At 35.7% G+C, this 143,534-nt stretch overlaps 6 protein-coding genes and 1 long non-coding RNA gene across 9 annotated transcripts; 4 read left to right on the top strand and 3 right to left on the bottom strand.

The window, feature by feature from the left end:
* Positions 1-263: 263 nt before the first annotated feature.
* LOC136816837 (nucleoprotein TPR-like) lies at positions 264-37,360 on the bottom strand. 2 transcript variants are annotated; one of them, XM_067073168.1, is made up of 25 exons: positions 14,574-14,677; positions 13,991-14,095; positions 13,133-13,339; positions 12,594-12,788; positions 11,829-12,230; positions 11,367-11,430; positions 10,359-10,596; positions 9,849-9,913; positions 9,343-9,619; positions 8,658-8,756; positions 7,820-7,908; positions 7,150-7,387; positions 6,760-6,915; positions 6,432-6,517; positions 6,048-6,140; positions 5,643-5,684; positions 5,033-5,218; positions 4,724-4,804; positions 4,264-4,314; positions 3,614-3,709; positions 2,557-2,659; positions 2,134-2,222; positions 1,667-1,717; positions 1,270-1,305; positions 264-501 (listed from the first exon to the last, which is right to left on the bottom strand). In XM_067073168.1, the coding sequence occupies exons 3-25, from the start codon at positions 13,304-13,306 to the stop codon at positions 470-472; spliced, it is 2,943 nt and encodes a 980-aa protein (XP_066929269.1). In that variant the 5' UTR covers positions 13,307-13,339; positions 13,991-14,095; positions 14,574-14,677; the 3' UTR covers positions 264-469. The 2 variants fall into 2 exon arrangements, with proteins under 2 accessions (XP_066929269.1, XP_066929268.1); XM_067073167.1 differs by lacking the exons at positions 264-501; positions 1,270-1,305; positions 1,667-1,717; ... (18 more) ...; positions 12,594-12,788; positions 13,133-13,339 and adding exons at positions 15,276-15,376; positions 24,004-24,192; positions 24,789-24,863; ... (18 more) ...; positions 36,320-36,498; positions 37,151-37,360 and having other exon boundaries at positions 14,006-14,095; positions 14,574-14,860.
* Positions 16,370-23,481, top strand: LOC136816848 (uncharacterized). The gene is made up of 6 exons (XM_067073177.1): positions 16,370-16,799; positions 17,406-17,726; positions 17,936-18,595; positions 18,740-18,853; positions 22,436-22,659; positions 23,046-23,481. The coding sequence occupies exons 1-6, from the start codon at positions 16,370-16,372 to the stop codon at positions 23,415-23,417; spliced, it is 2,121 nt and encodes a 706-aa protein (XP_066929278.1). The 3' UTR covers positions 23,418-23,481.
* Positions 37,361-45,106: 7,746 nt separating the features above from the next.
* LOC136816838 (methyltransferase N6AMT1-like) lies at positions 45,107-48,625 on the top strand. 2 transcript variants are annotated; one of them, XM_067073169.1, is made up of 7 exons: positions 45,107-45,289; positions 45,868-45,954; positions 46,334-46,424; positions 47,136-47,219; positions 47,400-47,453; positions 47,816-47,903; positions 48,308-48,625. In XM_067073169.1, exons 1-7 carry the CDS (start codon positions 45,156-45,158, stop codon positions 48,418-48,420), a joined length of 651 nt encoding a protein of 216 aa, XP_066929270.1. In that variant the 5' UTR covers positions 45,107-45,155; the 3' UTR covers positions 48,421-48,625. The 2 variants fall into 2 exon arrangements, with proteins under 2 accessions (XP_066929270.1, XP_066929271.1); XM_067073170.1 differs by lacking the exon at positions 45,107-45,289 and adding an exon at positions 45,443-45,586.
* A 6,986-nt stretch (positions 48,626-55,611) lies between these two features.
* On the bottom strand, positions 55,612-108,745 carry LOC136816840 (uncharacterized). Its single transcript, XR_010847987.1, has 3 exons — positions 108,672-108,745; positions 102,957-103,029; positions 55,612-55,982 (listed from the first exon to the last, which is right to left on the bottom strand). It is a non-coding gene; the product is annotated as an uncharacterized lncRNA (long non-coding RNA).
* Positions 63,210-65,093, top strand: LOC136816839 (carbohydrate sulfotransferase 11-like). Its single transcript, XM_067073171.1, has 2 exons — positions 63,210-63,357; positions 63,933-65,093. Exons 1-2 carry the CDS (start codon positions 63,244-63,246, stop codon positions 64,845-64,847), a joined length of 1,029 nt encoding a protein of 342 aa, XP_066929272.1. The 5' UTR covers positions 63,210-63,243; the 3' UTR covers positions 64,848-65,093.
* LOC136816849 (NACHT, LRR and PYD domains-containing protein 10-like) lies at positions 75,553-78,352 on the top strand. Its single transcript, XM_067073178.1, has 3 exons — positions 75,553-76,566; positions 76,767-76,991; positions 77,466-78,352. The coding sequence occupies exons 1-3, from the start codon at positions 76,164-76,166 to the stop codon at positions 78,350-78,352; spliced, it is 1,515 nt and encodes a 504-aa protein (XP_066929279.1). The 5' UTR covers positions 75,553-76,163.
* An 11,284-nt stretch (positions 108,746-120,029) lies between the features above and the next one.
* On the bottom strand, positions 120,030-129,010 carry LOC136816851 (uncharacterized). Its single transcript, XM_067073179.1, has 12 exons — positions 128,981-129,010; positions 127,544-127,709; positions 127,212-127,250; positions 126,680-126,751; positions 126,142-126,207; positions 125,722-125,814; positions 125,346-125,423; positions 124,484-125,183; positions 122,929-123,859; positions 122,427-122,618; positions 121,671-122,047; positions 120,030-121,473 (listed from the first exon to the last, which is right to left on the bottom strand). Exons 4-12 carry the CDS (start codon positions 126,736-126,738, stop codon positions 121,045-121,047), a joined length of 2,925 nt encoding a protein of 974 aa, XP_066929280.1. The 5' UTR covers positions 126,739-126,751; positions 127,212-127,250; positions 127,544-127,709; positions 128,981-129,010; the 3' UTR covers positions 120,030-121,044.
* Between the last annotated feature and the right edge of the window lie 14,524 nt (positions 129,011-143,534).

Below are 143,534 nucleotides of genomic sequence, written 5' to 3' on the forward strand. Positions count from 1 at the left end.
TTACAGTGCAGCAAAAATCAGTGAAAATCATACCCTTAGAGTGCATTTTCCTCCAAATTTTCGATCTCTTTCGTGCAAAAATTGGTCAAAATATCTAGATTTTTCAAGAATTTTCTGAAATTTCTTCCCTTACAGTGCATTTTAAACATATTGGAAAAGGTACCTTTAGGACCCGCACATACCCGTCGGTCCTTTTGCCCAACTGCCCCCCCCCCGGGATTGTGGTTAGAAGAAAAACAGAAAATAATTGCGGAACCAATTCATTTAAAACGCTTTAATATAAAAAAGATCTTTCAACCAAAGAAATGGTTACTTGAAAAAAAATCCCTAAAAATTTTACATGGTTTTTTATATTTTGAAAGAAATTAAAATTTATGATAAAAATGTTTTAGTCAGTAAAGAAAATGTATTCTAGCATGGTGAGTCCTTTTATAAAATCGTGTCACGTTATCTTTATGTATCAACCGAATTATGAAGAGCCTTCTGGTTTTGCTGAGCGACCTGTTGAAAAACAAAGAATAACAATGTAAAACTAAAATGTCAACATTAAATCTTCTACGGCCATCGACATTGGGAGTTACTCCCGTTTTAGAAACTTGATAAGCTTGATTGGTAAGTTTTATATGAGATATCTTTAAATTTTATTAAACTTGATTTGAAAATTCGGATCGAATACAATCATTAAATTTCAGAGCCTTAAAAAAATTGAAACAGGTTAACCGAAATTTTGGGTAGTTCTCCGACGGAAACTTTATACATGAAGCGCATTCCCTTCAAAACATATCAGAGGGGATGCGAAGGTATGTCTTAAAAAATGGCAACTTTGACTATTTCATTGCATTGCAGTCCCGTCTTTTCTATTTCGTAGTACATGTTTTTTTTATAAGCATAACGTTTATAAGCATATGAAGGCTCAGATTTGCAGAATTCCTAAGCATAACAAGAGCATATATGTCAGCCTAAAATATTTTTCAAGTGGTCATTTTTATCTGTTTAAAAAGGTTTGGTAGAGGTCAGGTAAAAAATAAGACATTCCACGGCTAGCTACATCCCACTGCTCCCAAAATCTGAACAAATTTTTACAAAATTTCTGAAATTTCATTAAAAACTTGGCTCGGGGTGAATCATAAGCATAATTCTTAAGCATATAATAAGCATAAACTATGCCCGGATGCTTTGAGAACTTAAGCATACACGAGCCTGACCAAGGGGCATACACTTGCTTATAAAAAAAAAACATGTAAAACGTAAAAAGAACAAGAGGTCTACCTTTAAGAACATCGCGACGAATACGTGGTCGAACGCCTAAAGAAACAAAACAAAATTGTGAAATCGTAAAAAGCCCAAAACATGCCCATAAAACGGTAATACGAGTAAACTGATAAAGGAAGAAAATGGCAAACTAACATTTGGTAAACGATTTATTTTCCCCTTCACACAAAATTTTGATAACCCTTTTTTAAATCAATCATATCTGAATGGAAACTATGATAAATTGTTATGTTTGGTCTAAAACCCCTCTTACTGCAAGTCGGAAATCATATATTTGTATCTCAACTAGGTTAATATTCGGCTACACACGGAAAAAGTCGCAATCATTACTGCTTATTTGTTTTTGGCCTAGCAACATAAAGTATTGAAGAAGTAAACATTGTTTTTCACAAACCTTGGGCGGAACGTTGTAAGCGTACAGGTTTCGATCTTTCGCCTCCTTGTTCTGATAAATGATTGAAAAAGTCGATTAGACAAGACGCTAAACATAAGATCAAGAAATGCCATTTGTCGCTTTCTCACTCTCATGATCATTTGCCAAAACGAGTTTTTGAGGCAGACATACAGTCATTATATTGCGCGACTTTCTTTTTAAATAAAGAAATGGCAAAAAAAGTCATTAATTACCATGTCCTGAAGATAAATTTACACATGCAAGGGGAAGCAATCAATCGTCCAAGGGGTTCAAACTAGTTGTAATTATAACCCCCCCACCCCATATAATTTTTCTTTCTGCGAGAGCCCAATATGAATCCATTTTCCAAACACCCAGCTAAACCAATTGAAATATTTCCATTATTTAAAATCATCAAGTTAAATCCTCGGCGAACAAATAGAATATTTCGAAAATAGCTATCTTACCTGAAGCTTGTGCATCTTCTTGTTCTGTTCGCGAGGCGGAATCTAACTGGATGCCAGAATCTACATTGTCTAAGCTACCCTCGTAAACACTGAAAAATAAAAAAATAGTATTGGTCAGTAAAAAGTTGACGCAAATGTGTTGTTAGCTAAGGTCAGTTCACATCTGCCTAAAATTTTTGGTTTTTAATTCATAATGATTGTTTGAATAAGCCAGGAAAAGCTTCAACTAAATTATTACACTTTTACGGTTTATTCGGTTATATTATCATACTCGACAACTACATACAGGACAGTTTTCAATGATTCACGGTGAAAACACTGAAGTTCTATCAATAGAGATTATAGTTTTTCCACCGTAAATTCACACGAAAAATCACGATAATTATTTTAAAAGATGTTTCCCTTTCTTCGGCACTTACTTACCCGACATTTTGGTTTTGTTGATCACCATCTTCGTCATCATCAACGTTGACGACAACTTGCTCGTCTTCTTCGCCATCCTCTTGATCCTCTTGATCTTCAACATCTGTTAAAAGGGTAAAACAAGTGTGGTAAATCAATGCCATGTAAAAGTGCTCGATTAGTTAAGAACCAGAGCCATATAATAACATTCTAAAAGTTATCTTCCATTAAAAACTAAAAAAAACATCACTCTGAGTTCTCTTAAAATGGTACGAAATCACACTCATGAACGACTGGTTGATTGAATTGATTTATCATTAAGAATCTCAGACAAGTGATTCTTTATTACAAGAGCTTTTTTATCAACATCTGTTAAAATGGTAAAACAAGTGTGGTAAATCAATACCATGTAAGAGTGCTCGATTAGTTAAGAACCAGAGCCATATAATAATATTCTAAAAGTTATCTTCCATTAAAAACTTAAAAAAATACATCACTCTGAGTTCTGTTAAAATGGTTCGAAATCACACTCATGAACGACTGGTTGATCGAATTGATTTATCATTGAGAATCTCAGGCAAGTGATTCTTTATTACAAGAGCTTTATTACAAGGGGTAGACCAAGCAAAACCTACATCGACCAACTGAAAGATGATGCAGACTGCTCAGAGGAAGACCTTCTAAATGTCATGGGACATCGGCAACAGTGGAGAGAACGTGTTATCGCAAGCCGAGCAAGCTCAACCTGGTTGTATTACGAGAGAATCACCACTTTAACAGGGTTTTGCTTTATGTTTGTAGGTAGGTGATTCTTACCAAATCAAGCGTAAGAGTACTTTGGCCCAGAGAGCGTCGACCCATAGACACAAGAAAATACGATTCGTTGGTCTCTACATTTCATTTTCCTAGCATATTCAATGGCTACGCTAAGATCTTGATATATTCATTTGATCCTGGGAAAATTGAAATCGATTCGCCGTTAGGGATTGATTTAAATTTTCTCAGGATCCATAAATGTGTCAAGATTTTAGCGTAGCCATTGAATGGCTACGAGATAAAGGTGATGAATGAGTAGTACCTTCATTTTCTTCACCTTCGTCTTCTTGGACAGCCTCGTTGGAATCTTCATCCTCGACTTCTGCATCTCCTCCCTCTGCAACTTCTTCGTCACCTTCTAAGAAAGAAAAGCGGGGTATCTTTAACTCAACCCTCTATAACTCGAACAAATTTCATGGCCCTTCAGTAACAATGCCTTATAAACCTCACTCGCATAACTCGACAAAATCTGTTCCCCATGCGTGTTAAAGTTATGTAGACTCCATATTCAGCCAATTCGGAACTTACTTACTGACAGAATCTTCACTTATGAAAGTCTCATACAAGCCCATTAGGGATTTTGGTTAGACTGCAGGATTTTAGGATAACCATCCTCGGTCTATTTTGTAGTGGAGGGGGCGGGGCAATTGTCCTGTCACAGACTAAAAATTATTATGATTATTTTATTGATTTTTTTTGTAAAATCCCTCAAAGAAGCAAAACACCCTGTTGACAGAACAAAAATACATCTTACAGCCAGGGAATCAATCATGTACAAAAATTTTCTCCTTGAATCTTTTCTTGTATATACTGCATTTGCGGTATATGAAAAATGTAAAAGCGATGTTTATACCGCAATTGCAGTAAAGAGTTACTACCGCAATAATTGAGGGATTTCTTTGACTGTCTTACCTTCTTCCACGCCTTCTTCTTCTTCCTCTTCTTCGCTTGAGCTTGAAGATTCTACAGAAGATCCAAACATAACATTACATTTCACAATGGTCAAAGTAAGGGCTTTCGTCTCAGAAGGAAAGTATATTAACACTGAAAACTAGGATATATTCTTAAAATCTTGGTGAATCATGCAAAATTTCGATGAAGCCTCTTTATACTACTATACATATACATACTTATATACTATACTTCGCCGACACAAAGATCCGTCTGGAAACGGAAAAGCTTTATAAACACTGATTATAGAGCCTTGTCATCTGTAAATGTAGAATTGTAAGAATTGAACAATCATTTTAACAATCCCTAGAACTTATATGGCGTCACAGTTAAATTGACAGCTCTCCGCCTACAGTGGTAAGAATCATATCTCCCACGTTAATCCGATTTTTCCCGTTTTCTTGATTTCGGGAAACAATACCTTCATCGGATTCTTCAGCTATATCCTCTGTGACGTCATCGGGTGCGAAAATTTCAATACCATCTTCTGGCACGCCTTCACCTGAAATAATCAAAGAACAGATTATTTCTTTCGCAAACTCCGATTTTGCAAATACAAATTTACTTAATTATGTGAAACTTCTTCAGCAATATGCTCTCTTATTCTCTATATATCTAATATTTCGTGAAAAAAGTCAAGACGATAGAAGTATGATTTGCAACGTCTGATATACGGGAGGGGGATTGTTCATGCCCTTACGAACTTCTTTAATAAAATTTTTCGTTTTACCTTCTTCATAACCTGTCGCCATATCATCATCTTCCTCTTCATCAACTTGTTCGTCCGCTTCATCGTCCATTTCGTCCGCCGCGTTTTCCTCTTCGCCAGCATCTTCATCGTCATCTTCTGTTAGGTCAATTTGCTGTGGAACATTCTGCTCTTCTTGTTGGTTTTGATAGGCAGCTTGCTGTTCCCCTGATAAGTAAACAAACCAGTGAAAAGATTTTTAACCACCTAGCTATTTTTCATGACCTTTTAGCGTTTGGCTAGCGGGATGTAGCGGGCTGTAGCGGGCGTTACCCCTATGAAAATCACGCCATTTTTAGAGGATGCTGCCCCTCTGAAAATCACGCCATCTTTAGCAGAAGCTGCCCCTCTGTAATCCACCAAATTTGTGGTTAAATGACAAGGAAAATGGCCATTTTAGCCACCAGCGGACGTTGTCCTTCCTTTGTGGAATATCGACTGACCGTGATTCAATATTGCAGGTGCTTTAGTAACGCTAAAGACCAAATTTTTGATAAAAACGGGAAAACTGTGTTGAAATCACAAGAGGCTGCTAACCACGACTGAAATACAGATGCAGAAATCAGTACAACAAATTAAAATGGACATGTACCTTCCAATGGCCGACTTGAAGTGCTAAGACTTTCTATTGGACCTATAGAAAAGAAAACATGGCGATAAAGTTTTAGACTTCCCTTCCTTTCAGCACTTGCTGGTTTATGCACCAATTGTAGCATAAGCAGTTTAATAATCTGACTTGGGTTGAAAAGTAATTAACCATTGGAAAATATGAGGTCATTCACGGATCGGACCTAGAAGCGCCGCGACTACTCACTCCGCTCTATTTCTTAAACCCCGCCCAATAAGTTTATTTTCTTAGTTGGGATGTTGACACGCATTTGAAATCAAAAAATATTTGAATATTTAAAGTTAAATAGCGATGGCACTCAATGTGAGAAGGGTGATTACAATTAAACAATAGAAGTGATATTTATTTGAAAAAAAAAAGGAGTGCTACCTGTGGGGACAACACTGACAGGAGTTTGGGGAACACTTGCTGGCTCATCTGTCGCTCCCATCAAATCCATACGAGTAGCTTGAACAAGCTCACCTATAAATAATAAAAGTGAAACATAAAAAGCCTTGTGATGTGCAACCAAATCAAAATAAAACATTTTTTGAAACGATATTTCGACCTCTTACGTGTCTTTTTCAATGTAATTAAGATACGTCACTGATAATCTTAGAACTAAAAATTTTATCTGAAAAAAATCACTTCAAATAGCTTTTTCAAGCTTAAATCTTTGCGAAAAGACGCATTTGACAATCAAAGAAAATACGCAATCACCATCCACCTTTAAATTATCTATCTTTAAATTGCGAAATGTATGGGCGACGATACCTGATTGCTCGAGGGCGGGTGTTTGTGACGATGAGGGCGTTTGATCATTAGTGAATGAGAACGTATTCACACGAACAAGTGGAGAGCTGAAAATGAAATAATGTACCAATATCTTAAACTGAATTCTTTTCAAACAAATGTTAAAGTTGAATACTCCTTTAGTTTTTTTCTTTATGTTTTCCATGTTTTATATCAATTATGGAAGCAAACGTTCGAATTGAAGAAAAATAGGGTACAACAATTTGAGCCAAACATCCGAACAAGTCAGAGGGTTCAAAAGTCAAACTAACATGTGTCAAAGTTACCCATAGATTATATTTCTCTATACCTGACAGCCTCAGCGAATCCGTCTGTTCTCTTAGCGATGTATAAGGTAGGCGTGCTTGGGACAGTACCATCGTCCGCGTACTCATCATAATAAGCATTTGCTGTGTGCGAAGGTAAGGAGAAAGATGGTAGCTGTGAACGACCACGTGGTTGAGATCTGAAAAAAAAGTTTTTTTATGAGAACAGTTTTATATGAACAAGAGACTTTTTTGGCAGAAACCTAAGAAAATAAAAAGGCTAATCTCAGCCTCAGATTTCAGAAATGGCTAGGGAAAAACTGATTTTAAGTCCCTTGCAAGTTAATAAGAGAATAAAGTAAGTATTTATTACAGTATTACAGTATTACTAAAAAATAGTTTGACAATGCAATAAAAAATATATTTTTAAAAACCTTTGTCTCATCATAAGTTCTTGAGGCGAAGGAATCAAGGCGCGTTCGCTTTGTAATCTTTGTTCGCGTGATGCAGAAGCGGAGCTCGCTTGTTGTTGTGGCGGAGGATTGATGGTGCCGCCCGAGGAGGAGGGTGGTTGTTGTGTTGTGATGACGTCATCATCACCCTCCTCCATTGTGTCTTCTTCATTGACGCCTTCTAACAATTCGTCATCTTCAGATGCTGCGTCTTGTGAATCTAGAGTTGGAAAGATAATGCCAAGTGTCAATATTTCTTTTGCATAGTCGTTGTACAAAATAGTTCAACAGTTGTACACATGGCTCAAAGAAAATTAAAAAAAGTAGTTTGTCAGTGATTCTGAGCCCGGCACACTAGCATTAGGAACATAAGTGGATGTGGGGGTTAATCCTTTGCCTGGTACAAACTCCTAACCCCTATATAGATACGCCTGCGGCGCACCGCGCACTGCCGAGCGATCTGTGCATCTAGCGAATTGTGATTCACCACGTTTGTTTTATTTGTCGCCAAGATATGTTAGTTAACGATATTAGGGAAAAAAGAGTGAACAAAAAGAAGACAAGACCTGGGATTAAAAAGATTAGATTTTTTGTTGGATGGCCACTGGCGTTTTTAAATTTAAATGAGACAACGTGAAATCAAAATACTTACCAGTGGTTTCTTGGTTAGTAGCAGCATTTTCAACACGTTGTCGTTTTGTTCCTGGTCCATCATTGTTTTCATCTTCATCAGGAACAGTCCTTTAGAAGTGGAAAAAACAATGCTATGGTCAAACTCTGTAAATGAGTTGGCAAAATACAATTTGTGCACTCTATTTTAATTAACGGGAACAGTCTTTTAGAAGTGGGAAAAACAATGCTATGGTCAAACTCTATAAATGAGTTGGCAAAATACAATTTTAATTACTACTTGGTAATGGAAACCAGCCTCAGGAGAATTACTCTAAACACAAACATGGTTTCCATATGAAAGCAATATGATGAAGAGTTTTTACACGTTTTTTTTTATAAGAACAAACTATATAAGAACATAAGGTTTCGCTGGCCAAAATGTTAAGAGCAAGTTAAGAACATTTTAAGGCTTTGTGGACTCGATGGTAAAAAATATTCACAAAATGGTCAAAATAAGAACATTATTAAGAACATTTTTAGGCTTAAAACATAAAAAGTTAAGAACAAATGAAGGCTTCAAAAACTTTGGATGTTCTTATAAAAAGAAACGTGTAACCAGCCTCAGGAGAATTACTCTAAACACGGATATGGTTTCCACATAAAAGCAATACGGAAGGCACATTTAAATTGAGAGCATTCCATTATTGAGAACTTTAAAACGCTATAAATTGATTCCTTAGAAGTTAAAAAACATTTGGTTCTTATAAAAAAACATGTGGTTCTTATAAAAAACACGTGGTTCTTATTTTAAACTGTCTCATTTAAATCGAACTTAAACTTATCGAACCTTTTATGAAAACAGACAAAACAAAACTTACATTTCATTATCGTCGACATCAACATGGGTACGTTTATTGGTTCGTGTGCTGGATGTTGGTGCATCATCAGATGCCGAAGATGTGCTTGGAACTTGAGAGCTGGAAGCATAAGGCAGAGAAGAATTTTCAAAAAATGTTGTTTGAGTAATAAGGAAAGAATTATACATGGGTTGCAGTCAAAACATGTGATTACTCGAAAGTTCACGTGGTTGTATTCCTAAGTTACAGCTGATGACCTTATTAATGTCAATAAATTCGAACCAATCAGAAATAAATGTCATAACAAGCACATAAAAATTTAGAGTAAAAGCGTGATTTGTCTTCAGACTTTAATTTTGCAGCCTGTGCATTCTCGTGTAATGTCACAGAGACCGTCGAAAGTTTATATCCCTAACTTCATGCTGAGTATATCTTTGATCTCTCTCACCCTCGCTCTAAAAAAATCGAACCCAATCGATGATACCAAGGGCAACGAGTTTATTGAATTCCTTCCGGTAATACATGTTAATGATTTGGGCGGGCGCTTATCATTAGAATCTCACTGACCCTCACTCCTCGTCAAGGAGAAGCCCTTGTAATAATCATTCTCTTATATATTCGAAGAAAATATTTCCTTTTTCGAACTCACAGAAGAAGAAAGAGTGTACAAATAAGATTCCCGTTCTTAAATGAAAATATCACTTACTCAGTACTAGATGAAGGGAAAGCTTGCACGGGTGCTACGTTCGTTGTACGTGGCCCCGCCCGTCCAGCAGGGCGGAAACTGCCAAATGGTTGTACACTGGCGGACGGTTGAGTAGTTTCTTGTTGTGGGTGTTGAGACAGGGTGGTTACTGGGCTGATCATGGCTGTTGGTGCTGAATGAGATATAGGGCGGATACTGGCGGTGGGCGTATTTTGTGAGTGTTTTGGTACTTCGGAATTTGATGTCGGTCGAACGGTGGCTCGTAGTGGTGTAGCTCCTTGAAAAATCGAATTTTTGCATTAATTTCATACTCAACAATGGCAGACTAAGTAAGTGGATAAAGATTAGACAAAGATCAGAAAATTTCATGATAATTATTTGGCCTAAAACCACAATATAGCCCCGCTATAAACTTATAGAAGTATGGTACTGTAAAATATTGCTATAATGAATTGTTATATCTCGGTGCGTTAGCCCACGAGAGACAAAAAATAAGCTTTGATTACCAGGTTGTTCTTGCGGTGCATCATGGGAAGAAGAAACTGATCGTCTTTTCACTGCTTTGCCAACCCTGTAAGATAGAGAAACGAGTAGTTTAAAAGCTCATCCTTGAAGTAAAATTTCGGCAGTATGTAACGGTGAATAGAAAGCACGTAATAAAACAAACTGAAATCCTTGAATTAAATCTTCAGTTGTTGATTAACATAAGCTTGATAGAATGACGTTCAATTTTGAAAATTTATTCTACAAATTACGGCTTCAAGACAGGATAATCCTCATTCATTAAATAGTAGCGATTTTATATATTCGAGATAAATCGGAGAAGCCGGTATAAAGCAAAGTTGACATGTCTCCAACATCGCTGTCCACTTTGCTCGACGACGGTAAAAACATCAGAAGACGATGAAAAGCCGTACATTAACAATTTTGCGTCAACTTTACCGTCGCCCTCTATATCCTCCGATACATAAACTCGCTAGTTTGGCAGAGAGTACCCACTAAAAAGAAATGGTTACCCTCTAGCATCAAGTTCGCCTTTCAATTGTTCGATCTGACTTTGAAGGGCTACTTTTTCTTTCTGGAATTCTTCATTCACTTTTTTAGTTTCAGCCAATTGGGCGTTGAGTTGATCTAATTCTTCTTTGTGATTGGTCGATTGCCCCTCGCTGTTCCTCTGCACTTCGAGCTGGCTACGCACAGTCTGTAATTGCTTCTTTAGTTCTTCTATCTCGTGTACATTGTTGTCTTTTAGTTCTATTGATAAGAAATGACACAGCGTTAATTTTTTTCTTCAATTTTACAGCGTGATCATGGAATGTGTAATTTCTCTTTAACACGAATCTCTACAGCTCGAATGTCTCAATAACTCGAACAAGTTTTATGGTCCCTTCACTCAAAAATGCCTTATAAACCTTAGCGAGCACCTCGCCAAAAACCGGGTTTTTTTATTCCGTTTCTTAGTGAGTTCCACTTTGACGATTTTCGAAAAATAGAAGCTTTTCAAGTGTTTTGACGCAAATTCGATTATTTTGCTACTGCAGGAGCTTCGAAAGTTAAAAGTGACGTCAAAAAATCGAATGTTTAGAGCCCGAAAACCTGGGCTCAAAACATTCGAAAAAATCGCAAAGTGGAATAGATCGCAAAGTAGACGTTAATTCCTTAAAAAAAAGGCGGGTGACGTCTAGTATAGGCTATATAAACCTCAGCTTACTCCACATCCATAACTCGAACCCGTGCGTGTTCGATTTATGGGGAGTCCACTGTATTTTAACCCCCAAAATCGGCGTTGCAGTGTGAAATATCAGTGTCATATAGTAGGTCGGGAACACTTGAAAAGATCTTGGTATAGACAGCAAAAGCAGAATATTATAAGCGTATTATAAACACTGCAACTCGCGTAAAATTTATGCCTAGGTACAGGGATTCGACAAATTTGATCAATAAAGAAAGTACCATGAAACTTTGTATCGTATAATCTAGGGGACAAAAGTGAGAAAAATCGACGAGACATAGAAGAAACTTACTTGTTAGTGAAGCGATTTTGTCTTTGGCAGTTTTCAAGAATCGTTTGTTCTTGTCTTGTTTTTCCTGTGAAAAGAATCACATTCTTGGTCAATAAATGTAATAATCTATCTCTTGGAGTCCATAGGTAAAAAATGCAATAATTGTCAGCCCCTATCTACCTAAGGTAAGGGTGAGGATGAAGGTCCGCAAAATTGACAAACACGAGCCACCACCACATCTAAAAATCACCAGAGGTTGCAATTTTTTTCAATATTTTTTCAAAAATGGACACAATAACGTTTCTGATCAACAAAATTTTTACTGACTTCATTATGAAAGTGTAAAAAATCTGTTTAAAGGTAGACTAACCCCCTTAAAATCGTATGGATACAAAAGGAAAGCCAATAGTGGTATATAACTTTAATCGTAGTTTTTTCGTGTAAAAATTGAATTCCTTCAATTAAAAAAAATTGGTATATTACCTTTTCATCGTTGAGTTGTGCTGTCAATTTCTCTTGCTCTTTTTTGAGCTCCAGAATCTTCTTTTCAGCCTCGATATATTGCTGTTGTGTATCCTTAAACTTGTTCTCATTCTCAACCTTTCCTTGTTTCTCCACCTCCAAGAGAGTTTCCAGTGACGTCAACTTGGCTGTGATTTCATTTATCGTGTTGATCTTTTCCATGATTTGGCCTTGAAGCTTCTTCTTCTCTTCTGGATCAAGGGCGGCGGGGGCGGCGGCGGGCGTTTGTTGAGCGCTGGCGTCAGTTTCAGGAACAGAAGCAGCTGATCCAGTAACGATATGTTGGTGAGCAATGTTGTTTTCTTTGAGTAATTGTTGGAGTTTGATGGATTCAGTTTTGTATCGTTTACCAATCTTCTTCAACTGTTTGGAGAAAAAAAATTGATCAAACTCCAATCTCCAAATCTCCAAAAAGGACAGTAAATAAAGCACATTCAGTGGTCAAAGAGAAAAGTATCAAATGCAGATCCTTCAAATTTTGCTCAATTTTACTAATTATTACCATTGAAACCCAAGATTAGCAGTCAAATAATTTCCACTTTGCCATATCTCTACTATCATTTGAGCTAAAGTTCGAAGGAAATATTTTTTTTTCTGAAGCTACCTTTGACTTTGAGATTTACATGTTTACAGTTCAAAAAATGATACTGAAAGGACATTGGCCTTTTCTGCAACAAACATGTAAAGTAAACAAAGGAGCGGAAAAGTAATGAATGTCTTAAGTACCTGTGCAATCATCTTGTTCTTATCGCTCAACTCTTTCGTCTTCTGTTCAACGGCTTTCTTTGATTCTTCCAACTCCTTTTGTTGAGCTTCTGAAGGAACTTCTTTTGTGACGGTGGTTTGGCTACCAGTGGCCGCCGGTGCACCTTTGTTTGATTGAGCAGATGCGAGCTCAGTTTGTAAAGATGAGATCTTGTTCTGAAAGTGATGGTATGCCGAGATTAATAAATTTGTGAATATTGTCAATACATAGTCAAATTCTGCAGAGTCAAATATTATTCTTATTTTTTCTCCGGAAATTAAAACGTACCTATACTACACTGTTTGGTTTGATTTTCATAGAGGTCAAAGAAAGAACCATCCTTTCCCAAAAATGAACCATAAAAGTCAAAGTCAATCTTATGAAATGTGGAATAATATTGAATTTCCCCTAATATCCGAGAGAAAAAGTCGTATATTGCATCCCGAAACACTCGAAAATATCGTGACAACGACTATAAGTGGAGGTCTAAAGGATCATGCAATCAGAGTCACTAACTAACCATTTGGTCGTTGTTATCGTTGCGTAATTTCAAAGATTGACTCCTCAAGACTTCAAGTTGCTGCTTGGTGCGTTTGATCTCATCTTGCAAAGCGGTGTTCGCGCGGTCGCTTTGCATTTTTTGTTGTTGAAGCTTTTTGGCTTCTTCGGCGTCTGCTTTGGCTGTTTGCGCCATCAATTGGTTGGTGCGGGCAGTCCATCTGTCGATCTAAGAAAGAACATTAAGCTTAGAAATACCTCAGTCTCAACGTTGGTTTTCCAATTGTTCTTCTTCCTGATCAGAGCTTCCGTACTTTTTTGTAAGAGCTTCTCACAAAAAATTACAGTATGGTGCAGAAAAAAAACATAGGAAATGCAACATGAAAAACATAGCATGAGAGCCTTTAAAAGGACAGAGGAATCAAGATTCGTCATCGTCATCATAAAATATTGAACCCTCCTCAGCGTATTTGAAAAAATCTTGTTTCTCTTACTTATAATTAGTGTGCCTAAAAGAAACGGTCTCTTGACTATAAATATTGAGCCCCATCAGTTCTACCCTGTACCAGAGTGTATCTCACCGTTTATCGCTCCATTAGTACACTCTGCGCACATTGTCTATTTGATAAAAAATTCCCGTACAGAGACCTCTGCGATGAAGTATGATTTATAAATAGCAACACTTCTCTCATCGTCTCCCCTCTCTCACCAACACTCCATCGCAGTGGTCGGTTTGAAAAATCTCAAATGAGAAAAAACAATGACAGAAGACCCTCTTATGGCAATGAATTTTGAAATAAGCCGTGGGTTTGTGTACAGAAAACATTAGTTCCGCCACCGATATCATATCAAACGAATGTTTTCTATTGTCAAAGCATACCTCAGATTTCAAAGCAGTCTTTTCAGCAAACCAAGAACTCTTTTCGTTTTCAAGAGTCTTCTTGCTTTCGACTAAAGGTTTCAATTGTTCTTCCAGTCTTCGTGACTATAACAAAAGGAGGAGATATGAGTGAACGTGGAAAAACGATTTCAGAAAGTTTAGTTTAGTTTCTTTTATTCGCGGTATGCACCACTGGAATGTCTGACATTACATCATATACCCAATAGCTGATTGGCTACAAGTGACGTAAAACCAGTCACTTTCAACCAATCAGCTGTTGGGTCCGTGGAAGACATTGCAATGGTACATATCATGAATATTCACTGACGAAATCTGAATCAGTTTCTTAACAAATCACGAGAATGGGAACGATTAGAGGAAGGTGGGACCGAAAAAGATTTCGATAGAGTAACTAGAAGTACTAGGAAACGAAAGCTCCACAAAATGTCATTGGACAAAAGTGGGTTTAAAATCCAATCGCGATTATAATTTTTAAGAAGGATTGAATGTTTATGTTTATTTTTCTTTAAAGAAAATGTACTTTAAGCTCGAGGCTTATCGATATCAATTATGAAAGACTCACCTTGTCAAGTAAAGCTTTGCTCTTTGTCCATTTCGATATTCTTTTGTTTTTCCATCTCCTTATTCAACAATTCATACTCCTTGGCTTTCTTCACTTTCTCCATCATTTCCTTATATTCTACCTCAGTCAACATTCGACCTTTCGTTCGTTCGAATTCCAACTCCAAAGCACTCTTGGTTTCATCCAGATCACGCTGCAAGTGTTCGGCTCGTTGACGGTATCTCATGCTTTCAGTTTCCAACGCTTCAGCTTTCGTCTCCGAAATTTCTTTCTCGCGACGTACGAATCTGTAAGAAAATCGACATGACGTTTAAAAGTGAGCTTAGAAAATCTAAATTATAAGAATTGTAAAGTACACCGATACCAAAATTTTCAAAAATGGTCGAAAATCATATTGCGCGCATACACGTCATTATAATAAAAAAGTTGTATCATTGTTGGTTGAAAAGATATTCAACTTTGAATTTTTCACGAAAACGTCATCGAAGAATGTAGCAATGTTAAGGTAAACGAAATATGTCATGGAGACAGGACCCACGCCATGAAATTGAAAGTGGGGGCCAATGAATATAGAGTCTAAGGAGGCGCAACAAAAAAACTTTGCAACATAAAAGTATGGCGCGGTGGCGATGGCCCTGAGAGAGTTGAAAATAAACCCTACCCTAATCACTGTAGCCCAGGGGAGTAAAATAATAACGTCACCTGAGTAATTCGTAAATTTCTTCCAGACTTTTGTCTCCTGATTGTTCTTGAGGATCATCGTTGCGATCTTTCGATTTAGCTGCAGCTAATTGAGCGCTTAGCTGAAAAGTAAAAAAAAACAAAGATACACGATGCGTGTCACGCCACGAACTCCATAAAAGATGCGAGCAGCCAGTAAAACTAAGCAATTTAATTGGTAGAATTTTTGATTTGGAGTGGAATATTCATTCAAGACTTTAGATGACATCATTGAAGATGGGCTTGTTGACAGCTAATATTACGTAATTTTGCAATCCGCTCGCATGAAACAAAGTTGGTGACATCATCTTTTTTTTCAATAATAAGTAAATTAGTAACGCTAGGTTAAACTAATGGGATTGAGTTCTTAGGAAAAAGAGCTTGAGACCAAGCCTACATGACCGTAGGTACAGAAAAAATTCAGTACACAATGCTAAAATTTTTAAATGCAGGGGCGCAATTTAATAGGTCACCCCTCATCGTCGTGTTTCTATCAACAACTCTCAGCATCATTCTTAGAAATGTTCAGTAAAAAAATGCATGGAATAGCATTTGTAAATTTTTTCTTTATTAAATTCATCGAAGTACCGATTTGGGAAAAATCACGTTTTACAAAATTCTGAGCCAAGTCATTTAAATTAAGAAGCCAAGTCAAGCCAACACGAATTAGCGATAAGGTGTGTAAATTCAAGCGTGGAGAAAAACTCGCGTATCATTGACATTTCCCAAAAATAAACTTTCTTTGATAATTAAGCTTTTTTTTACGACTAATGAGATTTCGGAAGGCTGAAAAACATGAAAAATGAGGGCTTAACAACAGCCTTTTTATATGGATTTTCCTCGAACCGAATTAAAAGGCTATTGTAGTTTACACTCTTCTTGATGAGTTATGTCAATAAAATGGAAGATTCCACCAGATTTAATATTCATTCAATGAGAGGCAAGGTCAAGAGGACGGCAAGGAATCACCAGGTCAAGACTTACCACCAAGCAAAATCAGGAACAAAAGAAACATCTCAAGACTCGGACGGCCGCTGGCAAAGCACTTAAACTGACAAAGCACGATCCGGAAAAACATGAAGCCGGCGTTATTCATCTTACTAATGGTCGTAATCCACTGGAGTTTGGCAAACTTAAGCATCATAGAACCATCTGCGGACACCATTCTGACAGCTGAAAGAGGACAGAATGTGACTTTCCAATGGTCTTTGAATTTGGCTTCCAACAAGAATTTATCTGATATGGTCCTGACAACGACACCATACATATCTACCGATTTGATAATAAAAACAGACATCTGGAGACAAAGCATCAACGATTTGACTAATGAAGGGAAAGGGTTATTTGAAAACAGGCTAACAGTCTCGAAGCCTTACTTTCCGAATGTACGAGTTGTAATAAAAAATGCAAATGTGAAAGATTCGTTGAAATTTAAGCTTTCGGGGACGGTTGCTGCTGATAATACGACAATTAATTTCTCATCGACAATTACTTTAGATATTAAAGGTAGGGCGAATTGTCATTATTTATATTCGCTCATTCTTGAATGTAACAGAATCTCTTTTTTTACTACTGGCATTTTGCATAAGATTCCACTTCCCGCACTAAGTTTCCTTAGCAAAAAGAACCGGACTCTGGGTAGTTGAAAAACGAGCTTCGAAAAGTCAGTCAGTTTCGCAGGTAAACACATGAAGTCCCTGTACCTTTAGAAAAAAAACTCTTTTTCCAATTTTATGTCGGTTATCCGGGGAAATATAGCGGAAAAATCCCTGAAAATTCAGTGGAATCTTAATGCAGGAAGTAGAATCTTATGCAATGAGAGAACTTTTTTGATAAGACAAAGGTTCACCAAAAATGTTTCATATTCGGAAAACGAGAGATCCTTTGAATCAAGCTAACTTGAGACACTCCAACCTTTTCTAAAGTATTTTTCACTGGTTACAGAAAAGGTTTTTGTCAAATACGGAAAATGCATTTTACACATCAAATAATCACATATTTTTGACTTTTGGTGAAAAAATGTAGAATTTAGAGACGGAAAAGTCTTGAAGACGGAAAAAGTTCAAGCGCTGGTTTATTTATCTTTTTGGTTATTTTTTTTTCTCTACACAGGTGATCCATACTTCTTAGATGACCCGTTTCAACCGATCTACCAAGAGAAGTATCTTTCAAAGCCATTGTACGAGGTCTATATAGCTGGAAATCATCCACCAAATCTACAATACACATTCGACGGAGAAGCAAAGAAAGCGAAAAGAGGACTTCAAAGATCTGGTCTTGTGTATCATTACCTATACCAAATAGAGCTTCCAATTCTAACAGCAAAGCATTGTGGGGAGGAGCTAAGCATTATTGTGACGAATTCCTTGAAAGGAGATCCCTTTACTGGGATAACACCGATGCTACAAGCGAAAACAACAATCGTTTTAGAAGGTGATTAAATCAATCTTCATTAGAGGAGAATTTTTCTAAGGCATGAAATATTGTTGAAATTTTGCCAAGCTTGTAGATCGCGAAGTAATATATATTGCTTTGGCGAAAGGTTATTCTGAAAGGATAGGTAAAAATTTCGAGAAGAAAAAGTAATTTTTCAGGGAAAAAAAGCTAATTTAATTAATCAAATTATCAAATTTGCTTTCTAGATTTACCTCTTAGTACAACCACACTATCATGGATATACAATGGCAAAGGGCACAATATCACATGGGAAAAGGTTAAGAGCGGCCATTGCAAGATCGAATACTACGTTGAAATGAGAAATTCAACATCATCTTTGAAGAAAGGACCAACCGATGACACCTCGATGTTCATTACAGAGATGGATGGCGAAGCTTTACAAGTTATTATCGAAACAGTATATCAGTCTCCTACAGGTATACAACGAAGTAAATCTCCTGTTTTCAATAACCTCACAATTACTAAAGCCACCGCAGACAACAATATAACAACACCTACAACACTTACGACAACAGGGACGACCAAACCAACTGCGGCGATGACAACGAAAACCGAGACAACCAAACTGACTTTAACACCCAGTCTCAACATGACAACGTCGCCTCAATCGACAGTAACAAAGGCACTGATAACAACAGAGAAACCAACAACATCATCTAAACTACCTTCCACACAACATACAACTGCTGTCAGCTCAACGATAGCTAAAGGCACATCAAATACCACGGAAGCAACACGCTCAACAACATTTAAGGTGACAACAAGCGTACTGCATGCAACAAAAACACCCGTAGCTGTAACACCATTTAACAACACAATAATTTTGAAAAATGTCAATGACAGAGGTGGGTAGCAAAACTTTTGTCTATTTTCTTCCCTTCTGTGCACTCTATCATCTGGTAAAGTCTGTTCCAAACATTACTCTTGAGGGAAATATATTTCTTCTTCATTTATAATAAATTTTTATGAAATTTTAAATTTCACTTTAGAGAAGTGGTTATGGTTTGGTGGAGGAAGTGCAGCAGGAATTATATTGGTCATTGTACTTATCTTGATCATCATATGGCAACATTCCAAGTCAAAGAGACGAGATCATTTTGAAGGTAGAAAAACATGCATTAGTGGTTATAAAATCGAAACAATACACCTTTTCACCCCAAATGCTAAAGGAAGATAATTGGCTTAAAGGAGATCTAACGGCAAAAATTTTGCTATATTTTCAATATATAACTCAATAGGAAATTATATCCCTTTAAAGATTTAAGCGTGTGACGTCATTGCTGAGCAACTTGTTTGTTAAACAAGATTTTCTCTCTTTTTCTCTAAACTTTTAGTGGATAAAATCATTTAGCACATTCATTTAGACTTCAGAGCAAAATGTCGTCGAGTGAATCTTCAAGTGAAGAAAATGATTTCTCAGACATTTTTAACCATTCTACTGATGAAGAAACGGAGTTAGACACATCAGAATGAAAACTGTCAACTTACATCTTCTCTCTCCATATCAGAGACTCTTTTTCTAGGTTTTCTTGAAGAGATAGTTCCATCCATGTTAATTTGTTCGTATACCTTATGATCAAAAATTGTCGGTATAGCCCCATCAATGAGACGTTTTGCCCTTGCAGGTCCATCGTTAGTGTTGTACAATGGACAAAGTTCAGCTTTCAAGTCTCGTTCAAAGCATTTAGAGTGGAAGTGGTCACTGCATAAGACTCGATGACGAGCAGCTTCGAAAGTGTTGATAGTCAATTTGGCATTTCCCATGTTGTGTAGCCATCGTGAACATCTATCACGTTCTTTCTTTGGGTCAGGAATTTTGAAAAAACATTTCCCTTTTATAGCCTTTGACCCTGACGATTTATTGGAACATCCGAAAGCTTGACACAATACCATATCTTTCAAGTTCGTTCTTCTAATTACATTTTTCTCAAAACATCTCTACGTCTACGTACATCAAAATTATATTTTGCTATAAAACATCTTCTTTCCATAATTTTTGTCTACAAACAGTTTCTCTATCGAAATGAAAGTTCAGCGCTGACGTCACGAAACCCTCTTACTTTCAAATAAAGAGATATTTCAAACAATGATAATTCAATCAATATGAAAGATTTTGCACTCGTTCTTTTTGCAATGTTTTTTATTTAATTGGTCAGCCTAAGCTGAGCATTCAAATAGGTAAAATTCGGTTCTTCTTCTTCCATAAGACGACAAAAAAAAAATCCGATTTTCCGATCTCACTTTGATTTCTAAACTTTCTTCCGATCGGGTTAGCTTTTTGGGTACTTTTAGCGTGCGTTGTTTTTACAGATCATAGTGTTTCAAGATGGCGGCTCAAGCGATAAAGTCAGATGTGATAAGTCAGTGTTGTATCAAAGTATTTCCAGTGTAAATCTGTTGCAAGCTTCAATTTCTGTCATTTATTTTTTTAACTCGGCAAATCAAACACATGATTTTCATCAAGGGGATTCTTTTTCTACATCTTTTGAAGGTTTAAAGCCGTTTGCTCAAGTTTTTGTTTATGTTGAATTTTCTGATACTTTCTATTGCTGCTTTTTGATAGTTTTTGCAATAAAAACATATTTTTCTTGTTTGCCTCTAGGGGGATTGATGGTGTTATAATGTTATTGGAATTTGATAAAGTTTACAAAAGTACAGCTACTGTATAAATTTGATTTCTATTTCTATTTCTATTTGGTTGAGTTGCAGGAGGCTTTAGAGGCCTATTCTCGCAACTATAGACGCTTACTAATGAGCTCCCGTCAGCACCTTGAACTGACTACCCAATTCCCCTCACATGGCATGGGTTGACCCGGGCGAAGGAACGTTCACTTGCCAAGTGAACTGCCGTGAGTGGGAATCGAACCCTGGTCGCCTACATAGAAGCCAAGGTCGACTACCACTACACTACGGCACCTACTAATAATGATAAAGACTGGATGCAATTGTTTGGTTCCCGTCATTTCCACTTTAAAAAGTGGGAGTCGTTCGGTCGGTCGGTCGAAAATATTTTTCTGTTAAGAAGCAGCTACATCTTGTTGATAGGGAATCGTGTGGACTGATCCGAATTTGAGAAATTGAGAAACCGTGGATAAACTGGTGTTTTCGCTCGGTTTACTCTCCATAAGCATGCGGCTCTCTACTTCGATTTGAAAACTTGTAAACACAGAGTGGAAATCCAGCAAAGCAGCGGAAAAGCTTTCCGACCCTCCAACTCTACCTGCTGACCGTAAATCAGGGTCGGTCAGAATCGGAACCAATGATGACATCACATCTCCTATTATTAGACTTGCAATTATGACAAATGGTCTTTGGAATTTGATCATTTATATTAATATTAATATATACAGTTCTTGTTGAAATTGATCAAACTATTTTTCACGCAGTTCCGGATGCAGATTGTGTTTTTCTAACCTTTTCTAACCTTGGCGCACGTTTTGACTGAATGATGGAATGGAATGAATGGCGATAACAGTTTTATAGATATCTTTATCCGACTTGCAGAAAGCGGGCTGCCGTCAAGTTACACAACATGCACACTCTCGTCACAACTTGCACAGCCATAACAAACAGCTCAAGCTGGTCTTCATTTAACATTGTTTTAAAGTTTAAAAAACACTGCCAGTGGCTTGGACAGAAGAGAGGACTCCCAGTTGAAATTAATTGCTACACCGCTGCCCTGTTGAATTATTTATTATGGTCGTGTGTTTATTCCGCCAAGGCGGTAAATAAATGGCCAAATTCATAGACCAATCAAAGCGAGTTTAAAGCAAAACGGGGGAAAAATGAGCTAGTTATGAATTTTAAGTTTTGCTTTCGATTATCATTTGCGACCAGCAAAGTCTTCAAGATGGTTGTGGATGTGTGTAACTGACGGTACTAAACTACAAAATTTATTTACGCAGACTGCTGACGTTTTGGCAATTTTCTTATTTATTTCTAGTATAACACTTTGGTCAGATATGGATATTGTCTACATCCAACAGAAAAAATGTATCATAACTGACTGGAATGAAATTAGCAAAAAGTTTAATTACACTATGTTTCTCTTTTATTTTGTAGTAATAAACTATAGCTTAATTGTTTGATGTCATAGAAACAGTGCTACAATGCTAAAGAGAAGTATACTTTGAGCTTCTCGTGGGGAGGGGGGGTTGGAGGAGCTCTAAGGCTTGTTTTAAATAATTTTAAATCAAGTTATCAAATGTTTCACATTTTGTACATTATTCAACATTTTTAGTCTACTCTGTTTCAGTACATCTCTTACATCTGTTAACCCACTTATTAAAGCTATCTAGCTAAGCTCTATTGGCTGACCTTCCAGCCTCGGCTGGTTTATTAGGCTTGTACTCTGTCAAAAAATAAGGATAAAGAAATTTTTGCCGTTAGATCTCCTTTAAATAGGATCTGATATGACGTCAATTCCTTTACCGTGTATTCTGTTTTCTCTTACACTTAAAGGCACATTAATTAGCACCCTGAATACATACTTTAAAGCGTAAAAAAACGGCGGAATAGGGTAACCTTTTTTCCATGATCGGGAATGTACCAGGCTTAGGAGCAAAATATTTGAAAACTGAAATTATAGTTTAAAATAATAAACGGTCGGGGAGGGAGCGTTTTCTTCACAATCGTTCTCTAACAATAAACGTACTAAGTGTTGAAATTAAATTTCATGTTTACAGTCGGTGCAACGATAAATCGTACAAACCCACTTCACCATCATTCCATAGCATTCGAAGATAGAATCTTTGGAAGGAGTACTGTATACCCACGTCAGATCTCACCTTTACATGGGCTGTATGAAGAAAGCAATGATAGGCCGGTTCATGGAGAACGAGATCAGCCCAATTACGATTACCTTGAGTTAAACGAAGGAGCACTGGCAAACACTGGTGAATCGTTGGAGGTTAGAGCACACAACATCGTTTCGACGTTTTTCTAATATTCACAACGTTGGTTAGATGAACGTTGAAACAACGTTGTATGTCAGCTGGGTTATCTGAAATTTTCGTAGTAAACACATCATTCTGGGCAATGTTTTGATTCTTTTTATTTATGTTTCAATATCTGTGATTGTACACACAGTTCTATTCTTATCAAGAGATAAGAATAAGTGCTCAACGGTGAAAAAGATACACCTAATTTTTAGCAGCTGATTGTTTCTTAAAAATGTAAGAGTTGTTATTTATGTTTTCTGATATTTTGGCGAACTGAAAAATAAGATATTGTCGCTTTACGAATCAACGAATATTGAACACAGTACTAAATCTAATTTTGTTATTCGCTATTCAGAGCAACGGCAGTAACATGCAAGAAGATGGACAATCAGTAGCCGCAGAGGGCGAGGACGATGGCAACCAGATAAAAGCATCAGAGGGGGAAGAGGATGACAGCCAATCAGCTACAACAGAGGGCGAGGACGATGGAAGCCAGATAGAAGCCTCAGAGGGGGATGGGGGTGATAGCCAATCAGCAGCAACAGAACGTGGGCACGGAAACCAATCATCAGCAGTCGCAGAGGTTGAGGGCGAGGACAAGGACAAGGACAATGACGGTGAAGGGCAATCATCAGCCAGAGATTTCGTTTCGAAAGATGAAACACAAGCCGAAACTCAGCAGCACAAGAAAAAGAATGCTGCACAAGGAAGAGTTTCACTCCCTTAGCTCTAGTTTAGACTGCACACTTTCTACCCTGCCTATTCTAATTGTGAATTAAAGCGGGCAAAAAAATGGCTGTCTAAAGTCAATGCATTGCCCTCTTTTGACGTCGAGGAATGTTTTCTTTAATCTTTTCCAACCAAAGATTTTGACTGCCAACTTTGCGCCCACTTTTTGCCCACTCAAACAATACCGAGTTTATGTATTGGAGGATATCAAGGGCGACGGTAAGTGAAATCGATACAAAACAAAGTCGATAGTTGATGTACGGCTCTATATCGCCTTTGCTAAACAGACGACAGTATTTTGGTGTTTTTACCGTCGTTGAGCAAAGTGGACGATGATTTTGGAAACATGTCAACTTTGCTTTATACCGTCCCTCTCGATTCATCTCGAAAACATAAACTCGCTAATTAGAATAGGCAGGGTAGAAAGTCGACCGTCTAAGCTAGAGCTTACAGTGTGAAAGTGCTGTGTTTTATAAAGTAACATTCGAATTTGGAAAAGCAATTTCTTACGCAAACTAAATGTTTTCTTCCATAATGGTAGAAGTTGAGTCACACTTAATAGACACCCAACAAACGTGGATTACCTTTTCAACTTGTCCGTGTAGGATTGAGTTTTGAGCGATGAGATCTTTGCGCACTTGTTCGCCTTTCTTCAGCTCTTGTTGTTGATGTGTTCTCATTTGCTCCATCAGTTTCTCACTGTTCTTCTTACCAGCCGTCATGGAGCTCAGTTGATCATCCATGCCGGTGAATTTCTCTTGAACCTTCTTCAACTAAAATGATAAATGGTTTTAAGATATTTTAGTCCACCATGCTATTTTTTTTTTTTTTTTACATATTATTTGGCTTCAATTTATACAAATTGTTCTTCCGGCTAAACTTTAAAAAGTAGAAATGAAAATACAAAAGAATAAATAGAATAAATATATAAATTTTTATTAACATATATGAGTTAAAAGGATTATGACGACCCAGAGACTCGAAAAAACGAAACTTAAGAGTAATAAAAACTACCCGAAAGCTAGCCTCATGGACTTACAATTCATTTTGATTGACCGTAAGGAGAAAATAGACTAGTTTGTAACATTGGCCTGCAAAAAGTAAGATGACTTAAAAAATTTTAGTGTAAAGAAAATATTATTTTAATGAACTCGAAAGTAGGGGCCTGAAACTGAGATGAATAGTAACTTTACAGTCTATCTTTAGATAGACACTCTGAAAGGTAGAATGAACAAAAGAATTTCTCAAAATTTGTGCTCACGCGGCACCGAAAGGGGAGAGATTTGTTCTTTCTTTTGTTTGAAAATGCTGTGTAAGTAAAGGTTAACAGATCTGTTAAACGGTGTCCTTTAATATTTATGTTAATTACCTCTTCTTTAACCATAGTAAGTTGTTCCACATCACGAGCGTGCAATACAAGTTCACGTTCATATTTGTCTTGTGCCTAAATGAAGAGGGATTAATGTATACCGTATTTTGCAAAGATTATTTTTAATATAATATATTTGTAGGAAACGCATTCTATTTTTTTAAGTGTTGTAAAACTTTATCAGCTTGGAGTTTTTATATTACCGACTTCATAGCTACTGAAAATAAAGATTTTTATAACAATGTAATATTATTCAAGTTGGGTATATGTATTATCCATCATTGGAAATCATTCTCTTACACTTACATTCGTAAACCTTCCGGTCCGCTGGACAAGGCAAACAGAAAAAGAAAACGCTCTAGATACTATTTTGACCGCTTGTACTAAAACTTCCAAATAGAAATCTTGAAAATACCGAGAAATAGACTTGGAAGGGAAAAGCTTACATCTTTGGCGATCTTAGATTGTTCTTGCGATTCTTTGGTAGCTGCCGTCTCCAGTTCTTTCGCATTGACCAAAGCTCTGGTAACTTCTTGGTAACGTCGTTCCAAAGGAGCTGATTGGGCCTTGACGTCATTGATTTTCACCTGGAATGATCTTTCGACAGTTTCAGCTGATCTTTTCAGTTGGAGTTTCTCTGCAACGGCGGATGTTAGTTGCGATTTAGTGCTGCGCAACGTGTTGGTTAGTTCGCCAATTTCTTTGGTTGCTTTGTCCTGGATTGCTTGCTTGCTCTGTTATGAATAAATGATTAAAGGAAAAAAAATATAATTATTAGAAACAAAACAGACTAAAATGGGTGAACATCTCTTCTAAGTTACTTTAAAGCATAGTTAAGCGCAAAAGCACGGGACTCAAGAATACATCTTAAGGCCTTTTCTTTCTAAAGGTTTTGTCAAAAAGTCGTTCCTCAGACTCAAATATCAACTCCTCAAGGCATTTACCCAAGCAAACAAAGTTTCAGTCGAAGATAAACGTCTCCCAAACAGACTGAAGGCCATTCTCGTTAAAGTGATTAAAGTGGTTTCAAACAAAAAGTGACACTTGAAATGAATTAACCGGGATAGACATAGACACTTTTGAAGTCCTGTAAACCAACTGGCTGAATAAGGTTAAAAAATATTTGTACCTTGGTCAATTCAGAGATAGCGTGTTCATTTGCTTCCCCAATCTCTTTGTATTGATCGATGTGTTTCTTGATCACATTCATTTGATCTTCAAGAGCTGAAAGAAAAATTCACATGTTATATTGACATGACATCGACCGGCGAAAGGGTAAAATAAATGAAAATGTTATACGTTATACATTGGTGACGTTTAGAAACGATATGCAGGCAGGCCTTAACAACAATCACACAGTAGAGTAACAAGTGATAAACGTGTGAAAGTATGCTATATTACATAATAATAGCCTATACAAGACATCTTACCTAAAGGTAAGCAACGTCACGTAAAATGCATTCGATAAATTAATGTAGTAGTAAAGAAAGTGTTTTAGAGCTCGCACTCGCAGCCCCCTGACAAGAAAGAGGAAATTGAGTAGAAAGGTATAACAATCGTAATTAGAAACCAATCATCATGAGTCTTATATAATTCTCGTTGAATGTTAAAAAAGGTGTTTTATTGTGGAACAACACAATGACAAAAAGGAAATTCTTTACTTTTCTTGGAATGTTGGAGGTTTGATAATTCCATTTCCAGCTCACGGACACGTGTTTTGTATCGTTCAACTTCATGGATGTGTTCAGAGACCGCCTTGTTTGGAGAATCGTCCACCAATATGGATTGTAATCTCTTATCAGATGCTTCGCTCAATTTCTCCAGCTCTTTGCACTATAAAGGCAAGCAAAGAAACAAATTAAAGGGATAATCAGATGGATTGAGAAATTTGGCCTGCAGAAATCTTCTGTGTTCCTGAGCTGATTTATAATCGTCGCAATTTGAAATTGGGTTCGTTACGTTTGAATTCTGATGTTTTCTCACTAAAAGTCAAAATCTTGTAACTTGAATATCCCGACTCTTCAGAAAATAGTAAGGCAAAAATATAAGGACAATAAAAAGGATCCACATGCCAAATATCAAAAACCGTTTGATTATCTCTTAAGTCGAATTAAAAGTCACCATGTTAGATTTCGTGCGAAAGTAAGATTCCAAGCAAGATATATTCCCTCTATTTTCGTCGAAGAGCAAGCGGAAACAAACAGCCACAATGCTCGGTCTAAGCAAAAATTCCAGGGTTACCAGGAGCATGTAGTGGTGTTTGCTAGTGCAAGTTTAAAACAATTATCCCGTCAATACCTTCTGTTTTTGTTAAAAAGGCAAGCAAAAGCAGACAGCCACAATGCTCGGTCTAAGCAAAAAATACCAGGGTTACGAGGAGCATGTTAGTATGGTTGTTGTTTGCTAATTCAAGTTAAAACAATTATCCCGTGAATTTTCTTTATTTTTTGAAAAGCTTTTTAAAGAAAAAATTCTTCACAGGCTAAATTTTTGACTAAACAGAACTCAAAGACCGCTCAAAGGGCAGAACAAAATTGTATCTTTATTTCATTAAAGAATGCCCCACGCCTACGATAGATGAAAAAAAAACAGCAAAAAAAAACAAAAAACATAAAACATATCGAAGTCTTAAGAGCCAAATCAGGGGGGGGCAAGCAGTTAGTACAGAACACTATGTGTAATAACTGATTCTTGGCAAAATCTGTAACCCACCCACACCCCTGTCACTTAGTACACCGTGTACTAACTGTTTTTGACCTTGCTCAATATATATACCACCCCCAAAAATAAGGATGCGTCTCTCTACGGTGCATTCCAGGTGAATTTCACACTCCAGAGAGGTTTTATGAGGTGTGTTTTTACCTGTTTTTACCACTAACTACTTTCAAACAAATGAAAATATAACAAATTAAGGAGGTCAATGATGAGAGTGAGTACGAATTTACAAGGACTAGCTGGGACTAGGAAATTTTAGAGTATCTTTTTTATCCTTTTTCATGGTTCCGACTGAGGTTCTAGCCCCCCCCCCCGCCAAATTTAGGTCCCCCTGAAAGCAAAGTCCCCCCAGCATGATAAAAGTCCTAGGTCCCAGTATTGGGGGAAAGAATTTGATGAATAATTTTTTTTTCAAAGTGAATATTTACCAGTTTATCAATGAAAACTGATGAAAACACTAGTAAATAAAAAATTAGTAGTAACACTAGGAGAAATAATAATTCCAGGAAGCTTTTGCAAAGGACTAAGTTATGTGTAATACAATTTCAAATACAAGCTGTTAAAAGGTATTCCTGACTGTCCTAGAAAGAAGATCCATAAAAAAGATAGAATCATAAAAAAGATAGAATCATAAACCTGTCATAAACTGATAACAGTAAAAATCTGAGAAATCTAGTTTAAAATTCTCAGTTATTACACCTTTTTACTTCCAAAATTCTGTATATACCACCCCTTATGGCAGTTAGTACAAAGGTGTACTAACTGTATTTGCAAATTTGCAAATATACACCACCCCTTTTGGCAGTTAGTACATAGGTGTACTAACTGCATTTCGCAAATTTGAAAAATGGACCCACCACGGTACTAAGTGTCATGGGTGTCGTGTACTAACTGCTTGCCCCCCCCCTGGCCAAATAAATATTCAAAAACGCATTCTGACCTTAGACTCAAGTGTTTCAGCTTGTTTCTTGGCAGTCATAGCTTCCTTCTGGAGAGTCTTATTTTTCTCCATTTCGACGCCAAGTTTGATCTTCAGTTCCTTCAACTCTTTCTGTAAAGTAAGAGTAAATAAAGTATACCGTGGTTTCAAATAAATAATTTCTCGATCAGAGGAATCCTTGTTTGTTTGTTTGTAATTGTTATTTATCGTTGACATAAGGGAGGGAGGGAAGGTCAAACAGTTTGAATTTTGGGCAATTATGGGTTCAAAAACCTGTAGCTTTGGTGCTCCGAATTTTGCAAAGTTTTCAAATATCTCCTTTATTTTATAAACCCTAACCCTTCCAGACAGAAATGACCAGCCTTCTCAAGAGGGAGTACACGATATTCTTACTGAAAGAAGTCCAATCATTAATGCACATTTATTTCGCCTTATATCTTGAGTTGTAGACTTGCTATATCTTTAATACCTAAGAATAATTTGTTAGAGATATGGGGGATGTGAAGAGTTGATAGGAAGGGTAGTGCCCTAAGTCTTGGGTACTTACTACGCATTAAAGTTGTTTTTGCTCGAAATATTTTGGGAAGGAAGCTTTGAATAATAGTTTATATAAAAAGGAAAGCCTACCTCAAGAGTATTGGCAGACAGCTTCAATTGGGATCCTTCATTTTCATTTTGACGGCGTAAAGCTCTCATCTCACGTGTCAAATTCTCAACTTGTTTGCTCAAAGTTTGCCTGGTTTCGAACTCTTGACGCTCAAGGTTGTTCTAATTGAGAGAAAGAAAATGCATCATGTATTATCATTAGATAAATAGTTGCTTGATTTAATGGCTTAAAACAGGTTTACATTGTAATGAACTGCCGAGAATATATCTGGGTGATGATCGCTTTATTTATAGTCAATGTAACCAAGATCACTTTCTTAATGTTACTGTTTCTGGGAGCCCCTTATCTCTTGTTCCTTCCCCACGTCCATTTGACGATAGTCCTCGGGGAGATCGATATCTGAGAGGTCTCTCACAGCAGATTAATTTTTAATAAACTATTACCGAAGCATCCGCTGCTGTTAAGATAGGGTCAATATTTAGCGTCGATAGAATAGTAATCAAGGAATTGCTTTTACTCCAGTTCACTCGGCTATCTGTCTGTCTAAGGAACATGGGAAGTGGAGGGAAATTCGAACCAAAAGACCCTGGTTTGTACCGCTGACACCTTAAAAAACAACTTGGACATCGCTCACATATAGTTCCAAACTCACCTGGATGGTCTGTAAATTGGTGAGCAAGACATTCTGGCTTCTTTGCTGTTCAAGAAGCGATTGGTTTTCTTGCATCAGACGTTTCTCTGCTTCTTTGACCAGATTCTTTTCTGTTTCCAAGGACTTGATGACGACTTCAGTACTCACAAGTTTCTCTTTAGCATCATTGTAGTCCTGAACAAGTTATTTTTTATAAAATTATTAATTACCGTACTTCTTCGAATATGCACCATTTTCAAGGTTTTAGATGAGGCGCCCTCCAGTTTTGAATATCTCTAGGCTTTAAGCAAAGAACGTAAATTTTAGCAGAATAATATTGTTTTCAGTGGGTTTTCGTACGAAATGGTATACGGACTAATGATTAGCTTTACTAACCTACTCATTAACAGTTCGATAGGATAGACCGTCTCTCTTCAAGTCGAATTATGTCTAGTAAACTAATGAAGAAGTACCGCTCTTTTCCCTTCCTAAGGCTGTATTGCTCAAGAAAAACCTTTGCAACTCCACCTTCAATCAATTCATTACCTGTTTATATTTCTCAGCCTCAACTCGGGTCTTCACGAAAGCCTCATTTATGCTCTTGCATTTATCTTCCAAAGCTTTAGCCTCCTTCTTAAATCCCTCTGAAGACGTTGAGAGAATCGAGTGTCGCTCTTCGGCAAAAGAAAGCTAAAACAAAAAAAGAAATCAGAAAATCTAGAAACTTGAAAATATTTGAGATTGAGGCAGTACAGTCAAGACACGAAATCATATTCATAGACACGCAACAATCTTATGAGAACATGCATGAGGTTCGTTTTTGACAAAAAAAAACCTTTAGAACAAATTAAGACCAATCCCGCCCTCAGATTGCAAAGATTTCCAGTAATAGTAAGTATTATATCATAATATCGTAATAAGCATAATATTAAGAAAATTTAGTAGAACTAAAAATCGAGAAAAGATGAAGAACGATAAACCTCGGCAAAAATTTACTGGCTGTTATAATAAAAGTAGTCTTTGTCAGGGGGGATTTACTAGGCTGAGTACATAAAGAATTTCAACATAAGAGCTGGTTGACTAGCGTTACGAAAATAATTCTGAATGTTACATATACCTTATTAGTAAGTCGATCGTTTTCAAGTTTGAAAGATGAGAGTTCTTCTTCTTGCTTGCTTATTGTTTCTTGCATTTTACGTTCTTTTGATACAGAATCTTCCTTTGTTTTCATGTGTTCACCAATGGTTTTGTCCAACTCAGCTTTGGTTTTGGTGAGTTCACCTTCAACGTCCTCTAGGGTTTGGTTGCCGAGATTTGAAGTAGACGAAATATCACCCTGATTAAAGAATATGTAAGGTTAGGAGAAAAGTAAAACCAATATTTCAAATATGTAGATATGGCAGGGGTTACTGCTGCAAGATAACGAACTCCGGGTACTTATTTTGAGGAAAAAGGGCATCACAAACCCTCATTTAGAAGCCGGTTATCAAGAAAAATATTGATAAATCCCTATTCATCAAAAACAAAAATACAGTACCAGGTATTAGTTGAAAATAAGAGATAACCAACCGTACTACCAGGTAAAAGCTTTTTGAGATTCAAAATTAGACAACATCACCTGGCTATGGTTCACTCCGGAGCTGTACACCCTGGATGACAAAATGAAAGTTAAAAAGCTTCTTACCACCATAACACCACCTTTTTGTGCTAATACTTTGTACATGTCACGTTGTCGAGCTAATTGTTGCATCTGAAATAATGAGGACATTTTCATTTTCATTTTCCAGAAAAGCTGTGAAAATTATTATGTTACGTTACATGCACATTAGTCTTTGACTTCATGAATAAAGTATTGTCCTAGAGAGACAAAACCGTGTCCTATGTAAGAGCACTGATAAATGTGGTTTTATTAGCTATATGCATAGTGTCCTTCAGGGTCTCTTCCCCCCCCCCCCATGACTAGAATGAAAATTTTCCAAATTTGATGAATTTAACGCTTATTGTTTTCCCTAAGGTAGTTCTTTAAGGTAGTTCCCTAAGATCTTAATCACAACATCATTTTATAAAACCAGATGTTTTTCCATTTTGAATTGATTTTGGTGAGTCCCCCCATGCCTAGAATGAAAATTTTCCATTCCCCCACCTTGGCTTCAAAAAAATTCTTTCCCCCCTATACGTCCTTTTGACCTCAAAACCCATTCCCCCTTTAATCCAGGAGGGACACTATGATATGCTCCAATCATGGTTGAAAATGGCTGCAATGATAAAATGGGAGATTATTGTGTTTTTGAGCACAATTGTTTTATGAGTACCATTTCATCCTGTGACTTTTGAGTTTCTCGCAAACTCTGGAGATCTGTTGTGGCATTTTCAATCTTCTTTTTGAGCTCTTGAATCCTAAAAATGAGAATGACCATTACATTAAGGTTAAGAAAAATGCTCAAAAATTAAAAAAAACAAGAGATCAGGGTTCCTGCTCCTCTATACTAATAGCAATAACTGACACCTAGCTAATAATCAACCACCTAAAAAAAGACCATTGAAAGAATAGGAACTTCATAATTCAGATTTTGGTAACTATTTTGTTCTTCTCAATGCAAAAATGTATGTATGTCAAATTTTAAAATGGACTCACATTTCGGGACCACCTTCTTGTTCAAGTTTTTCTTGCTCCTCACTCAGCTGTCGGACAGTTAATAAAAGACGTTCGTTCTGAGCCTGCAGTTCTTCGATGGACCTGAAAGTTAGGAATCAATAGTCAGTTTCTTACTTATTTAGATAGAAGGGTAGACACTCAAGTATCAAAGATCTGAATAGTTTGAAATTCTTAATTTACGGTACCGAATAAATGGCCCGAACGTTATAATACCATGTCAATAATTTTTCAAAAGAATTTTAGCTTTTAAAAGAAAGTCTCTTTTGCTCTGATTTTGATCCATATCTACCTCGTTTAAGAATATTTCTAAGTACTCCCCTGGTAAATTAAGCACCCCCCCTATTTATAAGAATTTAAAAACCTATTCCTGACCCCCATCCCTTATTGCATTGTTTATCAGGCACCTTAAGAGTATTTTAAAAAGGAAAGAAAAGAAGTAAAACCTAACTTACTTGAAAGTGACCAAATGTTCACTAATCACAGCTCCTGCACTTGACGTATTCAAAGCATCACCCTCAGCTAACAGTTTGGTTTGATCTGAAGTTGAGCTGACTACACCACCACGAGCTTCTTCAACTTCTTTCAGTAGAATACGCACTTGCTGACTGAGATCTACACATAAGTTTCTCAACCTCTTTTCTTCACGCTTGTGGAAATTTAGATTTCGTTCTAGTTCGCCATGTTCGTTTTTCATTCGTTGACATTCCTTTATAAATTAGGGACGACTAATAAGAATCACTTTTGATTTTACAATGAGCCATCATGATCGTGGGGATTCGAAAATGAAACAAATCTGATACCCATTATTAATTTCTTGAGTCCAAGTTCAAGGAATTATTTAAAAGTCGCTGAATCACATCAAATCTCGAGACAACAAAGCTTTTTTATTCTAAAAACTGCAAATAGTATTGACCACAGATATCGTATTCCATTACATATTTGATAGGCAAACATCTCACAGATTTCTCAAGAAAGAGTGTCCAGATTTTAAAGTCGAATAAACCACCATAATGTTTTTAAATCTACTTTAGAATTTTGAACGTTTGAATTTCAAATTATTTGGATCACACTGTTGAACCAACATTGAAAACAAGATGGTTGATGGGTCAACTCTCAAAAGGTTTCCTTTTGCATGGGAAGCCCAATCTAGTCAAATAGTTAGAGATCAGTGGTGTTGACGAATGAGAGAAACTTTCTTACCCTGACATTTTCTTCCATCTTTGAAGACATATTTTCCACGGTTTTAACGGCATGCTCATACTCTTCCTTCTGTCGCATCAACACTGGAGCTTTCTCTTCAACTTCCTTTAAAGCAAAGAACAGATAACAGATACTTGTTTTGTCAGCTGACTATGATTTCATACATCAAGCGTGGTACACTTAAGGGCCAAGCGTGGCACACTTGAGGACGAAAATTGATAACATCAATGATAAATTCGTTCACATGAAATAGACGCAAACACAAGACATATTGTCTTTGTCTTTTGTTGTTTTTTAAATCTAGAATTACTCTAAAGAATGAGCCTTTTTTAGCGTTTTGACTTTAGAAGATTATATAATATGTCATACATTATATAGATAGATCCATCATTAAAACACAAAATTTTATGACGAAAAGAAACTCGACAATGGAAAAGCTAAATCTTACTGAAATCGAAGACCAGCTGCAAGTTGGAGAGAATTCGGAATTTTCAAATATCATTAGTAAAAATTGATAGCTAACCTGTAAGATTTGCTCCATGTACAACTTAAGTCTCGAATTTTCATCTTTCTCAGCTGCAAGCTCGTCGGAAAGTTTGACATACTCTGTATATATCTATATAAAGAACAAAATAGAGTTGCAAATAATAAGACAGGAATAATACCAAGAACATTGAATAGGCCATTTTATCAAACTATGGATCTTCTTCTAAATTATCTTTATGAAAATTTCATGATAAAGGAAAAACCAGGGAATTCGTCTAAGAAAAACATAACATTATAATGAGTCTTTAAGTCTAAATTTGAAAAGTATACTTGATGTGTCATGGGACTCTAAAACAAAAGATACACAATAATATGTTCACCTGTGTTAGCGTCATTCCCTTTCTCAAAATGGCACTACTTGCTGCAGCCATCGGTGACAGACTTGATATACTTTCCTCTGGAACAATACCACTTCCCTTCTTACGAGATAATTGCATGAGGTCGTTGGCATTTTCTAATTCCATCGACTGGTGCTTGATTTTGTCATCTGAGAGGCAAATATGATCATGATAAAAACTCTTCCTGGAATTATTTTTCCAAGTGTATGTTTCAAAAGATTTGTCTTGGTTTGACAAGTCAAATCAATATCAATCTAACTAAATAAATGGGATAATTCAATGGTCCAAATTGAAAGAAATTACAAAATCGAATAGTAACACTTACTCAATTCTAATGCAGTTTTGTTCAATTGTTCGATCTCTGCTTTCAATTGACTTTCTGATGATGTTTTCTCTATAAAATAAAAGAGAATATAAGTTCAATAGGACTGACAAAACACCTTTCCAAAGCTAAACATTGAACAAAGATTCTAACAAGGTCAAACGACACAATTTGAGCTAAAAAATAAAAATTTGTTTTACCCTTAGGTGCCTAATAACCCCCCCCTCTGTTTGTTTATTTTTTAAAAAATTTTCCAACCCTCCGCACTTGAGAGTACCTAAAATAGACAGAATACAAATATACCAACCTTCATTTGCCGTTTTTACAAGATTCTGAAGTTCAGATACAGCACCCATCACTTCATCTAGTTTCTGCTTTGCATGATCTCGATCATCCTAGTAACAGAAGCAGATAGGAATTCCATTAAAAAAAGACAAATTGACATTGCAGATACAAATTGCTAAACCATTATGTCAACCATGATACTGAAAAGCTGCAATAAAAAGGCTCCCACAAGACCTGTGAATGCAAGATCGTGTCAAAAGGCATATAAAATCAACCGTGGATCTTTGTAGTAAATACCAACTTATGACACATCTCGAAGTTGGTTAAGGAATATTCACTTGCCATAGTCAAATTATTCCAAACAGGACTTTAGTAAGCCACTATACTGCTACAACAAATTTAAGACTACTTTTAGCAAATAAGTTTATGTGGCTCCTAATTTGTGATATTGATTTTTGAACAACTTAATTTCAAACAATACCTTGTACAGTTGCACCAATTTGGTTTGGGAAGTCAATTCTTGTTGCATATTATTCTCAGCTTCAACATGCTCCTCAGCAGCTCGTTTCATTTTAGAAAACATATCTTCAATCTTGCTCTCCTGTTCTTTGCAAGTCTTCTTAGAAACAGCAAGCACTTTCTTCAATTGTGTATTCTCTTGGTCAAGCATATTGTTTTTAGTCTCCAGCTCTAAAATCTTACTGATGTTGTCTTTCTTGAATTCACTAGCTAAGGATGTCCTCTCCTTCAAATCATTCTTAAGCTGGTCAATGTTTTGTTGAATCATTCGGTTTTCCTGTTCGAGTCGTTTCTCTTTGAATTCTTTACGTACATCAGAGCTTTTGATTTCATCTAACTTGTATTGGAATTCTAACTTTTTCTTGTTTGATTCAGCAAGTTTCTTGGACAATTCATTCCATTCCTGATTCAAACGTTCAATTTCTTTGTCTTTTTTCTCCAATACCTCGGAAAAGTCAATCTTTTCATCTTCCAAATGAGAATACTTTTGATTCATCTTAGCCTAAATTAAAGTAATCATTTCGAAGACCCTTTTATTTACACTAAGGATACAGCACTCAATCTTAAGATGCAAAGAAACTGGAAGTCAAATATCAAGGCATTGTAAAGGTTTAAAAAATCTTAGATTAAACCCCTAATTAATGCGACCCAATCCTCATAATATATACCCTCGAGTCTCTAGTAAACATGCAAATGAGAAAATGAAGCCAAAATTAATAAACATTCTACAGATAGAAGCAGTAAATACTAAAGTGTAAGATTCAAAACTTACAATTTCTTCTGAAACTTTTCGGTTCTCCACCTTTGTATCATCATATTTCTTTTCAATATCACCAATGTATTCTTCCCTTTGCTCCAGCTTAGTTTTCACATCCAACAAGTTTTTTTCATACTTGGTCAGCTTGGTGTTGCAAGAAATAAGTTGCTTCTCCAATTGACTCAGCTGATGCTCTGAAATTTTTTTGCAACAATTAGAGATAAACAGTAAAAGATGCATTCGAAAATTGAAACACAATGTTGACTCTTAAAATTTAATTCATCTTACTAATCTTACAGATTAAGCAGCAGTGCCGTAGGAAGCATTTTCATATTGGGGGGGCTGAAGTTTAGCGACACCGCGAGGGCCAACCATGGTTTGGCCCGAGGGGGGAAATTTTGAAAATTTGAGCTCTAGATTGCTTGAAAATGCACTCAATTGTGACAATTATGACAAATTAAAAAAGAAAAACTTTGCATTTTGCAAAATAACCATTTTTAAAAAAATTATTGGGGGGGCATAGCCCCCCCTTGCCCCCCCAGTTGCTACGGCACTGAGCAGGTATTGCTTAACAGAGAAAATTCAAATTCCTATAATGAACCCATGTTTCTCTCAGTCAAGAAAACTTTCTTTAAACAAAAATAATATACTTTTAGACAAAGTTAACTAAAAAGCTAAAAGTGAGCATTCTTTGAATAGATAAATGCCCATTATTTCTCGCCCCATTATCTACAACTAATAAATGTAAGTGTAGAAAAAAATTTAGATTTAAAGAGTGAATTAAAAATTCAATTTAAATGTGTTCGCCCAATAAACATGGACCTTGTCAGACAGTCCAGTCCTCACCTGCATTAAGTCTTTGTTTGCGTAAATGGTTTTCATTTGTCTTTTGTTCTTCTTGCCTCCTATCATTATCCAAAACATAAGCTCCCAAAACAGTCATCCATGACCCAATGGGTTCAGATTCCAAACTAACTTTGTTCAAAATTTCAGCAGACAAATTGAACTTTGTTGAGACAATCTTTATTGCATCTTCCATTTTGTTAAATCGATTATCTTTAAAAGAAAAATCATTTCAAACATATATTCAAGCTACATGCTGAATGCCAAAAGGCTATCGTGTAATAAAAAAATAGAAAAAATGGCAACAATAGTCAGGAAAACTAAAAATAAAAAAATAATACCAAGCCAACCGCCAGAAATACTCATTTCCCCTTAAATTTACTGAAGGGCATTATCGTTTCAACAAATCGGAATTTTATGGCAACAGAGGGCAAGAAAGAATTTTCGAAAAACCTTTCTCACCATCTTTCTTTATGCAAAAAAATCAGAAAAAATTAATCAAGCAATTTCACAAGAAGTCCAAAATATTGAGTAAAACTCACTTTAAATCGTCAAAAACACTCAAAAAATACCCCAGAAATTGCAAGATGCGCGAATAATCTCTTTTATGAGCTGCAAGAAAATTAAAGGCGCATGGTCATTATATCATTAGTTGATGTAAGCAGACTTGAATCGCTCAATAAAATTTATTTTTATCAACTTGTTTCAATACCTAGGATAGCATTCTCTCATTTCAAGCCACTATTTACAACCAGCTTTTTCTTAATGTTTTACATACCTCTTTTGTTCAGCATCTTGTTGTACACCTACCTAGTCATGGTATCAGCCCCCCCCAGAAATCTGAAGGGCACCTACGACCTAGGCCAGGTTAGTAGAGGGGGGCTAATGCCTTGCAATTCTTTGAGTTTACCTATTCATTAAAGGTACCTAGCTGTCTTGATGGAGGCTCTGGGGGCTGGTTATATTTTCCAAATCGAGTATTTCAAAATATTTCAAATTATTGAATTTTTTTACCCCAGCACCTAGTTTCCCATCCAATTTTTCTTTCGTTTCGACCAACACCATCTTTTGCTATATTTTTCTAATGTGATTGTTTTGATTTACAGCCGCCATCTTTATAGCATGACAACAAAGCTTATTAGCAGGCGCTCAGCTGTGAGCATGATTTTAGGAATGACAAAAGAAAAAAAGTGTCAATTCAAAGAAATTATCTGCTGAATAGGGGTACGTAACTCAAAGCAATTTTTCAAGGGGACCTAACTCGTTGGGGGCACTATGCTTCAATGGGGGCACCTGAAAAGTACCCTGAAACCATGTTAGTTTGGCTGGTTGTTCTGTCACAACTTACACTTTATTTAGCCAACTTTAGCTAATTATTTCTTTGTGTCTTCTCTTAGAACTAAAGTTTTATATACTATATACTACATACTTTTTATTTTTATACAATCTTATAATTTGTATGTATGGATAGGACCTTTTAATGCTTAAAATATAGATAGATAGACAGCACATAGAAACCACCCCCGCGTAAAGTTAACAGAGCTAAAAATACGACGATACATTTTATGGATTTTTGTATACATCTGTGTTGCGGAGCGCGCGTACACTAACCCACTCACACGTGTTTAACTAGGAATTATTTTGCATATTTCAATTTAAAAGCCTACTCTGTGCGAAAGAGAAATAGTATACTTTTTGATACCGTCAACTGCTCTAACTTAGGACGATTGGTCGAAACATGGGACTGTTGATATCTGGCCTGTATTTTCACTTAGGCAGCAATCACAAATATCTTTGTTTTGCGTCGCCTGACCGACTCTAAAAAATTAAGTAGAATTGAGGTGAGTTGGTAAATTTGTTGGACTTTTTCTGATGATGACTTTTTCTGATGATGACGTTTCCTTCGTTCAAAAATTTTATTATTGCCAATTTTTAGATAGCGATTTCTAGCGCATTCTAGCGCATTTGCAGCATTTTGACTGTTTATCATTACATGCGTCATTTTGGGTTGGAGATCACAGTGTTGTTCAAAAATAATAATTTGAAACCACCCATAAGACGGGGTTGTTTTGGCTGCTGGCTGGCTAGCAGTTTCCTTCAAGATTACACTCCAAAAATGGATGATGGAGGTAAGAAAACCTGAAAATTTTTACAACCGACCAACCAACCGACTCATTTTTTAAACCCAACGAGGACGTGAAATGAAAATATTTGTGATTGCTGCCTTACTGTTAAATCTCTTTGACAACAAATTTGTTTTGATAACTACCCCAAGTTTATCAATCATACTTTCTGTCATAACATGTTGCACAATAACTTTCACTGATAGCGTACCCTTCTTAAATTTTTTGTTTTTATTTAAAATGACCGGACGACAATTGGAGAATTAGAGAAAGCCCGCGCCGCCTAACCGCCTATCGCCTGATGGGATTAACAATTAACGAGTGTGTAACTTGCCGCGTGAGTGACATCAAACGTTCCATTGTTATGCCACTAATTAGTTCTTCTTCGTTCTAGACATTCGCGTGTGTTCCGCTTACAGATTTTTTTCATATTTCGATTTAAAGCCTACTCAGTGCGAAAGAGAAATCATGTATTTTTTAATACGCAGTTCATTAACTCAAATCAGATGACTTTGGAGGTTCGGTGAAATGGTGGCTGAATTGCTGTCTCATGTTTTGTCAGATAGTCCCAAGTTTTAAAGCAGTTGACAGACACGGTAATGGGCCATCGCCATCCCAGAAAATTTTTGTTACCCCCGTTGAACGACGTGCATTTTTTAATTTTTTTTAGCCTTGGAAAAATTTTTTCTTTTCCAGTGGTGGTTGGAAATTCCGATGAAAATCGATGTACTTTTGCAAAATGCATTGGAAATTCCACTCTTTTTTGCCTTTTTAATTCAATTGCCCTTGGAAGTTCTGTGTCGTCTACCCCCTGTTACAGACCCAGTTTTCAGAGCATATAATTCCAGACGGTACTAATTGATAAATTCGATCATCTATCTAGCCATATTATATAAGACATTCCTTAATTTGTCTGTAACCAGCCAGTTTGCAGAGTATGGCAGAAATCATCGATATCTCGGGGGCCAGTGTGATCCATTTTCAAGGGCAGGGGCAAATGTTTGATAATTTTCTGGTCTCAGGGTCAAAATTATGGAAAATTGGCCAATTTTATTAGTTTTTTGGCTCTTTTTGACAGCTTTTTTGGGCGGGTACACAAAGTTTAGGGTCAGGATTTCAATTTGGCGGCAATCAAAAATATGTTGCGTTCGGGTCGTCCAGCCGACTGTTTATTTACAAGAAAACCCGGTTTTTTTTGGGTGCTGTTCGCAGGTTTGGATCTTTCCCATAATGGCGGGCACAGGCGAACGGAGCATGTCTTTGAATCATTAATTTTTGTTTACTTAACCCACAAGGAGTCCTGTTCAAGTTTTTTTCATGTACCCTTATTGAAATTTTCCTGTCAAAATTCAGCAAGCAACACGGCAGGGCCAATACCCTGGGGCCGAAAATAAGGGCCGCTTTAAGGTTAACACATGCGCGCACATTTAGTCTGGCAAATTAAAGATGGCGGCATAAGATTCTGTTGATTGCCAACTTGATTCATCAGGATTTACTAGATCTTAAAAATCCAACAAAATTTACTACCGACCGACCGACTGGATTTGAAGATGTTTTAGGACCCAAATGGAACATATTTTTGATTACCGCCTTATCTAGAGGGTACTAATCGAACGTTCGATTGTGATTGAAGTAATCAATAATGATCAATAATAATCGAAGGTGATCAGTGACCACTTATCGATTCAAATCATGGCATTTTCTTCAACCATTTTCGATTTGTTCAATTGTTTCGATTACTGTTCGATTACTTTCATGCAATCGAATGATTGAAATTGCCGAACGCAATCGAATATATACTACCGCGATTTTCTCGATTGATTCGATTGCGTTCGATTAGTGCCTGGATTCGATTGATTTGATTGCGTTCGATTGATTCGACTACGTTCGGTTGGCTTATGCATTCGACTGGTTCGACTAACTGATTCTGTTGATTAACATTGATTCTCGTTCAACATTTGAAGAGTTAAAAGAGATGATAATGAATCATTTTAGCCTGGATTCTAGAAAATGCAGATCATGCAGGCCCACATGTTTACTGCAGGTTGTGTGTCAAAGCCCGTTCGTTGCGTTGATTTATCCAGACGATCTCAATCGAACGGAATCGATGATCGAACCAGTCGAACCAAATCGAACGCAATCGACCAATTGAAATTCGATTGTCGAACGCAATCGAATCTCAATCGAAGGTCAAAATTCTGGGTAATATTCGATTGGTTCGATTGTTGTTCGACTGGTTCGATCGTCGATTCCGTTCGATTGAGATCGTCTGGCTTTATTCTTGCAGGTTCCCAACATCCAAGCTCTCAAACATCACAAGCCGAATGAAATTACTTTCGATTTCCCGTAGAAATTATGCCATGAACAATCCGGGAGTCAAAGAATCGACGATCGAACGCAATCGAACGCAATCAAACATCAATCGAATACCAATCGAATCTGAAAATTGCGGTAATTTTCTATTGAGATTCGATTGCGTTCGACAATCGAATTTCAATCGGTCGATTGCGTTCGATTTGTTTCGACTGGTTCGATCGTCAATTCCGTTTGAACCTTTTCTATGTATGCTAAAGCGTTCCGGATTTTACTAAATGAAAGCCCGTGATCTTAGCTTTCCAGCGGTATATAACACTGCAGACATGGGCTAGACGGCAAATTGGTAAAATGCCGAACGTTTTGCAACATTTTGAAAATTGTTTGCCGACGGGAGAAAAAAAATGTGCAACTATCGCTGAACAAATGTTTCTGGAAACGGAGGATAATGTGTTTGAAGGCTGAAACTTTGTATGTTTATCAGAAAAAGGGTGAGGAATTCAAAAATCACATTCGCTAATTTGAGTTCTTTCATTTTCATGTAGTTTTTTTGACTTTTTTGCTTCTTTTGCATGAGAATGTCCCAAAAAAAAGTTTTTATTTCTGCCGAAATGGATTTTCTTTTCATTTGGGGTTTGTCTTTTCAGAAAAACTTATTCTTTATTCATAAGTTTTTGTTCCTCCATTTCCAGAGGCCCCTTGAAAATGAATCCTACCACCTTTTTTGACTCATTTCATCCTTTTCCAAGCTAATTTTCTTCAAAAACAAAAGTAAAACAATGCAATGTCTTCTTTTTTCAAAAAAGGACATATCTTTCATTATTTTGATAAATATACTAAATATTTTACAAATATTTTTATATAATAATATTCGAACACCATAAAAGAATTCTCCCTCCAAATTTCAGGTCTCTAGCTACACTAGAAAAAGAGATATGCAAATTTGAAGAAGCATGACTGGAAAATTTCTTTTTTTCTTTTTTGACACATTTTTCGAATTTTTCCAAGCAGTGTAGCTCTAAAGCTCTAAAACAGCATCTAATAACATGAAAACCAGAATATGATTCTTCAATGGGAATCAAAACTATAAAGTGCACTTACAAACATCAATTTGTCAGATCTAACAAAATTTATAACGGCACTGTCATCATTGACAATAAGTATTCTGTCAAGAGCCTTGTAAACATTCCAACAACTTCCATCGAAATGATCTATCACAGCTCAGTCTACCATTTTAGCGCGGTCCGAGGATTGAGCCGAGAACTCTCGCAGAGCGCCCGAGCTCCCGCGCGGCGCGCACCGCGGGGATGAAAAACTTCAATCTGTCAATCATTTTCTCAAGCGAGGAGTACCCGAAGCGATTCTAGCTTTACGATAGTGCCGCGGATCATCAATGGATAGTATTCAATTATTATTATCCCTTTATTTTCATTCCTATAACTTTTGCAAAAAAAAGGAAAAATAGAAAAGTTGTATTTTTTACTGCTCTATTCACATACTGAATTTGAAAGATCTTCTATGTGGCGTTTTTTTGCAAACTTCAAAAAACTGATTTTTGTCCCGTCTTTGCGGGATTTTGGCCCAGGTGCTTGAGTGCAGCATAGGGTACAAAGTCCAAATATGCGTTTCCCATAATTTTTGTATAAAGAGTTAGGTCTACACTGCCAAGCTATTTTCCTAACCTTTTTTTGACATTTTTAGTCAAATTTTTGACACTAAAATTTGAATATCTTTACGACCACTTATCAGTGAAGTCAAGTTTGAAGATATTCTTTATTAGAAAAACAGTTAAAAGCAGTCAAAACGCAATTTACCTTACCTCCTGAGTTTGTCTTTGTTATGCTAAAATATAACAAACCTTTGTCATGCTGTCTAATTACAAAAACCTCCAATCACTATACTTCTCCGCCATCTTGCTTCACTTTAAATGCCGTGTTTTAAAATTCCTTAGCTACATTATTATGTAGGGAAAAGGTTTTCTCCAGGTTTTTTCAATCTCGGGATTAAACTACGAGGGCGGTTCCGCCCGCTTATTTTTCTTTCGGCGTTGAGTGCCCCGCACGGGGATACTTAACAATAAAAGATATTTTAAGATTAATGTTGAAAAGCATATTTTTTCAATAAATTTAGGCGATACTCAACAAAAAATAAGGTGGTTTTAAACAAATCTTTGACAAATTGGCGTTTCTTTCTGTTCTAATATATGCAAATCACGTCGAAAAAAAGAATATATTTCCGCCTTTACTTTCACTTTCGCTTTCGTGTTACGCGATTCCAATTGGATGAATATCGCTCGCTAACAAATTCTGATTGGCTGTAAGTCTTTAGCTTCGGGATTCTGATTGGATCATTTCCCGCGCCACGGTTGAATTTTGATTGGTTGAAAGTTTCTGAGCGTGAATTCTGATTGGATGAATATCTGAAAAGTAAACAATAGTATGTAAGTATTTTGCTTATCAAACTCTAAAGATCTCCAGGGGGTTTTATTTACTTTGCATGATGATAATTAAGCCTACAAAACACCGAGAAAAAAACCCAACATAGAACAGGTGTATTTTGTGATGTAGAATATGATAGCGTGAATCTTTTTGAAATTCTATGTCAGGATTTTTTCTCAATGCCCCGTAACTATGCCCGGGGTACCCGTTGCTAAGACCTTATGTTAAAAACGAAAGCGATTACGGCAAAAAGTAGCGATTTTCGTAATACCTCAAATATTGATACTTGACTGTACTGCTTATCCTCTGGAGGCCTATGACCCCTCATTTTCTTTCTTTTTCAAAGCTCTTCAAGACAGGATAGGTTTTGAAAAAAAGATTAAAATTTGAAAAATCTTCTGGAGTTGCTATCTTTTGTTTGGGGTGGTGGTTTTATCAGAGTGGCTCTTATTTTGCTAGCAACTTGCGAATTGAGGTGGATCTGGATCGCTTCGCAATGCTTATACAATACGGCTAGTATAATTAACGTAGTGTCTGAGTTTCGAGAAGATACCAACTGAACTTGCAAGTTTTTTAGAGAGTTTGAGTAGATGAGCATCCCAAAGATATATAGCTAGTTTTTCAGTAGAAAACACATTCAACTAGACAAAAAATACAATCAGCTAAGCTTTGTTTAAAAATTTAGTTAGCAAAATCTTTACCTCACCACAAAAGCTACACCAGAAAACAGCGGTAAATCAGCAATAACCTTTGAGAAAACTTCTGGAAGAACCTGGAAGAACAACACCACCAGAACACCACTGTGGGTCCGCCATTTTCACTTTTCGCGCTTGAGGAGTAGACTAAAGTCAGGACCATTTAAGTAAGTGTCAAGAACCATAAAAATTATACAAAAGATCATGTAAGTATGTATACACTATCATGAAGAAAGTTAAATGAAAATTCAATCAATTTAACATTCATAAAATACTCTAAAATCATTTTAAAGTTTAGTGTTTCATACAAAGTTTAAACAACTTAGTCTGGAGAATACACGGATAAATTGTAAAAATTGTAAATAAACATGGTAGCTGCGAAATCGAAAGTGTTCGCCATGTGCTTTTTTTAGAAAAGTTATTTGGTTAAAACAGCGAAATGTCAAACTTTCCAACACCATCATTCTCGAACTTAACTGTAAATGATTTTGATCGAGTGTATGAACCAGCTGAAGACACATTTCTCTTAATAGATGCAATCGAAAAAGATGCAATCTCAATCCAACAAAAACAGTACTTAACTTAAAATTGTTATATAGCTATTATTTCAAAAATTCCTGTCGCCTCTCTGCTGGTTTTTGTTCTTCAAACAATCAATCAAATATTTCTAAGTAAATCAATTGATTAAATGCTAGGTACCCCCATTCCTAAATTTTTAACAGATTCTTATTTTCTCACAAAATAAAGACATGTTAACAAAGCCATGACACGCCACCCGCTAGAGCAGAGAGGATCAGAGCTGCGGCGACTGTGTGTTCAATTAAAAATCCTACCTTTAGTTTATTACACAACCTCTTGCAGCTAACTCAGGTGAGTTAACGAAGTCCAAAACCTATTTCTTAATTTCCCCAGCGCTTCCCATTGTTACTTAATTCTCATATATAGCTCTCAAAAGAAGTGTATTAACGTCACGGAAAGTGCACAGGGTCAAAGATTTAAATTAAGCTGATTTCAAGATATTGGCCAAAAACTGATTTTGATGTCATAGAGGTAAGATTCAAAGGACGTCATTATTGAAATAGGTTATGGACTTGCCTTAACTAACCTGAGAATGCAAATGCCTTATGAAAATCATTTTTTTTATCACATAGGCCAATTATTGCCTTGGAGATGGGGCCAGGATCAGGGATTATCATAACATTTCTTGCCAAGAATATTGCACCACACATTGCCTGCTTGTAAGTTTGATACAGTATTTCATATATATTTATATTTATTTATTCAGGTGTCATACATACAGTACCTAATTTTTTAAGATAAAACCTTCCTAGAGAAAGAAAAATCGTAAAGGGAATGGTAAATTATTAGTTCTTCATTTGTTTCAATTGACAAACACATATTTTTTTCAACACTGTAAACTTATCTCATATTGACAATCCCCATCTAATTCCTTCAACCTCGTTTAGAGATGGAAATAATAGAGAGGTTGGAATCGCTGATCAAAACTTTATACCCTTGTTCACCAGTTCGCAGTTAGACAGGCCTTCCTATTGTAGATCTTTTACTAACTAGGATACCATGTATATTCCTCCTTAAGGAATTTTACTTATTCGACAGTGCAAGTGACATTAATTCCCATGCATCATATTGTACAAGAAAGACATCACTTGAAAATGGTGTTGCTGTTGAAGTGACAACTGATAATTTGGTAAGTACCTGAATTATTATCTATACAGTAAACCTCCAATTAACGAACTCTCTAAAAAAGGCTGTGATTAGCGGACAATTTTATTTCCCTGGCCATTTCCTATTCAAATCCTTGTGAAAAAGTTTCCAAAAGATGGACACTCAGGGGACTCTCCAATAAGCGGACAAAGTTTTTGCACAAAATGGCCAAACCCCCACTTTTCCTTTCTAATTTGCGGACATTCGAGGTCTTACTGGTCACAGACTAGAGCTTGGGAGCACTCCCTTTATCCAGTCGTTGAATTTGCATACGTTATAAAAATGATAAATTACAGGGACCTCAAGACTACTTTGATTAATGAAAAACTAAATTGTTGCACTTGAATAATCATTCTCGTGTTTTTCCATGTCCTAGTGTCTCTAGAAAAGCACGGATCAAAATGTTACATACTTAGGTAACCCCTTAATAGTACCTTATACCAAAATTAGAGCACATAATTAACAGGTTTCTAAAAGGCGGACACTTCTAATTAGCGGACACTGACCCTATTCCCCGACGGTGTCCGCTAATTAGAGGTTCCACTGTATTCCATAATTTTTCCTATTTATTTCTTCTGAACTTGTTTTAATTCATCTCTCTTTAACCATATTATTTGGTTATGTTAGACTTTTTTAATGTGGTTTATAAATAAAGCTGGTTTATTAAATGTTGTTATTATTTTTGAATTTCCAGATTGGAAGTTTTCAAAAAAGATTGCATAACAAAGTTGACATCTTGATTTTTAATCCACCATATGTAGTAACACCTTCAGCCGAGGTTAGTAAACATATTTTTATTGTTTTTTTGGTTGTTTAAAAATTTGATGTATGCTGTTTGTTATTGTTCTCTTTTTGATTTTCTGCATATTAAAAAAGAAGTAATGTTTGATACAATGAAAAAAGTAAAATAAAGAACCTAGAAAAGGCAGAAATCATTACAATAATTTCTATTCAATAGGTAGGAACTTATGATTTATCAGCATCTTGGGCTGGTGGAGTCAATGGAAGAGAGGTGAGTAATGTCTTCTTTATTTAAAAGAAATACCTTAACTCATCTAGAAAAGGTAAATGCCTCCCCTTGAATCCTCTCTTTTACAGTCAGAAAATCTCAATATAAATTTATATTCTCAACATATATTTTTATTTAAATTACAAAATGAATTTTCCCAAAAACCAAAGCAACAGTGATAGATCTTGCACCATCTTTCTGAAGGTGTTTCTCTCGAATTGAATGTATCCTTCTAGGTGGTGGATAATTCTCAATTTTTAGCTCGTAGCTTTGATTCCCGTATTCTTCTAGGTGGTGGATAATTCTCAATTTTTAGCTCGTAGCTTTGATTCCCTTTGGACAACTTTAACCATTTTATTTTATAGGTGATTGATAAGTTCCTCCCATTGGTTCCGGAGTTGTTATCCAAAAATGGTTTTCTATATTTGTTAGTACTGGAGCAAAACAAACCAGGTATAATATGATAATTGCTCTGAACTCTGAACTCAATTTCTTTTAAAGTGACATAAAATCACAAAATATTTGAAAGGTTTCATAGTAACAAATCCTATTTCTATTAGAATCAGAAATTTATCCAATTAAATGTTTCGTAGGCTGCTGGCATCCACTAACGGATTCGTGCTCCTTATACTACCTGGGGGTTTTGTAGAGGTCTGCGATTCAGACTACTTGTTTCGCAACATTAACAACATTCGTTATTTTTGAAAAGAGCTCAGAGCTCTAAAAAAATCAAACTCAAGATTTCAAAAACCACACGCCGACAGAAAAATTCTGTGCAGTAATGTTGATTTTCACACGCGTGTGATTTATTGATTTTTTCCTGTGATTTTAATAAATGCATTTTTTTTTTACCTTAGACGAAATTGTTGAGATGATGCAGAGTAAATACAATCTACATGCAAGTCTTATAATGAAACGAAAGGCTGGACCAGAGTATTTAAAAGTATTTCGTTTTGAATTCATAACATGATTATAGACTTTTGATTACTGACGTTGTTGGACAAGAAGGAGAGATTGAGAAGTTATCAATTGGGAAAGAAACTTTTTCAATTCATCCCTTGGTGGCAAAAACATTCAAGTTAGGTTTCATAGCGTACCCAATTCCGCCATTTCGACAATTTTTCCTGATTTTTCTGTGATTTTTGTCTTATCATATAAACAAGAATAGAAATCTAGCACCGACTATTTCCTTTAAATTCAAGATTTTTGTAAAAATGTCTAGAAATAGACTTTCTTTAAACAGACTTAAACAACCCGATTTTCCATCTTTGACAAAGTTATCATGAAGCAAAGTTCAGCCAAAAATCGACTCTCTAGTAATAAATGAGAGAATTTATCTTGATATGTAAATTAAGTGCTTTAACACTATATATAGAAAAAGTTAAAATTTTACAATATATCATTGATAGAATAAGATTATGAAACAAATTATAACAAGTATTTACAATATTGCGGTAAAAGAACGAAATCGTAAAATCTTGATCACCCAAATGTGTCATCAGCGAACTTAAGTCCCGCGAAATCTTGAAATTTTGCAGATGCCGTGAATCGTAAACCCATTAAAATAGTTTATAGTTTCCAAGTTTTCATTTCTCTGTGATTGACGTTGATTTAGTTTTACTCAACTCAATTTGAGTCTTCTTCCTGTTCTTCCCATAAAGCTGCTGTTTAAATTCAGTTTTTGTGTTCTTGTTCATCGCGTAGAATGCGAAAATAAACACACCTCGAAAAGATCGTAAAACGTCATAAACCAATCCAAAAACTGCATTGAGAATACTCTCATTTTCTGTCAAGTTAGATCGTTTGATTTGAACTAAACCCAATAATTCTGTTATTCCCAAAATGAGCATTAGTTTAATTCCAACTTTTAGTAATCCAACGTCTTTATGTTGTCCTTTTCCAAGAGTTTTTTGAGATTCTCTACTCTTCTTTCTAATGGAAATCAAAAGCATACAAAGACACAACAAACATGTAAAATACTCAATAGAAGCTGGAATAAAATAAAACGCCAAAGACCAATACCAATTTCCGAACCAACAATATTTAGAATCTAACTCAAATACAATAGAATCAGATTCCTTTAAGATGAGCAGAGTTCCACAAATGATCGTCGAGATCGCAATAGTTGCAAGCAGTCTCTTTTGAAGCATCTTCACCGATTCCTTTCGATCAGATCTTGACAGAGATCTCTTGGTAAACTGCAACATCATATCAATGGCGACCATTCCACTCCAAATCAAAACATTGACCAAAGACCAATACAAAACCACAAAAATCCCTGTACAAGACAAAGAGCCTTTCCTTAAATGAAAATTAGCAAGGAACATTGAATCACTGAATAGCAAAAAGGCAACAAGAACAGTAATATATAAACCACCAGTGTTTCTCAAGCTTTTTATTGCAGCCAAGGTAACGAGGAACATGAGGTATGAAAACAAGCTGAAACATGTTCCAATAACCGAGACATGATATTTTGCATTTTTAACAGTTTTGGACCAATCAAATTCCTGTTGAGTCATTCCACTGCGAATAGCTTCGATGCATATTTGAAAACCTTCTGCAAGTGGAAAATATTCATCAATGGGATAGACTTTTTGTTTTGCAGATTTTGGAGATTCCCCTTCAATCAGTAAAGATCCATTTGGAGATATTTGATAGATTGATGGGTATATTGTTTGTCTTGAACACGTTGAGTGCAAATGAAATGCCTCACAGTAGATTTTCTCTTCAAAGACGATCCCATCCTGTATTGTGAATATTAGTTTTGAATCCAGATTATAATCAACTGTTTTTGTCATGTTACAAGTTCGATTTGCATTGTGAATAACTTCGTCAGTGAATCTACCACAGAGTCTGTAGTTACTGAAAGATCTAGTCAAATCGAACCCATATTGATTTGGAATGATTTGATCATGAAATTTGATTGTTGTGGTAAGAACAGCTTTATCAATATGCTTGTTATAACGTGTTTCGTTAAGGAGATTTTCCTTCCATTTTAAATCAGATTCAAAATCTGTTGATTCCAAAACGAAAACAGTTTGATTTTCATACAAGACTCTCCAATTACTTCTTCTGCGAAGAAAATTGAAAAGTGTTGAATAATTTGTTTCCTTGGTGACATTGTTATTTGTGTTGATTTGGAAGAAGATGAATAAAGAAATTGCTTGATGGATCTGATCCAAGCATCGGAATGATTGTTGATTGTTTTGGCGCTCACCGTCGACCATGGGCCGTCTTGTATTTGTTTGATTTGACTTGATTGGTTCGGTGGTCGTATTTCTGAAAGATTGGCATTTATGGGTTTTTGATGAGTGAGAAAATCCTCCATTACAACTTCTGCAATATCCAGTAGAATCGATGAATTTAGGTGTCAAACATTCACATTTGCCGTTCGATTGTCTATCAAATCCCATTCTGCACGGTAATGGTTTGCATTTATTTTCAGTGGTTGAGAATGTGTATCCAATCTGGCAAATTTGTTGACATTGTCCTTGGACAAGACGTTGCCCTTGACCACATTGGATGGCTCTACACAGCCCGCCTGCCATTTTGATCTCGTTCAGACCGCATTTGTTATCACTGATCCCACTATTTAGATTGATGACCAGGGACCATCCATCAGGCATTGACTTACATGGTTTTCTCACTGTACCATCTAAAAGATTCTGAGAACGACATTTTTCACAAAAAACATTTTTGGTAGATTTAGTTGTATATTTTCCATTGAAGAAATACCCTAAAAAGATTTGACAAAATATTGCATCTGTGGTGCTACATTTGTTTGGTTCACACTTCAAAATTGTATCTTCATATTGAGGAACTAATCCACACCAAGGGTATTTCTGCAGGACTTGATAAAAAGGTGTGTCTGCCAATAAATATTGATCTGGATACTTGTTGCGCGAGACAGAAACCTTGCAAGACAGTTTCATGAAATCATATCGATAAAGAAAAACATTATTACACCGTGCGCAGTATGAGTTCTTATATAAATAACGATCATTACCATAAACTGGCTTATTATTTTCACCAACTACTGTAGCCTTCTCACAACCATCAACATATGTTTGATTGGCCCCTGGCAAGCAAGAATCAACCATGATATAGTGATTACCAGACCAAAGGGACATATCTGGAACATATCTAAACATTGGTAAACACGATTGTCCTTTAGTTAAACTCTTTACACTCTCGATGTAATGTTTGGCACTAGATTGAAATTGGTGATATTTATACCATAAGAAATCAATACAACAGTCACCCTTGGATATGCAAGATTCGCCACAGCTACATTCACCAGGGCGTGTCCATATTCGGCATTGGTAACCATACCAACCAATATCAATTCCAATATTTAATTGCTTTAAGAAGCTGCTCAATGGAAACGGATTGTCATATCCTGGTTTTGTTTTTGTTAAAGATGGAAGCCTATCGCTATCATAACATTTCATCAGATAGTTTCTAAACTTCGTAGATGAAGTGGAGTGTGGACTATGAGTGTACCCTCCACCGCCGTACTGTCCTGAAAACGTCGAATGAGTAGTGCCGGGGGTCGTGTAAACACCCCATGTAAATACCAGAGTCGTTGTGTTGATTAAGAAGTATAATTTAAGCAGAGTCTTGAGTAGAGTCATCGCTTTTTCGTATCGTCTTTGTTTGTCTTCAATAGGATTCTATTTAAAAACAAAATTGAATTAAAACAAGTTCATAGAATATAACATTTATTTGTCAAAGAACAATCCACAGATTGTTATTGTTGTTATGATTTAATCCCACCGCATGGTCAATTTAACTATGGTCAGTCACACTTAAAAGAGTTAAGATTACCATTCCTGGTACGAACATTTTATTCTTTGGCTAAGAACAAATTCATGTTAATCAACACGCTAAATTTGCTTAGAATAATATGCTTGTCCAGGATTCAAAATTTGTTTCATGGCCCTAAATGAAACCCTGATTTATCGATATTTTTAACATGTTCTTAGGTAACGATTCCATTTCGCTCTGAAACGAAATTAAGCCAATCTATCGGTTTTAAGTGACGCAAAAATTGAGTTTATCCATGGCGTTCTAAATTAAAGAAACAAGTTGTTGGTCATTAAATAATTTAGAACGCCGCGAATTTATCCAATAGAATAGCTTCATTTCGTTTCGGAGCGAAATGAAACCGTAGCGATTGAGAACATGTTCAGACGTTACGCTTTTGTTTCTCTGCGAAACGAAACAGTTCCGAAATACTGCGTGAACGTCAATTTCGAAATGTCAAAATCAAAAAAGAAGACGTTACAAAGCAAAACAAATCGAAATGGTTTCGCTCCAGTAGCGCTATTATGTATCTGGAATTATTTACGGCTACGGCTAAAGTGGCGAGGGAAATGGCGAGTAAGGCAAGTAATGGCGAGTGAAAGCAAGTTCGATATTTGGTGTACGGCATTATGTCGACTTTGCTTATACGGTGTTTTGGTGTTTTTCCCATACAAAGCAAAGTAGACAACGACATATCGCCTTTGGCGACGACCCGTACGGGCAGCCCCGTAACATTAGCCGTAGAATATCTCCGATACATAAACTCGCTACTATTTCTATCGGAACTGCTCCGTCTCATTGCTCCGAAACGTCCCAGAATTAGTATGAACACTTCGAATCCGTCACAAATACCATACCAGATTGATACGAAACCGTAAGGTCTGAACGTGGTCTTGGTTTTGTTTTTCAATTCCATGATTTCTGAACATTTTTCTTTTTTACCTACCCTTTTATAGTATTTGTTTCAGTGGAAATTGTAAAACAATGTTTTCATTTGAATTAATGAGATCTGAAAATATTGATTAACTTACTGTTATGGAAAAATCCATTGGAGCCATTGTGTACGTGCCGTTTTGGATTAATCAAATCTAATAGGATTTACCATACTGTTAAAAAAATAAATATTTTAAATTCAAAATATTAGTTTTATTTAAAATTTTCACTTTGCTGTGCTTGCATGAGTGTTTTTTATAACAATGAAAAATTAGAAATTAAGGAAATAAATCTTTCAAAGAAACAGATATATTGTAATCCCAATGTTCTCTGTTTCCACAGTTTGGCCCAATTTTGATCGACAGCCTCGCATTTAAAAATTTTGTTTGAAAAATAAAATACGTGGGTCACGTGTTTGGCTTTGGAAATGAGCGGCTTCATTTTACCTACCACCTATTAACTCTTAAGGGCGATCGGCATTTGAGGGATGAGGTAATGCGGTTAATACTTTAATCGGATTAAATTTCCCAAGATTAAATTTTGTGAAACAAAAAAGTGAAAAAAGTTTTTCTGGATTTAATTTCGCGAATCAGCGTTTTGAAAAATTTTGCGTAGATTTAATTTTGCGAATGAGCCTGAAAATAGCTGAAAATGGCCACTTTTTTCCACAAAATGAAGAGTTCTGACTAGTTCCTCCACCGAGGAAATTCAAAAATTATTCAAGTGGATTTAATTTCGCGAGTCAGCAATTCCACGTGTTTTCGCGAGACCTAATTTCGCGAAAATGGCAGAAACCCGCGAAATCGAGTTAAAGTCAAGTTAATCCGATTAAAGTAGTTGTATAGAAGCAACCTCAACTAGTTGTCAACAGTTTTCATTTTTCTCGAGCTAAATATATAGGGCTTTTATAAGGAGTTAGATGAACTACGTAAGACCTTTATTAAGGTTTCTTCTTCATATTTTTGATTATCAAAATTGTTTAACTGTTATATCTTACATGTTATTTTTAAGATTAGATTTAAAATTATTGGTTGATATGAAATTTGATGAAGAAATGGCCTGATGGAAATCAATTATCTTAAACAAAAGGAGATCCATTGTACGAGCATATGGAAAAATGTAATCTGATTGAATTCATCATGTTCGTGGTAAAGATAACAATTAATATTTTCACGTTTTTCTCAAAATATAATGGTGGGATATTAAATTTTTTTAACTCTTTTTTTTGCGTGTGATTGTATCGCGTAAAAAAATTCAAATTAAGGTGTCTCTGGTCATAGTGAAAATCAATTTCAGAATTTGAAGATAAAACCTTATGTTTTCGCTTCTTTGACATGTTTAAGAACAAAATGCTTTTGAAAAAATGAATTTAAGTAATTACATCATGAGTAATTAAGGAATAAGTGTGGCATGGACCTTAATAAAACGTCATAACGACGCTATATTTATATACTTTTCACAAAAAAAGCCTAATCTCCTTGGGGAAATCATTTTATTGTTTCAAAAAACTTTTTTTAACCCTATTCAACCTAGGCTTTTAGGGGCGGTTCAGAACTAGGGGGGGGGGGGCTTTTCCTGTACCACCCCTTAACTTTTGATCTAGTGGGTCTTTTTGGATGAAATTTGGCACACAAGATCCTTGTCACGTAAGGTAACTTTTGACAAAAATCTTTTTTGATGAAGTCACTCATCATGTCCAAAGTGAGCAAAAACCGAAAATTTCCTTTGTTCTTATAAATAGCTATTGTATTCTAGCAAAAGCTTTAGAATAAAGTTGCCTGAGTTTGAAATGCTTATTTTATCCTAAATATTCAATAAATTACGGTTTAAATGATATATTTGACATTAAAAATCAATTTGTATTGGAAAAGTATCAATTTTTGTGACACCTTACTGTCAGAAATGTCATCATGCTCAAGGTGTGAAAATTTTTAGGTGTCAAATTTTTTTTTATTTTGAAGCTAAATAAAAGTTAAGAATTTACAGAAAATTTCACGGCAAAAGCTCTATTATTTCAGGAGCTATTACCAATAGTTTAACTTCCGAGCAGAAAGAGCCCCCCCCCCCTAGGCCGAATAGGGTAAGTTTATGACAAATAATTTCTTTATGTAGATTTTTTCGGAAAAATTTTCTATTTGGCTACATCCCAAGTCATAGCTGTTTTCGTATGGAAATTTAGTGGAGAAAATTGCCAAAAATGAGGTTTTTTGGAGATTTTAAAGGAAAGATACTTCAAACAAAAATTTTCCGAAATTATATTTTTAGATACTCACCTGAACCAAAAAAAATTCCAAAATGTTTGATTTTTACTGAGATTAGGGCTTTGAAAGGTGAAATACTTTTCTTCAAAAAACTCTTCGTTTTCTTCTTCATTTAATTTTTTCATTTCAATTTTTCGATTTTTAAATTCTAAAAAGGTAGGTTTAACAGGCCATATAAAAAAATTTATACATTAATCTTTTTGAAATGCAGAAATTTTCATTTAAGTTGGTGTAAAATCGAAAAATGTCCAAAGCCCTTAAGTTAAATTTAAAAAAATCGTCACAATTCTCTTCTCGTTTCTTGTCATCTAAATTGCAACCAAGGTCTCACATTCAATAGGTGTGTATTTCAGCAAAAGAAAATTATTTTTTTGCGACGTAAATATCCATCAAACTATCCATTGAAACCAATATGAAATCCACATACCCAATATATGATATGGTTCTCTGCTCACCACAAGCGTCGTCTTTTGAGCACTCTGGTGACAACAACATTGACGCGGATGAATCCTGGGAAAGACCAAACTTGCCTCTGAGGATAGATAATATAATAAGATAATACCCGATAATATCGAATATAATATTTGATAAATTCTGAAGGCACGTTCTTTTAGTAGGCTGTCCCAAATCATTTGAAATTTACTTGAAACCTGCCATTAGCAACTTGAGTTTGTTAGGTAATTTTTTAGACTTTTTCAGAGACTGTATTGTACAATCACTATCGCCCTTGTATCGAAATCTTTAAATTACCAGCGGCTTTTCAGAGGTCTGCGTTGCTTTCTCCGCATTTTTAAGACAAATGAATAAATTTCAACCTTTTAAAGATATATTTTCATGAAAAATTACTTCACTAAAAATTGACCAGAACTAGAAAGAATTTCAAAATTCATCAAACATTTGGAATTTTTATAAGTGCGAGTATGTGCCTTTTCTAATCTTATTCAACTACCCTCTACCATGACGCAAGAAAAGATATCTCTAAATAAAAATTTATTTTCTTGTTTTGTAGAAAGCTGAGAAACAGTAAAGAGACGATAGGGAAGAAAAATTGTATATCTTTGTGTCATGTATTTGAAGAGATTGAAACAAGATAGATTCGGAGGTACATGGATGCTTGAAAGGAATGTTTTTGAGACTGATGCAAAGAACCGGAAGTACATGTTTTTTTTATAAGCATAACGCTTATAAGCATACGAAGGCTCAGATTTGCAAAATTCCTATGCATAACATGAGCATATATGTCAGCCTAAAATATTTTTCAAGAGGTCATTTTTATCTGTTTAAAAAGGTTTGGTAGAGGTCAAGTAAAAAATAAGACATTCCACGGCTCGCTAACATTCCACTGCTCCCAAAGTCTGAACAAATTTTTACAAAATTTCTAAAATTCAATTAAAAACTTGGCTCGGGGTGAATCATAAGCATGGTTCTTAAGCATATAATGGGGCTATAATAAGCATAAACTATGCCTGGATGCATTGAGAACTTAAGCATACACAAGCCTGACCAAGGGGCATACACTTGCTTATAAAAAAAACATGTAAGCTCAATTTCGATAAGTAGCCACATACCCTACTTTCCTACATCCCGGGTCTAAATACCTCAAGAAATATCACTCTGACTCTTTACGGATCTATCAGATCCAAGGGGAATACAAGGAAAACTCACTATTCGTGTTGCACTATTCATCTTGTTTATTTACTCTTCCAAATTTATCAGAACTCATTACTTTTACATAGCGAAGGAATATATTAATTAATTGATTCTTGTTATATTTCAGAAATTTGGCCATAACAAGTTAACCCTTCGTCAAGTGCATTACAGTCGTTATTATCTTGCAACAAAAACCAGCCTTGTATCAGATGAAAGAAAATGCGTTCTGAAGATTATATAGAATTCCTGGTAACTTTCATTTTATTCAATTTCTAAATCCTTTTAATCCTCCCACTCAGTAGTTCTCGATTTTTTTTCTTGATTTTCTTATGTAAAACATTTATATGCGTTGGTAATATCATTTGAATCGGTCCTACCAAAATTTCGTGATCAACCGTAGCCGCCAATTGCCACGCGAGCATTTTTTTGTCCGTTTTACCACCCTAAAACCGTCCCAGTCTTTTTTTTAACCTTATAGAAAAAGAATTGGATCGAGTTTAGAGGGATGATTAAATAATAAAGTGGCACGCGCCTGACCACGCGACTACGGTCGAAAAGGTGTATTATTCCAAGACCTTTCTTTCCCTATCATATCGTCGATACATATTAGATCATCCATGTTCTGCCCACACCACGCTCTACTTTAAATAGATATAGTAAAATACGATGATCTGATCTGGTTATTCAGCCAAAACATTTAAAACATTTTACCTTTTGACCTTAAAACGAAATGAAAGTGACTGGGTTATGCGTATGATTGATGTTTTGATGCGGTTTTTTTTCAGCCAATTTCCATTCTCTGTCCATTCAGAATTTGAATGAAAATAATCAAAAAGGGCTGCCTATTATACCTGGGCAGATCCTGTTACGGCGCGACTAGCTTACAGGTTAACTCAATATTATCAGCTAGACAATGCTATAGTCTGAGACAAATCACTACCTACGAAATAAATTCAAAGCCGAAAGAAAATTCGCCAACGAGTTTTTGCCGAAAAGAGTTTACAGTCGGTAGAGTTTGCCAGTCTTCGAAACTCTCCCGCCGAATTTTTTCCGTATACCGCCATAACACCATACCATCATACCACCATATTTTCCCGCCTTTACTATCACAGTAACGGACGATAACATTGTCTAGCTGATAACATTGTCTAGCTAATAACAATGTCTAGCTGATAACATTGTCTATCTGATAACATTGTCTAGCTATATTTTTTTTTTTTTTTTTTTTTTTTTTTTTATTTATTCGAGTGTATTCGAGTTTTTATTTATTCGATATGTATACTGGTAGACGAGAATATCACAAATTAGGGTTTAATGATATGTAGATTACTCAGTTCGGAAATGCAAAGAGAGACTTGTTTAACATTTAGCAGTTTAGACGTTATAGCATCGATAAGAACTACAAGGATGTCTAATATGACTGTTATATCAACTCAATAATTTTAAGAGGAATAGGAGGGATGGATCCTTTATTGCCTAATTTCTTATGTGGAAATTATTCTCACAAGAATGGCTGGGACAGAAAGACAATGAAAAATTTTCCGTTTCTTTAGAAACATATCTCAATCAATTCAAACTAGATATTATCATAAAGCTTGCTAGGGTTTTTTAATTTGATTTTTACAAAGCAAAAAAGATAATCAACGATTGATTTTCGTTTTCTAATCTAAAATTTGAACCCTGCTATTCTTTAAAAAAGATGACGTTTTAAGTCGCTTTATCCCTCTAACCCTTCAAATTACATTTTATCAATTTTTCATGTTTATCTGAGAAAACAATCCTTTAAAGTCTGTTTGTAATCCTAAATGATGAGTTTTATTAGATTCTGTGGTGGAAGTTGTAAAATGAGTAAATTGAACTAAGTCGGATGGTGGGTGATTTTTGAAAAGTAGTTTTTGCTTAACATTATTGTTTTGTGAATGATGTGAATGGTTTTTTGAAGGGACTTGAATTTCTCGGCTTATATGGTCGGCATTGTTGTAGTAGACTTTGCTATAGTCTAAGACAAATCACTATCTAAGAAATAAACCCAACGCCGAAGAAAAGTCGCAAACGGGATTTTTTGCCGAAAAGAGTTTACAGCCAATAGAGTTTGCCAGTCTTCGAAACTCTCCCACCAATATTTTTCCCTATGCTGCCATAACGCCATACCGCCATATTTTCCCGCCTTTACTATCACTGTAACAGACGATAACATTGTCTAGGGTAGGTCGGTATCAAATCTGGTAAGTAACGAGGAGAATCGTTTCAGTACGATTTAAACACAGCTCTTCAAAAAGGAATTTTAGACCCCAGTGAGTGTCAAATCCAGAGCCTAAAATCTTAAGGAGATTCCTCAAAAATTAGTAAAAGTTAATAGAGGGTCTGGAATTTCTGCGATGATACAGGGTGGTATAAATTGGATAAATTACCTCCATGACATTTGTTGGAAGCTCATTCTTACAGGCTTATGTTCAGTATGATGGCTAGCTTAGTGTTGAGAGGTGAAGGTTTGAATAGAGTTTGAATAAATTTCTTTAAAGCGGTTAATTTCATCCTATTTTTCACCCATCGAATATCCGTGTGTCAATATTTTGACAAATACATAGTCTCTGTGCATCCATGTAAATAAAAACAAATTTGAGAGTCTTGAAATATGACATCACATACTTTAATACTATGTTTGATTTCGTGACATCATTATTACGTCAGGTATCCTTACATCATAGTTATTTGGGTGGTCCTTTTAATCTTCCAGGTCTAAACAAAATATAATCGGCCCTCAGACTCTCGGATTATATTATTTTTTGATTCATCCCGTTAGGTCCATGTGTGTTGACAAGATTAGAGGGCCGAGAGATTTTGTCGAATTTGAAGATATGGAAAGTTGATTTGTTGGTTTGGCTTTTGGCGGGTCACAGGCTAAAGGTAAGCCTTTGGCGGGTCACAGGCTAGGTAAGCCTTTGGCGGGTCACAGGCTAGGTAAGCCTTTGGTGGGTCACAGGCTAGGTAAGCCTTTGGCGGGTCACAGGCTAGAGGTAAGCCTTTACCATGATGTAGATCGCTAAGTGGTTTATAACTGATAAATTCAAGTGTTAGTACTTCAAATATTGTTGTTATTACTAACATAGAAATTCGATCATAATTTGATTCGTATTAGCTGCGTTTTAGCCGGGAAGAGTTCTTGCCCTCCTATATAGCTAAAATATTTTGCAAACGCTGCCAAAAGAAAAATCACCATCAAATATGTGTATAAAGAAGTACAAAACTTACATAAAAGACTTTTCAATTTTCGGAGCCAAGAATGACATATCACAAAGGAAGTATTTGTTTTCGATATATCAAGTTTCTGTCTGCTCCTGTCAACTTGAGGCACATAGCTATTTGATCAAACAGTCCTCTTATACCGTTATTTTGCAATAACTTTCCTGAGAATATACGTCATTTAGACACGGCAAAGGGTTATTTCTAGACCCTCTTTGATACCTCTCCTACGGTGGTCCAACGCAACGGTTTCCATTATTGACTTGTATTTCGTCGTTGTCAAGGCAAAAGAGCAATTATCTCAAAATTAGTATTTTAGAAAAGTTAGAATTTTTCCATAACATAAGCCTTTCAACGAGATTCGACCGTGAGTCATATTTAAAATTAAAATGGGCCTTGGGATACTTCCATATTGTCTTCGACTAGGCTGGATACATAGTCTCAATGGATGGCCGGATTGAAAGCAGTAAAAGCTAACCTTAGATTTCTAAAACATGCACCACTCAGAAAAAAAACGAATGGCCTTTTTCAATCAATCAGTACATATCTTTTAATGTGACGTATTCTTTACTCTCCGAACCGGTTTTTTAGATGATTTATTTACAACTTTTGACTTTTGACAATCATCGCGACATTAAAAAAAGAATGGCGCCTAAAGTGTCCTAAAAAATTTGATACCCTGTAAAGTAACATGGTCCTTGTTATTTACCTGTGAGAATATTTATTATTTTCATTGATTTTTTTCACGTAAAATCTCAGAAGATATATGACGTACTAGATAGAGTTGAAGTACTTTCTTGAAATTAAGTATGTGACTATTTTGAAGGGCTTTTTGAACGAACGGCCCGTACTTTTTGTGACTCTGGAGGAAATTTATAAAGCAGAACCATATTATATAATTTACGTCAAGATTATATTTCGAACTGTGTTTTATCTTGATTTTATCGATGGCTGAAAATATTAAGTTCAAAGGAGGAAGGCAATGAGAGAGGGATGAGACAGGTATTCTATAGCGCTCAGTAAAAACAATAATCCAGCTGGCAATGAACGTCATAAGAACGTCAATCTGAAGTCTAAACACCACAGAATAAGTTTAAGCAGCGTAAAACGATAAAACCAAGTGCGGAAAGACTAGCTTTATTATCTAATCAATAAATGTTTTCTCTATGGTGGTGAGAGTTCTTTTCAAATAAGGATTCGTTTACCTGCTATCGGCTTTTTGCCAATTTTGGGCAAGGGTTTCTTTCAGTGGCAAAAGTCACTGTAAAAATAATGGCAGTTTAGGTAGGGGAGTTTCTGGTAATTATAATGCACTAACCATCATTCAGATCTGACATACAACCGCTTGTAAAGATGTAAAATATAAAAGTAATTTGTCAATTTTTGATATAGATCCTTATTATATCCTGAAAATAGTTCCGCTTTTGATTGTAATGATGTTTAATGAATTGGATATTATCCTAATTAAAGGCTTATGTTATTGTGGTTATCTACCAAATGGTTTTTCGGTATTTTTAGTTGAAACTAGTCACCAGTGTTACGTAGATCTCCACCCAGAGGACTATATACTTTTTTTTAAGAATCGTTTTTGGCTAAAGCTCGGTTGTTCTTATTTTTCGTGATTTTCAGCCTTAAAATGTTCTTAATATTCATAATGTTCTCTCAAAGGGGCTCTAAATTAGAATTTTCTTAAGCTTGGATTGTTCTATATATTTTGTTCTTAAGTTTTTTCCAAGATTGATCCAGATGTTCTTATAAAATTGATCACATAAGAAAGTTTTTATTTTTTATAAAAGGCACACGTTTTTTTGTAAGAAAAAACTATATAAGAACAGATGGCTTCGATGACCAAAATGTCAAGAACAAGTTAAGAGCCTTTTAAGGCTTTTAGGACTCTCTAAAACACTCGATTTCTTAAGAAAATGGACAAAATTGCTCAAAAATGTTGAAAATAAGAACATGTTAAGAACATTTTTAGGCTTAAACTCAAAAAGTTAAGAACATTTAAAGGCTTCAAATTTTTGGATGTTCTTATTAAAAAAACGTGTAATCTATAATATCCATCACATTGCTAAATCAAGCACCTTTTTAACAAGATGATGTCAGAGAAAAGTATTTTTTATGTAATCCGATTAAATTAGGATTTTCATATCTATGTGTGGTATTATATACCCTTTGGTTCTAATAAAATGAAAATGATCGATTTGATAAATGGTAATGGTGTTTGGTCATTCTAAAGCTTATAGCTTTAAAAGTTGAATTTGATTTTTTTTTTAATTTTGATCCATGCATGTATATATGTTTTTAAATATCATTGATTAAAGCCTTGAGGTGTGTTTAACTTTCTAGGGTTTAAGGTTAAAAATGTTCTTAAAGTGTTCTTGTTTTCAGAATTCTGTGAATATTTTGGTCTTATTTTCTAAGAATGTTTCAGAATCTGCAAAGCTTTGTTCGTATGAAAAAAAATTTCTGAAAATGAAGTTGAAGTGTACCTTCAGTTGTTTGTTCAATTTGCGGATATACATTTTGTATAAATTGTTTGACATCAGAAAGTTTTTCTTTGAATAGTGGAAACTTATATGGACGCTTACTGTAGTTTAAAACATACATCTTTCACCAGCCGTACCCTAAAGTTTATAGCTAGAAACACAAGAAAAGTACAGTCTGGTCACTGAGTATGTTTCAATTTTTTTATCGTAGAATATACGGGTTAATCGTAATTTTAGATCCCTTTCGTCTCCTAATACCAATCGAAGCTATAGCAACACTTGAACATAGTTATTTTTTCAGGCTGTACTGATTCGGGCTTAGTGAATGAAGTTCTAGGTAACGGCGGTAATGAATCTTTCTTCTAATTGTAGGGAAAAAATTTCATGAAATTCGAACACTAGTGGAATACAATGCAAACAAACTTTACGCGGTGTTCCTTCAAACTAGTGTTTACGGTTACCATCTTTGTTGCTATGGTCTACCTTTTGCATTATCAAGAACTGCTACAAGTCAAGATAAAAATGGTAAATTCTTTACTACTGTACGTCCCGGGGGGGGGGGCACTCGATCTGAAAACGACCATACGTTCGGCCCAAAATTTGGCTTCTAAAATCGGACCCTTACAGTGCAGTGAATTATCATACCCTTACGGTATAAGGGCGAAAATTTTTGCAATTTTCCAAGAAAATGTGGAATTTTTCCTCCAAAATTGACCAATTTTGTGCCAATTTTACCAAAAAATTGGCCTTATATCACTATTTCCTACCCTTACAGTGCAGTCCAGTGCAGTTTTGTAATTTCCTACCCTTACAGTGCACTAGCTGAACTATGAAAAACCTACCCTAAAGGGCCGAACGTCTGGTAGGTCATTTACCTTGAGTGCCCCCCCCCCCGGGCTGTACGTATAACCAAGCAACTATGGAAAATAGTTCCTTATGGGTTTTTACTGAAGATGTCTTAAAAGACAACACTTCAGGCTTTCGCCAAAGGAACAAGTTGTGCCAACGCTTGAGGGATATTGTGCAGTTATCCTCACCATATCCTACTCTCTCTTAAATTAGGTTAGTCTAGCATTTTAAACTATGATCATTTTCTTTAGCTCATGTCTTCATCTTCCAACCAACCACCATACCATGAAACTGATATCAAGCAAATACAAGAAAAACGTCACAGACAACTTCAACAATATTGTTCCAACCAAAAGAAACAAACCATGATCAAGAGCAGGAATCAATTCAGGAAATTTTTCGAACCAAGAGATAAGGAATCATTAAGAACGTTAAAACAGTTGATATACAACGATAGAGCAAAATTGATCTTTTGTAGTGTCCCTAAAGTAGCATCTACAAACTGGAAACGTATTTTCCATACACTTGAAGGACGCTTTCAAAATCCTACAGATCAAGACGGACGATTGATTCACCAAGGTTTGCCAGATATTACCGAGCTGTCAAAACCTGATCTACAATCTCGTTTAAAAACTCATTTTTCGTTTTTATTCACTAGACATCCTTTTGAAAGAGTAGTTTCGGCCTATAGAGATAAGTTGTACAGTTCAAAAGATAAATACCTACAACGTAAATATAACAAAATCATTTACAAACTGTATCGGAACGAATCGTACACACCGGACAAAACACCCGTAACATTTGAAGAATTCATTCGGTATATTATCTATGAATGGAGAGACGGGAAAACGTATCGACTCAACTTACATTGGAGACCTGTAACCTCGTTTTGTTTTCCATGTTTACTGAATTACACCTTCATTGGAAAGTTGGAAACTATAAACCAAGATAGTTACCATATCACAAAGTATATAAATAATGTGACCAATTTGAATTTAGAGTTGCCAACAATCAGACGTTATAAAACGGAAAGTCGGACTTCACTTTCTGATTACTATAAGAATATTTCGGATAGAATTTTGACTGATTTGTATAAAGTATATGAAAATGATTTTTTAGCATTTGGTTATAGTTTAGATGGAATATTTCGCCGGCTAAAGGTGTGATGCAACTCATGGATTTTTTGGTCCAGTGCGCAGCAGAATGGACCTTTAAAAAGCAACTGATCGAAAAGATTTTGTCTTTGGTCGGGGCCTGTGCGCGCAATAAATTAACAAGTCCAGGCTAAACCAACCGCCGATCTAGAATTTTTGCCCCGCCTACCCGCGCGATGTTTGACCTATGTTTTGGATTGAATTGGTAGTAGAGTCAAATTTCCCGGTTAGATTAAAGGGTTGTTTCAGGTAGGGTCAGGTAGGGTTAGGGTTAGGGCTAGGGTTGGGGATGGGAGTTAACCCCTGGTTAGAGTTTTAGCTCCCGGGTAGAGTTTGGAGTAAATACCATGTTTATAAGGAACTTTGGTTAAGGCGCTGGCATTCTAATCATAGGTGCTTTGTATATAGTGGGTTCGAATCCCATCAGTGGCAAAAGTTTCGAAATTTCGGGAAATGCATCAAAAACTTTCAAAACTCTGCAATACAAAGAAAGTGTCAAAGAATAGAAGCTCAGAGTTGAGGATGGGAAGGAAATTTTTTTGCGTCACTTAAAGAACCCGGTACGAATGACATTTGGTTATTGTCACGTCAGCTGAACCTTCACGCCGCTCCGGCTTCTTGTGTTATATAAGAGAACTCCCTCTCGTGTGCAGTTATTTTGTTCAGTTTGTATGAACATTATTTTCAGGCATGCTTAAAGGGACATAACAGTACTTGTGAAATTTGTAAACATACTGCATGCAGCGGGTACAAAATCAAAACAAATGTCACCTGTCAAAATAAAAAATCAAACCAAATATGGCTAATTTTGATTGTTCAATTGTTTTACAAGTTTGTTTTGGACACGTGATTTTAATTGTTCTCTTCAATGACACGTGGTTCGCGCAATGTTTACATTTTATTACTTTTATGTCCCTTTAATTCTGACGGCTAGAAAATTAAGACAATGTCAATTGAGTTAAATTGAAGGCATTAACAGTCGAATTGAATCGAATGTACCAAACGGCAAACGTTTTATATCGAACACAATATCTATCGAATTGAAATCCTTTGCAGTGGCAAAAAAGTATATTGTAGTATTGTGGTCCCAGGCGTTGTCACCGATGGCTTTTCTCACAATCCAAAATATTCGTAATAACAAAACTTGAAGTTTGGGATAATCATATTAAACTTGGTAAAAACATTTTCATTTTTTAAATCAGCTAGCCCTAAACCATCTTTTCATAAAGTCAATAATTTAGTAGTCTTTTGAGCTTGATCGAATACCGCAAACAAGGCACATAAATGTAAACCGCAACCAATTTCGCATAAATTTCATGGATTTCATATGTTTATTTAATGCTTATAGCTCAGAATTATATTTATATGAATCATTAAAATAGAACAAATAAGATAATTCAGTACTTGAGTGCTATGAATTAGCTCTATAAATAGTCTCGATGACTTATCACAAAATTATGAAGATTGACTGGGTTTTACCTAATCTTCGAGCAGATTCTGATACTCCGCGTAAGGCACGTATTCACTCTTAAAACCATGGCAATGAGCTTTTGAGCCGTCGATTAGTTAAAGCAAAACAAGCGCTGCAAAATCAAATTTGAATCATACAATAAAAATTAGAGCCCAGTCGCTTTTTGTTTTCAAGCAACATTTGGTTGGCGCAGAATGGATGATCTGTTATGAGATTCGTTATTCGTCACTCTTCAACTAATGAGCTGTACTGAGTGGCGAAATGTCATAAGATAAATGCAATATCCTGAAAAGATAGTGTCGATAATTTATAAGCTCTTAGAGTTGAGCCTTGGAGCTGATACATTAACAGCATTAGTTATGAATAACAATTCATGAATCAATAATTCAGTTGATATTGTTTTTAAGATGCTTAGCAACTCTATCTCTAAGCACATAATTTGGGTTAGGTGTCTATTAAAGAGAAATGGAGTATGTATTTACATTAGAATAAGGGTGGGTTTACATTAGCCTGGGAATCTTAGAAAAACAAAAAATACCTCACCTCACAAAGTTCTAAGATTATAGAGCTTGGTGCAGGTAGATTAGTCTGACACATCATCATCATCATTGCTCGACCGCAGTCGAGACAATGGATTCCACTCGCTGGCGCCAAGAGTCGCGGTTGCGCATAGCAGTGCCCAGGTCGCTAAGATCAAGGCCTGTATCCCTGCTCACCACATCCGGAAAGGTAAGTTTTCTCGATCTCTGAGCCACACGTTTAGGTTTCCAAAGGGAGGAGGAGGAAGGAAGGAAGTAACCTCAGATGAGGCACGGAAACAATGACCAGCAAATTGAACGCGCTTGGCTTTAAGGAGGAGAGAGATTGGTTTCAAGGAACCGTATATGGTACGTTTTGTTGGATGGTCACGCCAAGAGAGATTTTTAACCCTTCTCAGAAGTCTGGTATAGGTACCGTCTAGTTGCTTTTCAAACTTTTTGGTAAGCGACCAGGTTTCTGAACCGTACATAAGAATTGGCTCAATAGTTGACTTGAAAATTTTTACTTTGAGACTAGAGTCGATGAAGGAAGATGACCAAATACTATGCAGCTTATTGCATGCACACCAAGCATGCACACCAAGCTAAACCTTTGCGAATTTTAAAGTCTTTTTCAGAAGAAGAGATGTAAGAACCAAGATATTTGTAGTCTTCTACCTTTCGTAGGTTTGTACCAGATATTGTTTTAATATTGTCTGATAATTCGTTAACATTAAGAGTCAAATATTCGGTTTTGGGCTCATTGAGGTATAGGCCTGTACAGTTTGCAGCAGATTCAAGAGCAATTAGAAGGTTTTGTGCATCCTCTAGGGTAGAGCTGATAAGTGCTATGTCGTCAGCAAAGTCTGTATCTGTTAAATGAACGGCAGGATTACGAGGACCAAGCCTACGTTGAAGAAGAAAACCGCAGCTAGATATTTTATCAACAGAAACGCGCATAAGGTAATCGACAACTAGAATAAAGAGAAATGGTGCAAGGGTATCACCCTGGAGAATACCAGCTAAAATAGAAAAAGTTGAAGTCTCACCATCAGGTGTTTGTACTGAAGATTTTGTATTAGTGTACAGAAGTTTTATGGCATCAATGATCTTTTGAGGGATGCCGTAAAGAGAGAGAATATCAAACATTAAGTCGCGATCAACCGAATCAAAGGCTTTCTTGAAATCAACAAAAATCAAAATTGCTTCAAGATTAAAGTTTCTAGCTTCCTCTATGATTCGTCGAAGAGCAAGAACTTGGCTTAAAGTAGAACGACCACTTCGAAAACCGTTTTGATTTTTACAAAGAATGGGTTCAACATGAAACCGTATTCTATTTAGAAGAAGTTTATTATAGATTTTTGCTGCGATTGGGAGAAGAGAGATACCACGATAGTTTGTGGCAAGACTAAGTTCTCCCTTTTTTTGGTACTGGAACGATGGTCGATTTTAACCAGTGTGTTGTACAAACTTTGTCTTCAAACGCGAGGTTGCAAAGCTTTAAAAGGATATCATGAAAATTTCTGTCCTTCCAGATAATAGGAGGCATGTTATCTGGACCGAGGGCCTTGCATGATTTTGTTGTGGAAAGGACCTTTGTCAACTCTTCCATGGAAAAAGAAAAAGTAGATATATCTAGAGGGGGAGAGATTTGCTCTCGTGGGAGAAAGTTATTTGTTGTTAACACCGGTTTTTTACCTAAAAGATTTTTGAAATGCTGTAACCAATTATCTAAGCGTTTTTTATCCGAGCCACCTTTCAGCTGGATGGACGGTTTTGAGTTCTTGCCACTTAGTTCTTGTACTACTTTCCAAGCATCGCGATGAGAATTTTTGGAAAATTGCTCAGACATGTCCTTCAGCTGAGTATCAATAAAAGAAACTTGAGCCTCTAGGTAGGCCTCGTCAAGTTTAGTCTTAGCAGAGTTAAGTTGCTCCTTGCGCCTCCGCGTTGGTGCTGCATTATACAAAGAGAAAGCTTTTGTTAGAATTTCTCTTGCTTTCTTGACTAAGGGACATTCTTTTGGGTCTGATTTAGCTCGTTTTTGTTTTCTTGGAAGTTGCTCTAGGGCAACTTTTTCTGTGGAATCTTTAAGACAAGAGTACGCTAGCTCAACATTATCTTTCGTCAATTCTTCGTTGAAAAGAGTAGAGAAACGGTTAAAGACCTCAATTCCAAACATGCTACAGACTTCAGGATTTGTAGAGGCTCTTTTCCAATCTATTTGTTTTAAGGGATTAGGTTTTGAAGGTTTGGAAGAGCGAAGACTAAGTTTGACCTTAGAAGATACGATGCGATGATCAGTACTCACAGTAGCAAAGGAAGAATATGCTCTTGAGTCCTGTATGCTATTATGCCATTTTTTCCGGAAAAGGATATAGTCGATCTGTGCTTTATCGCCGTTTGGATATTTGAAGGTCCAGAGATGATTAGCACATTTCATGAAGGAGTTATTTGAGGAAAAAAGGTCAAATTCTTGTAGAAGATCTAAAAGGTATTCACCGTTACGATTTGTAGCCTTGTCAAATGAAAAAGGAACATCAGGGTAGGCAAGTTTGGCATTAAAATCACCGGCTATGGAAAGAAAATTATGCCTTGGAATATGGCTAAGCAAGTTTTTAAGTGACGAATAAAACTCCTCGACATCTTCCTCGGGAGCACTGTTGTGGGGGCTATAGGCACACATTACTGTTAAAACTGGGTTGCTGGAAAATTCAGCAATGACGATTCTAGGTATAATTTTTTCAATTCTTATTAAGTTGCTGGCTGCTCTAGATGAAAGAAGAAAGCCAATCCCTCCAACAGAAGCGTTTACCGTGTTTTTTGTTGCAGATGAGGTGATATGCTGGGAGGAAGAAATAGAATCGTAAATTAAATCATCGTCAGGGTGAAATATTCGATGTTCTTGAAGAGCAATGGTGTCTATAGAGTTATTAGACATGGAGAGTACAAGTTCATTAAGTTGTGTTGGTCCGCTTAGTGTGCGAACGTTAAAAGTACTGATTTTTAAGAAGTTAGAACATCTTAAAAGTTTTGTTGGTTTTGATTTTGATTGACCAGGTTCCATCTTATCTGGAGAGACCCTCCCGGGGTTTAAGATCTCACCTTCATTGGATCCCAAGGTGGAATCAAAGAGAGAAGAATGATCGAGTAACCAATTGATCCCGGACCCTGGAGTTTTCTCCTTAACCAAAGTGGTTAGGCAGAAGAGGATCAAAAACCATATCAGCTATCTGTTGTTAACTACCTAATGATCCCTATCGCTCTACCTGCTATAGAACGAGATTTTTTAGGCTGGTATACTCCAGCTGGTGTTATATCAAAGTTTTCCTTCTCCTATCTGAATTGCTTTACTGGGCTATAAGATGCTCCAACTACACCTAATTCTCCGAAGAGTTTGGAATGAAAATAAAATAAAATTGTGATTAGAATATGATACATCATTATACTTGACATTCTCGGATATATACAGATAAAAAAAAGAAGGTTTATATACAGGTTAAAAAGAACATATGCACTAGCTTTGCTCGTTGGCTTTGCAGGGCAAGGGCGCCAGGCTTCGAGTGAAACCATCCTTGAGGAAGACTTGAAAGTCAACCCGCATACCCATCTGAAACAGAATGTTATAAACAGTCTGTGTATGAACCCTTGTTGACAGACTTTCTGAACTTTGGAAACCCAGGCAAACACACATAATCAACTTACCATAAAAACTCTAAGATCTAAAAACCTTTTAAAAGCTGTGTGGTTTACAAAATTGTCTGTTCACGATGCCAATCGTGCTATGTTGGATATACATGCCGACATCTTATCACGCGGATAAAGGAACATCGACCATTGAAGGCTCCAGTTGGCTCACACATGAATTCTTGCGCTTGTGAACTGTCCATTGATGACGTAGAAATCATTGCGTCATCATCGAGAAATGAAAGACACTTAATGACTCTCGAGGCACTTCTAATCAACCAATTGAAACCTGAGTTAAACACTAGGGATGAATTTAAAAGTCACGTGCTTACAATAAAGTTTTAATCCATTTTTCTTTTATTTTTTCTCCCTTGAGACTTGCAACATAATTAGTATGTCAGCAATGTTTTTCGGGATTTTTTCAAGCGAATTTGATTTTAATTAGTTTGTTGTAGAGTGTATGAAGAGAAGTTGTATGTACTGTAGATATGTGAAAACATTTTTTAACCTTAAACGAATTTTAATTCTTACTTTTTATTTTTTATTTTAGACCTGATGATGATCAAATTGATCGAAATATATATATTGTCAACTAAATAATGATACCGTTGTTGGATCTTATTTTTCAAAATTACCATATTTGCCACAATGTTTTTACCAAATCATAAAAACTCTTTCACAAGCTCTAAAGAGTTTCAAAACTACTAAAAACCACATCAAAACATCAGCCATATGTATTGAGACTTCCAGCCAACAGCCATTTTGTTTCTAAATGAATCATGTTTTCATTTTCATTTGTTTTCCTTTTTTCTGCAGAGTCAGCTTTTTCCATAAATTATGCGCGCGCATCAAAATTATCAAAATGCGCGCGAAAGTACTGCTGAGTAATACGCCGAAAGTTGGCCAATCAGGCCGAACCTGCATTGCAGGGAAAAATCTCCCTGCAGACGAGTTACCTGCACCAAGCGTTAAACAAGAAGCAAAAATATCATAAACTAGACTGTGAAAAAAGTTTAACGCTTGGATTTCTAGGCTAGGTTTACATCTGTAGGGGAGAATCGATTAACACTCCCTTTGTCGATAAAAATTCAGAACATAAACGAAACAAAAGCTCAAAATCACTTTTACGAATTTTACGAAAACTAGGCAGCATGAACTTGTATGGTGTCCAGTTGAAATGTATTGCAATATAGAAAAACCATATTCGCATTCTGTAATAAAATTTGAACCAATCAGAAAGCTTAGGGAAAATCAATTATGACTTACAAAGGAAACATGATGAATCAAAAGAAATCGTGGTATTTTTATTGTATTTCTTAATCGATTCTCTCCTAGATGTAAACCCACCCTAATAGTCGGTACAATTTAATTTTAGTGTTGAAATGATTAAATCAATTATTCAATTGATATTCACTATCCAATAATAATCCGTATCCGTAGAAATGTAAACGTAAAAATAATGAAAACAAAATCGCACAAAATCTTCTTCACAAAAATCAATTTGAAAGGAAAACGCTGGCTTTTCAAGATGCTTATAGCTTTATTATACCTCTTAACTTTCAATCCTCAAGGAATTAGATGTGGGCTAGTGCGCTTTCGCTTTGTCGGTAGAAATGTGGCAATCTCTGGACAACCAGTGCCTTGGCATGAAATGGAATCAACACATTTTGATTTTTGTTTTCGTAAATGTATCATTATCAAATGTCATTATATTGAATATGAAAAGTTAATGATAACGTCTACAGATGTATGGAGTTGCAAGTTATATGGATTGATCAGAAGTATATCCGATCATTTGGTCACCAAGCTCGGTAGTATATTATATAATGCAGAGCAACCATACGTAGATTGTGATGATTGGTTCAGAAGTGGTTACAAGAACAGTGGTGTCTATGAAATCACTTTCAACGGAAAACAAAGAGATGTTTATTGCAATATGGATGATGTAAAAAGCGAAGGTTGGACAGTCATTCAAAAGAGAATAGACGGTTCTGTTGACTTCAATCAAAATTGGTCAGGATACAAAACAGGTTTTGGTCAACCAGAAAGTGAATATTGGTTAGGGAATAATGATATTCATTTCTTGACATCAATCCAAAACAGAACCGTTTATCTCAAGATTTCGGCAACCACTTTTGAAAGCGAATCCACACATGTTGTTTACAAAGGTTTCAATATTGAAAATGAAGAAAATAAATATAAACTTCACACAGGTCTTTTTTTCTCGGGAAAGTCACTAAATAAGAATGATTTTCTTAATCATGATAATATGTATTTTAGTACACCAGAAATTGATAATGATGTGAGTGGGCAATATGATTGTGCAGGTGGAAGAATTGCTGGTTTTTGGTACTTTTCCTGTGCAAATATGACACCAAATGGAAAATATTACAGCAATCAATCTGATTGTATGAGAAGACTATCATTACATTGGTATAGTTTTAAGGGGGATGGCTATTGCCTGAAAACCTTTGAAATGGCTATTCGAATCACACCGCAGGAATGATAAAGAAAAGACTATTTTTCTGTTGCTAAATCCAATAAGCAATAGAAACGACTCTATTGAACTTTTGTTTGGTCTTGTCGTATAATTTGTCACTTTTTATGCACCAAAAAAACTAATACAGGATTTTAAATGATAACGAGAAAGTCCATATATGAACTTAAAATTTACGGTGGAGATTGAAGAAGATGGATAATTACCTTTTCTCAGTGTTCACATCATACACAAGGGAAACACCCTTGAGTCAACCGACTGACAAGGGCTTCATGATGAACTTTCTTGCTATTGCACCAAATCGACAGAAACGAAACGTAGTATGTCACTAGCCACGCCACTTTCATGAAAGTCTTGACAGGGCGAAATCAAAGTTGGAAAAGAACCAATATTCATCTGAATTCTACAACCCAATCAATATCTCAACACACAAAGAGCAACAGTTAATATCAAACCAGCAGCTGGAACAAACGCAAGCTAAAGTGAAGTTTCAGTCGAGTATTGTGTTAAAGTAACTGAATAACTTTATCGACCAATTTCAAAAGTGTGGAGCACGAGTACAGCAAGTTATCAAGCTCAGAAAACTGAAAACAACACTGCCGAGCCTTAATCCTTCTATCAAGGCAAAAACTGAAAAGTGGGAGTTGTTTATAAAATGGCTTGTCCAAGACAAGAATCTTGTTATGTCGGACAAACTAACCGACACACGATTACCCACTTTAAGGAGCATAAATGTGAAAAGAAAGGTCCAGTGAGGATGCATTTTTTGAGATGTTGTGAAGAAAACCCCCCCCCCTCTCCAGCGGTAACTCTGATCACGATATCACGCAATTTTTTGTCTTCAATCACGATTACGCAAATCAGCAAATAAAATTACCAAACACGTATCCCTTTGAAAAAGTCCAAATAACGTATCACGGCTCAAAAACCTTTCAAATCACGATCACGTTTTGACCTCTCATCACGCAATTACGAAAAAAATCATTCCAAATCACGTAATCACGCTGCAAAATTGTCCCTATAACGTCACCACGGAAACCGCTTGAGGGGCCTCTGTGAATGTACATCTGAATTTAAAGCCCTTGAAATTGTAGGTTGTAATCAAAGAAGAAAAACATTTATTGACTATTGTGAGGTACTATATATTAGGGAGATAAAACCTAGCTTTAACACCAAGGACGAGTTTAAGAGCTCACAGCTGCCCATCATTTTTTCCATTGTTATTACTTAGTGATAGTCATGGGTATTTGAATTCTCAACTTTTAAAAATTTCTTTAAAAAAAAGATAACCTTGTACATTTAATCTATTTAATTTGCTTAAAAATAATGCATACGATCTTGTATAATGTATAATTGTGTGTCGTCATTTTTATCCATCTCAACTCTAATACAGATATACAGCGTTTTTTCTAAAAATTTAGCTAGATACAGATAAAGGGATTTCCAAAATACCTGATTGAACCGAATTCAGGATTTAATTTAGTTGTGGAATATTTTGGTCGTGGAAAGATTCACCTACTTAGCCAAAAAATACGTCACTGCGCGGTTCTTCTGTTACTGCTTCTAAAATTTCACTTAACTAACAAAAAGGTAGCCACAAAATCTAAGTCAGGGGTCAAGATTTTGGATGCCAAAAATATTTTGCCAATTTTGTTTCTCTGTTTGACAATATTCCACTCTTAAATATTTTTTCAACAAGCACGAAACCGGAATATCATTCGAGTTCTATTAGAAAAAAGTTACAGTCTTTTTTGTCTCCACTGCAGATTATATTGATTGATGATTGATATGGAGCCATCGAGCCAATGCTGGTGGAATGAAACACCCTCTTCTCACAGACCCTGTAGGATTTTATCAGCTAGTGGGGGTAAAAATAACGGACCAAAACTCGATGGGGATTGACATTCCCATATTTTTATGACTGGGGATTTGAATTCCATCATTCTCTAGCCAGAAAATTCAGTGGGGATGGAAAAAATAGCGCAATATTTTGAAGTGGGGATTTACTTATCTGATTATTTTCCGCGGGACAAAAATCAGAGTATAATCTTCCACTGGGGACGATATTTTGGTAGTTTTTCCAGTGGGAAGGGTTCCCAGTGGGTGTGAGAAAGGGGTGTAATGAATGAGAACAAAATAATTCAGTTAAGAATTATTTCAACCCAACCGAAATCGAATAACTAGAATAATAAGAATTTCTCAACAATTACTCAAGAGTTAGGCTGAGAAGAATGCTATCAATTTCAATTCTCTTGTTAATTTCCAAGTTATTACACTTATCTCAGATTAAAGTTAAAATGCGGCAGAGAAAGGCTTCAAACACGTATTGTTATATAGATTCAATCAGTAAAATAGTATTTTTAGCATGAGATTTATTCAAACGATTTAAAATTTATGCAGGGGTAGTTAAAATAATCCCTGATTCATAATCAGTTTGTTTAGGAAAAACATTAAATATTCAAATATAGTTTTATTCAACAAAATTCAATTGGATTTCTGAAATCATTTTTGAAATTTAGATTTTTTTTCCAAACTTTATTTTTTAGTTTTAGGTAATGGAAAGAAACTATAAAAATAATTTTTTTTTCAGATGCATTTTTATAAAAAATGGTAAGATCAATATCTGATTTAGTTACAGAAATTCAATGGTGGCTCCGTTTGGCAGCATTCCTTCATGGTCCATTAAAGTCGTTTTTACTTCACGTTTTGCATAATCTTGCCAACGACCCATCGTATACTGGACTTCCTCAAGACCCTCAAAATCTATATATCAAAAGCTTTCAACCCGTTCAAGTCAAAACAAAATCAATAGATTGAGAAGTAGGCACATTTTGAGTCCAGACCAAATAAGAAAATTACTTCCACCGAATAACAATGCAACAGACTCGTCCGATTTCGATGTCACATTACTATGTTTACTGATTCGTCAATTCACGACACTCCAAGCCCCTGCTAATAGATGGGATGACAAAAAGCTACCTCTTGTTGATATCAGTATTGCAGCATTCGTGATCCGTGCCAGAGAATGGCGAAATTACATCCACCACACAGAGCCTAACAAAATCACAAAGGTGGACTTCAATCAGAAATGGGCAGAAGGAGAACTTATAATCAACAATCTAGGGTTCATTTACAACACAACCCAGCTCAAAACAATGTCTTTGGACATGAAATACGAAAATGTTGTCAAATCAATGTATCTTTATTTGGAAAGAAAGCAAACAACCCTTTTAAAACAACAAGCAAATCTCGCTGATCAGATGAATTCTCTTGTTGTCTTGCAAACTACTATGGGAAATCAACAGACAATTCTAAACAATAAACACAAAGTCTTGGCTGAAAAACAAGCTTCGACATCCCAAGATTTTGTTAACCTACGAACTTCAAATGCTCAAAAGATTGGAGATCTAACTCAAGAGTTGACCCTTCAAAGGGAACAACAAGATCTAAATTCAGAAGAAATCAATTCTTTAAAAAAAAGATTGGAGGAAATTAACACCGCACGACAATCTTTAAAAGAGCGCTTTTCCAGTCCTAGGAAAAAACGGGTTGATTCAGGTAAGGATGATTTTCAAAATGAAGAAAAACAAATTTCTCATTTTTTCCTTTTATTAAAACAATTACTGTATCTTGGTCAGAAAAGAAAATTATCAAGTACTTTTTTTTCCGAACAAAAATGGGATACATTTCAACAAGGTAAATATAAAATTTAGATTGTTTGTCAGTTTGAACTTAAAGTGTTCACCTAAAACCTTTAGGGTCCTGCTGTTTGAAGAAAGTTCTTGATCACATTTCCAAAGAGTTGGGGATTGAAGAAAGGAAGACACTTCTCAAAAAACTTGGTATCGAAGCTGATAATCCACGAAAAGAATTTTCGGAGCAATTGGAGGATATCACATGGTCGGAGATCAAGAAAGAACTTGAGGTACTAGAAAGAAACGACATTGTCAAGTATATTAAGAAGAATACTTTACTCACAAAAGGTACTTTATTTGTTTTAGGCCTATTTTTTGTACTTTATTTTTCCTAATGGGCAGTAGTGTGGTGGGTCGACTAAAATTCGGGCAAACTTTAGAAAATGAAAAGTAAATATTTTTAACGCAAGCAAAGTGAGCACAAAGATATTTGGGTATTTTTTCTCTATTTGGCCGAAAACTGCCATGTCTAAAGTGTAAAAGAGCAAAGGGGCGCCGAAATTAGTAATTAGAGGCGTCTTTTAGCACTTTTTGTATTTTAGCGCCCCTTTGAAAAACCTCCGCTGCCCTACCACGCTACTGCTAATGGGTAAAGAAACCTTGAGGGAAATAGCTCACACAACTAGATCTAAACTGGTTTACTAAATTACCAAATAACCCCGAGATTCGCATACCATTCCGATTAGAGAAAATAAAAATTATCAAAATCACCAATATATTGGGATCAACTTTTGTGATCAACTTATACAATGAACTTTTTAGATCTCCAGAGAGCAGCATCTCATTTAAAAGAACACTATCTAAACGAACTGATCCGGTGTCTCGTCGAACAACCGTTATCTCAAACGGATAGCGATATTGATTACGTCATGCGAGAGGATGTTTATATCGATCTCGTTGTGTTGCCATCCTCAACCGTTGACAAGGAATGGTCAAACTCTGATCGTGATGCTTTGGTTGAACAGCAAAAGCTTGTAAAATCAACTGTTGAAAAAGATATCAAAACTATTTTATTACCTAGCGATGAAGTCGTTTTTATCCGTGGTGTTGCAGGAATTGGAAAATCAACGCTTCTTGACATGTTTACACTAAAATGGGCCAAAAATGAAATATCTAATGGAATTGACTTTGTTTTCAAATTCACTTGTAGAGAATTGAATAATGTTTCGACCAATTTCAACAATCTAGAGCAGCTCTTCAAATTGAAATTTCCAGACGTGATGCAAGTCATCACATTTAAAAATCTGATGGAGATTTCGGAAAGAGTTTTAATTGTTGTAGATGGTATTGACGAGTTAAGAGATTTATATGAGGTTAGAAACGACACAGTATCAAATGGGAACAGGATTAGTAATAAGGTTTTCGAACTACTTAATCCGAAAACAGGGTGGCTTTTACACCATAAATCAATAGTTTGTGGACGTCCCAGAGCTACTGAATTCATCAAAAAACAACTTCCACCAAGTTCAAAACGGAAGACCGTTGAGGTTTGCGGCTTTGATGACAAAAATATTGAAAAATATATTCAAAACTTTTTTCGTGATAAGAAGGAAAAAGCAGTTTCCGTTCAAACAATAATCGAAAGCTCGTACGATCTGCGTATTATGGCACGTGTACCGGTGTTTTTATACATTATCTGTCAAGTTTAGGCCAAAAAAAAAAGTAGTTTTGTTTCCGGAAATGCGGGTGACGAAAAACACAGGAAAAAATTTTCGATTTCCAAGGTTAGAAATTTCAAGTTTTCTTAGTTGGAAAAATGATAAAATCCAATGCAAAATCCAACCTGAAAATGTGGGACATTCTCCAAGGTTGGAAATTTTGCATTTTCCATGGCTTGGAATTTTCGTAAATCCAGGTTGAAAAAAGCCAAAATCCAAATTTAACAAGGTTGGAATTTTTTAAAATTCAGTTGGAAAAAAGCCAAAATCCAAGCTTAAACAAGGTTGGAATTTTTTAAAATTCAGTTGGAAAAAAGCCAAAATCCAAATTTAACAAGGTTGGAATTTTCAAAAATCCAGGTGGAAAAAAGCCAAAATCCAAATTTAACAAGGTTGGAATTTTCAAAAATCCAGGTGGAAAAAAAGCCAAAATCCAAACCAAACAAGGTTGGAATTTTCGAAAATCTAGGTTGAAAAAAGCCGAAATACAAGGTGGTTGGAAAATTCGAAAAATCCAGGTGGAAAAAAGCCGAAATACAAGGTTGGAATTTTGTGAATTCAGTTGGAAAAAAGCCAAAATCCAAGCTAAACAAGGTTGGAAATTTCGAAAATTCAGGTTGAAAAAAGCCAAAATCCAAAAAGTGATGGCAGAGATGTGGAAAAGAGATCTTAAACAAGGTTTTTGTTTTTGTGAACAGTCACTCGCTAGCCTAGGCTCGATGGCTCCCGGTCAATCTCTCGTTATTGTTCGCACAGATACGTGGTTGATCTTAGATCACTCACACAGCTCAGCAGGGCGCTATTTGAAACTATGACACAAGTACCCTATGTGCTTCACTGTGCAAACTCACTGCGATTGACCGAGGCCGCTCCGAAGAGACGCCTCACCTGACGGAAACTTACAGCTTGACTGCTCACATTATGGCCTAATATCTAGGTTAGCTATACATCAAAACAGTTTTGAGCGAAAAATCGCTTGTGGTTTTCATGGTTGGAAATGGTTGGAAAAACGTAATTTCCACATGGATTTTTAACGTTTTCCAAACTGTTTGGAAAAACACAAATTTCCAACCCAAAAAGTCTAGTTTTCCAATCGAAAGAGTTTCAATTTCACCAAAATGTAATCTCCACATGGATTTTTAACGTTTTCCAAACTGTTTGGAAAAACACAAATTTCCAACCCAAAAAGTCTAGTTTTCCAATCGAAAGAGTTTCAATTTCACAAAAATGTAATCTCCACATGGATTTTTTAACGTTTTCCAAACTGTTTGGAAAAACACAAATTTCCAACCCAAAAAAAGTCTAGTTTTCCAAAATCGAAGAGTTTCAATTTCACAAAAATGTAATCTCCACATGGATTTTTTTAACGTTTTCCAAACTGTTTGGAAAAAACACAAATTTCCAACCCAAAAAGTCTAGTTTTTCCAATCGAAAGAGTTTCAATTTCACAAAAATGTAATTTCCACATGGATTTTTAACGTTTTCCAAAACTGTTTGGAAAAACACACAAATTTCCGACCCAAAAAGTTAGTTTTTCAACTTGAGGTATCCAATTTACTAAAATATGTATTTTCACATCGATTTTTGACCTTTTTTTTCAACTCCCAAACTGTTTGGAAAATAAAAATTTCCCACCCAAAAAGTCATGTTTTCCAACCAGCCTTGGAAAATTGTCATTTCTACATGAGTTTTTTTTCACTTGATTTTTCAAGGGCATTGGTTTATTCTACAAAACCTATGGGTAATTTACGTTTTCCAAATCAGCTTAAGGTAATCGCTCAAATTTCCAACCTTCAATTATAAAACCAAAATTTCCAACCCAAAAATATTGAATTTCCAACCTTGGAAATCGAAAATTTTTTCCTGTGAAAAAATCTCACCCGGGCGGCCGGAAAATATTTTTTTTTTTCAATTTTCCTAGAAAAACTCTAATTGACGTGTACGAAAAAATAATCCAGGTTCGATGTCTCTTTACTTGAAAAAACGAAATTTTAAGAAGAAGCTGTACTCTAAGGTAATTCTATTCACAACAACATAAAACAGGAAAGTAGAAAACATTTGTGACAGAAGATTTTCTTTTTCAAAACACAAGTGACATACGTAAATCTTTGAATACAATCGTTAAATGGATCGTAAAATCGTAAAAAGGAAAATAAACTCTTTATGTATCTTTTTTATTGCGACGAGCTCGCTGTTTGTTTGCTTTGGCGGTTTGGATTGGACCCCTCTTCATGACTTTTTTTCCGTTACCTTTGCACTCGTCGCATATTGGGAGTACCGTCTTGAATAATTTCTTCTCTTCTTTGTCCACTTTGGAGTCTTTTTTAATGCGTTCTTTAGCTTACTTGTCTGAAATATTCAGTTTGAAAAAAAGTTTTTTTTCTTCGATTGCACAAAAAAAAAAGTTTTTTTCTATTTGCGGCCGGGTGAGATATATTTTTTTCCAAAAAAAAGTTCACCCGGCCGATTTCCGGAAACAAGACTACTTTTTTTTTTGGCCTTACAAAGAAGAGTTGATAACAAGTCCAATCACGACACAGACAGAACTTTACTTTTTCACAACAGTGGTTTTCATTAGAAATCATTTCAAAAAATATTCATCGACCTACACAAATGTGATGGATATTGTAAAAGATAAAAGTGTTGCTGAAATTCTGTTTTGCTTGATGGAGCTGTCTGTAACCACATATATGCAGAATAAAGTTGTTTTTAATGAAAGCGAGATCGCATCTCTCAAATGCCCAATACCATTAGAGGAAACCGGATTCATTTCAAAGTATCAAACCTCAACATTCAGTGAAGTTACTTTTCAATTCCGTCACCTTATTCTGCAAGAATTTCTTACTGCGCTCTACCTTTGTGTGACAGAAAATTTTGCACCTTTTCAATCGAACAGAGAATTCACGAGTTGTAGACCAACTATTGTAGGAATTGCAACAATGCTAAAGAGTGGAGAAAATGAACTTTTCCTTTTGTTATTTAATGAACTGATCTTAAGCTACGAAACACGTATCATGCTGAAAGGAATTGCTATTGGTGAAGCAGCATCTGATCAGGTTCAGGGAGTATCCCAAGTATCCAAAGTCTTCCAAAGTCTTCATACCAAACTCTTCATACCTACAAATATGATTAATGAAGAAGATACCTTCTTCATCGACACCACTAACAATGATTGTATTGAATTTCTCACTTTGTTTAAAGAATCACGTGGCAACTTCACTCTACCAACACCACTACCAAAAACAGCATTCTTAAACATTATGAATAACTATAAAGACATCCGAAATATTGTCAATGTAATAAATGCCTTGAAAATTAAAAACATTTGTTCACTTACTGTAAGCAGACCATCTTACAGTGACGAAGAAATGCATCTGATATCAAAGACACCTTTAGGTGAGAAGTATGTAATAGAGATTGACATTTGTCGTAGTGCTAGATCATTTTCTTGTGAACCGGGACTTCTTTCTGTGCATGTCACCCCTTCATCATTGAAAAGTTTGCCAGGTGATTTGTTGGAGAAATCGACATCCATTTATGTCGAAGTCATCCTGATTCAGAGAATTGATCAAATAAATGAGATTGCTTCTTTCTTTCATCATTTGGCAGTATCTTTCAAAAAACCTATCATATTGAAAAGCTGGTCATATTTGGATAGTGAAAATGGAAGTTTGCAATATTTCGACAAACAATCTATTCGATCGTTTCACGTCGACATGTGCAGAATCGATATTTGTACTTGAGTCGAAGACTCATTGAATAAATTTTCTTTTCTCTAATCTTTGATCGTTTATTAACGAAGTTGAATGGAACATTTTGTTCACAATGTTAACTAGATTAGACAACGTGATGAAAGTGAGGATGAAACTTCAAGCAACTAATCATGATAACATCTCCGAAAAAAAACAATATTTCTGCAACAGCGTTTAGGAGAGTAGCGTGTAAATTGAAAATTAGGTGATGGATAAACTGCTTTTGATTACCTGATTCAAACTCCTCCCTGTACATCCAGTTGCAGCCTAGCAAGAATGCTATAAATTAATGCAAAGACTTAATTACCCAGTAATGAGAAAGGAGAGGTCAAAGAAATAGCGAAAAACATTTTTATGGATAATTTGATACATTTTTCTTATTCATTCTTATTAATTTATTCTTATTTGTGTATTGGATTTATCTTTATTTCCTGTTATCGGCGATCCAAAAAATATCTGCAATCTGATTGGTTAAAAAGAGTACAATATATCATGTACAAAATACAAATTGACGAAAAGATGTTGCATTGTAGCGGTAGAAGCAATCTAACATCACTTTGCTACAAAAATGCTCTGCGCTTTTTTCCAACACAAGAAGTGTATTTTTTGGGTCACCGATAAACCAGTTATCAGACAGTGGCTCGTACAATATGGAAATACTTCACTTGTGTTCTGGACTTTCCGTATATTGTACGGAAAAATCTCGGAAGTAATGAACACTTTCTTAGTTTTATCAGCTTCATTTTGTGTTTGACTACAATGAATTTTAATTCTTGACTAGTAAGTATTTCAGCCTAAAGATTCTTTAAATGATCCTGGACAAAACATCCAAATATTTTCACCTAATGATTTTCCAATGTCGACATTATTATAATTTGAAATCTCTAAAAATGGGTTCTTACTCTGAACTTCGTTGCTTGGATTTTCTATTTTATTTTCTTGCTGAAATCCAGAAACTTATTAGTTGAGATTGTCAGTTAAGTTTTACTTAGAAGGGGGGGGGGGGGGGGGTTCAGGGGGTACCCGATTCCGCAATTCCGCCAATTTTTTCTCCAATTTCCGTCAAACAGTCTTAAATTGAACCAAAATTCCGTCACCGAAAATTCCTTTGAAATTCAATATTTTTGTCGAAAATTCCGCAAGTTTGCTAAATCTTTTACCAATTCCGAAATTCCGCAATTCTTTTTGCTAAATTCCGTTTTTCCGCACTAAAATTGTCTAATTTTCCGTCTCCGTCAGAGAACCCAATTTCCGTAATTCCGTCTAAATTTTCGCCAAATTCCGCCACTCCGTCCGAAAAAAGGGCCGATTCCGCTCCTCCGCCAAACGTGAACCCCCCCCTTAAAACTATGAAAGAATTCGTTAGGCAAGATATCTCATACCATCTGAATTATCTCTTTAATGCCATGAGTTTTTGATGCAATGTATTGAACGTGAATGTATTTAAACATATAGGATGCGTTCAGAACTGCTTATTTTTTTTTACATTTTTCATTGTGTATTTACGGCAATCACACGCATAGGCTAATCGATTTTTTCTGTCTGTCTGTTTGTAATTTTTTACCAATAAACATGGGTCCATTTCACTCGTGATGTATTTTAGACCCCCTTCTCATAGACCCATGCCACTGGAAAAATTAGCTAAAATATCGGTTCCCAGCGGTAAATTATAATCTAATCGTCGTCACTACAAAATATTGTTCTAAATATTGTTTTTTACCGTCCCCATTGAATTTTCTGACTTGAAAATAATGCAATGGAATTCTAATCCCCAGCCATAGAAATTACAAGAACATCAATCCCCATCGAGTTTCAGTCCGTTTTTACCCCCACTGGCAGAAATATTCCTGACGGTTCTTCAGGAAAGGGATATAAATCAGAACGAATTTTATTAGTTTGGAGGTCTCGGTATTAGCGGTAAATAACCCCATTAAAAGTTCAAAAAAAAACCTGCCAAAATCTCTCAAGGTTTGAACTACTTGTCATTAGCGAGGTTAAGCAAGATGCTAGTTCTGATCACAGATATCTGTAAAGCCCGAAGGGCTAGATTTTCGGCTTTTATCGAAAAGTGAAGCCTAGGTTTGGAAGGATTTCCTACCAAAGTCACGTGACTAAAATATGCAATTTCACCGGTTTGAGAGATGTGAAATAGCGTTTGCCACCTACGTTTTTTGATCTCGCGCTCCGAAAACAATTAAAATGCTAGATCCTATCCATCGGCACGAAATTTAAAAAGTCAAATTTTAGCTTCACTTTTTTTTGCTGGAGAAAGCTTAAAGTTGCCTATCTAGCCCTTCGGGCTTAGATATCTGTGGTTCTGACGCGAGAATGCGTGAACTAACTTGTACATAAGATTTCCAAGATCATTCTCACAGGTTTTGATCTAACGGGCTATGTACATGGGAGCACACACGTTCTCACTTCTTAAATAGCCTCTTATTTAACCTCGCTAATGTTTGAATTCTATAGATTGGAAAAATAATTTTCTTAATTCTTTCATATATTTTCATTCAGAAAGTAAGTGCAAAATAGGGGAAACACTTAAGGTAGTATTAAGGGTATGGTGGTAAGGGTAATCGTCAATTAGGGAAACGTCCATTGGAAATCGTCCGTTGTGGAAACATTAGTAAATATATGTATTTGCACTTTTTAAGGACGGCGGAGTGACTGAAATGATTTGGAAAAACCTGCAGTTCTAACCTGCAAAATTAGGGAATGTAAAAGTGTTTGTTTACCGTTCCTCAGACAATCAGGATCTAGATAAATCAGAAGTTAACCGTTTCTGTCGCAGGAAACACACATACAGAAATTTGCTATTCATCGTTGAAAAATCCGTTGAGGGGAAGGTCCGATAATCTTTTTAAAGTCCGTTTTCATTTATAAGTATCCTGTTATTGTATTGGTTTAGCCACAGGCTAAAAATAACACCAACCAGGCCCGGTTTAAAAAGAGCCGATTTGGTAGTTAGTCCTTCAATTCTTAGACTAGCAAGCGTCTGTCTTTCCTTGAACACAGCAACGCGGGAATAGTGCTTATAATAAAGATTTCTTATAAAAAATTTATTCATACATTGTTTTTGGCTTGGTTGGGATGTTGATATATTCAAAAAACAAACAAACTTTTATATGGATTATACTTTCACTTTTTCATGTGATTGTTGTGATTGAAAGATTTTTTGATTATGTATGGTTATAAACATTCATGACATGTTTTAACACTGTCTTCTTTGAAATTTTGTTGGCTTGGTACGTTGGTAAATCTATAGTACAAGTGCAGTATTTATGATAATATGACAGATTCCATGACTGCATGCAGGATACTTTTTGCAGGGAATGTTCAATATGTTTATGCTCACATTCATTGGGTAACAGATCACTGCTTTTTCTATAATACAAGTTAAACTTGATAACCTTATCCCAGAGAATGTAACTCTGAAATGGCTACAGAAATCCTCAAAAATTAAGATGGAAAGTATGGTATTTATATAACATTTTTGGTGGTGCGATACATGGTGTGGAAATGATGAAAAGTGAAAGTGGTAATTTGGAATTTTTAAAAATTGAATGCTTTTTAGGGGCCGTCGACAAACGACTTTCCTTTTTTTTATAACGGCCTGAGGCCGTTAAGGTTCAGACCCCCTCCCCCCCACGTCTTAACGGCCAAGAAAATTCTTCAAAAGTAAATACTTTCACTGGTCCATGGCCGCCATGTTCTTTCGATTCGTAATCCTCAAAGTTCTTCTTTTCGTACGGAAAAAACATGTGGTTTTGAGCCGTGACCTTTCAATTTTGAAACTCCAAGTCCCGCAGCAAGTCAGGGCGGGATGGGTGGAGCAAGGAGTCAACTGAGGCGGAGGGAAAAATTGCCGACTTTCGTCACGTGAGCAGTCATTTTTCTCGTCGAAGCATTAATTGGTGACCGGGAATAATGTGAATGTCGTGTGGTTGCTTTGGTCTTAGCCTTTCTTCACATGTTTCTATTTTTTGGACTGATGAAATTTGTAAGTGAGACTTTCCTTTTTTTTAAACTTTTTTAACGGCATTGCAGTGACCCCCTCCCACCCCTTACGGCCAGAAGCCGTTAAAAAAAAGGAAAATCGTTTGTCGACGGCCCCTTATACGAAAACAATATTCTGACCAGTGGGACACATCTTGGTTCTATTTGTGAATGAAAATAACAACATTTTACATTGAGATGACTGGTTTTCTGGGTTTTCGGAAGCCCGGCCGTTGTTTAGCTGGATTTCACTACCTTGAAATTGTTAGATGTACGAGGATGTTTCGGGTTTTCACTACTGGAAGACTTCCAGGGGGCATTTAGGCAAAATTAAGTATGGGGACATGCCGCTGATCAGGGTCCCTTTTTCAGACTCTAGAGATATATGATAGGGTGCCAAATTTGTACTAATTTTCAAGATAGTAACCCTGACTGGGTCGATTTTGGGTCATTTTAGACAATTTTTACAGTGAGAATATTAGAAATATTAGAAAATATTTGAATTTTTCTTCTACTTTAAGTCATTTTTGCCACTTTACAGATTTTTTTCGATTGAATCATTTATCGTTCTGAAATAGTCCCAAATTTACCAAACATTCATATCTCACAGGGTCCACTTCTCAAACTCCAGCGCAGGGCACATCCCCCCGTCGGTTGTCAAGGTTAGTGCCCCCTCCTCCCCCGGAGCATACTTCTACCTTGTAATTTTTGTTGTCCCCTGGTGTTGTTGAACACGTTCAGACTGAAATTTATACCTACTGTGAAAGTCTTTCAAAGCTTATACTGCTTATATACTTATAAAATTTATGAAAATTTTGATTGGATTTTTGCCAATTTAAAAACAATCTACTTGGATTTGGAAGTAATTTTATGTAGGTATACTGTACTATATATAATTTTTATAGCAAAATTGGAGGTCAATATGAACAAATACATATAATCTTATGTTTTGTAAAAGCTGTTGCTTTTTTGAAAATATTTTTCTTTTTGGCTTCTATAAAAAAAAAAGTTTTCTTATGCCTGCAGTGGCCCCTGATCCCCTGATCTTTTATATTTTTGATGTTGTTTCTCTAAAAAATGTTCATCTTTTTCTTTTGAAAGAGATTTTTCCCCTTATATGAATATTTTTGTTTTGGAGTATCTATAGCTGGTAGGTACAGTTCAGTATATATTCTTTTCATTCAGACAAACAAATCATACTTTTTGTGAATAGTTTTATTTAACTACTTGTCATGTTGTTGGTATCTTGTTTCAAGTACTTTCATTTTTTTCAAAATAAAAAAGTTTCTAAAATGACTGATATTCCATTGTACTCACCTTCTTTTATATATAATACATTAAAATCAAAAAATAATCAGGATGTGAGTTTGTTTTGATTTGAGTGAATTAAATTGTATATCCAAATATTGCACAAGATGATAAAACACCTCTCATTTAACCCTTTAAGTGCCGATGTCGTATATATACGACATGGGCTATATAGGAGGGCGAAGCCCTCCTGTAATGCCCAGTTTGAGTTAGAAATCGTTATTTTTGGTCGAACTCGTAGGAATTAGATTGTCCTTTATGGTCAAGCAAAAAAAAATTCAAAAGTGAGTCTTTCCAGCGAAAATTTTTTAAGCAAAAAAAAGTCAAAAAAAAATGCAAAAAAAAAAAAATTGACAAAAATTCACTTTTTTGAGATTCTGACCGTCTTGTGACTATTTTTGGTCAACGAGTGATCCAAGAACCTCCAAATTTGGCCCTGTTTTACTTTATTCTGTCTTCTAGTGAATTGATTTGAAATTTTACCACTGGGCACCTTTTCATCAGTTCAGTCAGGTCCGCGCAGCGGGCCTGACTGCTTTAATTCCCTAAACCTACCCCCCCCCCCCTTGGCCGCCGCCCACCACGCCCTTCCTAAATCGGGCGGCGTCGAAGGCGCCCAAAAGAAAGAAGAGACTCTAAGCTATCCAACGAGCTATATACGAGCTTCTAATTCCTTCTAGATCAGGAGATAAAAGCCCTTAAAGTTTGAACTAGCGATTTTTTAAAAAAAACTTAGAAAAAAGGACCCTGGCACTCAAAGGGTTAACAAAATAAAAAACAAGTTTTTTAAGAGTGTCATAAAAAAACATAATAATAAAGTATAAAAAGTACCGAGTTTTGTTTATTTTTTTATTCTAATCCGTGAGAGTGAGTGCGCTGTTTTGAGTGAGCACTCCGCCGCGGTAGAAAAAGCACTCCACCGTTTATTTAGTAAATAGCGCCTTTTGGAACTAGTCGTTGTATTCAGAAAACATATAAAAAAAATAGATCCCATTGAAAGTTTAATCTGCAGCGAAATACAACGACGTGGTTTACTAGTCTATTCAATTCTAGATGTTTGTTTTCTAGGTATCGAACGGTAAAGCGTCAACTGCGGAAGTTGAACGAGCTGCAATTTATGCTGAACGCACAGTCCAATGAGTCAAAGTGAAGAAAGTTGACATCACTTTTAAAAATGCTATTAAGAGAGGCTCTTCTTACAAATCCTGCATTACTAAAAATAGACAAAAAGAACGACAAATTTCATAAAAAACGACTAAAAAGAACGACGAATTTCGAACGATTCATTTCTCTTTGTTTATCACGGGAAATAACTACATGTGGTCTAAAAGAACGACAAATCACGCATGCGTGTTATTAATGCAGGAATTGTCAGTCGAACCCACTGTAATGTTACTGAAGTTAATACAGTCTTTGCAAATCACTGCAAGCACAATGATTTCTTTTTTTAATGACCCAATTGCATTCCTTTTTTAATTTTACTGATAGACGTTGAGGTACATTTGTGAGTAGTAGAATCCTAGTAAAGCGAGCTTAGGGACTGGGTATGGGTTTCTTTCAGAGAAAGAAACTTTAAGTAACAGGGCCCCGCAGGACAGTCATTTCAGGGTCAACTTTTAGAATTCGGAGTTGTCCTAGCTATCTTCGATAAAAATAGGCTGGTTGGAGCCATACCTTCCTCGTAAGAAATATTGTGACTTTTGTACTCTTCATAATTAAGTGCATGTACCTGACCAACAAGAACGATCGATTCTCAAACTCTCAAAGAAATGCTCATAGACTTTGGAATCACAGGTTATCAGTAAAAAAATTATTTGAAATTTTCAATTTACTCAACAACATCCTTTGGCACTTTTTCTCTAACCATGGAACTTCATTCGGACAATACATTCTTCAACATGCCACTGACTCCCCCTCTTGTCTACCTATAAGGGTTCTGTCTCCAACTTTCGTTCTGGCTTGTGCTCTACTTGATCTACTTTCCTATTCGTCTAGTATAGGCACATTTCTATCAACCTTCAAAGATAGTGCTAAGACTATAACTTAGTCCAGGGTTTTTAATAGAGGCCAGTGAGTAATGTTTTAAAGCGAAAAACTTAGTCGACGAAAGGTTTTTCTCGCCTTTGCTTTCCCCTTTGGGGTATATAACAAACCTTCATTTTGAAGATGTTTTGACGATATATGAAACACAAAACTTTGAGTCTTTGAGTGAAATTATAATATAATTTTCGTGATTTTCAACCAAAAATCACTAAAAATACGTGTTTCTATGGTAACAAGAAGTCAGCCTTATTTGACTCCCTCGTTCATTCGAAAAATATCAGTTTAAAGTTGAAGAAAAATCTAGTGGCTCGTTCAGCTTTTTTCTCACTACGTTCGGGCTATTTGAAATGTTTTCAATGAACCTCGGGGTTATTAATCCCAAATCACCCTCTAAACCATGTTATTACTAGTACCAATATTGGGTCTATTACGAAATAGGATTTTCCATAAAATGCAACGAATTTTGTAATACTGTACGCCCTATTGAGGACGGTAAAAGTGCTGGTCGTCTTCAGTTGTTCAGGATCTAGACAAATTAGAACCTTAGAACCGTATAAATTCGGTCTTTATATCGTATTATTTCGAATAAACGCGTCATTGAATAAAAGCCTCCTTTCTAGGAAACAAGTAGCTGTTAGGAAGAATTGTATGGAGGAAAAAAAGACTATATTTAATAAAACACCCCCTTCTCACAGACCCGGTGGGATTTTTTTTCGGACAGTTGGGGTAAAAATAACGGACTGAATAACTCAATGAGGATTGAATCATATTCTCATATTTTTTATGGCTGGGGATTTAAATTCCATTGTTTTCAAGTCAGAAAATTCAGTGAAGATGGGGAAAAATAACATAATATTTTACAGTGAGGATTGATTTATTTGGTTATTTTCAGTGTGGACAAAAATTGGAGTTTAATTTTCCACCGGGACGATATTTTGGTAAATTTTCCCAATGGGTCTGTGAGAAGGGGTTTGATAAACGCCCCATTGCATAAACGCCCCTTCTCAAAACCAAAACAAATGAAGTAATATGGTATTCATGAGAATTACACTCGAAATTCTGACAGCGCATAATCTGAAACAAACTTAAAAAACATCTACATTGTGTTCTGAAATGAGGAAATGTGATTACAGCATCTAATCGCACGATGGGTTATTTTTCTTATTTGGCACTTCCTCAAAGAGAGCAATTAATCGTTAATTGCATCCTGTAGAGAGCAATTAATCGTTAATCACACTCTCCAATGCCGCGCCAATGTTTGCAAAATTGATTTTAATGTTTTTTCTTATATTTTTTTTGCATCGAACGTTTTAATTGCAATCGAAATTTATTTTGTAAAAAAGAAAATCAATAAACAACAATAAAAGAAAGACATAAAGAGAAGAGAAAAATATTAAACTCTCAGTGTAATTTCTGTAATTTAACTTTCCTAACTGTGAAAAAGTAATGAAAGCCATTGCGCGATTAGCTCGTAATCACATAATAACTCGTACAATTCGAAAATTGTACTCGTGATTTTTTTGTTTCCAATTTTCCTCGTCTTTTCGGACTCGAAAAATTAATAACACAAAAAAAATCACCCGTGCAATTATATTCGAATTGCACTCGTTATCATGTGATTACGTATACAAATAATGTTTCAGCACATTTGTTTGACAATGAACCCTGATTAAAAAAAAAACAAGATTCTAAAAGTCGATGTTGTTTCTTATCCACCCGAAATTCTTCGTTGTGGTCCTTAGAATACGAAACTGTGGCTTTCTCAAAGTTTAATTTGGGAATTTCCAAAAAGTACTGCGATGAATACAATGAGAAAGCTCCCATGTCAAAATCCCGAGAAAATGATCCCAAATGCTATTTATCTTTCAAATTTATATCTTTGTTTTTTTGAGGTATTCAAATTCTCAATATTAGATGTTTCGACAAAAAAAAGTAGACTGAATCACAGACTTCTGCAAAACCACATGTATTTTTCCTACAGAATACAGACTAAAGAAATTACAATTTTTTCCTTGAATCATCGTAATTACGTAATCCACGATTGTGCTCCGAAATGTGCTATTCCTAGTACGCATCGCTTGAGTGAACAGAATTCTAGGAATCTAAGAATCGACAATCAAAATCAGATTGCTATGAATCTGAACATTTAAACATCGACTTTTAGGTTCAAAGAATGCGCAATAAATGCATCTTGGATAAAAGTGATACAAGTTTTTTTTATAAGCATAATGCTTATAAGCATATGAAGGCTCAGATTTGTACCCTGAGTATCAGAGGTTAAGTTTTCAAAGAAAATAGTAACCTCTGAAGACAAATAATAGAAATTTTATCGCGCATGTGTCAATCTAATCACTGTAGAAAAAATCAAAGATGAAGAGCAAATATTAGCATATTAATGTCTAGCAGACTGTATCAGTATGCAGTTTACTATTTAAGAATTCCCCAGAAACCTCCAAGTGTAGTTGAAATGAGTTTATTTCGAAAGAAATCTTTTACATGATCCCCAAATGTATAACAGTAATTACTAAACTTTTAATTATGGAAATGTCACTTTAATTGAATCGAAATAATAGACAGACTTTATGTTATGATTCTCTATCACTGACTCTTTTTACAAAGCATTGATGACTTTTTGTAAGTTGTGTTTTCAACGACGGGAATAAAAATATCGACTATGGCTGCGTTTAGACCAACTGGCATTTGTAATTTGGCATTTGCTCATGAGGGATTCGATTTTAATAGCTTTTCCATCGTATTTTCTGTCATGGCATTTAAGGAATCGTCTTTTTAGAGTCATTACTGAAAAGGTGATTCCCTCAAGTTCAACTTTGGACAGATCAAACAATGAAAAGCATGGAATTTCTCAAAAACTGCAATCATTAAGACTGAAACTTTTTGCCGTAGGGCTAGGCTATGGCAAATCTTGCAAATTTTACAATCTATAGAAAGAACTGAATAAAAAACGTGCAAATACTTTAAAAAATCAAAAATGTCATTTTTTCTCTTTGTTTTGGTTCCCTTGTTTGATTTGAAATGCCAGAAAAGGGGATTCCTTTGCTCAAAAGGGCATTTCAAATGCCAACGAAATGCCAACACGCTGGCATCATTAGGCATTTGACAAACCGAACAATTGCGCGGAACAATAGAATTCAAAAGAATACTGCAAGCAATTACAAATGCCAGGCTGGTCTAAACGCAGCCTATGACGCTCTTCCAAGATCTTGGATGGTCGTCATGGTTACTTTTATCTTCGCTGATTGCGCGATGAATAGAATCTTGATTCGTCGGCACAGCGTAAATATATGATTTTGAGCTGCGCTTTTCACGGTATCAGATTTGCAGAATTCTTAAGCATATCATGAGCATATATGTCAGCCTAAAAAATTTTTCAAGTGGTCATTTTTATCTGTTTAAAAAAGGTTTGGTAGAGGTCAAGTAAAAAATAAGACATTCCACGGCTAGCTACATTCCACTGCTCCCAAAATCTGAACAAATATTTACAAATATTTAAAATTTCTGAAATTTCATTAAAAACTTAGCTCGGGGGTGCATGAATCATAAGCATGATTCTTAAGCATATTATAAGCATAAACTATGCCTGGATGCTTTGAGAACTTAAGCATACACGAGCCTGACCAAGGGGCATACACGAGCCTGACCAAGGGGCATACACTTGCTTATAAAAAAAACATGTAAAGTATTCTGGGAATCTAGCAGGTGTCCTTGAAAATAACCAACTAACAACCATTCAAATCAGACAGCACAGAGCTCTAGTAATCTAAGAATAGACAGTCAAAATCAGATTGGTATGGTTTTAGGTTCGAAGAATGCATAAAGAATCTGTATACATTATATGTTGAGTTTTAGGTTCGAAGAATGTGCAATAAATGCATCCTAGATAAAATTGATAAAGCATTCTGGGAATCTAGCATGTGTTCTTGAAAATCAAATTCCAATGAATAAGATCGAAGAATTAAAGATCATCTAGTTTTTATGGTCCTGGTAAATAAACTAGTCAACAACAAGTATTTATGCTTGTATTCTCAGTCTACATCAAACAAAATGATTTCTTACCACCGTCGCGTATTCCAGATCCTTGTATGACAGAACAACTTTCTCAAAAGAAAAGAAACAATATTTGACGTCATCTTTGTGTCAAAAGAAATCTTACATCATATTAAGCAGTTATTGGACAAAGTCGAATCCAATATGCAAAAATATTGGGCGTGCGAGAAAAGATATTGGACGAGGCTTCGCCGAGTCCAATATCTTTTCTCGTAGCCCAATATTTTTCATATTGGATGAGACTGCGTCCAAATAAATGGTTTATTATCCGTTTATCGCTAAAATATTTCTCGTTTTCAAACATAATTCCAATTTATAAGCTCTTTAATCTGGTTTCTTGGTAGTTTTTTATTAAAAAGTCTCATTTTTATTTTGTGACGTAACGTCAAAAAGAAGATGCTCAATTGTCATTGAACTCGTTGTGTGACGTCAATTTTTGAAATATATAGCCTCCATGGAAGCTATATATTTGAAAATATTGGACAGCAAAGAAGCCAATCAAATGTCGCTATTTAGGCGCGTCGGATAATAATTCCATTTGTTGATGTTCTGCCGCTATGGTAAAACAGGACTTAAACCTAAAATTGACTGGGATTCCAGGGGTTTGCAGCATTTCATTCATAAATCCAAGTTCTCAAAAACAAACATTCTTGAAATCTAAATATCTTTCTTTTAAAACAGGTTGTAATGAATCTGCATCAAGAAAAAAATATTAGTTTTAAAGAATTTATCTTTCATCTAATTTGCGGACTAATATGGCTAAATGATTGAAATCATTGATGACCTTTTATATACCCTGGACCAAGTTTCTCAATCCCGGCCAAAGAAAATCTTTGATCGAAGTTTTTTGAAAAGTGGTACCCTAATAGTGGAACTACTCAGTAACGGTGTAAATGCATCGGGAGCTAAATCTACGTTCCCTGGAATACTTTTGATGGTGTAGCGCCGTTAGAAGTTAATTTTTAACACTGTAATGACCTCTTTACGGGTACCAATACAAAAAACTTCGATCAAAGATGGCGGATATAGCTTGGTCATATAAAGGTCAGTGATGATATGACCAAAAATAGCCAGAAAGACCTTCTTTTCAGAGTTGTAACTTTCTATCAAAGAAAGAATCGAAAAATCTGATCCTAACCACATCTTATAGTTTTTTTTTGCGTCTCAATTTAATGTTTTGTGATTCCTGAGCAAGTTGTTGTGCGAAGATATGTAATTTTTGCGCAGGTATGTAATTTCTGCGCAGATATGTAATTATTTTGCGCAGATATGTAATTTCTGCGCAAATATGTAATTATTTGGCGCAACTATGTAATTTCGAGCTGCGCAGATATGTAATTAAATTTTTGCGCAGATATGTAAAACACGATCTTTAAAATCAATGGTACCCCCTTGATAGCTTTTACCATTACTTTTACCTTTTTTTCGACTTAAGGTATTTTAGCTAATTCCTATCAAATACAAGAAGTAATATCTTATAACAACAATTTATAGCTTTCGGTGATTGGTTCTTTCAAAGCAAAAATGGAATAGCGCCTTAAATGAAAGTAATTATTTTTCTTATAAGAATCACCGTTATAAGAAAATTCTCTATAACTTTTCAACCACTAAGTTTTAGCTTTCGGTGATTGGTTCTTTCAAAGGAAACATGGAATAGCGCCTAAAACTAAAGTAATTATTTTTCTTATAAGCATCATCTTATAAGAAAATTCTCTATAACTTTTCAACCACCAAGTTTTAGCTTTCGGTAATTGGTTCTTTCAAAGGAAACATGGAATAGCGCCTAAAATGAAAGTATTTATTTTTCTTATAAGAATCATCTTTATAAGAAAATGATCTATAACTTTTCAACCACTAAGTTTTAGCTTTCGGTAATTGGTTCTTTCAAAGGAAACATGGAATAGCGCCTAAAATGAAAGTAATTATTTTTCTTATAAGAATCATCTTTATAAGAAAATTCTCTATTAATTTTCAACCGCTAAGTTTTAGCTTTCGGTGATTGGTTCTTTCGAAGCTAACATGTAATAGCGCCTAAAATGAAAATAATTATTTTTCTTATAAGCATCATCTTTATAAGAAAAATTATTTATAACTTTTCAACGACTAAGTTTTAGCTTTCGTTGATTGGTTCTTTCAAAGCAAAAATGGAATAGCGCCTTAAATGGATGTGACTATTTTTTTATAAGCATCAGCTTTATAAGAATTAAATCAATAACTCTAGATAGACGGTCATATACCTTTCGGTAATTAGTTCTTACAAAGTAAATAAGGGACGGCGCATAATATATGATCATATTTATTTGTCTTATAGGAACTACTTTATAAGAATCAAATCAATAACTCTTGATAGACGGTGATATACCCTTCGGTCATTAGTTTTTACAGAGTAAACAAGGGACGGCGCATGATATGAGCATATTTATTTTTCTGATAAGCATATACTTTATAAAGAATCAAATCAATAACTCTTAATAGACGGTGATATACCCTTCGTTTATTAGTTCTTACAAAGTAAACAAGGGACAGCGCACAATATGAGCATATTAATTTTTCCTATAAGCAACTACTTTATGAGAATCAAATAACTCTTGGTAGAATAGTATTTACCTTTCGGTAATTACCGTATTCCTACGAATACACGCTCCTTCTCTGAGAAAAAAGACACCCTCAATGGGAGGTTTTAAAATTTTTAATTAACAACCTTTTCTTTAACACCCCTCCTGAAAGTCTTAAAATTAAAAAGACGCCCAAGGCGTTTATTTGAAGAAATACGGTAGTTTTTACAACCTAATAGAAAAGTACAAATGAGATTTTCGATAGAACCTCGACTCGAGATAGTCACACCTATGTAAACTTTATTGATTTTGTAGATATGAATTGCATTTCTTTACATTACAGTGAGATAAAGTAAAATTCTATTGGTTGTCTTTACCAATACATGGACTAATTTATGATAAAAAAACTCCCTTTTCCTTTTTATGGCTCGATCTACGAGCAAAGTCATTAAATTTGATTGAATTATTCAATGAAATAGAGTGGGATTATCGAAGTTGTGATTCTCGCTCGAACTTTAAATTCTGAAGAATGTTACACAATTCAGGAATATTTTGACACTGATTGTTAAAGATATTTAAAAAAATTACATGTCTTTCTTATTTTCCCCTTACAAATTAAACTAAGGCAAAATATTTGACTTTAAGCCATCTAAAAGGAGACAAATTAAATTTTTTTGAAGTGGAATTGGCATTCACAATGACACAATGGCTCTATCGAAAGAAATAGGGAATTTTGCTAAATCTAACATTAGTTTATTAGAATTTTATAAGAACAAGGTTTTTTTCTAAGTGGAAGAGGCTTTCAGAGATTTGATTTATCAAACAAAAGCCAACAAATATTGTTTAGGAGCTATGAATTGTGTTCTTATAAAGTTGATGCTCATGAGAAAAACAAAATTTTCTAGCTTAAGCACTATCCTATGTTTGCTTTGAAAGAACCGATAACCGAAAGCCAATATCTATTGGTTTGAGAGTTTTGAATTGTGTTCTTATAAAGTTGATGCTTATAAGAAAAATTCTTTTTCTAGCTTCAGCACTATCCTATGTTTGCTTTGAAAGAACCGATCACCGAAAGCCAATATCTATTGGTTTAAGAGTTATGAATTGTGTTCTTATAAAGTTGATGCTTATAAAAAATAAATTCTTCTAGCTTAAGCACAATCCTATATATGCTTTGAAAAAAACAAACGCCGAAAGCTAATAATCATTGGTTTAGGAGTTATGAATTGTGTTCTTATAAAGTTGATGCTCATAAAAAAATAACCTTTTCTAGCTTAAGCACAATCTTATATATGCTTTGAAAAAACCAAACGCCAAAAGCTAATAATCATTGGTTTAGGAGTTGTGAATTGTGTTCTTATAAAGTTGATGCTTATAAGAAAAACTAAATTTTCTAGCTCAAGCATTATCCTATGTTTGCTTTGAAAATACCGATCACCGAAAGCTAATAATCATTGGTTTAAGAGTTATGAATTGTGTTCTTATAAAGTTGATGCTTATAAGGAAAACAAAATTTTCTAGCTCAAGCATTATCCTATGTTTGCTTTGAAAATACCGATCACCGAAAGCTAATAATCATTGGTTTAAGAGTTATGAATTGTGTTCTTATAAAGTTGATGCTTACAAGAAAAACAAAATTTTCCTCATTAGCACAGTCCCCTAGTTGCTTTGATAGAACCAAACGCCGAAAGCCAATATCACTTTGATAAAAAGATATTGACTTGTTTCTTATAAAGATGATGCTTATAATAAAAACAACAATCACCAAATGTTTGCCTTAGTCCAAGAACAATGTTCAAGATATTACTTCTTGTATGTGAAAAATTAATGTTAAAATTTAGTTAGTTTTTCAAAAAATAACCAAGTCAAAAAGGTCGTGTTTTACATATCTGCGCAGAAATTTAATTACATATCTGCGCAAAATAATTACATATCTGCGCAGCTCAAAATTACATAGTTGCGCAAAATAATTACATATTTGCGCAGAAATTACATATCTGCGCAAAATAATTACATATCTGCGCAGAAATTACATATCTGCGCAAAAATTACATATCTGCGCATAACAAGCAAGTTTATGTACAGTTTTATATGAGCAAGTGTCTACCACTATATCAGGCTCGAGCTATGCTTAGCATTCTATTGTTCTTCAACGGAAACTGATTATTAGTTTACTTATGTTGTTCATGATTGGGGAATGATAGTTGGCCTAGATGTGCCGCATTCCCGAACGAACTGAACGTAAGCCCGATAATATTTTGGATCATGTTCAAAAATAGTGTGACATTTAGTGAACTGAAAAATTGAAAAAAATATATTATTTCTTGAAAACCTTGGGAAATATTTCAAATATAACGTTGAAATTTTATATTATGATCGGTATTTACACAAAAGAACATATTTTGATGAAAAAAATGCTAAAATGAGTAAAATGTGTGGCTCCAGGTCCAAATATGTGTTTTGTCAGCCACCTCAAAGGAGGAAATGGTTTGTTTGAAAATGACACTTGAATCGTTAACTAGAAGTATCATATTATCTCAAAACAGATAAAAGAGCAACATTCTGAGACTGGTTGGTTTTGTAGGCCACCAGTGTTGTCAGCCACATAAACGACTCATAGCTTATCTTGAAATATCTTGTAACCCAGACAAGCCACTTAATTTCACTCCAAAACAATTGGAAAGGTTAATCATTCTACTTATCCTTGGTGAAAAAATAAACTGTTAGCCACCAAAAATACTCATTTTATTAACATAATTGTCAGCCAGTTTGAAAATGTCACAAAACAGGCCTTTATTTTTGAACACGATCTTTGGCTAGACCCAAACATTCCAAAAAGTGAGAGCAATGCAGCCCGGCGGAATTTCGTAATCCAAACCTACAAGAGATTGAAAATTTTTCCGACCTTCAGAGCTTTAGTATGTCGAAACAAAGACTTATAACGAAGTTATAACTTTTGGTCGGAAGTCTTTAATAATAATAATAATAATTTATTTACAACCACCCATTACTGGGTAAGGTTGGACATAGAGTCATGACTCTCGCCCATGAGGCCTATTCACTTCAGAGAGTTACGACTCTATGTCGAGCTATCAAAAAAGAAAAAAAACTTCAAAATTATTTTTTCTTGCTTAAGGCAAGAGTAAAATATTGGTTTAATGAAACATTTTTAAACTCCATAGCTTGGTCAAGTAACGATTTCGTTGGCCGACCTCTTTTAGTGTAGTGATCGTTATTGAAAGTTAGTAATTTGACAGTTCGTGTTACTGGCATACGAATGATATGACTAACGTAATGATGTTGCTGAGATTTTATAAAGAAGCTAACATCAGATGTTCCACATATATCATGAAGTTGATTGTTGTTAATTGCATATCGATAGTCATTAGCATCCGGATTCACAAATCTGAATCCACCACGAATCATTCGACGGAGGAGTTTTCGATACACAACATCCAAACGGTCAAATTGTTTTTGGGTCAGATTCCAGTTCTGACAGGCGTATACTAGCCTACTTCGCACAAAGCTGTTCAGGAAAAGTATGCGAGTTTTCAGATTAATTCGAAAATTCTGAATTAAATTTGACATTTGTTGAAATTTAGTGTTAGCAAGCTGGATGCGGTGGTTTATCTCCTTTTCACCAGTGTTCGGCTGGTTACAATCGAGATAGGCTCCCAGGTATTTGAATTCAGAAACATTGGCTAGATGGCATTCGTTTAATTCGACAATTGAGTTTGGATATGGAGAATCTACTGGATAATTGAGAATCATCGTCTCTGTCTTTTGAGCATTGACAGATAGACCGAACTTGACGAAAACATTATCAAGAAGAATTGTTGCAATTTGTAAACTCTCTTGATCTTTCAAGAATAAGACTAAATCGTCGGCGTAACCGCTCCAGGGTAATATTGATAAGTTTGAGAGATTAATGTTCTTTTTACGAGTCGATAATCTCTCTGCTCGCGAAAGAGAGCTAGTGCTGATTTGGTATTTGTGATCAAAGAACTTGATATCATCATTTAAGTGTGATTTTTCGAGTATCAGACGCATGACGAAATCGAGATATAAGTTGAACAAAAACGGGCTTTCTGGCCCACCTTGGCGGACTCCAGAAGATGTTTGGAATAATTCTCCTTCATAGGTTAGAGAGGTGTGTTGATAAAGTTTTTCCAATATCTTGATCATAATCGGTGACTTTTTGTCGGTGAAACGAAGACAAATTGTATCAAACAGCCATTTACGGGGTATATGATCGAAGGCGGCTGAGAGGTCGACAAATAATAGATACAATGGCTGTTGTTTTCGATGACTGATTTGGTGTATTCTCTTTACTGTGTAAATCCCATCAGTAGTGCCACGGTTTGGACGGAACCCGTTCTGTTCGTCGGTTAGTTGACATTCGTACCAGTCGCGGAGTCGGAATAAGATGATATTGACAACGAGCTTACAGATAGTAGATCCGATACTAAGACCCCGATACTTTGATGCGTCCTTTTTTGAGCCTTTTCCTTTCCAGAGTGTTCTCAGATGGGAGTTACCCCAAGCGTTCGGTAAATCTAGATTTTCCCACAAGTTGTTGGTGATTCTTTGGATTACTTGAATCATTATCGGATGTGAACATTTCTTCAGTAGCTCTGCTTCAACGTCATTGCTTGCTTTATTATTTTTGAGGAGACGGATGTGTTTTTCTATTTCATCGGCTGTAGGTGGGAGGTCGTTGATGACAGTACTGTCAGAAATTTTTCGAAGTTCCTTAACAAATTTCGGAAGTGTCTGATTTATTTCCTCAGGTGACGTATCAATTGATGGGTCAGTAGGGTTGAAATTTTTCTTAAAGTGTTCTAAGAGTTTATCGGTTGGGCAATCATTGTTTGTTGGTTTGAGGGTAGTTTCCTGTCTTTTGGCACGACGGAATAGCTTTTTGATCTGCTTGTTAATAACAAAAGTGTTCATTTTCTCAGCTTCAAGCCTGAAGTGTTCGTTTTTGAGATGACGAGCTCGTAGTCGAATCTTTTTACGGATTCGCTTGATATCCTCAGGATTAACATTTTTAGATGAAAGCTCAGATTTTGTTTGGAAAAGTTCTTGGAGTTTGGCATCTGTTTTCCATGGAGGTGGTTGAGATTCAGATGTCATTGTAGGAAAGTAGATATTGGCAGATTCTTTGATCGTGTTTACAAGTTTTTCGTTTAGAAAATCGTTCGACTCTGAGTTAAGAACGTCATTAGAGTTAAGCTTTCGTGAGACATCATCTTTGAAAAGTCCAGTCATTGCTGGGGTGACTGCTTCGAAATCGATTCTCTTTTGACGTTTGGTATGGGTTCGGTTGATGTATCTTGCTTTCTTTGATGTTGGTGTACAAAGGTGTGCAACAACAAGACGGTGGTCGCTATCAAAGTCGAAAGAGTTAAACACGCGACAGTTTGTAACATATTTACGTAACCAACTTGCACAGAGGATAAAATCGTATACCTTTTTCGTCTTTCCATCTTGGGAGTGCCACGTAATTCGTCTGCAATTTTTATGCGTAAACCAAGTATTCAATACAGACAATTTATTCAGTTCAAAGAATTCGTGAAATCGTTCTCCATTGTCATTAACAATCAAATCGTTAATTATACTTCCTTCTCGTAACGAAGTGTTCGAAGTGTTCCCTTTTTCATTTTGAGGAATTCTAATTCAACGTTTTGTTACATTGGTGGCTTCCTATTACTTTAAAAACTTTAAAAAGTCTTTCAAAATCACCCTCGAATGTCAAACCACCTATCTAGCCAGGTTGGCTAAAAAGATCTAAAATATTATTCTTCACCGCCGCTTTTACTTCATTGTGGTGGAAAATGCAATGTAGTGTTATCTCTCACTACAGTCAGAACGTCTTGAAATAAGAAGGAGGAACAATAATTTATTTTGCAGGCATAATTCCATAAAATGAGAATGGCATAAATCAATTGGTAGTTATTTTTCTTCCGTTATAGTTTGTTATATGCATAATGATTCACTAGATTGGGACTCGCAGCGTGCGGCTGGTTTTAGTTTTGTGCTATGGGTCAGGACCATTGAGTTTAAAGCCTGAAGGGCTAGAGGCGAGACTCCTGGATGTGAAATGAAACCACCTATTTCAGATCAAGAACGCCCGCGCGTACTTTTTACACAAACGCCGTATTGAAACTAAAATCTATCGCCAAATTTCAAAAAATGTAGTCCTGCGAAACAAAGGAGCCGATAGATTATTATTATTTTTTTATTAAAAAGAATAACAGGTTGTAGGCACTCAGTGGGCCTTTAAACCAATCTCAATTTAGAAATTTCGTGTATCGAATTTCTTTGGATGGCTTTTCCATGCTTCTTTCAACTTTCGAAGCCTTTAATGGAATCAGCAGCTACCACCTCAGGCGACAATTTATTCCACGTAGGGATGATTCTGTAGTAGAACGACTTTGTTTGCGGGCCGCGGAATCCAGTTCATCTTTGTGTTGTCGATTCGGACGTGGCCGATGAGTATTTTTTTTTGGAATCGTAGCTTTATTGTAGAAGTGAAGATGCTTATAGACTTGCAGCATCTCACAAAAAGTTCTACGAAACTCTAGTGTTGGTAATTGTAAACTTCGTAGTCTATCCTCATAAGAGAGATTTTTGTAAAGTTTGACAAGCCTTGTCGCACGCCTCTGCACTCCTTCCAATAAGTTGACGTGTTTCCTTAGATGCGGTCGAACGAAAGTACAGTACAAAGTAAGAAAAGTCTGTTAGCTAAGGTTTCGGAAGCCACGGTTAATAACTCCAAGCATCGAATTAGCCTTGTTGACTTGCTTAGAGATATGTTCCTCGAAACTCAACTCTGGATCAATAACGATTAGTAGAACAAGGAAGCAATCTTACCGAGTTGAAAATGATTTATGAGAGGTTTGATTTGCATTCTCTTGCCATGTTTCACCATACGGAACAAGATGTTCTGAAGATAGATAGAAATGATACAAGGTAAATTTTCCTTCAGAAATACAGAAGATTCATGATACAAATTCAAATAAATCCGTGTTTAAGTTTAAAAGCTCCAAAACCGTCGAAAAGATAATCGACAATAGAAAATTACCGATTGGCCAAGTTTCGATGCCGCTTGACATGCTTCATTGTACGAGAAAAAAAGATGGTCCGAAAATATAAAGAAATAGCATAAAGGTAAACAATTGATTTTCCTTCAAAAATACAGAAGAATTTCCTTCAAAAATACATCAACTTCTTAAGATGCAGCGCATAATGAATTTGCCTTTCATGATATAAAATAAAAAAGTTCCAAAACAGTGGAAAAGATAATCGACTTTTTTTCTTTAAAGCTTGGGCGAAATGTTAATTCTCAGCCGGCTAGCTAACTAGTTCTAAAATTAAGGTCCAGGAGGGAGGTGGCAAATTACCCTTTGATGTAAACGTTTAACCTTATAGAAGAAAATCATTAAATAGTAAAACTTGAAATTCTATAACATCTTTTCTAGGAACAACCGGCAAACAAACATATAGAGTTGATCAACAATATGGTCTTGATTCTTTGGTCGAGAAAAAGAAAGTTCTAAAAGAGGAGTTAACTGAAACATCAGTGAAATGGCGAGAACTATTAAAATAGTGAGCGAAAATGAATACACGCGAAATGTTCAAACTTGTATTTCCGGCGAAATGCTTATAATCTATTTCTAACTACTTTTTAGCAAACATCTTGCTACAAAGTCATTGTACAGAAAGATGTAGACGAAAAAGTGAGGTCTTATAATTCAAAAGATGAAAGTTCTTAGCTTTTCGGGTGGATTTAGAGGATGAAAATTTTTACTGAGTTTTTGGTATGATTCCCTAAGAATTTGACATGCTTTGTTCCTAAAAATATAATATATTTTTATCTCATAGATGCAGGCTTCTGTCCAAGAAACAAACGATGAAAAGACCAACATGATGAACAACCTCGTACATAACATCACAGCACTTCTTCTACAAAAGCCATCAAAAACATCAAAGAGTACAGATCACCTCCAAGCGCTTGAAAGAAGAATTAAAATCTGGAAGAAAGGAGACTTTCATCAAGTTCTCCGAGAAGTGGAAACTATCCAGCGGCGCCTTCCCTCAACGTATGAGAAGAGAAACCTTGCCACTACCTCACGAAAGTTTCGAGACCTGATGCAACGTCAATGGAGCAATCAAGCTACTAACCAACAACATGCGTGGATGTGTACTTCCATTGGACGACAACATCATCAAACAGCTTCGAGTAAAGCATCCACGTGTAGAACCAGCAGACGAATCCGCTATCCTCCAAGGTCCGCTTCTACAAGTGGAAGCGGTTGTCTTCGAGGTAATTGATGAAAATCTTATCTTCAAAGCAGCCCAGCTAACCAAAGGCAGGTCGGGTTCATTGGGACTAGATGCTGATGGTTGGCGCCATATTCTCACATCAAGAAGCTTTGGAGAAGCAGTACGAAATCTGTCATCCGTCATCTATGCACTAATTCCTTAAAATCGTCTATGGCATCTCGATTAATCCCTCTTGACAAAATGCCTGATGTGCGTCCAATAGGCGTCGGGGAAGTGCTACGACGAATAATGGGCAAAGTTGTCATGAGTGTCCTTAAAGCAGACATAACAAACTCAGTTCCAAATTCACAGCTGTGCGGAGAGAAATCAGGAAGCGAGGCTGCTATCCACGCAATGCGATCAATGTTTGAGAAAGCAGAAACAGACGCAGTACTTCTGGTTGATTCTGAAAATGCATTTAACAGCATTTAAATAGAGCTGTTTTCCTCCACAACATTGGTATCACCTGTCCCTTATTGGCAACTTACGTTCGAAACTGCTATTCCAATCCAGTTTAAGCTATTCGTAATCGGTGGTGGTGAACTAAATTCGTTTGAAAGTACCACTCAAGGTGACCGACCCAATTGAGATGGCAATATATGCAATAGGAACGACACCCCTTCTAAATCAACTAGCGATCAAACCACAACCAAGATCAGAAAAAGAAGTTGCTTTTGCTGACGACCTGACAGCTGCTGGATCCATCGGCAACCTTCAAAGCTGGTGGAACAAATTAATTGCTGAAGGTCCACTGTTTGGCTACTTTCCGAAACCCACTAAATCGTGGCTCATTGTAAAGAACGAGAAAATCGCAGAAACAAGCAAAGCTTTTAAAGGCACCAATATCCAAATAACAACACAAGGATCGAAGCATCTTGGTGCAGTAATTGGCAGTCAAGAGTTGAAAGATTCGTTCATTGCGGAAAAAGTTCTAACCTGGGTAAACGAGATCACGCTTTTGTCCAAAATTGCTGTCAGTCAACCTCAGTCTGCTTATGCCTGTTTCGTTGAAGGTTACCAGCATAAACTTACTTTACTTCCTGAGGAAAGTCCCTAACATCGAGAAGTATCTGAAACCGGTTGATGATGCGATACGACACCATTTGATTTCTGCTCTCACTGTTGGCTTGGGGTTGAAGATGTTTGTGGAAACAGCATCAGAAGAATTCAACAATTCCCAACGAATGACAGAGGACAACCAAAATCAAATTCTTGGTAAAGAAAAAAGTAAAAATCCAGCGACCAAATATCAAATCACAAAAGAAAGGTCAGATCGCCAAAAAGAAAAACTCGACCATCTCATTCAATTAATGGTACCCGAAGATAAGAAGAGTACCATCGCGAACGGTCAAAAAGGCGCATCCAACTGGCTGACGACCTTGCCATTGAAAGAACATGGATTGGACCTCTCTAGAAACGAGTGTACATATGCTATACGATTACACTACGGTTGGAAACTCGACAAGAAGATGCCATCAAAATGTGCATGTTGTGCCAACTTCGATCTCGCGCATGCTGCCATGTAAAAAAGGAGGCTTTGTCACTCTTAGGCATAATGAGCTGCGTGATATCACCGCTGAGATGTTAGAGGAAGGTTAGAGGTGTGCAAAGACGTTAAAGTTGAACCGATGCTATCAGAGATCCAAGAAGGTGAAGAAACGAGAGGAAACCAATCGAAAGAAGCAAGAATCGGCGTAAGCACTGTTAACTTTTGGACAAGGGGTCAACGGGCATTTTTCGACATAAGGGTCTTTGACTTACAAGCCCAGAGAAACCGAAACCAAGAGCATGCAAAGTGCTACGAAACAAACGAGAAAGAAGAAAAGACAATACAATGAGAGAAAATGGTACATTCACTCCTCCATCGCTCTGAGTTTTACAATTGAGCCCTGCCTTCCTAGGTGCCCGTCAAAGCAGGCTTTATTTACCCGGCATTTGTAATTTAGCCTCATCTTATCCTGGAGTATCCATCTGGGGTTAGAATCAAGCCTTCCCTAATCGCGAGTACCCAGCATGTTTACAATCGGGCCTTCTCTTATCCCAAACAGGTACCACCCTGGGTTAACAATTGGGTCTTCCTTGATCCCAAGCGCGAGTCACCCTGGGTTTACATCAGCCTTGTATTATCCTGAGACCACATCACCCTGTTTTAAAAAATGTTTACAATCGTGCCCAGTGCTTTAGCACGTTACAGTTTTGGAAGCTTGATCCAGATTACAACGAGAGGAAGCAAAAACTCCTAGACCAGCGTCCGAGATTCAAAAAAGGCCTTTAAAATGGTTTTCGTAGGGCACCCCTTAGATCAGGGCAAATTTTTGATATTATGCTCCTAATAGGGTGTAGAATTGACAAAAAAAATTTGCCCTTCGAATCTCCTGCAGTTTTCGAGTGAATCGATTTTTAGTTAATCGATAGAACTTATCAAGGGTCCCCCTTTACTAACGGTTTTTTTGAAGTCTGAAAATCAAATATCTGAGACTACCAACGGATTCAGCGTGAAAAGTAGATAAAGAAAATGGGGTTATTTGTTAAGTTTCGACCACCTGGTGCCGAGAAATGGCATTTTTAAGGCGAAAAATCGACGTTTTTGGCGTTTTCCGATGACGTCAGCATTTTCCTATGAGCATTTTCAGAAAAAATCATTCCCACAGCTGGATAGCCCTGAATTAGTAGTATCCAAAAATGGTATGGTTTGTCAACTTTCAATGTATAGATCTCGATATAATTCATTTTTAAGATGGACAATTATGCTGAAAACTGCTGAATGAGCAAAAAATATCGATAATTTTCAATTTTTAAACTAAAATCCAGTCTTGAAGCAATTTGCACTTTCAAAAAACTATTGTGCGACTTCTTATTGAATGAAGCACTATGTTCTTATATTTTAACGGCATCATTGGGATATGATTCAGTGTTGCACTTCAAGTCCGCTAATTGAAGGGAAATTATAGGTTTTTGATCATTTCATGCAAAAGAAACTGTCTGCTAATTGGAATTTCTGTTAAAAGGGTGTCCGTAAGGATTTGACTAGGAAACGGCTAGAGCAAACATTTTATCTGCTTATCAAGGGTGCCTGCCTTTTAGAGTGTCCGCTATACAGGGTGTCCCTAATTAAAGTATCGAGTTTGAACATGCGATTGAGTAGAAAAGTTTGTGTGTGTTATCGCTAAAATATAAGAACGTTCTCCATCACACAGGCTTATTACAAAAGGTAGTTACAACGTATAAATTAATCGTAATGACAAAGAAAAAAGAGGGAGAGCTTAAAATACAATTTTGTGAACACGCACATAAAACTTTCTACTCATAGTTGTGTTTCGACTCGATACTTTAATTAGGGACACCCTGTATGGAGTTTCTACCGTACTTTCTAAATATAAAGAGAGTCCCCATGGGATAATCCGACGCCAGACCTGACAATGATCACGGTTTAACCACGAGCCTCACGTTATTACGGTAGCCAATCTCCAGTTTTCACGGTTGCCTTAAAAAATCTAAAAATCTAATTTTTTTTGAGAAAATTCGGAAACCTTCCAGATTTTGAGCTTTTACAGGTTGGCGGGTCTGTGACGCGTGAATGAGCCTTTTTCTGCCAATACATTACTCTTACCCAATCAAGATGTACTTTCAATTTATATCTCTGGCATTAGGTAAAAAATGCCGCAACATTTTGAAAAATTTAAGATAAAAACGAATAGGGGAGGGGGTAATTTTAAATGAACGCCGACGAATAAAGGGGGAGATGGGTCTGAAAATAAAGAAATTTGGACAAACGTACTTTTTGAATGCTCCCTAAAAAGGTAAGGAATAATCATGCTGTGCAGCGTAACAACTCTAGGGGTGTATTGTTTTTTATTGGTTGTTTCCTTTTCGAAATTTTGGAAAGATCTTGAAATCATCCATAGAGATTATCGTTTCAACGAGGAATTACTTTAAATTACAACGTTTCTCCTTCAAGAACAATGTATCAAAATGCGTGGATTGCTAATTTTTCGGGACATATTTTTTTTTCTTAGCTGCTGGACGGAATGCTTATTTTCAACAAAGCAGCAGTGCTTAGGAGGTTAACTTAGGAAAACACCTGGCGAAAGCGTGTGCATAGCCTCGTAAACAACGAAGAAATCCTACAATCCAATATTTCCAATTACGATAACTATCGTAAACGTTTAAAGAAACAGCCCGAACCGGCATTTTGCGTTGAAAAATGATTGTAGTAACAAGCCACTGTCCTGTACGATAAGTAGAACAAGGAAGTAATCTTACCGAGTTGAAAATGATTTATGAGAGGTTTGACTTGCGTTCTCTTGCCATGTTTCACCATACGGAACAAAATGGTCTGAAGATAGATAGAAATGATACAAGGTAAATTTTCCTTCAGAAATACAGAAGACCTTTCTTCAAATAATATACAGAAGACTTTTTCTTCAAAAAAATACAAGAGTTATATAAGAGTTTTCTCCAAAGAATACAATCAATTTGGATTTTTAAGATGAATGTCAGGAAATGTGTTTAAAAGTTCCATAAAGGCCCATAAACAATCGAAAAATTTGCTTCATTTTTTTCGACAGAATGTTAATTCTCGATGATCGTAGTAACAAGTCATTGATATTATACGGTAAGTAGAACAAAAAGAAGTGGTAACCTATGAAAGGTTTGACTTGCGTTCGCTTCCCATGCTTCATCGTACGGAAAATAGACAGTCTGTAGATATAAAGAAATTTCGGATAAAAGTAAGGGTAAAATATTTATTTTCCTTCAAAAATACAGAAGAGTTTCCTTCAAAAATACATCAACTTCTTAAGATGCAGCGCACAATCATAAACAAGCTAGATGCTGAATGGACCTACCCGATGATGAAAGTTTAAAAATTTAAACCAGGGATGAAGAGTATGGTAAAAGGTATAAATACTGTTATTGATAAGTTTTGTGAGGAAAATAACCTCTATATGATCGACCATAAAAACATTATTCCTAAGATGCTCTCCAAGAGAAAATTGCATCTCAATGGGTCAGGAATATCTTGCTTTGCGCAAAATTTAAAATGTTTTATTTTGGAAAATTGTTGATACGATAAAGCTGACGGTGATGACCAGTTTGTTGTTGTTAATGATGTTGTCGATGAAGATTTGAATGAATCGAATGGTTTGAACGCTGTAGTTAATCTTAAGCTCAAAAACTCTAACAATATTCTTCTTGCCTATTTGAATATAAACTCGATAAAATATAAGTTCTCTGGTCTAAAAGTTTTTGCTGGGAATACTTTTGATGTTCTCACCATCGCAGAAACCAAACTAGATGAGTCTTTTCCGAGTTCAGATTTTAAGTTTGAGGGTTATCACTTTCCTCCCTTTCGTATCGATTGTAACTCAGACAGTGGGGGTTTGTTAACTTATGTAAAAAACGACATCCCTGTGCGTCAATTAACTAAGTTTGAAATAGACCCTGACCTACACATCTTGCCCTTGGAACTAAGGCTCAGATCTAAAAAAATTTTAGTCATCAATATTTACAGACCAGATAGAATAAAAGCTGATTTATTTTTTACTACTTTATCTGAAGTTATTCATTATTATGAACCAAATTATAACAACATCTATATCTCTGGAGATTTCAATCTTGAACCTACTGATTTGAAACTAAAAAACTTCCTTGAATTTTATGAATTAGCCAATGTAATAAAATCTAAAACATGCTTTAAATTGGTCAATGGCAGATGCATTGATTTGATTTTAATTAACAAATAATTCAAATTCTATCAAAAAATCAGGGACAGTAGAGACGGGATTGAGTGTTTTCCACTATTTGATTTATGTTATGCTTAAGACTAAGTATGTAAAATTACCACCTAGAATTATAAAATATCGAGATTATAAAAATTTTAACGAAGATCAATTTCTTTACGAGCTTAACACGTGTATTTTCAACAATGCTTTGAGTAGTTATGATGAATTTGAAAATATTTCTACAAATATTATAAATAGACATGCACCTTTGAAAACCAAGTATCTTAGAGCCAATAGCAAACCCCATGTGACCAAGAACCTCAGAAAAGCTATCATGATGAGATCACATCTCAAAACTTTGGCTGATAGATCTAAAAAACCTGAGGACCGGGATCGCTATCGGCGTCAGGGAAATTTGGTTGTCAAAATGAATAAAAAAGCAAAGAAGTCTTACTTCATGAACACAACTAAAAAGTCATAACACTTTTGGGATGCCATCAAACCTAAATTCTCTGATAAAAGTTGTGTAAATGATGGAAGAATTCAATTGCTTGAAAATGATATTTTATATACATCTGATAATCAAGTTGCAGATGTTTTCAATTCCTATTTTAATAGGATCACCGAAAATCTTGTTATTCCAAGTTGGGACTGCGATAGCTTGCCTTTGAATTCTGATAATTCCTTAATTTCAAAATTTGAAAATCATCCTAGCATCAGGGAAATCATTACACACAGAAATTATGAGGCTAAGTTTGAGTTTTCCCAAATTGGAGAGCAAGACATTCTCAAAGCTATTTTGAGCCTTAAACCAAAAAAATCTGTAAGTGGAAATATACCGACTCGAGTGCTTAGAATTACTGCCAGGTCTTATGTTCCATTTCTAACATTTTGCTTCAATGACTGTCTTTTGTCAGGAACATTTCCTGATAGGCTTAAACAGACCCATTAGTTTACTTCCTGTCGTCTCCAAGATTTTTGAACGTATCTTAGCAGATCAGCTTAACGAGCATTTGGAATCTTCGTTTTCAAAGCTCCTTTGTGGATTTCGGAAGGGGCATAGCACGCAGCATGCCGTATTAAATCTATTAAGAAATTGGCAAAATGCTCTTGCTGATAACAAAAAAGTGGGTGCTGTTCTAATTGACTTATCGAAAGCCCGGTTAGTGTAAAACGCAGGTCACAGGTCGCAGGTCACAGGTCACAGATCGCAGGTCACAGGTCGCAGGTCACAGGTCAACAAAGTGCAGACCGGAAAAAAAAAGATCATAACATATACATAACATAACATCAATACATAGCGCATTAAATTATAAAAAAGTAATACATGCTATTTAGATATTATAAAATGACAATTGAATAGAATAACAACCTATTTTGACATAGTGACACTTACTTACAAAAATAATGACAAAATCATAAAATATGATGCCTAGCAAGACAAAAGCACGAAAAATATTTATTATACAAAATGTGATGTTGATAGTGTGAATGGATTTAAAATGGCGCCAAAAAGAAGCTTGCAAGGTCCCTAAGAGAGTGGTTTTAGAAGGATGGAACTAATTAATTATTCAGTTATTATTTTAATGTCTTAATGACAATTTTTGACAAAAATATTAACAGAATCATAAAATCTGATGCAAGAAAAGACAAAAACACGAAAAATATTTATCATACAGAATGTGATGTTGATAGTGTGAATGGATATAAAACGGCACCAATCAGAAGCTTGTGAGGTCCCTAAGAGAGTGGTTTTAGAAGGATGAAACTAATTAATTATTCAATTGTCATTTTAATGACTTAATGACAATTTTTGACAAAAATATTGACAGAATTACAAAATATCATGTCTTACAAGAGAAAAACACCAAAAATATTCAGCATGCCGAATGTGATTATAACAATATGGCTGGATATAAAATTACACCAATCAGAAGCTCGTGAGTTCTCTGAGAAGGTAGTTTTAGAGCGATTTGTTTTATTATATGTAACCATCATATAACATTACAAACATTACAAAATGTAATATACCTGTTATACGTATAATATGGTTTCAAATATTTTCTGGTCTGCGTTATACACGGCGCCAACCGCGAAAGATCGATAAAAGCACATGGTTAAATTTTGATGTTTGAAATGGTTTTATATGGATGAAATTGCTTGAGAATTATGTTTTTGATAATTCTTTGTGTTTTCTAAACATTTTCATCTGCAATGGCATTGATCAGAGTTAACCTGTCATCACTGACCTGTGACCTGTGACCTGCGACCTGTGACCTGTGACCTGCGTTTTACACTAACCGTCGAAAGCCTTTGACTGCTCACCTCATGACCTTTTGTTAGCCAAACTTTCTGCGCATGGCCTCGGAAATGACAGTCTAAAACTCATGCATAGTTACCTCAGCAATAGAAAGCATCGTGTTCGTATAGGTTCACATCTTAGTTCTTGGCTCGACATTTTCTTAGGCGTTCCCCAGGGATCTATTTTAGGTCCTTTACTATTCAACATATTCATTAATGACATTTATTTTATATTATTCAAGAAATCTCAAACTTTGCTGATGACAATACTTTATCCGCTACTGGTTCGAGTATTGACGATGTAAATAGAAATTTATTAAATCATTTGAATATTTTATCAGAGTGGTTTGAGCATAACTATATGGTTGCTAACCCATCAAAATTTCAGCTGATATACCCGGGAACATTCAATCAATTAATCTCTCTTTGAAAATCAAGGATATTGTTCTAAATAATGTTGAGGTTGTTAAACTTCTAGGGCTCAAAATCGATGATAAAATTTCTCTTGCCCCTCACGTGACTGAGCTTTGTAAACAATCCAACCAAAAATTAAGGGCCCTTCGTAGGTTGAGGAACTTTCTGTCTGATGATCAAACTAAGATTCTTGTTAACTCTTATATCTTGTCACCTTTTAATTACTGCCCACTGGTTTGGATGTTTTGTGGTAAAGGGGGAAGCAACCTTATAGAAAAATACCACTACAGAGCACTCCGTGCTATTAAAAACAGTAGTGGGGTTAGTTATGAGGACTTACTAGCAGATTGTAATGTAGAAACTATTCATGCACGTAATCTAAAACTTTTGTCTGTTGAGGTTTTCAAGTCAATCCAGCACATCGGACCTAGCATTATGCATGATATTTTCAATACAGGACAATCTGCTTATACCCTCCGTTCTGGTCACACCTTAGCTTTACCATTATATAAAAAATATGATAGTGTTTTTGCTGTAAATACCTTTGACTTCAGAGCAGTCTCCACCTGGAACAAATTACCATCCAATATTAACAAGCTAGATGCTGAATGGACCTACCTGATGATGAAAGTTAGATAGCAATGCGAGGAGAAAAATGAAAAAAATCAGTCAGAAAATATAGCGTTTAGCGAAAATGCATAACGCAAAAAAATCATCATTGATTGTTGATGGGGGAGAGGAAAGGGTTGTAAGGAAAAAATAAATAGAAAGTTCTGGTCGCAAAAATCAGTTTTATTGACAATTGAATCATGCTTGATGGTGAGCATTGTTATCAATAATGTTTTTGTGTGAAAAAAAATTGGAAATATAAGGAAAAAATCCAATGAAAATCTGCAAAAAAGGCGATTTCCGGCATTTTCCACCGGAAGAAATTTTTCTCAAAAATCGAACTCGGCCATGTTTTGAGCATTGCGAATACGCATCTCTCTGCGAAAAATCAGAAAAAACAAAAGATGAAAATTCGAGGAAATGTCAAAAAACCGGTTTTTCCGGCATATTCCCGGCATTTTCGGCCGGAAAATGTTTTTCGAAAATCGGGCTTCGTCACATTTTAGGTACTATCATTTTGCATCAGTGTGCAAAATTTCATAAAAAAATATAAAGTACAGCTCGAGAAATTCAAGAAATACCGCTTTTCCGGCGAAAATAGGCTGTTCCGGCGATTTTTAGAAAGTTCCGGCTTCAAAAATCACTTTTATTGACAATTAAACCATGCTTGATGGTGGGCATTGCTACAAATAATGTTTTTGTGTGAAAAAACAACGAAATGTAAGGAAAAAGTCCAATGAAAATCTGCAAAAACGGCGATTTCCGGGATATTTCCGGCATTTTCAGCCGGAATAGAATTTTTCTCAAAAATCGGACTAATCCATGTTTTATCTGAAAAAGCTAATTAAAATTCAGAAAACGCGTGTCAAACTAAAAATCAAAAACATTCAAACAGAGCGAGAAATCATTTTCACCAACTTAACGCAACAAGGACAAAAGTTGAAAACCAACAAAACAAAACAGCGACAAACCTTAAAACCAACAACAATAACAAAATAAAAACAAAGAACCAAAAAGTAACAACCCACAAAAAAACAATCTTACAATAGACAAACAATCAATATAAATCTACAAATTTAGCGGAGAGAAAACCGGTAAGTGAATTTAAAGAAAGTTGAGAAATAAATGGAAAGCGGATAGATGAAGACCAAAATCTGGCATCAGGTGTGGCCATGAGTAAGCTTGCCCTGCTACTCTAGAGTCACCCGTCATCTAACGAAAGGTTAGAAAGTGTTGCAATCACAATCTAGAAAAGAAAAGATTTAGAAAGAAAGACGCATAATCGAAAAGTTTGAAAAGTTGGCCCAGAGCCCGGTTCGGCGTGCCGTATCCGAGTGGCCGTACGAAAGGAAAAGAAGAAGGAAATGAGGACTTCAAACAAAAAACACACAAATTTATATCAATACGCGTGAACTTCTTTAACCAAATTTTTTACTAATGTGAGTTGCTAATTCACATATCCTGCAAACAAGTGGAGCGCTACCAACCACTAGACTTTCTAATAAGTTCAAACGAGACATTCACAATTTTCAAACTAAAAATGTTAAAATAAAACGACAAATCCGATAAATGTTTTAGATGATGATGATAATTAAATAAAACTAGAGAAGACTTTCTAAGAATAGTGTTATATATATTGCTAGCAAGGGGATGGAATACCTGCTGGCGTCCATATATTTTTTTCAATGTTTTTTGTAAACGAAAGACTTTTCCGCCTTGTTTCAAAGCACGGTCCATTAAAACTCTACCCGCCAAGCTAAAATTTTCCAAAGATGAACTAACCCGTGCTATCCGGATGATTTCAGCACCAAAACAATAGTAAAACATGGTTGAAGGCAAATTACTAGTGCAAAAAGGAAGACGTACAATCTCAAAGGAAAAACTGTCCCTTTTATCAAAAAGTCTAACATCTAGACGACCGTTGATGTTTCTCAATTCAATGTCTAAAAAAGTAATTCGATCACCAGAACTTTCAAGATTTAATTTTAATTCTGGAGGATAAATTGACTCAAAATTTTCCAAGAAGAGATTGTTATCGTTGATGGTAAGAAGGTCATCTATAAAACGAAATGTGTTGCTAAATCGTCTGGCTTTTTGAAGATTTTCTTTTTTCAAGCTCTTGATCCACTTTTGGGCATTGCTAATACGCATCTTTGTGCAAAAAATCAGAAAAAACTAATGATGAAATCTCGAGAAAATGCCAAAAAACGGTTTTTCCGGCATATCTGGCATTTTCGGCCGGAAATGAATTTTTTTCGAAAATCGGGCTCCGTCACATTTTGGGCATTACCATTTTGCATCTTTGTGCCAAAAATTATGAAAAACTAATGAGCCAATCCCGAGAAAAGCTAGTAACGAACGAACGAACGAACGAACGAACGAACGAACGAACGAACGAACGAACGAACGAACGAACGAACGAACGAACGAACGAACGAACGAACGAACGAACGAACGAACGAACGAACGAACGAACGAACGAACGAACGAACGAACGAACGAACGAACGAACGAACGAACGAACGAACGAACGAACGAACGAACGAACGAACGAACGAACGAACGAACGAACGAACGAACGAACGAACGAACGAACGAACGAACGAACGAACGAACGAACGAACGAACGAACGAACGAACGAACGAACGAACGAACGAACGAACGAACGAACGAACGAACGAACGAACGAACGAACGAACGAACACGGGTTAATTTATAGGACCTCCAAAGGTAGGTCCAAAAATCTTGACTCACTAAATTCATTTAAGGCTGCTCTGAAACCTGTCCCCGATATGCACCTGCAAAGGTTGCATTTAAAACTATAGTTTATTTTACTTTTAACGTGTTTTTTAACTTTATTACTTCTTTTTTTTTTAATTTTTACTAAGTTGGATTTAATTAGAGTTTACTTTCATTTGTAAAATCTATGTTTTTTCTTAATACCCAACTCTAAATAAAGAATAAATAAAAAAAATAGATAGCAATGCGAGGAGAAAAATGAAAAAAAATCAGTCAGAAAATATAGTGTTTAGCGAAAATGCATAACGCAATAAATTCATCATTGATTGTTGATAGCGATTGACAAGCGATTATGTAGCATTAAAATACATGTTGGCCTGTATAAAGCTAGCAAAATAATAATTGAAACACTTTTGCAAATTAGTACCAGTCATATTAGAGTTTCTAACCCTTTAAGGAAATTAAAGCATGTGAAAACATCATGAAATTACAAAATGAAGAAATTTCCCAACTGAAATCAAATGATGTGAACTTTCTTACAAAAGAAATCAAAGAAAGCCTGGAAACAAAGATGCGCATACTCGAGAAAAAGATAGAAACAAAGATCGAGAACATCTTAAATCGAAAAGAAGCAAGAGGCGAAAGATGTTAGTTATGCTGAAGCTGTATCCAAACAGATGAATCAAAAATCAAATAAGGTGGAGAAAATAACTCGATGTGAAACAGTCGGCAAACAACAATCCACAGCATGTAACCTAATTTTCCATGGAATCAAAGAACATCTGGAGGATCCCAAGAATACAACGAAAATTTACGACGAGAAATTTATCAAGTACAGAATCCTTGGATTACAACTGGGTATCAAGGGCATAAAAACTATAAACACACAGAGGATTGGAGTATTCACGGAAGAGAGAGAGGAGGAAGGGAGGTATCGACCAGTCAAGGTAGTATTCGAAAATGAAGAAGACAAGAACAAAGTCTTGAGAGCCATCACGACATACAAAGGCCCTCCTTCATCCTATCGAGCAACAGAAGACCTCACAATTATTGAACGATTGGCAATCAAAGAATTGTGCAAGAGAGCACATGAGCTCAATGCTCAAATGAAAGACAAAAACATTCAATTTAAAGTCAGGGGAAGCCCCAGAACAAAACTTTACCTAAAGAAAATTGTAAGGGGGGGGGTTTCATGGTTGGCGGAGGAGCGGAATCAGCCCTTTTTTCGGACGGAATGGCGGAATTTGGCGAAAAATTTAGACGGAATTACGGAAATTGGGTTCTCTGACGGAGACGGAAAATTAGACAATTTGCGGAATTTCGGAATTGGTAAAAGATATTCAAATTTTGCGGAATTTTCGACAAAAATATTGAATTTCAAAGGAATTTTCGGTGACGGAATTTTGGTTCAATTTAAGACGGTTTGACGGAAATTGGAGAAAAAATTGGCGGAATTGCGGAATCCGGTACCCCCTGAAACCCCCCCTTGTAACAACAAGCGATTGTAAAAAGACAGTTCTTAGAGGCCCACGGCGTGCCTTGAACCTCAATCCTTTAATAAATAAATAAATAAAAAGTGCCTGATCAATGAAGCAACTTCACAATAAGTCCAGAAAACCCAATTTTAGGCAGCTTTTAGCCCAAATATTTGCTTTCTTCGAAAATCGGGCTCCGTCACTTTTTGGGTACTGTCATTTTACATCACTATGCAAAAAATTAGAAAAAACAATGAACCAATCCTGAGAAAAGGTGGTAACAGACGAACAGACCGACGGACGAACAAAGGTTAAATTAAAGGACCTCCGAGGTAGGTCCAAAAGAAAGAAAGTTTCTATCATTTAGATTTACCATTGAAGTCACAAATATTGTACAAAACAAATATATAAGAATGTTCCTTCGTCTTTGCTGTATAATATTTACTCTATTGTATTACTCACTTTTGTGTTTTGTTTGTTTTCTAGAGAAAACGTTTTGCTTTTGTCTGAGCTTACTTGTCTGAAATATTCAGTTTTTGAGATGGTAAAAAATCAATAAAGCCCATGGGTAAGGCAATATGTGCTGCGTGAAAACAAAAAAAAAGTACTTGATAGATTTAATCCTTTATTCTACACGCTTTTTTTATAAGAATACACTTTATAAGAATGTCCATGATGAAAATGGCCAAAAAATTAAGAATATGGTAAGAATATCACCATCATGGAATTTAGCAACTGAACCTAAGAATGGCATTTTTAATGCATTTTGACCTGTAGATTGCCAATTTCGATCTTAACTTAAGAATACCGTAATAATTTTTTTGAATGATTTTTGCCAAAAAGTTAAGAATATCCATGATGAAATGAAAAAAAACACCATTCTTATAAAAAATAGCGTGTATCACCATCTTGGAAAAGTTTGTAGACTATCACCAATTATCGGTTATCTAACCGATTTCAAACCAAACATCATAGAGATTCATATCTCCTTCCTTGGAGAACATAATATGTAAAATATTTTTTGGGTTGACGAAATTAAGTTTAAAAACAGAAATAACGACGAGACTATTTATAATATCCCTTCAATTGCATTTTCTATTTTTGATATATGCTATAAAACAACTGATGATCGGTTATTGGATTAATTTTAGACTTTGGATAAACATCAAAACAGTAAAGAACGAAGTGTTGTCCTTCCATTGTTTCAGAGAACAATTGATATACAGGTTTTGCCTGCAAAGGACAACTGTTATGGCGGCTGAGAACTCTGATTTTTATAAATGATTAATACTCTTATTTCTAAAAAGTTCTGTCCTTTTTCTATTTTTATGAGATGAGATTGACATATATTAGACGTGGGCCTCATAGCTCTTCTGTGGTATGAGCACCTTTTGGGGGAGTAGACAAACCGTGGACCACCGATATGGACCCCCAATATGGACCCCATTATGGACCCCCAATATGGACCACCCGAGTGGACCCCCTTGAAAAAGTTTTTTTGTTACACGTTTTTTTTTTTTTTAAGAAACTAGTTTTACCAAGCAGTCTCAATGTTTCTTAAGAAATCGGCCTTTTGAGCCTTAAATGTTTCTTACATGTTTCTAAACTTTTTGACATAATCAGCCTCATGGGAGGTTCTTAAAAAAAAACCGAATTAAAAAATGTTTTTTATCATTCTCAGCCTCAGCATGTTTCTTAGTTTTCAGGCATTCTGAGCCTCATGTTTCTTAAAAGTGTGTTTCTTTAAAATAAAAAACGTGTATACGACGAAGACTAATCAAGGTTCAAATTGTGGAAAACTTGCACTTTGGATAAATTTAGCCAAGTAATTTTTCAATGGTAAAAAGCGTGTTTCAACTTATAAGAAGATCAATAAGAATTTCTGGTTGAAAATTGGCCAAATCGTGGGATATTTTTTTATTTAAAAACAAATTGAAAGTGCGAAATTTGTTTTGACAATCTGATAACATCTCTAGACTTGGCAAACATTTTAGCAAGCTACATAGAAAAAGGAGAAAAAAGCGTTTTCACAAACTGAAGTGTGTGATAAATACCTTAAGAGAACTAATTTTTGTAGTTTTTGAGCATTTAGCCTCGAACTGAAAAACTATTAAGTTTTCGTAAAAATTCTAAATGTAAAAAAGAAAGATTGAGTAATTTACAGAGCGGCTCTAATTCAGTAATAGGAGACGAGACGAGAAGTTAAAGGAGAGATTGTACACTTTCAATATCAACTTTCTCTTTACATATCAAAATATCAGCTAATTGTATAGCGTATGAAACCACATACAGAATAAACTTACTAATAAAATAAACAATAAAATCTCTTTTTAAAATATTTACATATAAAAATCTCCATAAAATCTTTCCTACATCAAATGGTATAAGAAATACCACTCTTAAATAAAACCCGCCAACAAAATCTCTTTTTAAAATATTTACATATAAAAATCTCCATAAAATCTTTCCTACATCAAATGGTATAAGAAATAAAACTCTTAAATAAAACCCACCAACAAAATCTCTTTTTAAAATATTTACATATAAAAATCTCCATAAAATCTTTCCTACATGGCATAAGAAATACCACTCATACACATAAAATAAAGCAATAAAATGGGCTCTTCCAGAAAAAAACCGTTCATATATTATTTTTCAGTGCTTTACCCATTGACATTTGTACGATTTTACCCACCCATGAACGGATTTTTTTTCTGGAAGACCCCAACATAGTCCAAAAGATTTTCACATAAAAATAAATGGATCACAACTTTTCTGAGATAACGCACATCGAAGAGTATTATCTTTATGATAAATTTATATTGTAGATACTTAAAATCCGAGCATAACAAACAATAAAACAAATTTATGCCCGACAGACCATCCTCCAAAACGAAGGGTCGGGTGACTGCATACCATTTTTTAAATGGCGACGATACACAACACTAAAAGTTGATTCGTGAAAATTAATCTACTTGAGAAAAGTTTCGGTGTTCGTAAACTGTCCAAATTACATCATAGAAAAAGACGACAGGAATAGAAGAGTAAACAGGAGTAAAATCAAAGTTTTTCGTTTGCTAATAACAAATTGTTTGTAATGGGCTCCGGGGGTAGCAAAAAATCATCAAAATTTGCCTTGTCCGGGTGTAAATTTGCTCTGTACGGGGGGTCAGCATATGCTTGTGCGGGGGGTAAATCACTAAAAATTGTTATATCCTCCACCCCCCCCCCGTGTAAAATTTTTTTCTGGAAGAGCCCATTGCAATCGCTACTATAAAAACCTACCCAAGTACCATACGAAAACTAAAAGAAACTGATGTACAAGTTAAAAAAGAAACTGTTATTGTCTCGCCAAACCAATAAACTTTGTCCTTTTAACTCAAACGTTCGCTTAAGAAATTCTTCATAGTGTGATTCAAGTTCTGCTTTTTCAGACAGATTTCCAAATTACCATGGTTGAAGTGAGGGTTTCTCAACCTCAAACAATTCAATGAAATATGATAATGTTTCTTTTCAAATTTTTTGATCCACTGCTGTCGTTGCTTATGATAGAAATGGTCATGTTCCTCGTGACGTATACATATTGCATAGTCAAAGCCATTGGGTACAGCAGGTGAGGGTCCATCAACGAGGTCACCTTTGCAGCCAGCGCAGACTCTAATGTTCCCTTGAATGTCGAGAAGCTGAAATGGCGTACTGGTTGTGGGCACATACTTCGGTTTACTGTTAACTGAACCACGACCCATTTTCATCTTTAAGCTTCCTGGTGTAGATTCTATCACTGAATAGTTCCCACAAGCTATCTAAAAAATAATGGTTGATTGATTTTAGTAACAATTTAGAGACTCGTGTACTAAAGGGGCTCAGGTTACTTCTCGTAGGCTATACTGCATATGCACTGAATTTTAGGAATTTTTTTTAAAGTAAAGGCAAAGTTTAGGTAATTTCTAGAAGATTCCCTAGAGTAGTAATAATAAAATCTTGGTCAAACCATTCTCACCTCTTCATCCGCTTCTGTATCTTTCAAGACTTCATCAAGAGTCATCCGTTTTTGAGGCACAGTTTCAGCAGTCGTTGATTTCCTCTTCCTTGAGCGAACCGACTGATTTGGCTTTTTTCCTGCGTTTTTATTTGCACCAAAGGTAGCAGCGGGTGTTAATTTCGTTGGTTTTTTCAATGACAACTTGATGAACTGTTGCAGGCATTTGTTGTCATGAGCAGAAAGAAGCGAATGGGAACAGACGCTGTAAGTCTTGAACATCAAACATGTACAGGTGAAATTTCCATTTGCAGTGGCATTGACAAAGTACACATCAGTTCCATTTTCACTCCCAAAAATCCTCGACTTGGGTCCTGTAAAACCATCTCTCATTTTACCTGATATGCAAACAACAAAATTTTGATGCTAATTAATCCAGACAGAGATTTTTGAGCGAACAGTCTAACAATCAAACTTAATTGAACGACAGAAATTCGATAAAATTGATTACTCGAGCCTTCATGAAAATCGTAAAAACTGTGAGAATTTGATTGGACAAAACAGGTCCGATTAAGGGGCTGTTAATATGGAGGCAGGCTGGTCAGGCTAGGTAAGGTGGGATAGATTTTCGAACGTCGGATGATCTATTTTTAGCCATTTGATTCGTCTAAAATTGTGACGTAATGTTCCAAAATCCATCCAACCTCAGCCAGTCGGGCTACCTTTATATGAAGGGGTGAGCACAATATGTAACAACATAATCAAACAAATCAATACCTTTGATCCGGTTGGCTTTTTGTTCAATATTTTGAATAATGGTTCCAGACATGTGTTCCTCCAAAAGACTTAAATCAAATAACTCTGGCTCTTGATCAACAACTTCTGTTGCACTTGCTATAATTGGCACAGAGATCTCCTTGAGTGGGATAGAACAGGGAATTCTTGTCAATACACGGTTCTTTTCGTCAGCTGTAAAAAAAAAAGATCTTCTAAATCCTCTCATTTCTATCTAAAATCTGTCAAAGATTGAAACAATTTTGAAGATTATCAAAAGTTTATATATTTAAGATTACAAGATTTTAAGGAATTTTATAGTTGAATTTTACGGTATGTTCTCACTATAAAGTCATAAAATCCGACCTGGTGGTAATAATCACAAAAATTTGCAAAAACCTTTTTTAGAAAGTTTCAGAGCACTTCACCAGCCTGGTGGATTTCACCCCCTGATACAAATAGGGTTAAATGCCAAAGATTGAGATAGGAAATCATGCAATTTTACCTGATTTTTTGTCATAACCAGACACAACATGTTCTCGGTATCCGGGATTCACCATCATTGTATCAGAAAGTTTGTTCAGCAGCGGTTTCTTCATTTCACTGTACTGGTGCTGGATGAAATCATGAATAGCCACCATAAAACCTGGAAGATCGTCCTTGTGATTGTCTGTCCAGACTTTAATCGCCTTGTTGATTGATTCTGTAGAATTTGTTGAAAATTGATTGTGCTGGTAGACATTTGCCTGAACTAACAGCAATCGCCTGCAGTAGTTGTATACAATCTCTTTCTTGTTTTTTTCGAAATATTTGAAAAAAGCAGGTCGACTCTGATCATTCTTTGATCTCCGTTCTTCTGTTTCGAGGTTGTTCCATTTAGTTTTCAACCGTGCCAAATTTTCATCAAATTCAGCCCGATAGCATGCATGGTACAGCCCCTCACGAGTATCAGTACCAAAGACATCTGCGATCACTACATCATAGAACTGGTCACTCAGATGGAGTGTTGATTTGATATACTCTTCCATATTACCCTTGATATGAATGGAACAAATGAAACTAATGGCAAATGGGAACTCTTTGCTGTGAGCGTCAAAGATTGCTTTTTCTCCATCTTGTCCAAAAGCACGTAGCTCTCCCAGCTTTGGCTCCTCCGCAACCATTTCGTGGAAAAAAGAACGATACTGCTTAGTGGTTTTGCGGTAACACACCATGACAGGGCCAATAGCAGTTATAGGTCTTCCATACCTTTTGGAATAAACCATTAAATTTGAGAAAGTCGTAATTACGACCCAAAAATCACCGAGATTGAATGTCATATCACAGTTTAATACTGAACATTGCACGTTTTCAGGTGGAGTGCAAAATTTTGCAAGAGAATCGACTTGTTCTTTTGTGTAGAGTATAACCGTGGGCGTGTTTTCATCAACAAATACCTAAAGGATGAAATTATGATTAAAACAAAAATGCAACACACAAATTTATGCACAGCACCAGACCCCATTACAACGGGGGAGGGGGTGGAAGTGCAGCACTTTTTTGGGGGAGCTAAGGTACTTGGGGGAGCTAAAATCTCATCACTAAGTGTGGACCAAACCCCTCGCAAAATATCACCCTTATTTTTTTCTCAACCCCTCTGAACTCTTTGTTATGTCAATTAGTTTATTGCTTTTTGCATAACAAACTATCAAGTGTTTGAGAGGAAAGATTTCCACAAGCCCCCTCCCCTTGATCTTTAACCACCCCAATTTTTCTTCAAACCACCCCTCAAATTTTAAATTGCCCCATAAATTTGATCCAAAAATTCCTTTAAGGGGGCATGTGCTCACTATGAAGGGGTGGTGAGTATTTATACTTAGTCATTATGATGTTTGGAACCAATTGCTTGACCCCTAGTTACGCAAGAGTTTTGTGGCTTGTGCAACTTTTTATCAACTCTTAATAAAGATTTCCTTGATATATTTAGTAATAGTGTTCTATCGTGGAACTAGTTTATACCGCTAATAACAAAAAAGAGGGACAAACAAGATTGAAATAAACAGACGAGGAAACATTCTTACCCTTTGAACAAAATGACTCATTTCCTTCTGTAACACTAGCACATCTGCGATAACATCATTCATTCCTCGCTTCTCTTTTGATTTAACGTATTTAATTTGGCGTTCGTTCCTTGGCACATCTCCAGGATCAGCCAACAGCCCTCCATTCTCACTTTCAAGTTTATGTAGAACACGTTTATTTGAATGTTTTTGCATTCTCACCTCTTGAGTAACCCTTTCCAATACTGACTTCTTTACAGGAATGTTTGGTATAGTTGAAGAAGAATTGCCATGAGGCTTGATCGTGATTTTGTGTGGTTTATCATCAAACCTGTATTGAACAACAGCAAACTCACACCGCACTTTGAATGAGTTTTCAACAGTTATTATCAGTCTGTTAAAATCAGCAGCTGACGTATTTTTAGAACGAATCCTACTAACTTTGAACCAGTTTTTGTTCTTCCCTGATACCACTTTATCATTTTCATCAATATGGTAGTACTTCACAGATTCTCCACTTGTTTGTCTCCAATTATAACCATCGTAATACTCATCTGTTGAAGAATCAAGTTTCAATAAAAAATATGCATTCTTCTCAATATGCTTTGGCAGAGAACTTGAAACAACATCAGGGTTTGCATCGAAGATCATCTTTAATGCTGTCACGTTGTTGATGGGTTGTGTAGTTTTAATTTGGGGATCAGGATCACAAGCAGGAATGCTTAAATAAAAATTTAGAAACAAAAATCAGTCATGTTTTAAAATCTATTTCTGCCCTGAGAGTTTATCTTTTATTTTAATATGAAATCAAATTCAGTAAAGTCGAATACACGTTTAAGTGAAAGGTCACAATTGAAAATTTAAATTCAAATCTAGATAATACCTTTCACTTTCTTGATTGTTGTTTTCTTTATCTTCGTCTCCGTTATTGAAAATGTGATCTTCATCAAGTTCAACTGTCCTGAAATATTAATAAATTTGTATGTTCACTTAGGTCAGTTAGTAAGATATATTGGAAAGACCTTCATTTTGTATTAACTTAAAATTAACAACTCACACAAGCTAGATGCTGATTAGAAATGAGAGCAAATAATAGACATTAAAGGAAAATATCCTAAAAAGGAGCAAACAAAAGAACGAAGCAAAAATTCTGGAATTAAAATATGAGATAACACTGTGGAGGGTAGTCAAGAAAAATCTTAAAAAGAGGTGCAGCAGGGGTTAAGTTTTCATATTAAGAAACTTCAGTAATTGTTTACCTTTCTGTGAGACGATTATAGCTTTGTTGATTTTGATTGTTGCCACTTTCAAATTGAGTCACATTAACAACGTCAACATCACTGTCATTGTCACTGTAAGATGTAATAAGTTATAAAATCTCAAATGAATAATACAATTCATACCAGGTGTCTGTGAAAAAACTTCCCCCTGTTTGATTCAAAATTGCGAAAAAGTGAAAACATATATTAGTTTAACTTAAGTTAAACCCTCCTCTAAACGATTTCGAAAAAATCAAGCTAATATATTTTTCACTTTTTCGAAATTTTGAATCAAACAGGGAGAAATTTTTTCACACCCGGTATAATTATTATTCATCCAACCAATCTCATGACTGCAGATAACCATAATAATAAATCACTTTCCTGGCCAAAAGATCACAATGTTCCCACCAAACTTACCTCGGAATGTGCAGGATCTCTTGATTTCTATCTGTTGTGTATTCTTGGTTAAAATCCACCTCATCACTAAAGATCAAATGGCAGAAAGTAGTTTACTACATGTTTTCTTATACAAGCATAAGACTTATAAGCATAGAAACAAACATGTTATTTCGGTTCGTTGTTCAGAAGGGGACCATCACCCCTAGACTAGAGCAACCCTCTCTCAAAATTTGATGCAACCCCCTCAAAACCGAGGTGTCAACAGGATTTTTTCCCTATCTTTCAAGGCATTATTCACTCCCCATGTTAACATAAATGATAGTATATTCTCTCTTGAAAGAGGTTCATTGGGTCTATTACCAGTATTTGCTTCACAAAATTGCTTAAAGTAGAAATTTTTTAGGATTTTAACCCAGTCCAAAACAGCAAAACTAGAAATTTAGAAAACTTGGTTCAAAGAACTTTGCTGATGTGTTAACCAAACTTTGTCAATAAACCTCCCCTTACAGTTATATGAATAATCAAAGTTTTTCAGAAAATCATATCATGAGGATACCTTAATGATACTGATGTGTTGATTGGCGAAAATGAACCTTTATTTAGTAACTTTTTCATCTCTTGTAACTCCCTGAAAAAGATAACAAGTTTCAATTAAGGTCCTGAACTTACAATAATAGCCCTTCATCTTGAAGGGTTGACATAATAATACTGTAATGTACTTATTTGCGATGTTTGCTTATATTAAGGTTTATGCAAATAAGTTTAAAGAAATAGAAACTCAAAGATAGTGTAAAAACTATTTAGTATGAGCAAAAGTTCACTGCCAAAAAATGACCAACTCTAACAGTCGAAATGACACATTACAAGCTTTATCATTTGAAAACTCCAGGCGTGTGGTCAATCACACTCCTAAAACCTTACTTTTTGTAATTTAGGCGTAGAAGTGCTATGTACAACTTTTAGTAGTGGAATCTGAATTTATGGCGTGTGATTGATCGCACTCCTCAGGGATTTTAGGTGTGTGTGGAGGTGTGCGCGTGCTGTCGCACGTCTTGAATGATGCAGCCTGACATTATTAATGTACTTACCGTAATTCTGAGCTGCAACCAGTTCCATCATCAACAAGACTTAAAATAAAATAACCAATACTTTTATGGACCTACCTGGTTATCAGAAGAGCATTGAACATCCAAATATAAAATTCAGACATTCATCGGCATTTGAAAGTTTTCTTTAATTGAAAATGAAAATTATCACTGCCATAAAATTAGTTTCTTTCTCAAAGTCGGCTACAACACAATTGAGTGTTTGTATTAAAAACCTTGTGTGCAAAAACAAGGAAAATTGAAACTAAAATTTATGCTTCATTTTATTTAAGACGCTGATGATTAAAATAATAATTAACTATTGTGTAACTTACCTAGAAACCTGCGTGGATGAATATTTTGGAAACAAAAGTGGTGAATTGGGTTGACTGTCTTGTGACGATTCATTAGAACTCGGACTTTTCGAATCATATTCATTATCACTTGAATCTGTGCTTGAACTTGAACTGGATAGGTTATTCCTTGTTGAAGCAGTATTTTCTACAAAATTAAAAATTAAAATATCTAATACCTACTATGATGGGTGTATTGGCCACCGCCCATACCAAATATCTAGGAGCAGGCCAATTGTTAATTCCTGGTTAATATTTAATTGCATTCGATTGGTTTAATTGATAATCATGTTTGATTGATTGTGTCAATTACGTTCGCTTGATCTTCGATTGCCTTATAGGACCTTTTTTTGCCTAATTCAATATCGGCCCCTTTTATGCCGGCCCTTATTATGCCGCACCTATTCTGATGGGCGTCTTGGCCGTCACCCATGCTCAAGATGCCTTCGGTCGATTGATTTGAGTGACACCGTCTGGCTATGTCACCTGTACACTACTTTGAGTTCAGTAAGAGTATTGTCAGTTGGCAGGATTCCCATCTATATATTTTGGGGAACTCCTTTGGTCTAACTGGGGGGGGGCACTGAACTTAACGACTGAGGACCCTGCCGACGCACCGGACTTAATGTACACCGGACACGCGAAAGTCCGGTGTAAAATGAGAATTTTTTTCACCACCAGACAATCTATACACCGGACTTAAAGAAGTCGAATGTCCGGTGTCCGAGAAGGATATTTTTTTCCACCGGACAATCAAAACACCGGACATGACCAGTCCGGTGCGTCCGGTGTTCCTTAATTTTTTGTTTCATAAATGTCCGGCGTCCAAAATTCCCTGTATGCAACACCGGACTGACACCGGACTTATTGTGTCCGGTGTAGCGAAAGGATATTTTTTGCCACCGGACAAATACACCAGACAGTCCGGTGCGTCGACAGGGTCCTAACGACTGACGGGGAGGTGCCGCTGGAGATTGAAAAACAGACCCTGACAGATACTAATTGTCACCGAAAAATGCTAAAATGATAAAAAAGTAGACCCTGTGCCCAGTCTGGAAAGAAGGGAAATGTTACGCCGGAGCTGCGCCAACTTAACTGCATAAAGTTGAAGGCAGCAGATCTCAAATCAAGATATCAGGCGCACAAGCCGCAATTTCCAGACTAGTGTCAGAGCAAGAAAAGTGACAAAAGTGGCACGTCCCCGTATTGATGACATAAATTTTTTAAATAATTTTGGCACGGAATTCCAGGCAAACTTTAAAGAGAAAGTATTGGAATTCCATGAATTTTACTTAATTTTGCATTAAAGTATTGGAATTCCATGATTTTTTTAGGTTACAGTAACGGAATTCTACAGTTTTGACATTTGATAGGTATTTTGTAAATTTTTGTTACAGTATGGAAATTCCAGAGACTTACAGTACTTTCTTGAAAGCAATTTGCTACGGAAATTCAATGTCGTCCATCTGGGGTAGCAAATAAAAACTGGAATGGCCCATTCATTTTTGCCTAAGTACCTCCCCTGTGAGTGTCTAACCCAGGCAGTCGTTAAACAAAATAATACCCCTCCCCCTCCCCGCTTACGAAAATTCTTTGAGTCTAACACCCCAGGTAGAATCTATGCACACACACAGCCAGTAAAACAGCTCACGTTCAATACAAGTGAGTTTGTGTAAATGCATCAGGGGTGTTCAGGGTATCATCTGTTTCTAAAGTCGAGAACAAAAAGTTCGTGATGGGGATGATGATAAGTTCCATATTTCTTTTCTGACTATAACTTTTCAACTTTAACAGTTTAAAGCTATCTGAACGCCACTTCAAGTCAAAAAGATGAAAATCTTACCTTTGTTTATTAAAGTTCTAAAGACTTTGCCTTTATTCTTCATAGTTATATAAAAGAAATGGAATGGTTTTTCGTTGAAGATCTTTCCTTGTGTGTCTTTCGAGTTTTGGTTTCAATGTTTGTTTATTTTTTTTTATGGAATCTCCTCGCTTTTTAGTGTGAATAATTTACAGACCAACTTAAAAAAAAAAGAAGGCAAATCTAAGGATTTTAAGACCAAAATTTCATCTAAATATGACAAATACTTTATATTCCAACAATATGTTATGTTCTCAATGATCCTCAGCATCAAAACATTATAAAAGAACTATAATTAAAAAATTAATTTGGTCTGTAAAATGTTTAAATATCATACACATCACATTTCAAGGGGGGTCCACTCGGGTGGTCCATATTGGGGGTCCATAATGGGGTCCATATTGGTGGTCCATATCGGGGGTCCACGGTTTGTCTTCTCCCCACCTTTTGGTGAAATGAAGTGGCCTGATGGATTTTTTGAGGTTGAAGTTTGAGAACTTCTGATGTCAATTCTTATACAACAAGTTTTTGAATCTTTCTTGCAATTTTTAAAACGTCATAAGGATGTATAATTAGTAATTAACTACTCTCGTGTACCTAATAGCCGTCCCCCCCCGCTAATTAATTTTTCAAACATTTTCCACCCAGGACATTTTTATTCCAACCCCCCCGCTTATTAAATTTTGAGATTTTTTCCAACCCCCCTGCTTATTCCAACCCCCCGGCTATTAGGTACCCGAGAGTAGATGAGATTCAATCTCAGAGGAAAGTCTCATTTGGGAATAGGATACGTTTATTTTGTTGATGCAACTAAAATTCTATGAAAGTCATTTAATGATTGAAGGAAGGTGAACAATAATGTAATTACGGCGGACAAGGCTGAACATGTGAAATTGGCAAAAATCAGTCAGTTGTTCCAGTGTCTATAATGATTCCTTAATTTTATTTAACAACCGACTATTGGCTAATTTGATCATATCCCTGACTGGGTGACTCTCAAAGAAAAGTTCACCTGGTTGATTTTCGGAAACAAGACATTTTTTTATTTTGCCTGAGCAAAAGTTATATAGAGCCGTACATCAACCATAAACAATGTTTTGTGCCGACTTCACTTAACGAGAAAGGCAGAATCTGGAAATCCAACAAACACAATTGAATTAATCGAACATAATTGACTATCAATCGAATCTGAAAATTGTGGTATTGATTGAGATTCGATGGCGTTTGACAATTGAATTTCAATCAGTTGATTGTGTTCGATTTGGGTTCACTAGTTTGATTGTCGTTTCTGTTCGATTGAGACCTTCTGGAAAGAACCCTGCCCATGACATCTTCAATGACCCCTGGAAGCTCCTAGAAACCTTCAATGATCCCCTTAGAAAATATGAAACATGAACAAAAGCCGCTTGGAAAATCCAACCAAGCTCAAACCCCTCTGAAAAAAAACAACCGTGCTAATGTCCTGGATAATACGCGACAAATGTCAGGGAATGAAACAAATTTTTCCATCCCCGGACTAACAGATCGCTTGGCTAGATAAGTGAACCGCTTGGCTAGATAAGTGAACTGCATGGCAAGATAAGCAAACCACATGGACATATAAATGAAAGCGTGGTTGAGTTAATGGGCGGATGCACTGTCAACTAAGTTCACATAAAAGCGGGCTGAATAGGTATGGCAAAATTGACTCCCATATGAGCCTGATTGTTTGAGTACATCAAGTAGACCACAGGTTCAGTCTCTAAAAGTAATGTTTTCCAGACACGCGACAAGGACATACCTGGTGTCTGGGCCAGACGGTACTAATCAATGAATTCAATAATGACCAGAGTAATCAAAAGACTAATTATTGACTAACAATTGAATTTCGAGTACCAAATTAAAAAACAACAACTGAGTATTCAATCACTTTCTTAACCACTTTTTGAAGACTCAACAGCCGTTTGATTGTTAAACTTCTATAACCAGTTGATTACTTCGGTGGTCCATATGACGATAGAATATTAGTTACGAGTGAAAAAATATACAGTAATTCTAACCAAAAAACATTCCATAACTTCTCATTAAACTGTTCCTTTGATCTCTTGACTTCAGTGGACTTTCCTCAATCATATAATCTTAAAAAAACAACCAAGAACATTGGCTTAAAAAAGCGCGAGCAATAAGAATGACCCAAAGTAGAGTTGGTTTACTTTGAGTTATTTTCCCGTGGTGATTTACCGTTGTCCATAGTCAGTCAGGATGTAGACAAATTTTAACCTTACCGTCTCCGTTCCAAAAAAAAAACACACATGCATAAACTTGGTAAAATGATCGAAAGTATAATCATTGGGAAAGTAATAAACAAATTGAAAATAGTTGAAGAAAATGTCGAATAAGTATTCACTGATAAAATTGATATGGGACCACCTTTGATTGCGATCATTACTGATTACTTCGATTACAATCGGTCTTTCAATTAGTACCGTCTGGTCTGACGGCATCGGCAGGGTTGTGGAAAAGTTTGTCGATACCCCCTGCCTATCTGGATGAAAAATGGAATAGCCCATATTCAGTCTAAACTTAAAATCCTATATCAGGATTAAAAAGCTAGTCTTACGTCTTTTATCTTAACAATTCAACGCTGACAAGTTGACTAAACAAATTGCCAAGTAATCCCTGTAAAAAGTTTAGAGGCCCTGAATCTTTGAGTTAGAAAACTTTGAGTTAGCAATTTGCAAATTATGACGTCACTCAATGTTTCATTTTCAATTAGAATTTAGAATTATATCACTCAAGTTTTTTTTTCACAAAACCTTTTTTTCGCATTCAGAATTGTTTTTCACTTAACCTTTTTCGAGTTTTTGTTCATTTTGTAGAAAACCTGTAATTTTTAATCACTGTTTCCACTTCTCACTTCATACATCCAAAGAAGGGCATTGGATAGTGTAGTTCACTGGAATGGTCGTTTTGGGTGAACACAACGACCTTTTGACAGTTCATATTATATTACTTCAGCACTTTAGACCCGAAATTATCTTCTCTGTATTACAGAAATAAAACCCTATCGTGAAGTCGGTCACTTGCATCAGTGGATAGAAACTTGCATAGCCATCAAATGCCTGACCAAAGCAGTAGAACTCCAAAACAAATGAACTATGCAGCTCCGCTCGCAGTTTTAGAATCTTATATTTGGCGCGCAAATTTTTTGGCGAGTTGCTTGACGACAGTTATCGCGGGTAAATAAAACAGCGTGGTTTGATAATAAAAAATCATGCAAGATCATAAATTTCAAGATGGCGGGAATTCAGACATGTAATACGATGGCTGCTGGAGGGTTGGTCTAAAAAGCAGGGTAGCCAATTGGGCTAGGTTATGGGGTACCTCTTTTTGCCTAAACTTTGGAAAACTGAAATCTGTTTTCATGTGGAAATAACTATTACAACATCTTGTTAATGATTCCATGTAATAAAATTTAAGATTCCTTTCGAACTTCAGCCACAATAGCCTTTTTTCCAAAGGTACTGAACTTTGTTACTTCTCAAGAGACCTGGCACCATTTTTCGTTTGAAAATTTACAGACCCGAATAAAAAATATATACAAAACAGTTTTTAATATTTTAGATTTAGATTTTATTTATGTTTTTAATTGTTATTTCTGTGAAGCTGTAATTCGATGATAATAGCTTTGGAATCACCTTTGGGCCATATGATCTCTAATCTTGTCATATCTTCACAATCCTTTGTTATTGAATCTATTGTTTAATTTAAATCATGTTTAGATGTTTCAAACAATTAATTCCTTAAATTTTAAATATGGCAGCATATAATAGGTACAAAAAGTCTTTGGAAATATATTATAATGAAGCTCTATTTCTTACTCCTCGTGCATTAACACGTGGTAATTTATATCTTTGTTTATCTTTGGAATCATACATGATCAATCTAAGCATCAATCAGATTCATGCTCCCTGGTCAGTAAAATGTGGTTCTATGCATTCATTTTCGGTATTTCTATTCTGGTCTGTAAAATATTTAGGTACCCCATGACCTAGCCCAATTGGCTACCCTGCTTTTTAGACCAACCCGCTGCTGGACGTGCAACCTCAAATTTAATAATGATATCAAACATAATCAGTCTGTCACAAAGAGCGATATTTCAATTGCACGGAAACACTTCGAAACACCAGCTTTTTTGAGTTTTGTGCCATCACCTAAACGCTTCAATCTCGCGTAGGCTTAGTGCTCAAGAATATAACCCCCAATACAAGACATTTGGCCGACCAAAAAAAAGTATCATCATCAATCTTGCTAATTGTCAGAATCGTTTACTCACAGATAAGCAACTTTCTGAAGTTTCGTTTTTTTTTCGGTTGTGCTTCATTGTAAAAATAACGAAGATGAAAAGTTACCATCAATCTTGCAAGTAAAAAGAGGTATTCCAACTACAAAAAGTGCGCTCCAGCAGTGAATAGAATATAGTGCAAAGTAATATATGCATAAAACTGAGGAATTCCTTTCTTTCTTTCTTATTCTTAGGTGGCATCACCATCAATCCTCTAGTCTTGTCTAATTTCCAATCTCGGAATATGATGAACCCAACTGACCGAAATAGCAATTACATAAATTATTGTGGAAGTGAACGCGTAAGACGAATGTTTGGGAAATCAAAAAGACAATTTTTGTAAGGATGTTGAGTTTTGTTTGTATGGAACTTTGAAGGACTGATAATTATACAAAACATCATTTCCTGATTAGGAGATATCTAGAAATATTTTAGCATCCGCAAAATCAGGTTTGTTTTGATTTAACTTTGTATCTTAATAATGACCAGCCAGGTTATTCATTTAAGGGCTATGCAAGTTACCTGACTTCACGGTAATACTCAAGCTAATACTTTTTAGGACGTCGCACAGGAAGATTTTGCAGTGCTATTGAGTCGTAATTCTGAAGAATTAAAAACTTATAAATAATATCTAAATTCCTGCTTGGTTTACCTGCATTCACTGAAGTGTGGAGTAATTAGTTATGCAATTGACCGGCGCGTTCTCCCAAACAACTATGGCTATGCCATACGGTAGAATTGTCTAATATCGACACCCCTCCTTTAAAGTCGACACCAGATCTGTAAAATAATCAAAACAAACCTTGAATGAAATTCTTGGTATCATTCTAATCAAACAAGTTCATCCATCAAACTAGAAGTTCAGTAAACATTGTAATTCTTTTAATTAAAAAAGCAGCCAAATTATAAGCAATTTTACACATAACATATATGAAACATGAAACGCATGCAAACTTTCTCGTGCCCATCATTAAAATTTTACAATTTTATTACATTTCAAGTCATGTGATAAAAATAATTTGTGCGCTTAGTTGGCCTGGTTCCCCCTCCTTATTTATCATGAAAACACATTCCAGGCACTAAAAGGCTGCATGCTGTGATGGCCAGTATGGCAGTCACATTAAATCCAAAAGGAAACCGGGTTCCTTTTATCATTCTCCTTTCACAGTAAAAAGTAGCCTGGAGATCGAAGCTATGATTTCTTATTTTATATACTGATGGCAAAATATATAGCATGGTTTGAGCTGAGAGTTTGAATTTCCCGGATCCTAATGACGGTTGAAAACACAGCCAATCAAATTTTGTTACTCTTTTACTGGTCACACTTTCTTAGATAAAGTGCAAGCTCCGAAATTTGGTATTTTATTTTAGTAAGCAAGGACAGCGCTAAATTCGAATTTCCAACTGTAAATTTTTGAGGCAGAAAGCTGCCTCACAGGTCATACTTGTCCTGTATACATCAGATTGTAAAAAATAAAGGACAGTTCTCCTGTCTAGGTAAAAGGTCTACTAAAAAATTCCTTGCGTGCAAAATTTTGTTTTGATTTTAATATCTTAGTTGAAAGCATGCTAATTAGTTCTTTAGTGATGACTTACATCACTAAAAGTTTTTTTTCAAACATAAGTAATAACACTTCACATTTCTCATATGTGACCCCCAAGCGATTTGGAGTACATTAAAAATGAGACCGGTCTTGGTGCAGACAAATCGATAAAATGTGCGGCAAAAAAGCAGCAAAAAGATTACCGTGCGGTAAAATGATACCTTTGTATCTACCAGAAATTATCCAAAAATCTTTCCTAGAAATTCCATTCAAACGCACTTGATCGGTCACTAAAGAGCACCATTAGAATGAGCGCGGTATTCAGTGCGGTCATGGTGCGGACATTTTGTTTTTTATTGTTTTTATTGTTTTGCTTGTTTGAACTCAAGGCTGAAATTCTTACGGCAAACGAAAGAAATATAAACAAACGGCAGGGACCGCACCATCGTCCGCACTTTGTCCGGTACTGTGCGGTCTTCTGGCCGCTTTTTTCAGCTTTTAGTCGCACAATTAACCAGTCCAAAAGCGGCAGAAGCATGACCACACCAATACCGGTCTTATTTTTAATGTACTCCATATGGCTTGGGGGGTCACATATATCAACAATCTGTGATGTGACAGGGAAAGTACAATTTAGTGATTGATTGGTAACTTTGATATCTATTTGTTTATGTTTGATTTTTTTATTTCGAAGATCAGCATACATCTATGTCGAGATAACAAGACGCATGTTGATATTAGACGATTCTATGGTAATTAATTTTTCATCCAAAAAAAGATATTTCGCCAAAAATGCTGACGTCAGCCAAACTTGTTCTTTGATCAGCTCAGTTTGGCGAACATGACATTTGGCCCAAAGGTGCACATCATTAAAAGAATCTTTTATGCACGGCTAGTTTGAAAGACGGGGCACGGGGCACGGGCACGGGTCATGGAGCACGGGGTGACAGGGTAGCTCAGATCTAAGTAATTCAAACAGAAAATGTTTTAAAAACACCAAAAATTATTGAAAAATCAATTTTAAGGTATTTTATCCACGTATGACTATTTAAAACTTCAAAATCTAACCATGTGCTTTCGAAGTTTGCGTTGTGTATAATGCTGACCGGAAAACACTGCAACATATTACATGCATATAACAAGCTTATATTATCAATAATACACTTTTATAACGCTATATGCATGTTATATGTTATACGTAAGTAATATACATATTACAATTCCCATCGTCTGAAAACAGAGCTTTCTCAAGGAAATGATAGTCCGGCTATTGTTAAATCATATCTCATTATATCCCCTCCATCACCTTGAGTATGAATATAATTTTTAATAGATAATAACATAAAGAAGATGGTACTTATATAAATGTGTCAATATTGTCCACCTGCCATTATGAACTTTTAATAGAAATAACCTAATTGTACTCATATCTCTAAAAACACTATCTTGCAGCATTTAATCGTTTTAAAATATGTCAATCTATATCTAGTCACATTTCACATAATTAGCATCCTATTGAGTATAAAAAAACATTTTCCTGTAAATTGGTTCAGAGGCCTTATATCTTATGATTTTGACAATATTTTTGTCATTCAATATCATTTTGTCAATATTTGTGGGTGACATGTATTATTTTTAAATTTTCATGATAATACTATTCGTATATAATTGTTTCAGACATACTATACTAGTACTATCATATGTGCGTTCGTTATATTTTGCCCGTGCCCCGTACCCTGTGACCCATACCCGTACCCCATGACCCGTACCCCGTAACCCGTGTTTCGAACTAGCCATTTTTTGCATAATTAAAATGTTTTTATTCAAATCTTGCTGACTAAAAATCAGCAAAACAAGAAATTTTGTAACAAAGTGCTGATATCAGCAATGGATGTGAGAGGGACCCCTCGCTTGTTTGTGATCTTTAGGAAATCAAACTATATTGGTCTAAAAACCCCTAACAGCATATTCAAAGAACATAAAACTTACTGCTAGTTCCTGTAGAGATATCGAGAAATTCCTCTGAGCACGAGAAAATTCAAAGGCCTTCAGAAGCATCCCATCGCTTAGCTAAGCCGTGCTCGCGGCGATAAATTTCTGTTTACTTCTCTTGTATATTTTAGTGGTATTTATCCAATGAAAAACATGTTGACAAAATATGCACTGCGCTGACAAAATATGCACGGCATTGATAATGACATCATTAAATATGTCAATGTCGATTGAAAATAAGGTGTAAATAGTCCTTTTTATCGTGAAATTTAGAAATACGAACAAAAAAAGAATCAAATTTAATATTTGTTTCCTATCTAGATTATATTAGCGTTAGAATACGGTAAATTTTCGCGAAAAATATTTCCCGATGGCGGGTACGCCCAACCGCGCCCACGGGAAAGTTCCAATTTTTAATTATCGGGGAATTGGGGAAACCGGTTCACCACGTGGATAAAAAACGTACGGAATGAAACCTGACGTAAGATTTTCACCTGATTTATTCAGATAAAGCTATGTATAAGAGATTCATTACTTGTGGATTTTAAAACCTACATAAGCAAAAACGAAAGTTGTTGGGAAGGAAAGAGTAAACGCAAGACAGAAGGTTTGGTTGTTTTGATCAGGTATGTTTTTATTCTATCCGAACTAATATTATAAAAGACCAAAGAGGCCCTGACTGTGTGAAAGAGCCGCATCTTTTTGATTAGCTTGACTATAAGGCGGTCTCCTTCCTTATATTTTATGTGCATATCATCAGTTTGTATTTTATTTGTAGAGTTAAAATGCTGAAGCTCTAAACGGATGGGTGAAAACATACAATCTGACGAATATGCTATGTCAAAATCGTAAGGACCGCGTTCGTCTAAAAAGACTGGGGATGACAACAAAGTTGCATGATTGTGTTTACGAATAGGGCAACCATATCAGTTTTTGACTTTCTGGCACACAACAAGATTCTTGCTGTAAAATTTTCCGCAGGAGGAGTATTTTCCTCAGATGTATAATTTTCAAGTGCCTTCAGAGGTTCCTCGTGCACGTAAGAAAATTATCAACAGCTGTTATCAGATTACCAGCACCAAGCTCTATAATCTTAGAACTTTGTGAGGTGAAGTATTTTTTGTTTTTTCTATGATTACCTATATAGTGCAATTGATGTACGAAATAGACCAAAATCTAAAATTTCGGAAAACTACAATAAGGTTTCTTGAAAAAGAGCACTTTGGTTTTCTCAGATCCCTCAAAATCCCTAGAAATCCCCTCTCAGATCCCGCAAATCAGAATTCACATAATTTTGTACAGTAAATGCTACAGACCTAAAATTTTGACTGTAGGAACAGACCTAGCCTGGGAATTCAAGCTCATAATCTTAGAAAAAACAAAAAATACCTCACCTCACAAAGTTCTAAAATTATAGAGCTTGGTGCAGGTAGATTAGTCTGACACAGAATATTATAAACGGTCTGTGTGTGAACCCTTGTTGACAGAGTTTCTGAACTTTGGAAACTCAGGCAAACACACATAATCAACTTACCATAAAACTCCACAATCTATAAAGGGGGGGTTTTCACTTTTACGGTATGACGGTATCGGGCCTTTTTACCCCCGGTAAATCGGTATTACGAGAAAAAAACGACGGGATTACGGTATTTCATTTTCTACCGGTATCGGTAAATTGCCTGTTTTTTTGTCGGTATTTCGATATTTCTATTAATAAAAAACGGTATTTCGGTATAAAACTATTTACCTTTTAGTTTCTTCACGAGTTTCATGCAGAAAATTTTCAAAAATGATAAGTCTATTCCGCTATTTTAACCAGTAAAATTTCTTCCTCGCTTCGCTCGCACGATCTTGGATGTCCTATTGACTTATTGTCATGGTGAGGTTATTCAAAATAAGCAAAACTTTACGATATCTAAACAAATATTTTCGTTATTTTTCTGCGGGCGCATTTTTAATGACAACTTTTGTGATGCAATAATGGCATCCAACGAATGAGTCTAGATTAAGTTTTCTCCGTTAGCAATAAATGATATGGTCGTCTCTCCGTATTCACTTATATTGCTACTACAATACAATGCACTGATAATGCAGTAACGTAGAGACGGTAAAGGCGGTATTTACTCCTTCAATAATTAGTAAAAGTAGGTAGTTCTAAAAACATCTTGTGCAGCATCGAACGATTAAAAAATAATTCACATCATGATGCACATGATGCGTTTTCAGGCAATCTAGGCATTCTAAATTTTAAATTTTTTCTTGGGCGAAACTCTTGGAACGCTGCACCAGGTCGCTCGCCGTACCATATTTTTCCCAACAAATAGTAGTGTTAAATAAAATTAAAAATTGTGTGACCAAACAAGGCATACTTGGCTACAATAGCGTATTAAGGCCGTTTTTTCAATAACAAAGGAGAGCGAAAATTGTCGAAAAATTTTCGCGCTCGCTTCGCTCGCGTTCTTATTTTCCATTTCTTTTCTTTCCTCCGATAGGAGAGGGAATTCAACTTTAGAATTCGCGTCCTCTAGTTGCACCACAGCACCACCTCTATGAAGCCTGTGTTGTGGCCCAAACCTCAATTTCAAATTAATTCTCAATATAATAGACATCTTACAAGTCTGCCAGGAAGAAATTATTGGGGGAAAGGCTTAATTTTGCATTTGCCTCCCGTAGCAAGCAAGTAACTTTGGCGCGGCAGACCTAAAATATTGCTTTATGAAAGCTCAAATAGCTGTAAAAGAGGCCGACGATATCGAGAATAAGCTCACAAAACTAGCAAGAAACTTTATATATTGGCGAAAATGTTTGGTATAAGAATAGGTCAATCTGTTTAAAAGATACCATAAAAAAGTTAAATTTAGCCCAATAAGGTCACAATCGTTTAACCAAAGATGTAAAAGCAAAATTGGTGCGTGAACCTGAAAATGGTTTTTTCGCGCGTGAATACGTGAATTGGCAAAAATTTGTGCGTGAATACCTGAATTGAGGGTTGACTGGGGGGCCTCATAAAGTACAAGACTTGTTTGTACAGTTTCTAATTTGTTACTACACAATAGATTTGATAACTGAAAATTCCTTATTTTCGAAAAACATAAATATAATATCGGTATCTGTATTAGGCTTCCTTCACCGACGGTATTACAGTATTTGACCCAAAATTTTGTCGGTATGACGGTATTTAAGACCCCTGAAACCCCCCCCCTATAAAGACTTTAAAAAATACTAAAAACCAAATAAAAACATTAGCCACATGTATTTAGACTTCCAGCCAACAGCCATTTTGTTTTGAAATGAATCTATGTTTTCATTTTCATTTGTTTTCCTTTTTTCTGCAGAGTCAGCTTTTTCCATAAATTATGCGTGCGCATCGAAATAATCAAAATGCGAGCGAAAGTACTGCTAAGTAATACGTCGAAAGCTGGCCAATCAGGCCAAACCTGTATTGCAGGGAAAAATGTCCCTGCAGGCGAGTTACCTGCGCCAAGCGTTAAACCAGCAGCAAAAATATCATAAACTAGACTGTGAAAAAAGTTTAACGCTTGGATTCCCAGGCTAGAACAGACCATAAATACAATAAGGATAAATTAAAAAGTTTTGTTGATTGATAAATTTTTCTACGAAAATTGAAATCTATTGATATTTTGAATCCGATATAATAACAGATCGCTGTGTTTTGCGAGGAGAGTTATCTGTGAGAGGGAAGAGAAAACTTGATTGAGCGAGTTTTTTAAAAAGAAATTCCAGTTATAGAGGTTTGAGTTAAAGAAACTCTACTGTATATAAATTAACCATATGAAAAATATGAAGAATACCTTTTTACTGTGCTCTGAATTGACAGCTTCTGTAACACCTGCCTGCTCCTCCTACACACGTGGGCCAACACATCGCGTTACCATTTTGAAGTAGCTTTTTTTTTTTGCTGCGTCAGCTTTTTCTATTTTTCCCGGGCTAAAAAAAGCCACCACATCCCACGACGAGCGTTTATTAAATATTTTTATTTTGGTTTTCGGGAGGAAGGTGGTTATTTTTTATTCGAAGGGGGCGTTTAGTGAATAATTATTTATAACCAAGGTCATTTGTGAATCGGAACCTTATTTTGTCTTCTCATTATTATTTAACGTTGTGTACAAATATATCTCAAGACTGCCAAAGTTACACCAGTTTTTAAAAATAATGGTGATAAGCATGATATTTCAAATTACCGACCCATTTCAGTTCTTCCTATTTTTGATAAAATCTTTGAAAAGGCCATAAACCATAGAATAAAAAAGTTCCTCATAGATAAGAACATACTCTGCCAAGACCAATTTGGTTTTCAGACAGGTAAGTCTACCTCAGATGCTGTGTTAAAGTTGACTGATGAAATATATTCACAAATTAAAAAGAAAAAGATCTGCTGTACTATTCTGCTTGATCTAGCTAAGGCATTTGATACAGTCAACCATGATATTCTCATAAGTAAGCTAAATGCAATTGGAATAAGGGGTCCACTGAACAAGTGGTTTCAAAGTTACTTATCCAACCGAAAACAAGTTGTAAGTATTGATTCAGAAACATCAACCCCTCTTGAAATGGAATACGGAGTTCCCCAAGGCTCAGTCCTAGGTTCCACACTTTTCCTTATTTATATCAATGATCTTCCCCTGTCATCAGCTAAATTTTCATTTACCCTATTTGCTGACGACACATCTCTCTTTTTATGCGATGACGACCCTCAAACCCTAGAGAATTTGGTCAATGAAGAACTACAACTTGTAAATAATTGGTTGGTGAACAATAGGCTATCATTAAATATTAAAAAATCTTGCTTTCTTCTCTTCACAGGTAAAAAACAAGTGGAAAATTTCAATGTTCTGATATCAGGTAACCAAGTTCAACGAGTAAGCTCAACCAAATATCTTGGAATAATTATTGATGAAAAACTAGATTGGCAAGCTCATATCCATCATGTAGCTAACAAAGTAAAACAAGGCTCTGGTCTTGTACTCTCGAGTACCTAATAGCCGGGGGGTTTTTGGAATAAGCGGGGGGGTTGGAAAAAATCTCAAAACTTAATAAGCGGGGGGGTTGGAATAAAAATGTCCTGGGAGGAAAATTTTTGAAAAGGAGGCTAATACAGCAGAATTAGGACAAAAGAGAGAACTTTCAAAAACATTTTCCCAAAAATTAATAAGCGGGGGGTTTGGAATAAGAATGTCCTGGGTGGAAAATTTTCGAAAAATTAATTAGCGGGGGGGGGACGGCTATTAGGTACCCGAGAGTACGTAAATTAAGTTATTTAATTTCTCCTCATTGTTTATCTTCTCTTTATCATGCTTTTATACAATGTCATTTACAATATTGTATCACATCTTGGGGCTCACCTAGCACCAAGGGCCTAGGTAAGTTAAATTCTCTGATAAACAGTATATCATACAAGATAGAAAAAATCTACTATAAAAATAATATGAAACCACTAAATGCATTTAACATCAATTCCCTCTATAAACTAGAATGCAATAAACTCATCTATAAATTCATCCATAAAATATCACCTAAAAGTCTTAACATGTTATTCAGTAAACCAATTCATAATCTTGGCACGCGTCAACCTGCATCCAATTCACTGACAACTTTAGTTTTTGCTGACTCTCCTTCTCCCATTCGTTTTTATGGCCCTCATTGTTGGAACCATTTTTGCCTGGATTTATCCACCAGTAGCTTTTCGATTTTCACCAAGAAACTTAAATCAAGACTGTTCGTCACTTAATAAAGTATTATTCCTTCTCTACACACCCAATTCAATTTTATATACAGATTTAATTAAATCTGTTGTTGTTGTTGTTGTAATGTTTATTGTTGTTTATTCATTATGACACATTGTAGACTTCCTTTTAATGTACATAGTATTTTCATTTCATGTCCTTTCGAGCTCGAAAGCCCTTAGGGTTATTTTTCGTTTAGGAGATTTTTAAATGTACATAGACCTGAAAAAGAAAGATATATCATTACATTACATTATCATTGTTATCGTACGTCCCAAAGGGGGAGGGGGGTTACTAAGGTTGCGAGCTAGTGGGGGGAGGGTGCTGCCCGACTTTCGAACTTTGGACACTTACCGGGACTAAAAAGGAGAAAACAAACAAAGGGGGTAGAAAGTAGCTGAAAGAATCAAAATTTTGTTCTAATTTTTCCGACCCTTAGCGGGAAATTCAACAAAGGTACCCTTAACGGCGGCACATACCGTACTCTCCATTTGCCTAAGTACCCCCC

Source organism: Clytia hemisphaerica, unplaced genomic scaffold (genome assembly GCF_902728285.1).
Source record: "Clytia hemisphaerica strain Z4C2 unplaced genomic scaffold, Clytia hemisphaerica genome assembly, whole genome shotgun sequence".
NCBI lineage: Eukaryota > Metazoa > Cnidaria > Hydrozoa > Leptothecata > Clytiidae > Clytia > Clytia hemisphaerica.

Coding starts and splice junctions, on each gene's coding strand:
- LOC136816837 (XM_067073167.1), bottom strand. CDS start 37,343: ATGGAAGATGCAATAAAGATTGTCTCAACAAAGTTCAATTTGTCTGCT. Junction 36,050..36,319: donor GAAAAGTTTCAGAAGAAATT/GTAAGTTTTGAA, acceptor ACTTTAATTTAG/GCTAAGATGAATCAAAAGTA. Junction 26,622..28,443: donor CTGAAACACTTGAGTCTAAG/GTCAGAATGCGT, acceptor TTGCCTTTATAG/TGCAAAGAGCTGGAGAAATT.
- LOC136816849 (XM_067073178.1), top strand. CDS start 76,164: ATGTCTTTGGACATGAAATACGAAAATGTTGTCAAATCAATGTATCTT. Junction 76,567..76,766: donor GAAAAAACGGGTTGATTCAG/GTAAGGATGATT, acceptor TAAAACCTTTAG/GGTCCTGCTGTTTGAAGAAA. Junction 76,992..77,465: donor GAATACTTTACTCACAAAAG/GTACTTTATTTG, acceptor TGAACTTTTTAG/ATCTCCAGAGAGCAGCATCT.
- LOC136816848 (XM_067073177.1), top strand. CDS start 16,370: ATGAAGCCGGCGTTATTCATCTTACTAATGGTCGTAATCCACTGGAGT. Junction 16,800..17,405: donor AATTACTTTAGATATTAAAG/GTAGGGCGAATT, acceptor TTCTCTACACAG/GTGATCCATACTTCTTAGAT. Junction 22,660..23,045: donor ACACTGGTGAATCGTTGGAG/GTTAGAGCACAC, acceptor TTCGCTATTCAG/AGCAACGGCAGTAACATGCA.
- LOC136816838 (XM_067073169.1), top strand. CDS start 45,156: ATGTCAAACTTTCCAACACCATCATTCTCGAACTTAACTGTAAATGAT. Junction 46,425..47,135: donor AAGTGACAACTGATAATTTG/GTAAGTACCTGA, acceptor TTGAATTTCCAG/ATTGGAAGTTTTCAAAAAAG. Junction 47,220..47,399: donor TAGTAACACCTTCAGCCGAG/GTTAGTAAACAT, acceptor TCTATTCAATAG/GTAGGAACTTATGATTTATC.
- LOC136816839 (XM_067073171.1), top strand. CDS start 63,244: ATGCAAACAAACTTTACGCGGTGTTCCTTCAAACTAGTGTTTACGGTT. Junction 63,358..63,932: donor TACAAGTCAAGATAAAAATG/GTAAATTCTTTA, acceptor CATTTTCTTTAG/CTCATGTCTTCATCTTCCAA.
- LOC136816851 (XM_067073179.1), bottom strand. CDS start 126,738: ATGAAAAAGTTACTAAATAAAGGTTCATTTTCGCCAATCAACACATCA. Junction 125,815..126,141: donor GAGATCCTGCACATTCCGAG/GTAAGTTTGGTG, acceptor TACATCTTACAG/TGACAATGACAGTGATGTTG. Junction 121,474..121,670: donor ATACAGAAGCGGATGAAGAG/GTGAGAATGGTT, acceptor ATTATTTTTTAG/ATAGCTTGTGGGAACTATTC.